This window comes from Vulpes vulpes, chromosome 11 (genome assembly GCF_048418805.1).
Source record: "Vulpes vulpes isolate BD-2025 chromosome 11, VulVul3, whole genome shotgun sequence".
In the NCBI taxonomy this organism is placed as follows: domain Eukaryota; kingdom Metazoa; phylum Chordata; class Mammalia; order Carnivora; family Canidae; genus Vulpes; species Vulpes vulpes.
The window spans coordinates 78014668-78138533 of NC_132790.1; the positions used below are offsets into that span (position 1 = coordinate 78014668).

The window sequence follows — 123866 nt, forward strand, 5'->3', positions numbered from 1 at the left end:
AAGATTCACCTCTGGCTGCATCTCTTCCCTGCCTCATTGGGGTTGGTTGTAGGCATGGACTGGCTCTAATTTTAGATTTCTTGAAGTTCTTAAACCAAGTCCCTTCTACTATGCTTATGATCTGGGTTTGCTTATTCAATAAATCTGTCAAATGTTTCGTTTTATGCTGTTTGTTCTGATTGTATTTTTAATACAAATGAATTAAAAATAAAATTATAATCAAAATATAAAACCAAGCTCAGTTGGCTTTGAGTCCTCCATTTACAAAAAAATAATGGCTAGGGGGCACTAATCTTTCCAAGAAAGCCTCTAACTCTTTGTATAGAACATCCTGTCTTACGAACAGGTAATCTTTTTTTTTTTTTTTTTTTTGAGCAAGTGAATTTATGCAACAAATCTACTGAGCGCCTACTATGTGTCAGGCACTGGGGATATATTGTGGAAAACAAGACTCCTTGTAGCACTTCTCTTCTAGTTGATGGTGGGCATGACAACAGGTAATTAATAAAAACCATGATGAATATTACATAGCATGTTAGAAGGTGATAAGAAAAGAGGAAAAGCAGAGAGTGGGTAAGGGGGGGTTGGATGTGTTGGGGGAATAAGAATGGGTAACAATTTTAAGTAGAATGGCTAGGGTGGACCTTACTGAGAAGATGACATCCTAGCAAAGGCTTGAGGGAAGCAAGGGAATCAGCCATGTGGATGTATGTGGATATGTATAGATATGTGCAGATATATATGATATATGGGACCTTATGGAGATGTATGTAGAGATATGGGGACATATGTGGCTATATGGGGGTATATGAGGACATAGGTGGACATAAGGATATATGTGGATATTTGTGGATATATGTAGATATATGTGAATATCTGTAGATGTGTGTGGATATATAGGGATATAGGTGGGTATATAGGGATATATGGAGAAGAGCATTCCAGATGGAAGAAATAGTATATACAAAGACCCTAAACAGGGTGTTACTGGCTTATTTGAAGAACGGCCAGTAGGCCAAAGAGATCAGAGTCTAATGTCTGGGGGTGAGAGATGAGTTAGAGAAAACTGGGGGCCAGGTTACATAGGACCTTGTAGCCTATTTTGTTTTTTCATTCTGAATGAAACAGGGAGCCATTAGAAGGCTTTGAACAGAAGTGACTTAGGTTTTAAAAGGATTTCCCTGAATATATCTTGAGAATAGACTTCAGAGAGAAAGGTTAGAGGCAGGGAGAGCCAGGGAGTTTATAGTAATCAAGCAAGAGAGAGATGGCTTGAACCAGCCTGTGTGCAGTAGAAATGATGAGAGGATCAGTTTCTGTGCAAATAGCTTTCAAGGTTGATGCAGCAAGATTTCCTGGCAGGTTGGATGTAGGTGTGTTAATGATAACTCCATGGTTTTTGCTTTGTGCTATGAGAAGGTTGCTGTTGCCAGGACTGAAGGAAGTGAACAGAGGGAGGGAAGAAGGAGGGGGAGAGCAGAGAAGGGAACTGTTCTAGGTGCTGAGCATATATTAATGGTAAAGACAGTCTTAACAAATCCCAGTTATTCACTGAAGTAAATGTACAGGTTTCAGACGAAGAACAGAACAGGGTGTGATTTGCCATCGGGCTTGGGTTAGGAAGGTGACCTCTGAGCTGGGTTTTGAAAGGTGAATAGAGCTTTCCAGGTATGTGTGTGTATGTGTGGGTTGTATGTGCATGTGTGAGAGTGTACTGGGGCCAAGGGGTAGTACGCAGTCTTCTAGGTAGAGGGAAGGAATAAGTGATGTGTTCTGAGTCACCGAAGTCTGAATGGACTTGGCAAACCATGCTGACTTACAATTCTATAAACTCCAGAAAGGTTTATAGCCTGGTCAATGCATCTTGCAATCATAAAGAAATTATTGTTACCTTTCCAAGGGCCAGATGGGTTTGTGTCACTGAATTTAGTGGATATTTTTTCAGTTTGTGTTTAAAAATTTTATTATACACTAAGATACAAAGAACAGTTCCATGGCATCTAAGTTATTTTTAAGCTTAAAGACAAAAGTGAGACATTCAGCCCAAAGAACACAGACAGCTAAGATTTCATAACATAAGATTTGAAAGAGCTTATCTCATCCAGGTGACCACCAGCTTGCTGTCACACCTGGCACCATACTTCTCTGATTTAGGGAATCTCCTCTTGCTGCCATAAAATGTCTGTTCTTACCCAAAATCTCACTTCCATCAGAGTATGATTGTTTCTTAGACATAATGAAGCAAAAATGTAGCCACAGCTCTTTGATTCAAGCAATGTGTTTTTTTCCCTCTTGGAATAAAAGATTCTGAGGCTTGGTTCTATCAGTGAGAAAGGATTGCATTTTTGGAATTTTGTTTTGTAGATTATTTGCTTGACAAGGTAAAGGTAACCTCTCAAGTTTTATAGCTTTCTACAAAGTCTTTACTACTCCGTTAGCTTATTCTGTCCTCACAGTACACCTGCCAAATAGTGATGGCACAGTATCATTACCCCTCTTTTATGCTGACAGAGCTGAGCCTTAGAGTTCAAGAGACTTCCAAGAAGCTGCATAACAAGAATGTGGCAAGCTGCATAACAAGAATGTGGCCAAAAAAAAAAAAAAAAAAAACCCAAGAAGAATGTGGCAGACTTGACATTTGAACCAGAAAATTCAAAGTCAAATTCTATCAACTTTTACTGCTCCACACTACATTTTCTTTCTAGATTCTAGAGCGACCTTTTTTTTTTTTTTTAAATTTATTTATGATAGTCACAGAGAGAGAGAGAGGCAGAGACACAGGCAGAGGGAGAAGCGGGCTCCATGCACCGGGAGCCCGATGTGGGATTCGATCCCGGGTCTCCAGGATCGCACCCAGGGCCAAAGGCAGGCGCCAAACCGCTGCGCCACCCAGGGATCCCCTCTAGAGCGACCTTCTTAAAGGGCATAGAAGAAATAAGGGACAGAGTATATGATGCCCTAGAAAATTGCAGGGGGTCAACTTGCCTTTATTCACTACCATGACCTGCTCTTTCTGTGTTTCCTGGTGATAGGAAGTAGGGAGTGCCAGAGTACCTTGATGGGCCCTGGGTCTTTTTTTCATTTTTAGTTTTTATTTATGTATTCATGAGAGACAGAAAGGGATAGGTAGAGACATAGGGCGAGGGAGAAGCAGGCTCCCTGTGGGACTGATCCCAGGGCCCTGGGATCACGACCTGAGCTAACGGCACTCAACCATTGAGCCGTGCAGGTGCCCCCTGCCCCAGTTCTTTTGAGGGGCCTGATCTGCTTAGTGGATTGTAGGGATTCTTCTTGAATGAAACCCTTGAGAAAGGGTAGTTATTCCCATCTCTGGTAAAACCAAGCTCGTGAAATGCTGGGGTGATGGAGTTGATAAGCTACACATAAGTTGAAAGAGTTTGAGTATTCTCAGATTGTGTGCCAGTCTTGAAATTACCATAGCTGATGAGAGTGTCATGGCCATCAGCGCCCATTTACTGCTGTGCACACTGCCCTGCTGAACTCTGGCATTGTGATCTTTATCCTTCCCTGGAGGAATGCTCTAGGATTCTGCATCTTGTTATTTTATTTTTTTGAGCCTCATGACACATTAATTGTCATTGAAATGTTTGACACAGCCTCCCTCAAATATGTTGCAACAAAGTTGTGTATATATCCAAGCCGTCATAGGATTTGTGAATGGGCACAGAAAGCAAATATTAATGTTTATGCAATAGGTTAAGGCTAACCTTAGTTTTTCTTAACTGTTAAACATGCCATGTGGATTTCTAATGTGATGTGTACAGAAGAATCTGTTCATGTTCCCTAACTGTTTGCCTTCTGGAACTTCCTGTGGCCCAGATGTGGTATACTATAAGAGTGTCTTGTAAGAAAGCCAAATAACACAGTACTTAAAATAATGGTGTTTAAGTGACCAAAAAATAAAAAAATAAAAAAAGAGAGAGAACATAGCTCTTTATTATTTCAGGGAATAAAGTATCATTATAAAGCAAATTGAAAAAAAAAGTGTTAGTTTTGTACATTTGCATTGGGTTTCTCATTTAAATATTTTGAAGCTTCTGCTTACCTCTCAGTCATATGTGTATAAAGAAAACATTTTTTAATTGATCGTCTCTCCCCTTTCTCCACTTAATTGATGGTAGACATTTGGTTTTCTCCATGTGGAGCTAAAGATGTTGAAAGTAAGTGGAGAAGATATCTGTCTGGTTGGGAACCACTGCACGCTAAATGCATAGAAGAGTGGTTTTCAAAGTGGTCCCTTGGATCCACTCACCCTACCAGTTCTCACCATCCAAACCTATTAAATCAGAAACTCTGGAGATGGGGCAGGAAGCTGGGTTTTAAAAGGTCCTCTGGGTGATTCTGACATAATTCTCAAGTCTAAGAACCACTGGCATAGAATGTTAGTGATGGCATCTTTTCATTTTATTTTTGAGGAGTCAATAGAGGGAGAACAGAAACCTTGAAGGAGACTGGTATATGAAGGGCAGTTGGCTTAATTAAATGAAGTGAAGGTGGTTTATAGTTGAAGACTGAGAAACTCTATCCAGGTCCCCCATTCTATCCCACCTTCTGAATTCAAGCATTTCAGAAAACCAAAGGTCTCCATAGACGTATGCCTTCAGAGCTTATGCAGCACAAATGTGTGAGCTCCAAGAAGACCTAACCAGATTCCCTACACTCCAAACCTTAGTTCCCAAATCCCTGGATGAGGTTGTTGGCTGTCCAACAACAAGAGTCTTTTCATGTGCTGTTCCATACCTGGAATTCCCTTTCTCCATTTGCTCACTTATAAATTTCTATTCCTCCTTTAAATCTCAACTCTAGCATCACCTGCTCTGAAGCTTTCACCAAGTGAAGAGAGATGGTCACCCACTGTGTTCCTCAGCACCTTGTACAAATTTCTATTTTATTTTGTTCATCCCACAATATTACAATTTATCCATCTCTTTCTCTCCACTAGAATTCTAATTCTTCTCAAGAGAAGAACTGTTTCTTTAATCTGTTATTTCTAGTGCCTGGTGTATTATCTGGTAAACAGTAAACATTTAATAAAAAAAGTTGCAAGAGTTATTGTGATTCTTTATTCTTCTTTCTCTATGGATTATTATAATTCTGCTGAAACTTTGAGAGTAAGTGGGTGACTTCAAGACCCTCTGCCTCATTACATGTATTTCTTTGAGAACAAGGACATTCTCTTCCTACAACACAATGATCAAACTCAGAAAATATAACATTGACCCAGAATTATTATATAACTTTCAGTCCATATTGAATTTTTACCTATTGTCTCCCTTTATGTCCTTTATAGCCATTTTTCCCATTGCTAAGACTGTTCATTGCATTTAGTTGCCAATTTTTCTTAGACTGTTGTAACTTCAGTTGGTTCCTCAGCTTTTCTTTGTTTTTCATGATATTAATATTTTTGAGGAGCACAGGCCAGTTCCAAGTTTGGGTTTGTATGATTGTTTATTAATATTAGATTTAAGTCATGGGATTTGAGGAGGACTACCATATAAGTGAGGTAGAGTTTTCTCATGTATCACATCAGGAAGTATGTGTTATTGGTTACATCATATCCACTGTGTTTCTCTGTTGTAAATGTACTTTTTTTGTCCTTTGTAACTTATAAGTAATTGGTTAGGAGACATTTTGAGACTGTTAAAACCTTGTTCCCCAACATGCTTCTACCCAATAGTTTTAGCTTCATTTGAGGATTCTTCCTGAATCAATTATTACTATGGTGGTTGCTTACAAGATAATTTTTTTAATTGAATGGATTAGCCTTTTTTTTTTAAAGGTTTTATTTATTTGAGACACACACACACACACACACACACACACACACACACACACACACTGAACAAGCAGGGGGAGCAGCAAAGGGAGAGGGAGAAGCAGACTCTCTGCTGAGCAGGGAGCCCGATATGGGGTTGGATCCCAGGACCCTGAGATCATGACCTGAGCCAAAGGTAGATGCTAAACCGACTGAGCCATGCAGGCGCCCCTGAATGAATTAGTCTTAAAAAGTAGATTGTCCTAGTTGACTATTGAACTATTTGAGTTCTCTCGGCATACTTTGAGAGTGGTGTCTCTCAACCCCACACCCATTAGAATTATTTCCAGAAAGAATCAGTATTCTATGCCAGCCCTACCTAATTGTATTTCATTTAATGGCTTTACTTTTTTTCCTCCCATAATGAACCCTACATGTTCAAATGCAAGACCCCTTTAACAGATTAAATTAGATGTAAACATCTTCATGAAATAGTATATACATATAGATATTAAATCCTTAATCTATAGGCTTTTTTTCTCTTCATTAATGTAAATACACAAATGCACAGCTGTAAACTGTTTATAAACTTTTGACTTTCCCACTAGATTTCCATAAATAGCTCTGGTACTTTATTTACAACTAACTAAAAATACATCTCATTTCTTATGATTAGTTGCGTTAATATTAGTAATTAAGACATAAGAATATGAAAATGTAGATACCATATTTGAAGTTTTTCTATTTCACCTAACTTCATTAATCCAAGAGTTAAAAAGTTGGGGTATAGTATTTCATTGTAACAATAGTAATAATAATCATAATAATTTTTTTTAAATTTTTATTTATTTATGATAGTCACACACACACACACACAGAGAGAGAGAGAGAGAGAGAGAGAGAGAGAGAGAGGCAGAGACACAGGGAGAGGGAGAAGCAGGCTCCATGCACCGGGAGCCCGATGTGGGACTCGATCCCGGGTCTCCAGGATCGCGCCCTGGGCCAAAGGCAGGCGCCAAACCGCTGCGCCACCCAGGGATCCCAATAATCATAATAATTATGATTAACATCTGAATTTATTTTGGATCTTTCTTCCTAGCACTTTCAAACTCTTCAGCTCCTTACTCTCATACTGTCCTTAGCCTATTAGAATAGTCTATTCTTTGTGATCATGCATTTGTACACTTGCCATTAGACGAAAGCTTATTGAGGAATAAGATATTTACAGTCTTAAAGCATCTTCCCTCAAATTACTTATATGCCTCCTTAATGAGGCATTAGTGGGAGGTTGATGTAGAGACAGAGGAACAGAGAAATTATATCACAGTTATTGGAAAATTATTGGACCAATATCCTGGGAAGTGTTCGTAATATAGTAGGCAATGTAGTAGGTGTCTCAAATCAGTACCAAGTCCTTGAGAGTCATCACATAAACCTTAAAAGATGAACTGGCTAGCTCAAGTCCCTAAAGCAAATGGTCAGGCTGACACCAGAATTAAGGTCTGTGGGTTTCTTTTGAGGTCAAGGATTCTCCCAGTATTTTCTGTTACCATAAAATAGTAAAACAGGTGTGGTTATCTCATATCCTTGAGTCATTTCTACGGAGTAAATCAAGCATGAACAGGAGAAATGTGTCCTTAGGATGGCTAAACAGGATGGCTCCACTGCCACTTTCTGGAAAGAGGGCCCCAGTTGTTGGATAGCTGGGATTTCTGGGCATCGTGGTATGGTTTCCCCACAATGTTCCACATAAAGGGGCCATGGCTGCAAAGTGATATAGACACAATGAGATGCTCACTTAAACTCTTTGGTACGTTTAAAATATGTGTTTAAAGTTTCCTGAATTTCTTAGTGTTTTTGGTATGTAAAGTTAATCTCCCCCAATAGATTGTTCAGTTATCTAAACATAAGAGCAAGGTTTGTAATTACATTCTCCGGATCACCTAATACAGCGTTTTGTCCATAAAACTATACTCTTGGAAGACAGATTGGTAGATATAGGAACTAGGGCTTCAGCTCACATTTTTATGCCATGGTAACTTACCCACAGGTCTTCATTTCACATGAGTCAGATTATGGAGCATTGAGTGACAGTCTGGACTTGGGGATTTTCACTGAAGGGTTAGAGCTCCTGTCGTGTGTTGTACCTGAAGTCGGGTTACATGGGACAGAGCCTGACAGAAGGTCCATGGGCTTGTAGCTGTGGTATGCTATTGAACCTTTCTGGGGCCTGATTTCTTCATTTCCATTAACAAGATGAGCAGAGTAAGGTCTGCTCTGGTGGCCTTTCCCTGGCTTGAGGTGAGGAACATGGAGATATTACCATAGTAACTTACAAAATAGCAATCAATTGAGAGTGAAATTTGAATGAATTGAGTAAAAAATATAAATTAAAACACATATAACAAAATAACCTCCTTATTAGCACACAATGCAGAGTATTAGTGTTCCTTTACCTCTACAGATTCTGAGTTTCGAGTTAGAGGCAACACTTTTTTATGTCTTAGTGAGTATCCAAGAAGATTTATTTTATTTAAGAAGCATCTTAGGAGTGATTTCAATGTCATAGGCATATGTGAATTGTTTTACAGCTCACTTAATCCTGATTGCAAGACTATGAAGTAGATGCTATTCTTGTTCCAATTTTATGAATGGGGAAACTGAGGCACAGAGCAGTAAAGCAACTTACCCAAGGTCAACTATTAAGTAATAGGTCTGGGATTTAAACTCAAGCAATCTATCCTCAAGAATCCTTACTCTTAACCCCCTTATATTTCTTAAGAACAAGGACATTCTCTTCCTACAACACAATGATCAAACTTATGAGGATGCTGGGGATGGGTGGCTAAGAAGATAAAGATGAGGTATTCATTATTCCAGTTGAAACCTCATCTAATGTGAATTCCATGATTTTCTTATTTTTAAAAACGTGGACTTCTTTTGAGTTGAAAAACAGAAATGGAACTGGGGCTAGATAATTTTCATGGAGGCCTTTGGAAATGAATCCAAGTTTAGGGGAGGGAAGTCTGATGTTCTGCTTCTTCTGGGAACATATAAAATATTTTCAGGCTATCCTGATTTTATCAAGCAGACGTGTTCCCAAGATATTTGAATATTTCTGCATGCTACAAATATTTATAAAGGTCATCCAATGCTTGTATAAAAATACAAGCAAAATCATCCAGAAATGTTTATGTTCCCCTAAATGAATTTGGTGTGTGAAACAGAAATTCAACCCATGCTCCATATGCTTTATCCTTTTATAGTCATATCTGGACAACTTTAAACAGTGAAGTCTGAGGTATACACTCCAGGTGTTTACAAAACTCTTCCTGAGTTGGGTCATCAAGATCATTTTTCTTGTACAATTGAAACAATGTAGCCACAGTCCTTTATTTATTTATTTTTTATCAAGTTTCTATTGGTTTGGGCAAAGACATTGTTATATATATATATATTATTTATTCACTTTTTGAGATATAACTAGCACATGATATGATGCACTCATTTTAACTGTATGAAGACATAATTTTAATTATGAGGTTTCTTTTTTTTCCTTAGGTACATAACCAGAATGAAGACTTGGAAGACGTTTTGGGAGTTCATCTTCCTTGCAGCTAGTTTTGGCTTCATCAAGTCACAGAGAATTGGTAATGCATTATGCATTGGATTCTCTAAGCCAAAAATGATGACCTTGCCAGGAACCTAGTAGTAGTGAATCTTGAAAGAAAATATTATAGGAGCTTCATTATTAATGAAAGGGAAATGCTTCTTTTTAGAAGAACTTAGAATCTAGAAGCTTTTAGTGAATGATGGACTCTTGATTTTTTTCAAAGCTTAACCTCATATGACAAAAAAAAAGCTATGAAAAATGCTATACTTCTGAATGTATTACTAGGCTTTCAAATGCTTTTGTAAACATGGGCCTATTCTCTTGACTCTGCATTGTGCTTTATCTCCTTTGGCAGAGCTATTCTGAGATGTAATTGTCATCACAAGATGGATAGCTTTACTAGATGCCAGTGACTCCTCTGCAATTTTTTTTAGTCATTTTAACAGATTATTGTGACTTTTCACAATGAAAGTCTCATGAAAAGATTGTTTGAGTAGCCCGAAGCCCCACTGAGACAATATTGAGGTTTAAATATTTATATATAACTACACAGACTGTTATTTGTTGGGGAAAAAAAACCCATGAAGCTCTCTATATTTTCCCTCCAGCTCGGACTCCCTGCTCTTGTGAGCAGAAGCTGTGGCAGTCTTTTCATGTTTCAAACACCTTCTAATATGACAAAGGACTGGTGGGTGGGGGGTTTAAGAAAAATAACAATGTATGAAAATGTAATATATATCTCAAGGTGCATGTCATGGAACCTGAAAAACTATTCTATAATTGGAAAGATCAGGGAAACACTTCTATGTCTGTGTTTGATCCCTCTGAAAAGAGATGTTGAGGAGACCAGTCAGCCATCCCTGGAGTACTCACAGAACTCTCTCCTCTCAATGCGATTGCATCCTGGAGTGCCAAAGGGAAATAAACTTAAAGGTCCATGAGCTCATTCATTATCTGCCTTTTCAATAATCATGATTCCACTTGGCTTTCTGACCAAGATTAAGCCAACTCCTGAGAAGAGGGACTCTGGAATCTAGAAGCGGCAGATGGATTTAGTGTCCCTGGAGCATGCCACCCTTCATTAGCCCTTCTCTGCCTAACTCTTACAGGATCTTTACCTTTCTATAATATGGACTTTCAATTTTATCTTCTTTCTGGCAGTCCATAGTATGGACTGGGTGTCAGGAGACATGGTTTCTAAGACTAGCTGTTCGAACTGATTTATGTGATTTACTTTGCCTTTCTAGGTCTTACTTTCCTTATCTGTGAGATGGATGAATTGGATTCATTATTCTGTGCTTGCATTTTTCAATATAGTGGCCACTAGGCACATGTGACAATTTAAATTAAAATTCAGTAAAATTTTAAATTTATTTGCTCATTTGTACTAGCTACATTCCAAGGGCTCAATCACCACATATACCTAGTGGCTACAGTATTGTATTATATAATCTCATAGGATTATTTCTAACTCTAAAATTTTCTGATATCCTTATTTAGTTTCATTCGTGTTCAATATTTCCATTCTTCTAAGTGATATCTTCTCCCTTTCTCTCTCCCTCTCTTCTTTTCTCTTTCCTAAATATTTCCTTCGTTAAATATTTTTTTGGAGGTGCCTATACTAGACATGCAAGTGATGGATAACAAACAAAAGATATGGCATCTGTTTGTTTGAAGTCCACTGTCTAATCAGGGAGACTGCCATGAGCCATAAGCACATTGATGAATGTTACATTACAAATCAAGATAAAAGAACATTATTCCATGGGACTTTGTCCAAAGAGAGAGAGAGAGAGAGAGAGAGAGAGAAAGAAAGAGAAAAAAACTCAGGGGATGGAATGGCATGCATGTAGGGACCACATGGCAGCTTTGAGAACTTAGACTAAGGAGCCTGGACTATGGAGATTAAAGTGGAGAGGGAAGAAGAGTACAGGGCCAACCCCAGTCAGTATGTTAACTCTCCTGGCACAAATCAAATGCAAGATATATTTAATTGGTGTGGGATAATCATCCCCTTGCTGTTGAGCCACTTGACACTAACATTATCTTCAGCTGTTTTCCGCTTTTGTTTGTCCTCTCTCTCATCATTGATTCATGTATTCTCCTACCATCATCACAATTAAATTGCGAAGTACAGGGGACAAGTCATGCTGGTTACTGACGAACAGAGGGATCATAATTACTGCTTCTCTTTTTTTGTCCACACATGCACAGTATTCAATCTGTATATTTACTTCTTGTCACAGAAATGCAATGTTTGAGTTGGAAGAGACCAGGTCATCCGGTCAAACCCTTATTATAGAGAAATGCAATCTGAGAAGCAGAAAGATTAGCTATTGGCTCCAGTCCTACAGCCACCTGGTGTCTGATTCCTTTTATGCTGGAGACCAGGGTGGGCCCAGCTGGAGCACCACTTGCTCTGGCACTGTTGGGGTTGTGGTTTCCGGGGTTAGAACTGGGTTTGGGAGAAGTAGTTGTATAGTGCAAGCTTGAGTTCAGGGAGCCAATGGACAAATAGGAGCCACACGTACAGTAATGGCACAAGATAAAACTATGGTTGCTAGAGAGCTCAGAACTGCAAAGCAGATGTCTTAGGTCAGGTTCTCGAGATGCAGAGACTGGGACAGGGATTTGGTGAATGTGTTATTGTGAGGGAATACTCTTTAGGATAAACCAAAGAGAAGTGAGATAGGCTGGGGGTTGAAGAAGCCAAGCAAGGATGTAGCCTCAGGTTAACATCCAGCCTTGGCCTGAGCCATGGAAGCTGCTAGAATCTAAACAGCGCCCTGAGAGCAATGGAGCCAGGTGTTTGTAACCCTGTGTCATTGAACATTGGCCACTCAGGTGGTATGACTTTCCAGGTGTCTCCAGATGTGGCTGCTCTTCTCCCTTCAGCCACAGACAGGTCTCTAGACAAAGTGTCAGAGGGAAGCAGTTAACTATAGCGCTTGAAGCAGCTAGGACATAGGTGTGCCAGCCAGCAAAGATCTAGGTGGGGTACCAGCAGCATCTTCTACTGGTCAAAATTATTTTCTTTGATTAACTTTAAGGGATGGATGGAGGGCCACGGTCAGGGATCTCGCTGAAGGGGTCAGATGTCTGTTAGAATGAAACAGAGAGTGGAAGGTGAATAAGGGTAGATGGTGGCTATGAGGAAGCCTAGGAAGATGATGATATGCTTAGGCTGTGCATGCTAGCTATTGTCAAAGAGCCATGCAGGCAGATCTGTGGGCTGTAAAGGCCACGAATGGGGAGAGAGAGAGTCATAGCCATAGCTGTCAATTTTGTGATGTTTTATCTTGAATTGTCTCCTCCAGTCTGCAGGGAGGCATCTGTGGGAGATGTTGTGTTTCTAGTGGACACCAGCCTCAATACCCAGGATATCCGCAGTGTGCGGAACTTCTTGTACATCATGGTAAACAGCTTCAATGTCAGCAAAGACAGCATCCGCGTGGGGCTGGCTCAGTATGGTGATGTGCCCCAGTCTGAATTCCTGCTTTCTACCTACCCCCGCAAAGGTGATGTGTTGAAACACATTCAAAAACTTCAGCCTAAATCTGGGGGCCACAAGATGGGCCTGGCCCTGCAGTTCCTTCTAGATCACCACTTCCAGGCAACAGCAGGGAGTCGGGCAAGCCAGCGTGTGCCTCAGATGGCCATGGTGATCAGCAACAGCCCAGCTGAGGATCCTGTGCAGGAAGCTGCCAAGGCATTGAAGAGGGCAGGCGTACTACTTTATACCGTTGGTGTCAAAGATGCAGTTTTGGCGGAGCTCAAGGAGATCGCCAGCAGTCCTGCGGAGAAGTTCACCTCTTTTGTTCCCAACTTCCCTGATCTGGGCAGTCATGCTCAGAAGCTGCGGCAACAGGTCTGTGATACTTTGGCAAAGGCAGCTCAACCTGTTGACAGCGTCTTTCCAGGTATAGAAACTTTCTCCTTGTTTCTGATCTAGAAGTTACAGAGCTCAAAGCTCTATCTCTTATCCATCTCTCCCATTGTCCTTCTTATTTTCCCTATGTGTATGTTGGATTTTAATATCACAGTGTCCCTAAACTATCTATACTCTCTGCTCCCTTTCAATCATTGACCAGAAACTTACCAACTTCTTAAATAAATCTTGTGGGCATATGCTGGTAGCGTAAGTCCATTTTTGAAGGAAGAATATTGGTTCCCAGGCTGATATTATTCCTAGATTAATTTATCCATGTTGCCTGGATGAGGGGCAGAAGAGGAGAGAGGGGCAGTAGATCTAGATCCTCTGCGCAGCTTGCTAATTTTACTGCCAATGTGTTGGTATAATATATTGGTTATTATGAGGATGAATTTAGGGAAAAGTAAGGTCTGGGTTCAAATTTCAGTTCTCTACTTTTTAACTGTGTCAATTTGAACAAGTTACTTTCTCTCAGTCTAAATTTTCCTAGGATGGTAGTACCTGCCTCAGAAAGTTGTTGAAAGCATTAAATAAAACTATACAGGTCAAGTACTTATCACAGTGCTCAGCTCATCAGAGGTGATAGTATTATGGTCATTATCTGTGACGATATAACTCTCATTAGCTTTGTACTTCTGTTGGTGGTGATGGGGCAGAGACTTACAGAAATCCTTAATGAGTTAATTACTTAATTCTATGAGAAAAATCTTTGAGCTGAGAAAGAGGAGCTTCCTAGTGGTTTTCATCAAAATGCTCAAGAAAATAGAGCAAATAATAACTTATTCATTATTTTGGTATTTCTACATAAGGTAGGTAAATTGGAAGAAGTGCTAAAACTTTTCATCCATTTGATGCTGCAGCAGTTTGGTGGTGGTATCGCATCTGTACAACCAAATTATATACCTTGCTTTTGTGTGTCACTTCAGGGTTTACACAAAAGGTTTATATACTTAGTAATATTAACTACCATTTGCTTGGTAATATATAGTTTGCCAAACTTGCTTAAATCGCCCATCTGACTGGTAGATACATACATAAGGCAATTCTTTGTTAGACTCATGGGGATGTGTGTGATGCACAGGGTAATTATTATTTACTTTTATATAGATATCTAAGGCAACTGACATTATTATTTGCATTTTTCAAGCAAGGAAACAGGTCAAAGGTAATATAACTGGATTTGATCCCAGTTTTTTAAGAGCAGATCCATTCTAATAGGCCAGGTGTTGTAGATTGTGTCTCTCAGAAGCAGAGCTTGAGGCAAGGATTTGGATATACATTATTTATTATGGAAGAGCTCCCAATGGGTTGGTAAAGATGTGGGGGATACAGGACAGAGAGGTAGAGGAAAGAAAGGAAGAATAAAATCTTAGGCAAAAGTTCCACAGAGGGTAGTTTTAGCATGATCCTACAGGAGAACTCAGGAATATAAATTATGCTGCAGCTAGGCTTTCATAAATTGTGGGCAAAGCAGCTCCAGTAGCTGAAGAGAAGTCCTTCAAGGAACAGTGTACAGAAATGGTAATAAGGAATTCAAAAGGACCTCGGGAGAGTCTACAGTAGACTATCTTATTTTATCCTCAAAACAACTCTTGAGAGTATGAGTGATGGTATAAAATTTCAGTGCTGCAAAGAAGAAAATTGAGTCCCAAAAAGATGAGTGATAAATAGGTCACAGGGCTCCTAAATGATGGAGCTACTATGACATGTATCATGGAATACAGGATATATTCCAGCTTTCTGACTTGTTGGTACCAGCACACTTATAGAGATGAAGTTTATTAGCACTAGAAAGAGGACAACTCCTTTCTAAGAATGCTGCTACATTTATAGAAGGGTTTTTCTTAATGAGATTGAAGGCATTGTCCAAATGGGTTTCAAGATCGGAAGTATCAATAGAACAGGACAGAAGCCTCAGATGATGGAATAGAGGGAAGAAAAAGCACAGGGAAGTTGTCACGCCTCTGAGCACTGTCATTTAGAGTGTATAGTCCACAGAGTATAGTCTAACTGGCACTGCTCTCCTTTCTGTACACCATTCAGCTCCATTGGTTCTCAGCATTTTGAGTGAGACCCACAGACTCCATGCCTTTTGTTCTTTTTCTTGCAGCTTGCAGAGAGGCAGCTCTGGCAGATATTGTCTTCCTAGTAGATAGCTCAACCAGCATTGGGCCCCAGAACTTCCAGAAAGTGAAGAACTTCCTTTACTCTGTCATCTTGGGGCTTGACATCAGCAGTGACCAGGTCCGAGTGGGACTTGCTCAGTATAATGACAACATCTACCCAGCCTTTCAGCTGAACCAGTACCCTCTGAAGAGTGTGGTCCTGGAGCAGATTCAGAATCTTCCCTACCGTACAGGAGACACAAACACAGGGAGTGCCCTGGAGTTTATCAGGATGCACTACTTGACAGAGGCAGCTGGCAGCCGGGCCAAGGACAGTGTTCCTCAGATAGTTATCCTGGTGACAGATGGGGAGTCAAATGATGAAGTCCAGGAGGCAGCCAACAAGTTAAAAGAAGATGGAGTTGTTGTGTATGTGGTAGGGGTCAATGTCCAGGATGTCCAGGAATTGCAAAAAATAGCCAGTGAGCCATTTGAGAAGTTTCTCTTCAACATCGAAAACTTCAACATCCTTCAGGATTTCTCAGGAGGCATTCTTCAGACTCTCTGCTCAGCAGTAGAGGGTAAGATAAAAGGTAAGAAGCTGCATCAAAACCCTACATTCCAATCAGAACACCTAATTATGTATGAGCCAGAATGCACTGAGTGTAGTGGGAAGGCAGGAGAAGGAGCTGGTTGCCACCACTGGAGAACCTGAGGGGACTTCCTAGGTGAAGGAACATTGGTGCTGGGAGTTGAAGAATGAATGTACTTCTTGTGGGTTGAAAAGGACATCCTGCCATGTTGTTCAAAGGAAGAACAGAAGATCTATGTTTTTATCCTGCTTGTGCCACTGTTTAGTTATGTGAGCATTGACAAGCAGCTTCATTCCTTCACATCAATGTTCTTATCTGTACAGTGAAGATAATAGCACTTGCCTAGTAGGATACTTTATGGGGTTTAAGTCAGATAATGTGTATAAAAATTACTAGCACAAAATAACTGCTCCATATATGTCCATTTTCCTTGCCTCTTCCACTGGTGGAAGAAGAATAGGCAAGAGGTGCTTTAGTCTAATAAAGCAGACAACAAAAGCTGTAGGATGTAAGGGGGAGAGAGTCTTGTGATAGGAGGTGGAAATACAATATGGACACCATTATATAAATATAGTACTTCTCTCTCTTCTGTTCCCCACATCCTTGTATTCATGAGATCTTGATTTTTTAAAAATTTATTTATTTATTAGAGAGGCAGAGACATAGGCAGAGGGAGAAGCAGGCTCCATGCAGGGAGTCCGATGAGGGACTTGATCCCCGGTCTCCAGGATTATGCCCTGGGCTGAAGGGAGGTGCTAAACCACTGAGCCACCCAGGCATCCCATGAGATCTTGATTTGATTTACTTTCTTCTTTATGTCTTTTCCTTCTTCCTCCTCTCTTTGATTCCAGAATTCACTCAAGCTTATGCAGATGTGGTCTTTCTTGCTGACACCTCACAGAATACATCACAGACCAGTTTCCAGTGGATGCAGAATTTCATCTCCAGAGTGGTTGGCCTGCTGGATGTTGGCAGGGACAAGTACCAGATTGGGCTGGCTCAGTATGGTGGTCAAGGTCATACTGAATTTTTGCTCAATACCTACCATACCCGGGATGAGATGATTGCTCACATCCGTGAACACTTTTTGCTCCGGGGTGGCTCCAGGAGGATGGGCAAAGCTCTGCGATACCTTCATCAGACCTTCTTCCAGGAGGCAGCAGGAAGCCGGTTTCTCCAGGGCATTCCCCAATATGCAGTGGTCATGACCTCAGGCAAATCTGAAGATGAGGTCTGGGATGCCGCACAAACACTGAGGGAGAAAGGCGTGAAAGTCATGTCTGTGGGTGTACAGGACTTTGACAGGAAAGAACTGGAGGGGATGGCAACTCCACCCCTTATATACGAGATGCAAGGAGAAGATGGAGTCAGACAGTTGATGCAGGATGTGAGTGTGGTTTTCCAAGGGACTGGGAAGCCTCAATTCGGGATTGCGTCTGAGAAGGAGACTCGAGTAGGTAAGGTTTGGTGCCTACGTGTGTGAGCCACTGAGAGGCCTCAGAAACTCTGGAGAAAAAGCTGAGAAGGGGGGCATTCTGGATTTCTCGATAATGAGATACTAGCACCAGTGGATGGGGAAGAGGAGGCAAAATTGAGCTTCCTCAAGCACACCCATTATATTAATTAACTATGGTCACAGTGATGCTGCATAAGAAACCATCCGAAAAGTCAGGGGCTGAAAAGAATCATTTATTTTCACTGATCTGCTGGAATCAGCTGATCTTTTTGGGCTCAATGGAATGGTTTTGCTGATCTTGCCTTGGCTTATCCACAGATTTGAGCTTTGGCTAAGGGTTGGTTGATCTACATTTTGCTCTGCTCCATAGCGCTTATCTTCCTCCTGGGATTATTAGGCTAGTCTGGGCACATTATACATATCCCCATGGGAATTGCAGAGGTGCAAGAGAGAAAATCTAATTACATAAGCACTTTTAAGGCCTCTGTTTCATCATCTGCTAACATCCCATTGGCCAAGTAAATCATATAGTCATGTCATCATCAATGGAGTAAGAAAGTATAGTCCTCCCATGGAAGTGAGATGTAGGGAGTGAATGTTTCTGAGCAATAATTCAAGTTACCATATGCCTTCTCCAGGAGAAGGGGTATTCAGGCTTCTCCCCAGAGAAGCTGGTGTTCAAAATGCTTAAGGGAGGTGAGTAACATGTCATTTTGAGTAAGATGATATGTAGTGTAGGATTGTACAGTGCATTGTCAGGGTCTGGCATTCCTGGTTTCTGCCAGTGGCATCCCCCATGACAATTCAAAACACTGCCATATATTTCAAAATGTCCCCTGGGGATGAGAAGCATTGAGCCTTATCTTCTATGAAGTCCTTTTATACATTCTAACTATTAGCCAAGCTGAACTACTCACCATTTGCTATATATGTGTCATGCTTTCCTACCACTGTCTCTGCCCTTGCATACACTGTACTATTAGCCTGGAATGGCTACAGGTAAAACTTTGTCCTTCAGTTGTTAAGTTATACTCTTGACGGTGCTTATGGTTGATCCTCACAACAGAAGTGATATATCCTTCCTTTTTCTGAACTATTATAGCTCTGCCCAGACCTCTCAACATGTAGAGCTTGAAAGTCCTTGGAATTTTATAGTCAGAAGAGACATACACATGTGAGACAAGATGAGGAAAATCCAAGCAGAGATCCTAAGGAACTAAGAGGCATCTTACAGACACTACATTAAGTAGAAGTAGACTAGAAGGAAAGTGTAATGGAGAATCTGACCCAGAAGGAATTGTGTTGGCCCCTCCACTCAATAATGGGTATGATCTTAATATATAGGGAAAACAGAAGAGGCTGCTCTTGGTAAGGGGAAGAACATGAGAAAGGGTGTGGAAGTGGGAATGGGCTGGATAAATATGGAAGAAAGTGACAAAATGGAGCCAATTGGAGGAGGGAGAGGGTTTGGAGGTAGTAAGAGATGAGATCGGATGAGGTAGGATGAATCCCAGGATCCCAAAGGCACTGGGAAGTAACTATAGGCTTTTAAGCAGGAAAAAATGACATCACTAAAGTGGTCTTTAAGGAAGGCTTCCGGGGCAGGCTGAATTCTACATGACACCTCAGACTGAGAAGGATTTTAAGGCTGAACCGTAACCTATTCCCATTGGAAGGATGCCTGGGTCTAGACCAATGGTGGCTCTGATAGTGAGGAAAGGGGATGGACCCTAAAGACAACTTGTAAGGAGAATACAGTTGATCCTTGAACAACTCAGGGGTTAGGGGCACTTACCCCAGCACCCACAGTTGAAAAACTCCATATGAATTTTGCCTCCCCAAAACTTAACTAATAATAGCCTCCTGTTGACCAGAAAACTTACAGATAGCCTAAACAGTGAATTAACAATTGTTTTTGTGTTATATGTATCATATACTGTATTCTTCAATAAAGTAAGCTAGAGAGGAAAAAAATGTTAAAAAAATCATACAGATGAGAAAATATATTTATAGTACTGTACATATATTTACTGAAAATGTGGCCACCTGTGAGTGCACTGGCTTCTGAGGGGCAAGGGCACCACCATGGAAATGGGCCTGTCAGAGACCCCAGTGAGTGGACAACCAAGTGGGAGTGTGTTGGTGTACCAGGGGCTCATGGGTTCCTGTGCAGTGCCATCTCTGCCCTCTGAACACGTTTCTCTGCTTCAGCCCAACTCCTGCCCCAGACCTGGCACTTTACCCAACCACCCCATGGACTCACAGGGCAACCTGCAGCCCTGCCCAGTCCCAGGGCCCCTGGTAGCCTGGGTGGGCCTCCCTCATACTCAGAGGCTAGCAGGTACCTTTTATTGTGTCTTATAGAGACTTGGGTGGGCAGCTGTAAATAAATGTCTGGGGTTTTTGGTGTTAGCTCTTAAAAAGAAAGAAAATTCACGTATGTAAGAGGACCAGCACAGGGCAAACCCATGTTGATCAAGGGTCAACTATAATAACATGTGGTATAAGCAGGTGAAGGAAGGAAGAAGTCGGAGATTCTTGGAGTTTCTATAGGAAGTGTTTTAGACTTGGCAAAATCAGAGGCAACACTCTTTTTAAAACTAGGATTGTTTTTGGTTCTTTATAAGAAATTACAGGACATCAAGAGGCCAAAGATAAGTAATAAGGTGATTCTGTTGCCTCTCTAAACTTTATTTGATAGGACTCAGCTGTTGATACCTTGGCTTTAGCTTTCTGCGTGTTTGGGTCTGCACTAGGGAGATTTCTGTTTTCATGTGTCAAAAGAGATTTGGACCTCTTTGGTATGTGGACTCAGTGGGTTTCTCTATGTTAAGCACTGCCCTAAACTTGGAAGGGAGTTCATGCAGTTATAGCTCTATTCTCCCATTTGAGGCAGGTTCAAGCCAAGGTTCTTTTATAGGAGAATTAAAAAGCCAATTAGCCCAATTTGTGGGCAAAGATTTTTTTCATAGGACCTTGCAACATCTCATGTTGCCTCTGTTGAAGTGACATGAGATTTATCAGAGAAAGATGCACAAGTTAATAGTCATAATTTCTTATTTGCATCTTTATCAAGAGGAAAAATTATTAAACCAAGGATATGTTAGGCCTATAATAGAGAATTTGACTCAATGTTTCCTGAAACTAGAAAAATTAAGAACAAAAGCTAGTCAAGCCAGACTCAGATGCTTCTAATGGACTTTGATGAATTGAAAAAAATGATCTGAAAACACTTTCTTGTGGATATTCATATGTTTACATATTTTGCAAGTGATGTAAATACTCTTTCCAGTGAAAAATTTTGTGATAAATATGAAACCTGTGATCTTTGACCATCATGCCAAATACCGGTCATAAAGGCTTCCACTAAATTTAAAAACTCATTAATATAAGTTAGTATAACATATTTATTAGAATTTGTAATATGAAATATATTAGTACACTATATAAAAATATAGCATAATACATTAGTGAAAATATAGCATAATACAAAAGGAATATTGTCTTTATTACTCTGTTCTCATGCTTAGCCCTTCTTACCGTTTTTGTTTATAGCATGTCCAATGGCCATCCCAGCTGATTTAGTCTTCCTTGTTGAGGAATTCAGCAGGGACAAGCAATGGAATTTCCAACAAGTTATCAACTTCTTAAAGACCACCGTCAGCTCTCTAAATGTTCATCCGGATGGTGTGAGAATTGGCTTGGCCTTTTACAGTGAGGAACCACGACTGGAGTTTTCCCTGGACACATTTCAGACCCCAGCCAAAATGTTGGAGCATTTGGACAAATTAACCTACCGGAGAAGAAGTGGAAGGACCAAGACTGGTGCTGCCTTGGATTTCCTGAGAAATGAGGTTTTTGTTGAGGAGAGGGGCAGCCGATCCAAGCAGGGTGTGCTGCAGATGGCCGTGGTCATCACAGAAGGCTTCTCCCAAGACCAGTTGTCTGAGCCAGCTTCTCTCCTCCGTAGGGCAGGGGTTACCATCTATGTGGTAGGCACCCACCGTGCCTCAGAGAGTAAAGACCTGGAAAATATAGCATCATATCCTCCTTGGAAGCATGTCATCTCACTGGAGTCCTTTCTACAACTCTCTGTTGTGGGAAGCAAGATTAAGAACCAACTCTGCCCTGAGACTGTGGACACAAGTGTTTCCATTTCTGGGATGGGCCAGGTCCCGCAAGAAGGTAGGTGGACCTTTACCAAATTTGATCTTTTTAAAAAAAATCTTTTCTTGTTCCATATACCCACCTCCTATACTCCTCAACCAAGGAAAGAGTTTGGAGTCAACTTATTTAAAAACAGGAACAGAATAGTTATAAAATCTTTGTTTTGTTTTGATTCCTTGTCCTCATTCCTTTTATCAATTTCATGGAAATATATGTATATTTGCATTAGAAGCAAATTTAGGGATCTAGTATGGATTTACTAAATCTGAAGTTCCTTGAGTAGAAAATGACTTCTAAAAAGATAAAAACATTCCTGAAATTAAAAACTTTGACTTCTTATATTTCTTATATTCCCTGTATGAGTGAAACCATATGATGACTGTCCTTTTCCAATTGACTTACTTCATTCAGCATAAGAAATAGTGGAAGGGATTATAAGGGAAAGGAGGGAAAATGAGTGAGAAAAATTAGAGAGGGTGACAAAACGTGAGAGACTCCTAACTCTGGGAAACAAGCAAAGGGTAGTGGAAGGGGAGGCAGGCAGGGAGATGGGGTAACTGGGTGATGGGCACTGAGGAAGGCAGTTGATGGGATGAGCATTTGGTGTTATACTATGTGTTGGCAAATCAAACATCAATAAAAAAATTTTTTTTTACTCCAAATATAAATGAACATTAATTTGCTAATCTTTTGTGTAGAGCCAAGGCTTTTTTGAATATGAGCTCTGCTGATTGGAGTTCTGTATATTTTCTTCATCAATCATCCAATAGTATAGTTTCTAGAATTTCTAGCTTCAGTTTCTTTAAAGTGGGAAGAAAACTTAGCCACTTTTGAGGGGTGCCTGGGTGGCTCAGTGGTTGACCTTTGGCTCAGGTCATGATCCCGGGGTCCTGGGATCGAGTCCTGCATCAGGCTCCCTGCAGGGTGCCTGCTTCTCTCTCTGCCTATGTTTCTGCCTCTCTCTCTGTCTCTCATGAATAAATAAATAAAATCTTAAAAAAAAAGAAAAAGAAAACAGCCATTTTTGAAACAATCTGAGTATGGAATCCTTATTTTTATGGTCTCAAAAATTCAATTTTTGTAGTGCTATCTGATACACTAACAATTTTCTTTAAAACAATTTGCTTTTATTGGGTCTTTTCTAAGGAGTTAACTTTGATTTCATAGACATAATAAACCCCTTTTATTCACACTCATATCCTGTTGATTTGCACAATATTTGATTTATTGTATAATTTAGTAACAAAACTACCATAAATAGGCTGAGGACAAACCTATGTTGCTCTTGGTTAGACTTACTCTTTGTTGACCTTATAATTAAACAGTCAGTTATTTTACCAGTAAAAATGGGTTTATTTGGAAATAGTAGAGAACTGCAATTCAGACAGGCAAGCTATAGCAACAACAGTAGGCAAGCTCAACAAACAAAGGAGAGGAATATTATTTTATTGAGAAGGAAGAAATTGGGAGGGATTATTTTGGATGAGAGTCCATTGGAAAAATTCAAGAGTTACAGAGTGATGGTGGTTTCTCATTGGCTGAATTGCTGGGTTGTTGATTTCTTGTAGGAGATGAATTATTATTATTATTTTTTTTTTTTCCTATTGGGGCTATAATTGATTCTTTTCTGCTGAGGATTCTTCTGTTGGGGCCTGACATGGACAAGTGGTAGGGCATGAGAATTCTCCTTTCTGTTCTCCTGTCTCCATTTTAGAGAGGTTTCCCTTTATTAATTTTCACATCTTTCACTGAGTGAAGCAGAACTGTGTAGTGTTGCCCTTGGGGTCTTCCAGGGGGAGGACACTCAGCGTATTGTGGGAACATCACTCATGTGTTATTGATGTGAGGGGAGAAAGTTAATTATCTGGTGAGCCACTTAAGAGGAAGTTGATTAGGAGAGCTCCTACTGTGTATTCGGTTTCAAAAAAATACCAGAGAAAACATAGCAGTTAAGTATATGCATCTTGGAGTCAAACTGCCTGAATTTTAAATCCCTAATTTTCCACTTACTGGCTATCATAAGTATCTTTGTGTCTGTCTGTTCATATGTCTATTTTTGTCCACCCGTGCTAATATTTCTGAGATTCAAATCAGAATAATAGAAAGAAGTTGACTACTTGAAATGTAGATAATTAGCTTAAAATTCAAAAGGCTGTGATTATGTCTTCAGGGGAAAATCACTGAGCCTTTTTTTTTTTTTAAAACAATCATTAAACAATCTTGCAATTTCTTCATTATTTGTGCTGAGGTCTAGAGATTTAAAATATTTAAATTAATTCCCATCTTTTGTTTTGGCCTGTATTTTTTTTTTTTTGTCCCTTTCTCTGTCCTGGGAATGAGAAACAAAATTATTAAGTACGAATTTCATTTCATTGTGCACCCCCTACCTGTAATCTGTAGGGAGGAAGGAAAGAGAAGTCTCCTTTTCTCTTTTTCTAATTCACAGACAAGTATAAGGGCTGAGAGTTGGTTTTGTTCCCAGACTACATAGCTGCTAAAATGAAACCTGGAATCAGGAAAATCAACTCTAAGTCTAGAGTGGTTAGAGGTAAAAGGAAGTTGGGGCAGTTTTATCAGAAATCTGTCCTGGATGACCACAAGATCATAATATCTACCATTTATTGGTCATCAGCTATGTGTCACATACTCTGCTAAGTACTTTGTGTGTGTAATAGATATGGATGCACAGCAGCATCCAGACTATAAAAATTATTCTCTCTGTTCCCTACTGCCTCAAACTTCCATCTACCAAGATTGTCCTGAATGTATATTGCCAGACAGTCTTCAGGGCTCTAGGATCCTTTGGACATTGCAAAGGCCCTGGGCTGCAGAGGAGCCACTTTGGACCACTGCTGCATGGAGCTGGCTCCAGAGATGCCTCTTCCTGCCCAAAAGTCTTTTTCTCAGACTCAGGCCAACCATCTACCTGTCATCAGTGGGTGCTGGCTTCCGGCAAGATCTGAATTTCTGCCTTCTTTTTCTATAACTTCTCCTTGAGTCTCCAAGTATTCAATAAACACTTTACCAGAGAGGTGGATAACTATTCTCCACACTCTTCCAAGTCACACCTCCTTCCAGTGCCTGCCCTGCTAGTATAGGATTGCCAGATACAATGCAGGATGCCTGGTTACAATTGAATTTCATTCAGAAAAAAACAAATACTTTTTAAAAGTATAACTATGTCCCACATATCACATGGACCAAGGTTCTCCCAAATGAAAGGCCTGAGCAAGGGAGCCCATCTGCCTCCTCAGACCACTTCCTTTCAACCAGAAAACATGAAAAGGCTCTCCATTCTCCCTGGGATGAGGGAGTCTAGAGATTAGAAACATAAGGCTGGACCACATTTTCTGAGGGGTGCAAGGAGAAAATTATACGTCATTTTTTTTTTTTTTTTAGGAATCTGCTATGTGGCAGTGGGTGATCTTAATCAGTAATTTTTAATACTCAGCTCTTCTATTTTTCTATGATCTTATTTAGTCCTCTCTATAATCTTACTGAATAGGTGTGAAGATTGCCATTTGATAGATTAGGAAATTGAGATGCAAAGGGGCAAGCCTGGATACTAAGTAGTTGAGAAAGGATCTAAATGTAGAGCCATTTTGCCCTTTGGAGTCTAAGCCTTAATACAAAGTGATCCATTTAAGTAAGGTTCATTTTAAACAGAAAGTTTTATACTAAATTAATGATGTTTCGGAAAGTGTACCCTTTTGCTTATATTTTAGGAAGTCTGACTTGCATGGGAAACAGGAATATTGGATACCGAGACAGTTCCTAACTCCAAATATGTCCTGATATTTTACTTTAGCTTGTCCCGTTTGGGAAATGTCAGGTACTACTTACTTCATGTCTCCAGCAGGGTTCACCCAGAAACAGACTGAGACAAGGATATGGATGCAAGTGATTTATTCGGGAGGAGTCCCCAGAGGATACTGGTAGGGGTGTAGAGATTTGAGAAAAGGAAGGAAGGCAGCCAACAGAGGCTGAATTAGTGAGCAGGTAATTGCTGTAGGCAGCTGGGGCTCAGTTTTGCTGGGGACTCAGGGAAACTGTGTTGAGTTCCCCTCAGAGCTGTCCCACTCAAAGGACAAGGGAGCTGGGTATGTATCCACTACTCCCCTGTCAATCATTGGTGGCTGCTTCCAAACTCACTCCCAGGCATTGTGGCCTGTCTGCTGTGTGGCTGATCATGCTTCTGGTCAAACAATATCCCTAGGCAGAGTCACAGGTGCTTTCAGTAGAAAGCTGTTGCCTCCCGAGGGAATGATGAGAACTAAGGGTGTACAGGTGGGGATCAGGATTAATGACTTTGGCTACACACTGTCTCACACTCCATTCTAATGGGTCACTCCTTCTTCTTATTGCCTAGACTGTGTGCACATTCAGAGGGCCGACATTTACTTCCTCATCGATGGGTCTAGCAGCATCAAAGATGCCAATTTTCTCGAAATGAAGGTGTTCATGAATGAGGCAATAAAGAGGTTCCAAATTGGGCCCGACAGAGTACAGTTTGGAGTCGTTCAGTACTCAGATGGAATTAATATTCAGTTTGCCCTTAGCCAGTATTCCAGTGTGGCAGAGCTGAAAGCAGCCATTGATGACATCCAGCAGAGGAAAGGTGGCACCATGACTGGTGAGGCCTTGAGCAGGATGGCTCAGGTCTTTGTGGATACTGCTCGCAGCAATGTGCCTTGGTATCTCATAATCATCACTGACGGTAAATCTGAAGATCCAGTGGCTGAGCCCGCAGAGGCACTGAGGGGAGAAGGAGTCATCATTTATGCTATTGGAGTCAAGAATGCTAATGTTATGGAGCTCAAGGAGATAGCTAAAGATAAGACCTTTTTCACACCTGAGTTTGATTCCTTGAAGGTCATCCAAAGAGATGTGGTTCAGGACATCTGCTCTTCAGAGAGTAAGTTGCTTCTTTAGTCTCTCTGTCCCTCCAAGTGTATGTATCTAATCTAATGAAATAGGCTTCATTCTCAAAGTATTGACTTCTTGGAGTCCAAAAGTGAATTTTGGTCACAGAGTGACCATGACCTGGAATGAAGCTAGCTGGTTAGATTTTATCTTTATCATACAGCTGTGTCTGTCTCATTTGTGCTGAGTCACAGAAAATTTATTTCTTTGACTTTCTCGTCCACCCTCTGTAAAAATATTTTTGTGTTGCATGAGTGCCACCCCAGACTGTCCCTGGGGACTCAGAATTAATTGGTTTCAGGCTCTGAGTGAATGTTACTTTCTCCTTTTTTGTCCCCAGCCTGTAAGAATAGGCAAGCTGATATTATCTTCCTGATAGACGGTTCAGAATCCATCTCCCCAAATGACTTTGAGAAGATGAAGGGATTCGTGAAGAGGATGGTGAACCAAGCTAATATTGGTGCTGATGAAATTCAGATTGGCCTTTTGCAGTTCAGCTCATCCCCCCAGGAAGAATTCAGGCTCAACCAATACTCCTCAAAGGCAGACATCCACAGGGCCATCTCAAAAGTTGTGCAAATGAATGATGGCACTCGTACTGGGAAAGCCCTGACTTTTACTCTGCCTTTTTTTGACAGTTCAAGAGGAGGGAGACCCAATGTTCATCAGTATTTGATTGTGATCACTGATGGGGTTGCCCAGGATGACGTAGCCATACCAGCCAAGGCTCTCAGGGACAGGAACATCGTTATTTTTGCCATTGGGGTGGGAGAAGCCAAAAGTGCTCAGCTTTTGCAGATTACTGATGACGTGCAGAAAGTGTACTATGAAGAGAATTTTGAGTCCCTGCAGAACTTGGAGAAGAAAATTCTTCTTAAGGTCTGCATTCCACAAGGTGCGTGAGGGTTTGTTATTTGATCCATGAGCCTGTTTTAAGTGTCAGAGATGATGTTATTTTTGTTAATAAAATGAAACTGATCTTTCTAGCTGGAGATGGGAGTGAAGGTCATCCCGAGGGGAGGACAGTGGGCCTGAACACCGGATGCTGTGGTTCACCTTCCCCTGGGGATTCTTCTAATCATTCTCGTGACTGTTACCACTTTGGACTACAGTGGCCTGAACTTTCTCAGAACTCTATCTCTAGAAAGTCCTTACAACTCTTAGGTTTATTCCTTGTAGATGGAAGAACCAGACTGGAATAGGTAAACACAATTTATTGAAGGTTTGGGCATACCAAAAGGGAACTAGAGACAGAGTAATTATCAGTTACATAGGTGCTCTTATGAACTAGAAAACAGTTTCCTCTATGCGGCTTTGTAGAGGCCTAATTTGTTGCCGGGAAGCTTTCATATGGCTGAGGTCATCCTCAACCCCATTTTAACTCCTCAAGTTTTTATCCTGAAGTAAGGTCCAGAGACAGGTGTTCCTCCTCCCAGAAGTCTGGATCTTCTCTTCCCCCAAGACTTACCTTACAATGTACAAGTGATCCAGAGAATATCTTCATGGATAGTATTCTCTCCTACCCACAGGGAGTGAGATTCTCCAACACAATCACATTATAATCAGAATGGCTAACCATTAGATGGTCATTTTTTTTGTGCCAGGGGCTATTGCAAGGGTTCCACATGTTAAAACATTTAATCTTCACATAAAATAGTTATTATTTTACAGTTGGGGAAACTAAGGCACAGCAAAATCAGGTTATTCGGTCCAAGTAAATAGCCCAGCTGATATTTAATCTTGAGGCAATCTGGTTCTAGAGTCTGTGTACTAGATACTGTTCAATATTGCTTTTTGGTATAGTATGGTAGAGCAGAAGAGGGCCTCTCAAACTTTAATATGCATTTGAATCATCTGGAGATCTTACTGAAATGCAGATTCTGATTCAGTAGGTCATGGTGGGATTCTGCATTTCTAACAAGCTCCCAGGTGATGATGATCCTGCTGGTCCTCAAATTACACTTCAAATAGGAGGGTAGTGTAGTATAGTGTGTAGTGCAGTGTAGTGTAGCATAGTATAGTGTAGTATAGTATGATATTGGAAGGCATAATGAAGAGTAGTATAGTATAGAAGAGTATAATATAGTGTGATATAGAATGCCATGGAATGGCATGGAGTGGTATAATATATTATAATAATACATAATAAAGTGTAGTAACGTATAATAAACCATAGTGTAGTATGAAATCATATAAAGGGGTATATAATGAAACCCTTAAAGCCCAACATTCCTATGTAAACCTCATATGAAGCAGGTACTATTACTATGATACTTAATTCCCAGATGGGAAAAACAAGAGAGAGGCTAAGAAATACAGAGGGGAAATAATGGGAGTCAGGGTTTGAACTTTCCAGAAGTTTGGTGTTGAAATCTGGAGCCAATTTTCTGGAGTATTAAATTAATATTTTTGTTTATACTGTGTAAAGGATAACACTTTACCATGCCCTTGGTGAATTCAGAAATCAATAGAAAAGAGTGGATGTGTGAAATTATTTTTAAAATAAGCATGGATTGTGGGATGTCCTGCATTAAGCAGTTCAGATTTTCCAGGAGTCAAAGTACACCTTTGTTTGTTGTTTATATGTACTTGGCTATTATCCTGGGCAGGAAAAGAGGCATAGGATTCCAGCTTCTCTTTTCAGATTATTTTGTACTGCATAGTAAATTAGGATTTACATTCATCTTCAGCTTTGTCTTTTGACTTTTTGATAAAATTAGCTGGATACCTCAGTAATGGCTGGAACCTAATTCATTCCAGAATTCTGGAATCAAAAGCTGAATCATAAAGACCTTAGAAATAACTTGGTAAGATTCAATCCTCTATATTCTAGGGGGGGGGGGGGGAATGCTTGCATATTCTTGCATTTACAGAATAAAGCCAGCTGAAAATGTTCCTGGGAAAATGTAAATTAAAAATATTGGGGTAATATACCATACTGCAAAAAGGAAATTCTTTTTTTCCTGAAATTAAATCCGATGTAGAAATGGGATTTACATCTGTGAAAACCCATTTTGGTGAATTTCAATTAGAGATTTAAAAGTCAAAACAAAACCAAGATTTTTATATGAAAGGAGGGGAGGAAGACATTTTCTGTCTTGGCATTTCTGGAAACCTATCTGGCCAGCTAGCACAGAGTGTATTATTTAGGGGATGGAAAACTCATGGCTTAACTAACCCTGGATCTCAGATCCCTGAGAATCTTTAAGACATTGTTTATAACAATTTTCACTGGTAAAGGGTCCAGTATTTATTTATTTTCATCAAATTTGTCCCCTAAAATCTATAATTATTTTTATTGATTCTGAGCCAAATACCCCAGTGTGCACTGGCTAAGGAAAAAATGTCCATATTCTTGGCTTGCCCTGGACAATTGCAAGTTATGCTTGTTGTCCAGAAGTAGTTAATAATAGTGGCCCTTTTATGATTGTTAAGTTACATTTTAAGTCATTTGTCCAGATTCTAATTCAGGTGCATCTGTGACCAACTTTAGCCTCCTCATTGAAATTTTGTGCATGGTCTGTGAGTGGGTGGCTATACCCTGGAAGATCAATGGGTTTTCAAATTTTTGCAACACTCTTCCAGGAAGGCTTACAAAATTTAAGGTAGAAGAAACAGAAAATTGGGAGTGGTTGTCAGTCTTGATCTTTTCTAATATGCTTCTCTGAAATAAGGTATATGCATGGGTGGTGAATGAAGAAAGTAACTTTTGGAGGAGAAGGGAATAGTACAGCATGTCCTGAAAGAGACTCAAAGCTCACTTATATTCCCTTCTTTATCAGTTTATCAAACATTTAGTGAGCATCTATCTGTATTAGGCATTGGGAAGGTAAGATGGTATAATCCCTGCTATGAAAGAATCTTTGTTTAGTGGGAGAGAAGGTCAAGTAAAGTAGCATGGATATGCAGGGGCATTTAATAAGTCAATTTGAGGAATTGGGGGGAGGGAGGTCTCTGGAACTACAACTTGAAGGACATGTATTGGGTTAGCCATATTGGGATAGAAGAGATGGGAAAGGACACTCAGGTAGAGGGAATAGGATCTGCAGAGGAACGGAGGTATGAAACACTATATATGGTACCAGTTAGCTTTGCTGTATAACAATCACCCCCCAAATTAAATGATCACTACCATTGTTTAGCTTATATTTCTACATGTTGGCTGGAGGTTCTTCTTTGAGGGTTGGCTGATATCTTCTGAGCTTGGTCATGCATCTATAGATGACTAATTTGATTTTCTTCTCTTTTATCTTCAAAGAATGCAACATAGATTTGTCTGTAGGAATTGATACTTCCACTTCCACAAGGCAAGTTCAGCAGAAGCTTCAAGGGTTACTGCCAGGGGTAATGCAACAGTTGGCCCTGCTTTCCAACATCAGCTGTAGTGGTTCTGGTGGCCTCAACATCATGTTCCGCTACTTGGTCCCTGGTTCAAATGGCCAGCTTATGTTTGACTCAGGCTTTAAGAAGTATAGTGATGAGATTATTAAGACCTTCTTAATTAATCAGACTGCCAAGAACAACCATATGGATGTGGATTTTTTGCAGTCCCTGGGAGATCATACTGTCCATCTCTCTTCTGCTAAAGTGAAGGTAATAAATGCTGAGAACTCATGATATGAGGCCAATTACCATGGTGGGAGGGATAAGGCTTTTGTGACTGAAGCCAATAAACTATTCTTCACTGGAGAGTCTGCTTAGTGGAAAACCATAGTCTTATTCAGTAAAGAGCAACGAGGGATATGTTTTCATTCAATTAATAAATATTTACTAAGTCCTAGAGACTCTGTACTTAAATAATGCCAGTAGGGATAAAAGGATAAATCCCTGTCTTCAAGTTGCTCACAGTTTAGAGATCCAGATTCTTCCACGATGCAAATTCATTCCAAAGACAACTTGGAAGATATTAGCTCCTTATGGTCATTGATTGCCAAGTAGAGTAGGGCCCATTATTTTTCCATTCAGCACTTTGAGCTGTCTTTAGTACCTAGCTAATGGCTTGTTAGTGGTCCTCCCTTCCTGGTGCCCAAGAACTATAAACCCACTAAAGCCTACTGAGATGAAGAGATTTTATGTAATGTTTATTAGAAAATGATATCCCCAAACTTTGAAAGTGACATTTAGTTTTTCCCTCAATCATGCATTCAGTGGATTTATTTCTTAAATTATGAAATTCACTTTTATAAATTCACTTTTAATTATATTTTTCTGTGAGTAAAGATAACACATTTTAATTATAGAAATGTATTGAAGTTTTGTTGGTATTGATAAAGGTGAATATTGATAAAGGTGAATATTGTGAGACTATTTTGGGAAGGTGTTTTTGATAAAGGGAATGCATTAAGCTGGTTCAAATTCTTTTTTTGGTGTGGGATCTTAGGGAGGTTGAAGTAAAAGTGAATGTATAATAAAGTAATACATGAGTGAGTGAAATGAAAGAGGGTGAAAGGCTAGATACAACCACAAAAGCTAAGCTTATCCTCACATTTTTACAAAATATGTGACTTCCAGAGTTCATCTTGCCCCTATCCCGTTCTTCCCATCCATCCTTGCTCTCCACCACCCTCCTCTCTCTCTCATAAACAACAGGTCCTTCTAGTGTTTACAGATGGGCTGGATGATAATTTCCAGAGACTGAAGGAAACATCAGAGCTTCTCCGCAGCAAAGGTAAGTGCTCATGGTTGCCTTGGGTAGACTTCTCCCACAGGGACCAGGATACTCTTTCAGATTTCCAGATGGCACTGGATTCCATTAAGCCTTCCATAGACTAACTCAGGTGATTGGAGCTCAGTGCTCACAAGACTGATTCCTTGTATAATCAGGGGCTGTTCAGGACTGAGAGAACCCAGGGTACCACATCCCCAACACTGATCAAGGGCCACTCTGACTGAGACAGGACTGACCAATTATCAGCCTGGCATCTATCTGCTTTTGAGGGTTGAATGTGTAACTCCTATTTCATGATGAATGGGTGCCATTTGCTCTTGCAGGCTACCAAGGGGTCAATACGTTTCTTTTTCCTAAACTCTAGAATCCCCTTAAAGCTGGTCTTTGCTTTTTCTACTGCCCTTCCTTCCTCCTTTTCTCACCAATTCTTCTTCTTTCTCCATCCCCCAAAGGCTGCTACTAGTCTATATGGCATCTTTGTGAAATTATAAAAAAATGCCAATGCTCTGGGTGTATGAAACCCTTTGCCTGGGCACCTGGCTTGATAAGTAGAGTGCTGGGTGGATGTCAGGGCCTACCAGCTCCCTCAGCTGGGTGTGCCTGGGCAGTACCACCTGTACAGTTGGGCACGATTGCTCTTCTGTTCCCATTTTTTGTCATATAAAAGCTCTAAAGTAAACTCATGTTGAACAACCAGCAACTCAAGCTCCCTGTACCCTTCTCCCTTCTCTGTAGAGTATGTTAAGCATATTTCTCTTGAGATGATGCTTTCTGTTGGTTAATGGTATGCTGGAATATTTGCTGTGATAACTTGCTCCAAACTGGATTTACCACATAGGAAATTTAAAATGTTGCAAATTTTCTGGAAGGGAATTTGAAATATTTGACCAAAGATAGCAAACTTTGGTTACGTGCTAGATCAGCATTCCATTTCTAAAAATTTATTTTAAGGGATAATTAAGAATACATAAACAACTTGTAACCACAAGATTGTTAAATAGCTTGTTTATAATAGCAAAAAACTGATGTGTGCATGTATGTGTGTGTGAATTTACTCTTCAAAATATTAACGGCAATATTTGTCCTTAAATTCTATGAATAGTGATTTCTAGCCAATTTGAAAAGTGTCCTTGCCATTTTGTTTTCTGTTTATATGGGCAAATCCAGATGACTTTTTAGTGCCTTCATCAGTAGGATGGGCTCATGCTGCAATAATAAACAACCTTCAAATCCCAGTGGCTTAAACTAGCAAGAATATATTTATATTATGCCTTATGACCCATTCATTTTTGTCTCATTCTCATCACTCAAGGACCCAGGCTGAAAGAGGGTCTATTCCTGTGGCAGGAGACAGGAAATGGGGCAAATTATGCACTGCTCTGAAAATTTCTCACAGGGAGTGACACATGTTATTTCTGCTCACATTTCATTGGTCAGAAATGCAGTTTGAGACAAGACAGGTGAAGGATATAGGAAGAGTGAAATGATGCATGAATATCTAGGGCCAGAACAAAAACCAGTCAAAAGACATGCAAGTAAATCTCCTACCTGCTGGTATTTTGAAGGATTGTCTGGGCTCCTCTTTGTTGGCCTGGAAGGTGTGCATAAATTAGAAGAGCTCCAGGAACTAGAATTTGGCAGAGGATTCATATATAATCAACCTCTGAGCATCACACTGAAATCACTCCCAAACATTTTACTGAAGCAACTTGTAAGTATTTTTTTCTTTTTAACACCATCCTTCACTAGGTCAATTCATTCTAATGATTTAAAAAACCCAGGGGGAATTTTGTCTCTTCAATGTGTAATGTGACATAGGTTAATACAGATGAAAAAAACTCCATATTACCTGAATTCTCTTTTTCAGGACACAATTGTGGAAAGAAGATGCTGCAATATATATATGAAGTGTTTTGGAGAAGATGGGTACCAGGGTGATGGCGGGAACCCTGGGAACAAGGTGAGAATTTGTTGGATGCAGATGAGGGGGGGGAGAGATAGGGCCTTTCAGCACCCACTACAAACGAAGCCCCATGTTCTGTCTTTAACACACCTTTGCTAATTCTACCCTCTTAACAAACCTTTGAGGCAAATGCTATCTTACAGGTGGTCAATAGAGGCTTAGAGAGGGAACGTTGCTTTCCCAGAGTCATACAGGTATGAAGAAGCATTTTGGGATTTAAGCCCTCATGTCTACCTGACTCCAAAGCTCACATTCTTTCCATTATATTATGCTGTCTCCTTACATTTATTTGACAATTTCACAGACTCTACTACTGCACAAAAATTTTCACTTGTCTATAAAATGTTCACTGTGCAACATCTTCTTTCTTTATAGTGGTCAGTGCCTTTTCCCCTCTGAGCTGACATTCTCTTCTATAGCGTTAAAGTCTGAGGAAAGATATAATCATTGGTTCATTGGTGTATCTCTGGTTCATTGGTTGCATCTCTCTGCTAACTCCATGGTGAAGCAATAGAAAAATTATCCTGTCCCACTTTTAAGGAAGAATAAATCTCATTAAAAATCATCCTCAGTTATCCAGGGACATGAAGAATACCCTTCACATCCTTTATGATGGTGGGATTACCACAAATCCTCATATATGGTTGAATCAAGCCCATTGGCTTTGCTCATCTTTTTACATTCTCTCTTTGTAAGGTTTTCTGCGATGTTGTTGGAATGAGCTCTTACTGACTTTGCAGATCAGTCTTGATTTAGAACAGTATAAAGTATATGACTTTTTGAGAAAAATTGTAGTTATGCCTGAGCACTGGATTTCCCCCCTTGCATTGTTCTTAAATGACTGGAGAATCAGGAAATCAAGCTTGGGAACCTCTTGACATGTTGTTTTTTAACTCAAGGATTCTGCCTCAAAGGCCAAAGATGGGAATGTTTTGAATAATTGACTTCTCTGCTCTTTCTGTCTGCAAGAATTCAGTGGTTGATTGTATTGATGTTCGTGTCTTTGTTGATCCCAGAGAGAATATGGCTCCCATATCTTATTGACCATTTTTAAATTAAATAAACACATCTGGCTATAAATGGCAAGCCAAAATTCCCTGAGAGGAAATGCTTTGTGTGTTTAGTTATCTAAGAAGAAATAGAAAGAGAAAGAGAGAGAGAGAGAGAGATTGGAAGAGACTAAACAGCTGAGTCATACAGAAATAAACAACCATTTCTCATAAGTAGCATGGACGGTAACACCTTGCTTACTGATGTTTAAAAAAAAAAAAACAAGGCCAAAGGCCACATTAGGAGGAACGGTGTACTTTAAACATTTAACTAGAAACAAATTTTGGTTTGGATTTTCAGATTAGAATGGCTTAAGATGGTATTTTAGAAAAATAAAAATAGGCTGACATGCCAACTATTAAGACAAACAGGTATTTAAGTTTTTACTTCAAGACAGGCCAAAAATATTTCCTTCTACACATCCCTACACATTATGTTCAACATTTAGTCAATTCTCAATAAAATGTCAACTCAGTGAGACAAAGGTATCTATTAGTAAATTTTTTTATTTTAAAATTATTATTATTATTATTATTATTATTAGGGAGCGAGAACATGGGTGGGGAGGGACAGAGAAGGAGAGAGAGAAAGGGAATCTCAAGCTTAACTGAGCACAGAGCTCAATTTGGGGCTTTATGTCATACTGGTGAGATATCAATAACAGTTTTTATTCCATGTAGATTTGAGAAAAGAATTTAGAATCCAAGTTATCTCTTTTTTTCTCAGGGAGAGAAGGGTACTGATGGATTTCCTGGTTATCCTGGTGAAGAAGGTGGACATGTAAGTACTGACTCTTATTTTTTTTTCTTTAAAGGAATATGGTAAAGTGGGTCAAATATTAGAAATACTTAACTGTACTTTGGTCCTGAAAATTTTTCTCATCTATGCCATTTAAAATTGACTTAAAACATCTATATGAAAATAACTGTTTATTGTAACAAATGTTAGGTGGATAAATTTTGGAAAGGTAGTCTCTAAAAGGTGTTTAATGATAAAGGATGATCATTTTAATCTGAATCTGAGATAACTGAAATGTGGTCTGTGTCTAATGACTATGTATATAATAGTAATCGTTAATTGTGAGCTGAATTATAGGTAATTTGTTACTACTAACGAGGTAGCTATGCTTGTAAGTAATTTAACAAGATAAATTGAAGAGAACCAAGGCCATTCTTGTAACAAGATCACCCAGATTCCTTCCTGAGCAGCCAGAAAGGTGATAGAGCTACAGTTACCCACTGAAAGTTTGCGTATATCCCTGAGCACAGGAAAGTTAGCCATCATATGATTAGCTATGGAGAAAAATGTATATTCTAGAGAAAATTGTTAGCTAAGGGGCTGGAATGTGGCAGGCCCCATCTTTATTACATCATATAATATCAAAAGGATTTTTAAATGCCATAGTTTTTAATTAATTTTAAATTGTGGAAAACCACTTTGCCACAAGTGTCTATTTTAAAGTTGATATGCATACACCTCTGGTTCTCAAACTTTTGGTCTCAGGATACCTTTACACTCTCTATTATTGAAGACCTTGAAGAGTTTCTGCTGATACACTTTCTATTGATATTTTCTGTGTTAGAAATTAAAACAGAAAGAATTTTATTTAATTGAATTTTACTTTTGATAGAGATTGAGAGAGACAGCATGGGGGGGGGGGGAGAGAGGGGCAGAGGGAGAGAGAGAGAATCCCAAGCAGGCTCCATGCCCAGTGCAGAGCTTAACACCATGCTCTATCTCATGACTCTGAGATCATGACCTGAGCCAAAATCAAGAGTCAGGCATTCCACCAACTGAGCCACCCAGGAACCCCAAAATGGAAAGAATTTTAAATTAGTTATTCATCTTACTCCCAAATAACAAGAACAAGCCCTTTTTATAAATGACATATTCCTGGGGCACCTGGGTGGCTCAGTGGTTAAGCATCTGCGTTCAGTTCCATTGGTGATCAGCTCCTGGGATCAGATCCTGTATCAGGCTTCCTGCAGGGAGCCTACTTCTCCCTCTGCCTATGTTTCTGCCTCTCTCTCTATGTCTTTCATGAATAAATAAATAAGATCTTTTTAAAAATGACATATTCCTTTATGAAAAATATATTTTCTAAAATGAAATAGATGAGTCAGAAGAGTGAAATTGTTTTATGTGTTTTTAATATCTGGCTTATTAGAAGACAGCTGGATTCATATGTCTGCTTCTGTGTTCAGTTTCTTGTGTTGTCACTTGCTTTATAGTTTCTTAAAAACTCTGCTGTACACTTGGGAGAGAATAGGAGTAAGAAAAGATAATAGCATCTTCATATAATTGGGAAAATAGTTTTAATTTTCTGAGCACCCCCTGCCAAAGGGTCTTGGGGACCTGAGGGGTCCTTGGACGACCACAATTTTCAAACTCCTGAGATATCCAAGCATTAATGTTCTCGTTGCCCCCGTAGAGTTGTGCATTGTTTTACTGTTCTGGATATGTAGGCTGGGTGGAACTTGGAAAATCAGCAGAAATTAGAAAAAGAAATGCAGCTGTTGGGACCTATATAAACCAATTCATTTCTTTGATTATATTTGCGGGAGAATCGTTCCTCTTTTCTCTTTTTATTTTGCTTCAGTAATTATAGTCTTAGATGTCAGAGATACATTCGGAAATGTGGGCTGTGGAGTTTTGCTATTTTGTTCTGGTATGGTGAAAATATTCTTTCCATTTTTCTGATGTTTTAAAATATCCTTTAAGTGTTATTTTATTTTATTTTATTTTATTTTATTTTATTTTATTTTATTTTATTTTATTTTATTTTTTGTCTACTTGCCCTGTGGTTCAATGAGCCTGGCAAAATCTAAGAAAATAATGGAGGGTCCAACCAACTTATTGGGATAGATTTCAGACAAATATGATAAACAAGCCCTTGTCTGCTACAATAAGAGTTTTGTCCTTCTCTGCTGTCTTAACATCCTAAAACCAAAATGGTTTATAAAGACTGTCTAGGACAGAGCTAGGAATATAATGTGAGTGATATATATTATTTTATGTAATTTAAAATTTCATAGTAGGCATGTTAAAGACAATAAAAAGAACTAGGTGAAATTAATCTTAATATATTTTATTTAACCAAGTGTATCTAAAATATAGTTATTTCAACATGTAATTAGTATAAAAATTGATGGTATCTTTTTAAATTATACTGTCTTTGATATCCTGTGTGTATCTTACACCTACAGCAATCTCAGTTTGGACTAGACACATTGCAAGTGCTCAATAGCCATATGGTGTGTGTATGACTCTAGCAGGTGTTATTTTCTTTTTACTGCACTTCTCATAAGAGAAGGTGACTTCAAAATATGTTGTCCTCTGAATGACTTTTCATGTTGTGTCCCCCCAAGGCAGGTCAGATTGGTCTGCTCAATGGCTGAGACATCTATCTCTCTGCAGATGGCAGGCTTCAGACTGGGGCTATAATTTGTAGGTTCAAATTGAAAGTATATAATGACAAAGAGCTAATTTATTGTTCCTGTTATCTATTACTCCTCTTTCCCCAACCACCCCTCACCCCAGGGAAAACCTTGGTGGTGTAAAACAACGATCACTTATCACATCCACGGACTCTGGGGTGGGGAAGCTAAAAAGGGAAATGCTGCAGGTGGCTCTCTGCTAGGTTCCTAAGGGCTGATGAGGTGGCTGGAGGACCCTCTGCAGAGATGACTTCCTTTCTCAGTCCTTCCTTTCAGGAAGGACTTCCTTCCTGGAGCTTGGTTGGGATAGCAGAGGATGGGCCATGGTAGTCCAGAGACGGGGATGGCAGCTGGGTCGGAGAGGGAGCACCCACCAGGGAGGGTCCATCCTGAGAGGGAGCATTCCAGGAGACCAAAACTGAAGCTCAAGCCTTCTGAGGGAGCCTCAGAAGTCACATGTCTGCCACATTCTATTGTGTACACATAAGTCACTAGCTCCAGACCAGATTCAAGGCAGGCAGGGTGGGGATTAGAACCTTCCTCTCCATGGGCAAGTGGCAAGGTCATATCCAGAGGAGCATTGAGATTTTGTTGTGGCCATCTTTGGGAAAGACAATCTGTCAGACTCATGAATTCTATATATTTTCAAAATGTATCTAGTATGAGATGGTAGTTTAAATACGTATTGGTTACATATCAAAACCTTATGTATCAAATTAGTCAGGTTATCTAGTTTCCCCCAAAATAGTTATGTAACTCCAGTAGTAACAAAACTAGTTAACATTAGTTGAGAACTTCATATATGTCAGATGTGTGGCTAAACATTTTATATATAGTTCTTCATTTCATCTACAAAATAAGAATATTATTATTATTATTCTCATTTCTCAAAAATAACTTGAACCAGCGTAGGATTTGAACAACTTTTTTTTTAAAGGTTTTATTTATTTATTCATGAGAATACACAGAGAGGAGAGAGAAGCAGAGACACAGGCAGAGGGAGAAGCAGGCTCCACGCAGGGAGCCTGATGTGGGACTCGATCCCAGGTCTCCAGGATCACACCCTGGGCCGAAGGCGGTGCTAAACCGCTGAGCCACCAGGGCTGCCCGGGTTTGAACAACTTTTGATCATGTTATTCTTTTCATAAATCATGGCTATAATTGATAGCTTTAAGCCACTACTGTGAACAAATGGGAGACCAATTTTTAAATGGGTGGAGCTTAGTATATGAATGAAAAACACAGTAGGCCCAAATTGCATCTTCAAAAACAATTTGACATATATACCAATTATAAGATGATTTCCGTTTTCTCATGAGAACATCCTAAAAAAATGTTTTTCCCCAATTAGAATATATAAACTTTGAGGGTTGCCTACTTATACTACTTAATTTAGTTACACACAAACATTTTGGAGTCTTTCATTATGTAAAATTATATACCAAGAAATTCTTTTTTCTCTTCTCATATAGTATCAAATAATTTTATAAAAAATTCTTCCCATGGAATTTCTATATCAGTTTTCCCAGCATTACTGGAGCCTCTGTATTGGAGACACCTTACCTGGTTTTATAGAATATATTGTGTTTACTTCTGTCTAAGTTGTTTAAGATAAGCCACTTTTGTGGATGTGTGTGTGAGAGAGAGAGAGAGAGAGAGAGAGCAGGAGGAAGGGTAAAGGGAGAGGGAGAGAGAGAATCTTAAGCAGGCTCCATGCTCAGCTCAGAACCCCAAGATCATGACCTGAGCCGAAATCAAGTCAGATGCTTAACTAATAGAGCCACCCAGGCATCTCTAAGATAAACCACTTTTTAAGTCTGTCATTAAAAATTAATCTTTAGCTTCAAAAACTCATTACCTCATTTTTCTTGTGAGAATATTTTTTATGGTCTTCACAGTGTATTCATGAATTCTATTACTTTTAAAAGTGATTTTTAAAAATCTTATTTGCATAGCATCTAACATTTGAAATTATAGGGTCTCACTGTCAAATATGACAAATAAATTACCTCTGTTATATTCCTTTACCTCCTTTTTTTCTTCTTTTTTTAACTGATCTGGTCAGTGACATCCGTAAGGATCCATAAATAATCTCATATTAACATTCACTGAGTGTCAACACTACACTGTTCAAAGTTAAGCAATGGAGAGAGTACTCTGAAATATGAGTCTTTGTGAAAACTCAAGTTTAAGAATAACCTTTTTTCCAAGGAGTAATTTTGGGAAAACTCATACTATGTATGTATAGCAACTGAAACTTTAGAAACTGGGAATAGAAGTCATAAGAGTAAGTTTTTTTTTTCTTTTTCTTCACAATTTTCTTTTAAATTTTTAGTTGTGGCAAAATACATATAAAATAAAATTTACCATCTTAACCATTTTCAAGAGTATATACATCAGTGGTGTTAAGTACACTCCTATTGCTGTGCAACCACCACCACCGTCCATCTCCAGAATGCTTTTTGTCTTGCAAAATTGGAACCTCATCTCCATTAAATACTAACTCCCAATGACCCCCTCACCCCAGCCTCTGCCAACCACCATTCTACTTCCTGTCTCTATGAATTTGACTACCCTAGGTCCTTATTAAGTAAGATCATGCAGTATTTGTATTTTTAGCTTATTTCATTTAGCATAGTATCCTTAAGATTCATCCATATTGTAGCATATCAGAATCTCCTTCCTTTTTGAGGCTGAATAGTATTCTATTGTAAGTATAGGACACTTTTTCTTTATCAATTTATCTGTTAATGGACACTTGGGTGCCTCCACCTTATGGCTGTCGTGAATAATGCTGCCATGAATATGTGTATGGAAATGTCTCTTCAAGACTCAGTTTCCAATTCTTTGAGGTATATGCCCAGAAGTGGAATTGATAGGTTATATGGTAATTCTATTTTTAGTTTTTTTTTTTTTTTGGGGGGGGGGGGGAATCTACAGTATGTTTTCCACATCAGCTGAACTCTGACATTCTCACCAAAAGAGCATAAAGATTCCAATTTCTTCACATCCTCATCAACACTTGTTTCTTTTTCTTTTTGTTTTTGATAATAACCATCCTAAGAGTGTTTTGTTTGATTAAAAATAAACTAAGAATTTTCCCTTTGTGTACCTTTGTTAGGGACATTTATTTTGTATATAGCAACTACTTCCTAATGAAGGCAACAATTATTCATGATTGATAACACTGTATAGTACAATATGGTAAGGAGATATATTAAAATTAAGATTTCAGATGAAACTCAAACACCACACATTGGGCTTAAAAATGCAGATAGACAAGAAAGAAGGGGGAAAATAGACATTTACTTGGCATCTGCTGTGTGAGGCTTTGCATTCAGCATTTTGTACACATTATGACATTTCATCTTCATGACAGTCATACTGATATGTGCTAATACTTTCATTTTATAAATGTGGAATTCAAAACTCAGAGGTCTTATAAGGTCAAAGACAGAAGGTTGGAGATGTGCCCAAACCCCTGTCAGTTTGATGCCAGAACCTGTGCTTTTCTCATTATCTCTTGCTGTTTAAGTATAAAGCACCTCATTTGTTCAATCTGTATGACTTGTAGATCACCTACAAGTAGGGAAGAAAGGAAGTACTTCATTTCTTTCTTTTTTAAAGAATTTATTTGAGAGAGAGAGGGAGAGAGAAATGTGTGCGCATGAGTAGGGGAAGGGCAGAGGAAGAAGGAAAGAATTCTAAGCAGATTCCCACACTGAGCACAGAGCCTGACACAGGACTTGATCTCATGACCCTGAGATCATGACCTGAGCCAAAACCAAGAGTCAGACACTTAACTGATTGCGCCACTCAGGCGCTCATGAAGTACTTTCAGTACAGATTCTCATGCATTTGTATTGAATGGTTAGCATCAATATTACCAAGATCCACATTTTATAAATGGAGGAAATTATAGTTCATAGAGTCATGTGCTTATCCAAGTTCACAAGGCAAGTTGGAGGCAGAACTAAGACTTGAACCTGGGTCCTTTCATTTTTTTTTTTTTTATTTGTTTATGATAGTCAGAGAGAGAGAGAGAGGCAGAGACACAGGCAGAGGGAGAAGCAGGCTCCATGCACCGGGAGCGCGACGTGGGATTCGATCCCGGGTCTCCAGGATCGTGCCCTGGGCCAAAGGCAGGCGCCAAACCACTGCGCCACCCAGAGATCCCCATTCTGATCATCTTGTAGGTGATCTTATCAAGTCTTTGAGGTTATAGAAGTAATTGTAAGGACAATGTCATATTTTAGTCATTCATTATTGCTGGTTTGAATCGGTTGGGTGATGATGGAGATAGTTGCTTGACTGTTTCCATGTATGTCTTTATTCCATAGGGAGAAAGAGGCCCCCAAGGCCTTCCTGGACCCCGAGGTGAGGAAGGATGCCCAGGTGTGAGAGGACCTAAGGTGAGTGTAGACCTCCAGCTGTGGAGTTCTTTCCCTGTCCCTGTTTTGTTCCTTGAGTTTGAGGAAAATCCGACTTCAACATAGTGTCTTAGCTCTTTCTCAGACTGAGGGGTTCCCAGAAATAGAGCCCGAGAAAAGGAATAAATGCAAATACTTATTGGAGGGGATCTCAGTAAATACTAGCAAGATGAGAGATAAGTTAAGGAAGGAAGGTGGCCTATAAAGGTTATGATATCAATTAGATTACTACTGTGGGTAGATGGAGCCTAATCCCGCTGAGGAACTGTATGAGCCAGTGTTGAACATGTACCCCAATGTTGTCCCACCCAAGGAGGGAGAGAGCTGGGATATTTATACACCACATCCTATCAGGCATTATTTGCAAGCTGCTCCCAGTGGATATTAATTCTCCAGCACTTCTGACCTGCATTGCATATGGACAGGCTCCAGTACCAGAAAAAGCCCTCTGGCAAAGTCCTAGTGCTGGCAGTTGGAAGGGGATTTGAGAATACTGAAATTTTAAAGTCTAAAGAAATAATGGGTGGGGCCCCTTTTTCAGTGGCTTCCATAAGTGCCTCTTAACAATCCAGGATTAGAGAATCTCCTTTAATAAAGCCAGAAGATTTTCTCTACAATTTCCGACCCCTATAGAGAGTTTTTCTGACTGTAGTGATCATATACTGTACATTCTAACAAGTCACTTTTTCAGTTAATTTGTCCTATTGTTCCTGAAAGCCTTCTCATGCTGCTTAAACATTGTATTCTCACTTTTTTTGAAAAAAATATGATTATTCTCTTAATAAGTGGCAGGTCATTGCCACTTCCTGCTTGCCCCTACTATGTGAGGAATTACTGATATGAATTTCTTCAAGTCACAGGCAAAGGGGAGTGGTAGTAATCAGAGTGCTGTGATGTCCATTATAGTCACTGGAGAAGAAATCTTCATTTTGGTTTCCTAATTGCATTTTCTTGAAATTCAGGAATATATCATGTCCTAAGTGAAACAAAGTTTTAAAAATCTGATTCAAACTCAATTCTTCTTATTTCTTCCTATCTTTAGGGAACAAGAGGATTTTCAGGAGAGAAGGTAGGTGACCTTCCTTCCTCCTTTTAAACTGGAGAGCAATTTCTTTTGGGAATAGTACTGAGTCCACTTGCTTTTCCTTTGCTTCAGCGAAGTGAGATTTAAAACTTTTTGACAAAAACTTTTTGTCAGATGATATTACTAGCCCTACTGCCATGCTAATGAATGGTTAAAAGCAGGGATATAGATGAAAATTTACAATTATCTATAATAACCGCACCACCATATTTATCACATGAGGCTCTGAAAGAGTTGATCCTGGATCCAAGGTGTCGTAGGCAGGGTCTGGTCAAGGTGAGTATCAACTGGGAGATGGATGCCGGGATAAGGTATGAAAGCAGCTGGCACAATAAGGGAATGACTCTACATTTGGATCCAGAAGCAAAGTACCCATTCGCTCATTCATGCACTCAAAAAATATTTTCATAAGCACCCACTCTGTTCCCCACATTATCCATGGGAGTGGCTACAAAGTGATGAACAAGACAGACAAGGGCTGATAGAGCTTCTTTACTCATGTCTCCTGGTACCACTGATTCACCCTTATATATATTGGCCTGTGGTAAATATATCACATAATTTTAGTCCAGGAGTTTGGTGTGCTTATTTTCATGCACTAACTCAGCTGTCTTTTGGGTTAAAAAAAAGTGCCTGAAACTTGATTTCCTTGTACAGATAGTAGGAGTAAATCAACTATACCACACATGTAATATGCATTTTATTTGGCTTGAGAAACTCTGGACTTTTTTTCTCCTTCAAAAGACGTTTTATAATAAATATGATTTTTAAAAATATTTTTATTTTTATTTATTTGAGAGAGAGCAAGAAGGAGAGGGGGGGGTCAGGGAGGATGAGCAGGGGGAGAGGCAGAGGGAGAAGTAGACTCCCAGCTGATCAGGGAGCTCGACGTGGGGTAGGACCCTTGGCGGGGGATCATGACCTGAGCTGAAGGCAGACCCTTAACCAACTGAGCACCCAGGCACCCCTATAATAAATATGTTAACTGTCATTCTGAGATAGTTGGCAAAATGAAGGGCCCATGAGTTGAAAAGGATGGAATAGTTGATGAGATGTCACTCTGCAGCTGCCAGTTTTTACTCTTATCCAGTTAGCTTCAGGTTTTCTGTTAAGTTTTCTTATCATTAACTTTCCCCAAGTACATACATGTGGATAAACTCCCATGTAAGTCCTCCTTAATCTGAGATCTTCTGAGTTTCCATTATGCAAATTAATTCAGACATATTTGCCAATGACAAATTAAAAAAATTAATTTAAAATTAAATTTAAAAAAGCCAGTGACAAAAGGACCATCTATAGCATGCAGACAATCAGTGGGAAATGTCTCATTCAGTCTTGTGGAAGAGCTACAACCTGTTCCCAGTGCAATAGTTGAAAAAGAAGTCTATCTATTTGAAATTTGAATTTCTTTTTTCTTTTCTTTGAAGCCTAAAACTGTCAGGAAAAAACAGTGTAAAATGCTAGTGACTATTTTGGGAATGAACATGATCATTGTTTCTTAACATATGAATGCAGTATATAAATGTCATTTCAGAAGGTCTAGAGTTTTCTTCCAACTAAGGCAAATATTAGCAAGGAAATTAATATCAAAGCAATAAGCACATACACCTGGTCCTCTTTTCTCTAACGTTTTCATCCTCCTTTGCTCCACAGGGAAGCCCTGGTGATGAAGGTGTTGATGGCTTGGTTGGGGAACAGGTATAGAAAGTTTCTCCTTTCTATGCTTCTCCCTCTACAAGCTTGGCATTTATGCTCTCTATACTTTCCATGATATGGTCTAGAAATGTTAGCATGCATACTCAACAGTATCTAAAGTTAATCTGTTATTTACCCTTACCCTCAGAATATAAGGACCCTAGAAACTTTTTTTTTTAAAGATTTTATTTGTTTATTCATGAGAGACATGAAGAGAGAGAGGCAGAGACATAGGCAGAGAGAGAAGCAGGCTCTATGCAGGGAGCCTGATGTGGGACTTGATCCCGAGACTCCAGGATTATACCCTGGGCCAAAGGCAGATGCTCAACCGCTGAGCCACCCAGGCATCCTGAGGACCATAGAAACTTAGCTCCAATTGACAACCTCCCATAATCACATGCTATTATTCAGTATTTTATTCCCATATGTTTTTGCTATCAATAAGATACTGTTACAGTTATCATTTTACTTAGTCATTGCTTATCCAGCTTTACCCTCATATTTGTTGATGCCTTCAAAAGAACATGAAAGATCCTGTTTCTTTTGCCTCAGGTACAACTTTTAGAATTTACTTTAATGAAGGTTATAAACACTCTTGGTTTTTGTTTCTCTGAAAATCTATTTTACCATTTTCTCTTGAAAAATAGTTCTCGGGGAAATAATGATTTTCTTTCAGCACTTAGAAAATGGAATTTTGTAGTCTTCTGGCTTCAGTTATCTTCTGCCTCTCATTATTGCTGCTAAGAAGTTATCCATCAAACTCATTGTTGTTACTTCGTCAGCAATCTTAACAAAATATATGATGCTTTAAAAGTTTCCATTTCTTTCTAGTGTTCTGCAGTTTCAATATGATGTGTCCAGGTGTGGGTTTCTTTTTATTTATCCTGCTTGGGGCTTGTTAGGCTTTTGGATTTGAGCATTTGTGCCTTCTGTCAGTTTTGGAAACTCCTTAGCTAATTCTCATTTTGAAATGTTTATCCTTCCTATTTTCTTTAATATCTCTTTATGGAAGTCTAATTAGAAATTTATGAGACCTTATGCTATCCTCAATGTCTTTTAACTTCTCTTTCATATTTTTGTTTGTCTTTCTCTGCTGCATTTGGAGTACTTCCTTCAGTTTCAAGTTCACTAATCCTTATGTCACTTTTGTTTAATATACCATTTAACCTGTCAATTTTTCATTTCGATTATTCTGATTTTCACTTTAAGAAGTTCTATTTGATTCTTTCTCAATTCTGCTTGGTCTCCTTTTTGACAGTTGCTTATTATTTTACTCATTTTTAAAACTATTTAAGTATATGAAATATACTTATTTTATATTCTGCATATGATAATTCCAATAGTTGTAGGCAATACAAGTCTGATTTTGTTGCCTGTTATTCCTACTGGCTTTTCCCTCATGGCATCTCCCTCACATATGTGGTGACTTTTAACTTAAACTCATTTTTAAATAAATTTCATCTGTGAGAAGTCACTAATGCCTGCATTGAGATTATTTGCCTATGTCACATACTTGGTGGCACTTCGTCCTGAGATCCCTTTATTTATTTATTTTTTTTTTTGTTTGTATGAGATCCCTTTAAAATAAATGATGAGCTTTTGGATTTTCACACTGCAGCCACAGAGTGATCAGAAGTCCTGAGGAGAGCCAATGGCTGTTACTTCTCTGGATTTCTGCTTTCTCTTTACTCTGAGCTCTAAGGATTTCTCTTGTTCTTTATCAGCTCATGAACATTTATGGAGTATTTTAAACTTTGTTATCTGGAATTTTATATTGTTTGTCAAAAAAAGATTGTTCAGGCATCTAATCTGTCACATACAAGTCCAATAGTAAAGCTCTTGGCTGGAATGTGAAACTATGTGAAAAAAGTTTCTGGTGTGACTTGATACACAAAGCTTCTTTGAATATTTATTTTTCTTTTTCTAGGGTAATCGTGGAGCCCCAGGGTCATCTGGAGAAAAAGGAAACAGGGGAAATCGGGTAAAGCGTGAGGATATTTTTCTCTCATATTCCTATTGCACAAACTGACCTTGACAGTCTATTTTTAAGTTCTGGGAAAGAATCCTCTGGTGGTTTAAGTTCTAGATTGGGAGTTAAAGGGCAATAAATATTAGCTATTTGCAATCTTTTTAGTTAAGACCCTTCTGTGCAGCTAGTGAAATGAGTGATGTAAACTGGCTTCCTTAGCCTTTGGAGCTATAATCGCCATGCCCTACCTCATGGGCTTTGCAAGGCTCCCTGTCACCAATGATTCATTCTAATACCATAGGTTTCTCAGCCACATCCTTCATTATTCTCAGTCCATAACTGTGTTTCTCAGTCAGACTGTACTACTCACTGTGCCTTGAGGATTCCTTGTGCATGCCCCTCTCTGTGTCTTAGCTTGTGCTAGGTACCCCATCCTTGAGCAACTTTTCCCTGCCTCCATCACCTTCTGCCCAATTTCCAGCTTCACTCTTTCCTCCTCAGGATGCCCTCCTTGATTGTATGAGTCTGTAGTGCTCTCTCCCTTCTCTATATCCTTCCCACATACATTATTTGTACTACCTGCTTGACAGGGATTATTCATTGCCTTGTGCTGGTAATTATATTTCTATGTAAGGGAAGGAAGGTGTATGGTGTATGTACTACAGCTCTCCTTTCCCATGCCCATGGCAGACATTACTAAGTAAGTATGGAATCCAGCCAGAGGATCCATCTCAGAACCAATATCATCAGTTTCTGTTGATTGACTGGATTAGATAAAGGGTGGGGTTATGTTTTTTTGCCCCTTATGGAATTAGAGCAAAGCTTTTACCCCAATATGTGGATTGGTTTCCTGATCAGATAAAACAAAGAGTCATAAGAAATGGTTATTTATTGAGGGAGGTTTAATTGATAAGCCGCAATTTGGGGACTAGATTTTGGAGAAGGTGGAGGAAGACCACACTTTTTTCAAGACTGGAGAGACCTGTTTCCATCGAATTTAGTTAAATTCAATAAACACATGTTAAGGACTTCCTACCTGTAGAATCTATCTAGTAAAACACTTAGAAGTTGGGCATGTCATAATAGGAACCAAATGCTAGCCTCTGTATTCCATTTAATCTCCATAATGGCCCAATAAGAAATTTGCCTGGTAGTAAATTGGATAGCGAGTTGGAATTTAGAATTAACTAACTTACCTTTTATCATTATATCAGGCCAGGAAAGAGGTTAAGCAGGAGTTATCAGTAACAATAAAAAGTGGCTTTTTTTTTTTTTTGAGCCTAGAGAACATTCCATTCCCTGTGTATCTGAGAACCAGATCCCAGAGATGGGTCCCACTTCATCATGCTCGGAGTGTGGCATATACCCTCTAGAAACAGGCAAATAATACAATTTGAGGAAGGTTTCTGGGGTAGGAACTTTCTCCAACTCTATGGTTCTGTAGGAACTACTTCACAGAGGGGGTACCATTAATAGCAGGTTTTAAAAGAGGCAATTTGCTAATCATGCCATAGTCTTATGGCAAGTTGCATCACCTTGCTGGTTCTCTTTCTATAGTAGGAACTCCAGAAGTATTTTTCTCTCTTTTGCTCTTTTTCATGAGATCTTGCTGTACCAGTGCTGCCCATGTCTGTGGTAGGGAAAGCCTTCTTCTGATGTGTGTTTCTGTGTAGGAGTATCAGGGAAAAGTAGAAAGATCAAGGATTTGGTGGCAGGGAGAACTGGGTCCAACTTCCCTGAGCCTTAGGTTTCTTGCATGCAATATGTAATTCCTGAGTTATGAGGGTTCAGTGAGGTAATGCACACAAAAGGCCACATCTATCACAGATTTCCAATATGCTCTTTTCTGCATCTCAGCCTCACCTATTTGGCAGCAAATGCCTTAAAGTTCAAGTACTAAATTGCTCTTCTAATGTGATTCTCATTTTGCCTCTTAATGTTTTCTTTCCTTTAGGCAATAGATGATCTTTTAAAGTGACACTTTTTTTTTCTCTGTGATTTAAGGGCTTGCCTGGACCGCCTGGATGGCCTGGAGAGCGCGGAGAGCCTGGGTTAAGGGGAGACCCTGTGAGTGCTGGTTGAAGGATTGCAGCTGCTTTAACCCAGGGACTTATAAACAGTTTGCTTTGACACAAGGATGGCAGTTAATTATTCATTAATGAGGTATCTGTTCCACCTATCTTAGCCTTGCAACAAATAAGAGATTTGTGAGAAAACCCGTTTTATAGAACATTTGGGTTCTTAAAGAGTTTGCAACTTTAATTGCATTGGGTATTTAGGATTTCTGAGCAGGCCCAGACAATTAGAAAAGGTCCTCCTTGGTTGGTGCCTTTTTTTTTTTTAAATACTTCCTGTAATTTCTCTTCCCATCTTTCCCATCTACTTGAGGTAAGCAAACTTTTCTTTTCTCAGGGGAATCCTGGAGCAGATAGTTACATTCAAGGCCCTAAGGGAGAAAAAGGAAGGCGTGGACACCAGGTAAGATGATCTCTGTTCGTTTGGGGATGCTGATACATTTGGGAAAGATGTTAGCTGGTGAAGAAGGCTTGAGCATTTTGGTTGCATCAAATAGAAAACCAGAGAGTAAAGCTGTGGGACTCCACTGCCCATGGAGACAAGACCTCTGAATGCTAATCTCTACTTATATCCTCATCCTCAAATCCTTGTCTCGTGGTTTTTTTCTTCTGGAAAAAAACTCATTTCCCACACTAGGAATATGCATTACTTTATCTCTTTTGTCCTTGGTTTCTTTATCTTCAAAATGAAAGCATCAGGCTCAGTGATGCTAAAATCTTTTCAGTTTAAAAATTCTCCAATTTCATAATGATGTCTTGATTTAAAAGCTGATCAGGCCACTGCACCGCTGACTCGCTTTCTACCACAGCCAATGTTGATTGATGTGAATTTAGTACTAGCCATTTTTTAAAAGATTTATTTATTTATTCATCATACACACACACACACACACACACACACACACACACAGGCAGAGGGAGAAGGAGGCTCCCCACGGAGACCCTGATGCGGGACTAAATCCCAGGACCCCAAGATCATGCCCTGAGTCGAAGGCAGACATTCAACCACTGAGCCACCCAGGTGCCCCAACTACTAGCCATTTTTAAAGATAAGATCCTTGTCTAGTCTGGAAGACTGAAAATGTCATGACAGAAGGCATCACCAAAGGTAAAAGATCTGTTAACTTTGCAGATGCTACTAACTGGTTGGAAGTCATATTTAGATTTTTTTAAATGTCCTAGTCATTAAAATGCATGACTGAAATATGACTAAAGTAACCCAGTGCCTCAGTCCTCATATCTCATCATTCTCAATTTCCAGGAACAAGGTCTGCACAACAAAATGTTTACAACTATAAAGCAACTTCTTTTTGCTTTGAACTCCAATTTGCCTCCTTTGACAAAAATTTAGGATGTTAATTCTCTTCCTGGATTGTGGCTTGTTCCATTCATTTTATATATGTCCAAGTCCTGAGCAGAATCCAGTTTGTAACAGGATCATTTTTGTGTAGCTATGCAAGAAAACCATCATCCTTACTGCAAGAATTTCTCATCCTGTTTTTGATTACAGTTATTTTGGATGAACTCCATTGAGAAGGTTCTCTTGGATGAATTGAGATCAGAAAGGCCTGTAAACAGCCGCTCAATCAGTTATGGGGTTGAGCTAAGAGAACAGCAGGGCAGCACCCCTTAACTCATTTGGGCTTTGGTTTCTTCATCTGCAAGGTGGGAAGGTTAGAGAAACCATTTCAAAGTTTCCATGAGTTAGTGGTTGTCATGGGGGGAAAGTGTATGAGTTGAGCTTTGTTTCCATGGTTTCCTCATGGTTTTATAGCTGGGAAGGAACTCAGGCCTCTAGACAAGTGCTCCAGTACTCTGTGCATCACAGAACCTCAGCCATGGGCAGAAGCTCCTGCTCCTGGTTTTCTGAGGTCTCCATCGCTGACTTTATAGCTAAGGGTTAACTTGGAACTTCAGATCTCCGAATTGTGTGTGCAAACAAAAATTGTGACCCTCTGAAGTGGTGCCATGTCATACTGAACTTGTGTTTCACGTGGTTTCCATTCCCATGCTGAGCTCAAAGAAGGGTGCTAATTCTCTGACTAGACTTAGGGAATAAAAGTCACTCTCACCAAATGACATAAACCTGATGCTGGGGATGCTGAAATTCTAGCTTAAGTGCCGTTATAAAATAAACCTTTAGGGGTCAGTCTTTCCTCGGTACAGGTTTCCTTGGCATTCCTATGAAACCATTCTCTGAAATCAAGTATTCAGAGAAGCAGCAATTACCATTAATTTCTATGGAAACATTTTCAAGTGTTCCCAGACCCCCAAAATAACTTCTCTTCGGCTTCCCTTATACCTTAGGACACATCTTGCTAAGGGATGCACAACATGCATTGAGATGCACGGATGCTCAGAGTTCAAAGCTATGGTGGCTGGATGCTGAGATGCTGAGTGTGGTCCCCAGGGAAGAAGCTTGGCGGGGCCTCTTGTTTCATGGGGTGCGCGCTGCCTCTGTGAAGGCTCAGTGCAAAACCCATGCTGAGTGCTGTGTTCAGCACTTTTACTTTTCACTCTTTTCCGTAAAAGTGAAAATCCTCCTTGAATTTCTTTTGGTTAGTGAAACCTGGTACTAATGTTGGTTTGAATACATACTTTTAAAAAGGAAGGATACCTGCATTCCTTTCTGAATTGAACCAAGGAGCAGATTCTGTGTTGCAAATTGGATGGAGACAGTCCCCTAAATGAAACAATCTTTTCAATGAAAACTAAAAGCTTTATTATACAGCTGGTATTGGGGAAGGGATGGAAAACCCGTCATGCTTTTCCACTTCTGAGGAGAAGGAAAACCAATACAACCTTTTTGAAGGCAAATTGGCAACACACATCAGCTGGGACTGCTGCTTGTTGTTTGTATTTTTTAACATAAAAGTGACAGAAAGCCTGACTGGCAGTGTTAAGCTAATAAACATATTTTTAACAAAAAAAAAAATGATGTCAGTGATGTCATCAAAAGCTAGGCATGTCATCAGGGACTCAGCCCCTTTCTTCCATGGTACCATGTTCAGTGTGGTGCCTGGGTTTAGCAGCCCAAGTATTTTGTCTTTGCTTTTGCATAAAATGCCAGAAAGAAAGGAGCTTTCCTCCCATCAGGGCACTGCCAGCAATATTCTCTTTTTGGATCATTTGGTTCATTGTCTGGGTCCTGTGCTCCCCACCTGCCCTTAACCCATTTTGAGAGACCCAGAGAAGGCAAGTGTCTGACAGAGGAAGTGAGATTTCCATGATTGGTTTAGACCCATCATAATTCATCCTGTGGAGCTGGGCATGTTGTCCCAAATGAAACAGATTTTCTTAGCAAGAAAGAAAGAGGCAAGAGTGTTGTGTAGCTCCCAATTGTGTCTGCCACAGATTAAGGTATATGTGTCCTTTGATCCAGTCTTTCCAGTTCTAGAACTTTACCTAGAAGCTAATTATGGACCACAAAAAAATTTTCCCCAAGGATGAAGATTAGATTATTAGATTTTAAATCACTACACTGCTTGAATGTCCAATGATAAGGGATTGTTTACATCAACAATGGCACCCGATCAAATATTACTAAGTCATGAAAAATAGTTTACAAGACTATTTCATTACAAGAAAAACATTTATGATGTAATATTAAGTGAAAAGATCAGATTACAAAATTTGTATTTAGCAAGAGTCCAAATCATTTGAGGGTTAATTGGAGGTCTTATGACATTTCTCTTCCAAATATTCAATAAGTAACTTTCAAGAACAAGTACACTCTCTTATCTAGAAGTAATATAGTGATCACACTAAAAAAATTAGTGTAGTACAAAAATCTTTTTTTAAAAGATTTTATTTATTCATTCATGACAGACACACACACACACACACCGAGAGAGAGAGAGAGAGAGAGAGAGAGAGGCAGAGACACAGGCAGAGGGAGAAGCAGGCTCCGTGCAGGGAGCCTGATGTGGGACTCGATCCCAGGTCTCCCAGATCACACCCCGGGATGAAGGTGGCGCTAAACCGCTGGGCCACCGGGGCTGCCCGGCAAAATTATTTTCTAATATGCAATTCGTATTCAGATTTCCACATTTATGCCAATGAGGCCCTTCATGGCTATTTTTTATTGTTGTTGTTCTGAGACCCAAAGAGCATGTGGCATATTTAGTTGCCTTGACTCAATAGTGTCCTTTAGTCACAGCTGTTATCCAATTATCTGTTTCCGTGACATTGACATTCCCAACCAGTTATTTTGCTAAACATCCTTCAGGATTTGTCTGATTGTTTCCTCATGCCTAGAGTCAGGTTAAACATTTTTGGCAGGAGATTAAGTAAGACAGCATCCTTCTCAGTCAGTTGTCTAGCTGTCTTGTTACTGGTACATTAATTTGGTCACTTGATAAAGATGGAGTTCACTAGATTTATCCATCATAAACATACTTTTCTTTGTAATGATCAAGGAATCTGGGAATGATACTCTGAGACTGTAAAATTCTTATTTCCCGACAATCTTTAAACACCCAATGATTCCAACATCTGCCCAGATGATTTCTTTGCTATGTTGGCTACTAAAAACTGCCTACTTATTGAAATAAAAAAAAAATGATAAACATTTTAAGAAGGAATTTTTTATATATAGACCAATTGTGAGGGTGCCTTGTCTGAAACCTCCTTTTTCATACAGTCTACCATATATTAAAAGAATTCCCATTGTAAAAGTAACACTATTGGGGCACCTGACTGGCTCAGTTGGTTAAGCATCCAATTCTTGATTTTGGCACAGATCATGATTTTAGGGTCCTGGGATCCAGCCCCATGTCAGGCTCCATGCTCGTTGGGTAGTCTGCTTCAGGATTCTCTTTCTCCCTCTGCCCCTTTTCTCTCTCAAATAAATAAGTCTTAAAAAAAAAACAGCATATAGATTCTTGGGAATACAGAAAAGTAAAATGTAGAGAAAAAATTTATAGTTTCAGTAGCCAAGAAAAAATCAGTTTATGAAACTTTCCTAACTTGGTGATGGTGAAGCTACTCTCTCTGAGAAAGTCAGAAAAGGATCGTATGGGCTTATTAAAAAATGTCCTAGTACAGTATAAAGAAATGAGGAAACATCATTTTGTCTTTCTCCATATTTGGGATGAATTATTCTTTCAGAGAATTTAACACACTTGAAAAGAATTTATAACATATTTTTTCTCCTTCATAAGCTTTTGATAAACATAATTTTTAATGGCTGCATACTATTTCAATAAGCATTTCTCCATGATTTAATCAATATGTCTGTCCTTGCAGCACAAAAACAGCCATAGTCAATACAGAAACGTGGATTTCATATAATCAAGAGATAATCATATCTCTCATATTGTGGAATATTTATATTGTCTCGGAATTTAATGTATTATAAATAACAATTGGAAGAACAGCTTTGCACAAATGTTTTCATTTCTACATTTCACATTCTTTCCTTGTTTATGTGTTCTTACTGAGTTAGCATGTGATTTTACTGAGTATCTAAAATATCCCTACTTGGGATCCAAGGTGATTTCCGTTTCTCCTGCAAGATGGACTCGTTCTTTCTCTGGACACCACTCATTTTCTCATTTCTGACCTTAAAGAAGTGAGAGCACTAAGAGGGTTTCCTCATCCTAATTGTGTGTAACCTCTCCCTCCACCATCATCTGTGTATATTGGTCACTGCAGATGTGCAGAGACACACTCTTCTACCTTCTGTTTCTGTCTGCCACTCTGCACCCTATATGATGGGTAAAAAGTAAAGCGCCAATATTTTTCAAGTATTAAGCACAGGCTATTGGGGAGTATGTCTGACTACTTTCCCAGCATGATGAATCCCAAAGAGTTGTCACAAGAACAATCTTGGGGGAAAGATGCCTACAACATGGTTATTTTAAAACACCAGAATTAATCCATTTGCTTCTAGAGAAGTGCTGACCGATAGAACTTTCTGAGATTATATATCCTATATCTGTGTTGTCTAATATGGTAGCCACTAGTCACATGTTGTTACTGAACACTTGAAATGTGTATAGTGTAACCGAGAAGCTGAATTTTTAATTTAATTTAATTTTAATGAATTTGAAATTGATAGCCACATGTGGCTAGTGGCTTCTGTATTGGAGAGCCCATGTATGAAGAGTAAGTACAGAAGGGTGTAGACATCTAAACTTATATTCCCTTTACTTCTTTTCTTCCTTTTCAGGGAAGTTCTAGTTTTGATGGGCCTCAGGGAGTACCTGGAAATGTTGGTCCTCAGGTAAGTACAACCACTCATGGGTTATATTTCAGCTGCTTTTGTGGAGGAAGAGAGGTAGGCTGGGGTGAAATTGGCTTGTTTCCTTCTCTAAGGTCTCTGCTTCCCTTCTACTTGTAGGGGCCAAGAGGAAGACGAGGCATGCCAGGGCTAAAGGTCAGTGCTTTCTGGAAAGACTTGCTTCTCATTCTCCAAATGTGGCTACTTTACTTTAATTAGTACTCTCTGGGCTCAAGGGATGTGGTGGTTGGGTTGTTTGAGGTTACAGGAGGATCACTGAGAAGTTTTCATCAAGACCTTTTTCGTGAAGAAGAAAAAGTTTATGTGGTTCTCTGCTTCCCCTCCAGCCTAGTATAATATTTTATTTAGATAGAAAAGAAGCTAATGCCATAATGAATGGTTTTACCTCTGAAATAATGATTTTTCCATTCAAAGAAGTGGGACTTCCTGCTGGTGCTCAAGGGGATCTCATAGTCCCTAAGCAAAGAAAAAAGACCAAGCTTTTACCATTTATCCAAATGGGAAGGATGTGATTTGAGGGTAGGATAAGGGTGCTATCTCTGTGGGGGAAGTGTATTCTACTAAGCAATTATCTAGCACCAGTCACTGTCCTACACCTTTATTTCTAACACCTCCTGCAAACCTTTCTACAACCCTAGGAATTAGGAACATCATTGATTACCTTTTACAGATAAGAAAGAAAATACAGATTTAGCAAAACTTGTTAGAGGCCAGATGGCTAATAATCAGTGGAGATGGGATTCAAATCTAAAGATCAGGATGCTCTTGGGGATTGTTATACAAAATAAATTTATTATGTAGACTTTTCTCTAACACAGTGTTGTCATGCTCTGCTCGTAGTTTTTCTAGCATTTTCCTGATTTAGAGATGGAGGAAAAGTCAGAGATGGATTTATGTCAACTCTGACCCCAAGTATGTCTGTGTCTGTGTGTTGGGCAATGACTTTTGACCTCCTAGGTACAAAAGAAGATAGCACCTCTAGTCTTTAGACCAAACAGTTTAGAAAAGCATGGATATTGAGAAATTCCAAGTCTCAAAAATCCCACCAAATAAAATATTATTTCTCACAAAATGTTTAGGATTTGAAATAAATTCTTAAATATTTTCTTATACTATTAATTTGGTTTTAATACTTGTGAAATAAATAATGTCTTGAACTATCATTTTATCCTATGATTTTTATCCCCATGAGGCAGAAAGAAATAGGCTACGTTTTGGAGAAATTAAATGGCTGTAGGCAATGGAAGGAATTTCCTACTCTTGAATTATTTCTTTTATGATGCTATGTGTAGTTTATCTAAATGTCTGCTCACCCTGGGTTCATTCTCTCCTTGGTTGGGTCATGGTTATTTTTGTTTCTCTTTGTCACTCCATCTCCTGTATTATCCTTTTTTGATTTAATTTAAATCAGAGTGAAGCCTGTGCATAAATTTAAAGTTAAACCACATTTGTAAGCTTAGTAAAATATATCTTCCTGTCCATTCTTTCCAGCTTTTCAGGAGCACTCACTTTCGTCTCCGTGGACTTTTCCTTATGGTATTATTGCTGTTTTTCTAAACAGCATGCTTACTCTGGCATTTCTTGGTTCTCAGTTTGGGATGTTTTTCTCTTGATTTTTGACTATGGGGGAATAAAATTTTTTCTTAACCTGCCCATCTCCTTCTCCATACACTTCCTTCCAGCTCATCCTTGCAATATTCGTATTTTCTTCACTTTTCGTCAAGTCAGTTCATTATTCATATGATGAGTAGGTAAATATTATTTACATCTAGGTAATGTTTGTTTTCCTTGAGGCACCCTTTCTTCTTATTTGTTTTGTGTTTTCTATGCCCATTATCAGTTAATTACAAAACTCTTTGAGAAAACTGATAATCTCCCAGTATATTCAAGCATGTGAGGTTTATTTCTCTTGGATTTCTCCTTCCTGGGCCCTCTATCCTCCTGCTCTAATTCAGACATATTGCTCTCTGGGTCTCTGCACTGTTGTCTTATGGGGACAGATTGTAGAACAGCGACCTCTCATTTTGGGAGCAGAGAATAATGTATGCAAACTATTGTCTTTAATGGGAAACCTCTCCATGTAACACATTGTAATCTTGATGAATCCCAATAGTTGTTTGCTCTTTTTCCTATTCAAGTTTTGAGTTTTTGAAATAGAGATAAAATCATAACTATTTGTAGATTCCAGTGTGAAGTGGGCTTATCCAATATGTCAATAGTTTGCTAGTTAACACACTGTGGGAACATTGGCCATACAGATCCATTTATGTTTTTGAGGCTGTAACTTGCTAAAGATAAGCAAGTACTATTGGAGGAGTACAGTTTACAGAGGTGCTGAATCCCAATTACAGCATCCCTTGGACCTGGGGAAAATATGGCTCATTATTGTCTAGAAAATTAGATATGCTGGCATCTACAAGATGCATAATAAATTGGAATTCTAAATAAGATTTTTTAAATGAAAAACATTGTATTATGGCAAACAAATCAATGCATAGATTATTTTGGCGATAAGGGAAAGCTTTAATTTGTTAATGATGATAAAATTAAGAATATAATTCATTTTTAAGTGTCTGTAAACCCACTAGCCTCCTGCAATTATTTTCATGTTTGTGTGTTTCCTATACTAGGTAGACAATAAAGAGTTATTATAGCAGGTATAGTATTTTATAGTCTACTTTTCTGTTTCCAAATCTTCCTATTTCATATATTATAGCATATCTGTAGAAGAACAATGATTTCCTAAACAATTCTAATGTTGAGTATTTAGGTAATTTTATTACATTAGATATCATGGTCAGTGATGTAAAGAAAAACTGTATTAAAGGGTTTTTGTTTTCCTCCTGCTTTTGCTTTGCTGAAATGATTCCTTAATATAAATGTAAAATAAATGTGTGTATAGACATGGAGGTATAGTAAAAGAGTGTGAAATTTGCTCAATAGAGCCACAATGTTTTCAGAATGCTGCACTGTGAATGTCAGTAATGTGATGTGAAAACATTTCACAACCTATTTCAAAATTTCTAGCTACATGCCTTTTAAAACATAGTTACATTTATAAATCTAGAAATAAACTATTAAAGAACAGAATAATATAACAGGAATGATTAATAGAAGTGCTTCCCATTTACCTGAATAATTTTAAAAATGTAAGAAGCATGAGGAATTGATCCACATAGTGATTAATTCTGAGTTTAAGATTTTTTTCTCTTTGCGAATCTATGAATAAATAGTAACCTTCCCAACACATGAACAATGTTAAAAAGAAGGCAGAATAATTCACAAAATGTGTATTATTCTCAATCTTAGAAAATGTATCTTCTCTGTAGAAGTGAAAATATTAATTTGAGGGAGAAATCAAGTCAGTTATTAGATGAATCATGTTAACAGCTCACCCTTTGCCAGCTCAATTTGGCATGAATTTGCCTAGAGAGCCAGCTTAATACTATAAGAATCTATAGGGTTCTAAAGCCAGTTTTCTGTCATTTCTCTATGTACTGTATGTGTCTTACCCAGAATATTGCATTTGTCACTGTGTTCAACATTTTGAGTTTCTCCACATGGGATAAGGATCCTTAACACCAGTGAGCATTTAGCCCATATCCCTTAAAAGGAATGGATGGGATTTTAGGAAACTGTTATTAAGTAAAATGGGAGCTTGGGTTATTTAAACAAAGCAATTTTGCTTCTGACACCAGCTGAGACGTGCAAAGACTCTGAAAGACAGTAAGAATCTGTTTTTCCAACATAAGTCGAGTCCCCTCTCCCCATATCCTCTCTCCAATTCCATACCCTAAGAGAACTGAGCACAGATGATCAAAATCTTTTTTTGTCTTTCTCTTGTGGCTTTCAAGTGACATCTTGCAAGGAAGCCTGCCTTCAATAGGAACACTAATGGTGGCTGTTGAACTCACTAAGTTTGGTTTATTTTGACAGGGTGTGCGCGGAGAATCTGGTGAACAAGGTTACCAAGGAGAGCTTGGATCTCCAGGCTCACAGGTTGTATTAGTGAACTTGTTTTTAGTGGTAAAAGATACTTGTTTGAAATTATGACTTAGCTTCTTGGATAGGATTTAACATATATCAGAATGGCCTTGGATATCTCTTTTCCAGAGCCTTCTGAAGCAAATTGTACAGTCTCTATCCTGGGCAGGTTAAACTCCAATAGCTAATCTTTACTGAGTTCTTATGTTTCAGATATTAACTTGTATTAACCCATTTGATCCTTTACTGGGGGGTTATTATCCCTATTTTACAGAGAGAAATGGAGGGATGGAGAAGTTAGGTAAATTGGCCAAGCTCACACAACTAGTAAATGATAAAGATGGAATTTGAACTCAGGAGGGCTAGTTACAAAATCTGTACTCTTAATTACAGATTACAAGAGAATTACAAGAGAACAATTCAGATTGTTCTGAAGCTGGGTATTCAAAGTACTCAAATAGCACTTAATTCATTAAAATTATATTCAATTTGGCATGAAAAATCAGCAAAGTGTTAGCTATCATATACAGGGCACTTTGCTAATAGGGAGGGATGTTCAGGACATTAAGGCAAGGAGGGGTCTTGCCCTCAAGTGGGGTGTTGTAAACTAGTCAGTGATAACTGGAAGTTTGAACTTCCAACCAGCTCTTTTGGAATCTTCTAAGCATAACCCAAATCTGTCATTCTGCAAACCCTTCTGGAACATGTTCTACATCTTTCTTTTAAAGGCCAAATTGTTTCCAAGTATCAAATGGAGAACTTTAAAACAACAAATGTTACTAACACACTGAATCATTCTCCATAACCTTAAAAATTCTCTGAGCATCAGGGGATAATTTTGAAAGGTTTCTGTTTTTTTTTTTTTTTTTCCGACTCGACAAAGGTACTAAAGAAAAAAATGGGTGATCAAAGTGTAATTAGAGATTTGTATTTATTTTATGATAGAAAATAGTGTCTGAACATAGGGGGAAACAACTGAGCGATGGATTTTTGCCTTTCCTTTGATCACTGTCTTAAATCAAATAATTTGGACCCTCCAGCACTGCTTCGTTATGGCCTTCTCTTTTATACTCACCTTATCATACCACTGAGTGCATGGGGAATAAGTTGTGTTGTGAGCCATGAGCAAGTTAATCAATAAGACCTCTCCTTAATTTCACCTTCCACCGGCATGTGGGTATGATGCTCTATTTAAATAGGTGATCACAATACCTCACGCAGGAGTATAGAAGCCATGATCAATGCTTCTAATAGGAAAGCATTTCTCAGAAAAGCTAGAGAAAAATTAGTGTTGAAATCATTAAAGTTAAATAGATTGGAGAGAAAATGAGTACCTCCCCAGCAATGTGCCCAGTGAGATTAGGCTACTGAAATGTGCTATTGGTTCTTGATAAAATCAAAGTGTACTCTTGGTCCTCAGCCCTTGTATCTATAAAAAAAGGTTGAATTTTCAAAGAAGATCGATATCCTAGCAGCCTCTCTCTCATTCCCCTTTTAGGATTTAAAATTAGTTGGGTGTACTAAAATACAAAAGCAATGTCCTGAAATTTTAGGGCTCATCAGATTCAACTGCAGAGGTCGTTACAGATATCGATGCTCACATCTAATGCCTCAGGTGGAGCGAGCCTGGCATGTTTCCCTGCAGATGCTGCTGAGTAGAGTGTGATAAACCTGATAGTGCTGGGTCAGGGCACCCAGGTTTGTGTTCCCATCGGTGGCCAACATGACTTTGTGGTTACATGGAAAATATGTCACTCTATAAGCATTGGTTGAATTTTAATTTCATCTTTGATCAGGGACTGAGAGGAAGGCAAGGACCACCAGGAAATTCTGGACACAAAGGCTTACCGGGTGCTGAGGTAGGTTTGAAAAATTAAAAGCTGCAGCAGGGCTGCTCATTAACAAAGGCCAGTTCATACACCTGAGTGCCAGACTAATAAGTAAAGCTACACTTGATACCCACTGATTGGTGGGTATCAAGGGTTTCTAGAGATAGTTAATTTGATCACTGGCTGTACCCCCTTCTACTCTAGGTATATTGTGGGAATATAGTGATCAATGAGATTGGGTCAGAGCTCCAAGGGTGTTTAACACAAGCTCATAGTGCCTTTTATAGTGCAAGAAAAAATAGAACTGTAAAAGAGGTATAAACGACTAATTTACTCCTCATAAACGTAAAAGGAAGCATTACTATCCCAATTTTTATGGATGAGGAAACTGAGGCCCCAAGAGATTAAAAATGATTTGTCATCTGGTTAGTGTCTAAACTGGCTCCCAGCTTGGCTCCCTCTGGTGCCCCTTCTGCTCCTGACCCAGAATCCCTGTGGTTCTTAGAAGAGTCAGATCACACTGAGACAGATGATCAGGAGTGCCTCCTAATGATGGGAGCATTTGACATAGATTAAACCCTGAGCAACATGATTTAAGTTAGGGATAAACATCTGGGTCTGGAGCAGCTCTGGGATGGCCTATGCCCTAGTTCTGTTTTTACTCTTGATTAGGAAAAGTCTAGCCCTGTAACCGATTGTTTTCTTTCTCATTTGGTAATATTTTGTTTGGAGTGAAAGTCCAGGTGTTTGTCTTCCCAATCTCCTAATCAAATGGTGTTTTTCCCTCTAGTAGCCAGATCATTGCTCCAGTGCTCAGTACTTGATAGATATGGACTCTTGTGTAGAAAGCCTCCCTCCTCCTCCTCTCTCCGCTCCCCTCCCCCTCCCCCTGCTAGCCCAGAGGTTAAATGTGCATATGAAGCATTTTGCATATTGAAGGATACAATTAATTGACTAAAACATGAAAGGTGATTTGTGAGTATATTACCAGTTCCAGACTATTTCAATAATAATCAGTCAGACAGTTAACTCTGTGGCACCCAAGGTGATCTCAGTCCTGGTCTTGTTGCAGGGGATTCCTGGGCCTCCAGGGCCAGCTGGTATGAAAGGAAAAGCTGGACTAACAGGAATGAAGGTAAGTGTCAGAGAACACGTCTTTTTTGATTGCAACTTGGGTTTTCTTATACGCGTCTCTCCTACTTCCAGCAGGAATTTCTGATATGGTTGGTAGTGGTATTGACTGGCCATTAATTACCTTATAGCTGGATGGACTGATAGAGTAGGAAAGCCATATAGATTGACATGTAGCAGGATGGATGGATAGATGGCCACCTATATCAGTAGGCAAAGACATACCAATAAAAAGATAAATATGTGGATTTGCTACAAATATAGATTCTCACATTCATATCTAGAAAAAGCCAGAATAATATAATATTCTGTTACTGCTGCTTCATACCTGGTTTTGTTAATTTTCAGTGCCAAAACCTCTGCTATATTTGTTAGTTATCTGTATGTAACAAAGTCTAGAGGAAGATACTTACCTTGGACTGTATGGTGATGCCAATAGAACCTGGAAAGGGGGAACTGTGGAATCTCTAAGGAAAATGACATAAAGTTACATGAACTCATAGGAGAAAATTAATTTCATGTTTACCTTTTATTGCCAAAGGGAGAGCTTGGCATTGCAGGAGCCACAGGCCCACAGGGCCCACAAGGACTGAGAGGGCAACCTGTAAGTCTGTTTCCTCTGTTTTGGACTCAATTCAGTTTCTTGTTTGTTATTCATTCTTGTTTCACACAAAATTATGATATTCTTGATGAATATTCGGGACACAAATATGTTTACCACCAGAGCTGCTGTGAATCTAAAGAGTCAAAGATTCTCAAACTCCTCCTGTCAATAAAGAACCTAAAGACATCTCAGGATTTACTTTGTCTTCTCCCATGTTGTTGAAGAGGGAAGTCCCTCTTCTGTTTGACAAAGCTGTTTTACAAGCATTTGAGACTTTTTGGAGTACAGACAAGTTCTATGAGACATTTTTTTCCAGGGAAACAAAGAAGACAGGCAATCAGAATCGCAAACTTTTAAGTGCATGGGCTCAATTACCCAGAGCATAGAAATAACCTTTGGAGACCACGGATCGTCAAAGGTTTACTTCAACAGATAATTCTACCAGAGACAGGGCTATGCATTTATACCTTCCTTAGTCATCCCTCTAAATACAAGAGTAGGTTAGGTATTTTATGACTATTTTCAATTCCCATTTTTATTGGAATGAGCTTTATGGTATGGAAAAATGTTGTCTTTCCCGCAGCTCCTATTTATTTGAGACTTCTTTCATCAACAGTGGAGAAAACCTGATGTTGCTTTATACTCAGCACTGAAGTTTTATTTGTTAGCAAGGGGAGAAGGAAAAACCAGACCAAAAAGCTCAGACTTGATTGTGGAAAGGGAAAGAACAGAACAGGATTACTGTCAAAAAGAATCTGGGACAGGTAGTGTTTTACATCTACACTTAATCCAGATGATGAAGTTAACACTGTTTAACTTTGTTAAAATATCCTAATTTAAAATAATGCAAAGGTTGTTCTTGCAGATCTCTCCCTAGGGAGCAATGTCTTTCTGGAAGGTATCAGTTCAGGAATGTCAGAGGCAGATATCTCCAAAATAGACAGTTTGGGTCTCTAGGGTTGTAGATGCCTGAGGCTTTGTGTGTCCTTCAGCAGAGAGAGCTAGAATAACAGCAAAGGAACCTCATTTGCATCCTTTTTGTCCCCCAATAATTCATCTTTGGCAATATTCTTTATCTTATTCTTTTTAATTTTCTAACATTTCAAACTTTCCTCCTAGGCCATAAGAAGGAGATCTGTATTTCCTGGCCTTATTAAACCAGGCTTAAAATTTAACCTGGTTTTGACGGGCACTAAGGAGGGCACTTGATGAGATAAGCACTGGGTGTTATACTATATGTTGGCAGATTAAATTTGAATAAAATATTTTTAAAAATTTAAACTGGTTCTTCGCAGTTGACTATGTGGTTTAGTGCAGTTTTTATCCGTTCAGCAAAAAATACCTGAATGTTTCTGAACTCACTCCTTAATATGGGAAACACACTGTGTATATGTGTACAGATGCAGTAGTATCGTCAACTTATTCATAATGTTAGCATCACCATCACCTCCACTTTGACAATCACTGCCTCCACCAACTGCATCCACTTCTATCACTGCCTCCACTGCCAGCACCATCATCATGACCAAAATCACCATCAACACCACTGCTACCACTGCCTCCACTACCACTTCCACCACCACCTCTACCACTACCACCACCACCACTGGCACCACCATCACCTCCACCACTACTGCTACCACCAATCACCTCCACCACCACTGTTATTATGGCCCCTTCACCACCACCACCTCCACCACCATTATTACTCTTCTGCCAGAATCATCACTACTACTGTTGCCATCAGCTGCAGAATAATGACCACGTTCTCAAGTACTTTTTCTGAGCTGGCATTGTGCAAAGTGCTTTCCATGCATACTCTCACTCAATCTTCCCAGCAACCATGCTATGTGCGTGGTGTTTTACCCCATTTAACAGATGAAGAAGCCGAAACTTAGGTCGAATAATTTGCCAAAGGCCCTTCATACAGCCAGTTTGGAAATGGAATGAAAGTTCAAGTCTGTCTGGGTTTATATCCTATGCATGGATTCACTCAATTGCATTGCCTCTATCCCAATCTTTTCCCCTAAAGTCTGTCTTTATCTAGCGATTTACCAAGTTCTAGAGCTTCTGCTATTGTTACTTTATCCTGCAAGAAAAGCCCAAGGGGGATTTTGTATGGTGATTTGGCTTCCTACAACTATGATATCATCTTGCAGAGGTATAGAATCTTACTGAAGAGTTAAAAACTGGAAAAAAAAAAAAAGGACTCATTCCATGGTCTTTAAAAATTTTAAACCCTTATCCTCTCTTTATCCTGTAAAGATAGCTTAGTGTTTATCCTATGAGATAGGATAAGCCTCTACCAAGCCCCTCTGCTTTCACCACTTCCTTAGACTGCTGATTAATCCAAGGGTTCAGATAATATAATCAATAAAATACTGATCTGGGTAACTCTACTATTCATCTTGTGTCATTTTATTAGGGTCTTTTAGGTCCAGATGGATATGGACATCCGGGAAGAAAAGGAAAAAAGGTGAGGCTTACCTTACAGAGTATTCTGAGCTAAGGACTATAGTTTTTTATTTTATTTTACTAGAATAAGACTTATTATCCAAGTGGTGTGCCAGAAATGGTTTCTGAATGCTGTTTATGACATGTTGTAGCTGCCAGAGTTCCCTCCTTGGAAAACAAAAGCTGATTCTGTTACTGCCTTATTTAAAGATCAAACACCTTCCCTCATCTTCCTCCTGTGCCAGATCTTCCCACCCCAGCCAGGAACTTCCTTAACTCCTTGCCTTTGCAAACACTCTTGCCTATATTTGGGATGTCCTTACCCATTTACCTCTTTTGGACAATTTTACTCATTTTCTCAGACCATCTCACATATCAACTTCTCCTTGTAGAAGCCTTCTTAGATTTCCACGGGCAGATTTGGTGGTCCTATACTCTGTTTCTAATGTGCATTGGTCATATTTCTATGGTAGCCCCTTTCCACTGAGGCTATATTATAATTTATCCCTACATATTTATCCACCTTCCAGTTGGTGAACTTGACAGTAGGTTGGATCTTATTCAATTTTCTATTGCTGGGACAAGCCTGGCACAGAGTAGGTACTCAACAAGTATGTTCGAATATTTCTACTCCCATAAGAAGATGGTATTTTAGCATATTGTAGTTAATGGATTGCTGACAGAGGTTTTGAAGAATGGAAGTCCTGTGAAGCTTTTGAACACATCAAATAGCAATAGCTACAGTTATCCTGACTGCTTCAGTCTGCAAGTTGCTGTTTATTGCTTCATGACATAAGAAATCACTAGGATATTTAAGGATGCCCAGCTACTTAACTCCAGGCTAGCTTCTGTGAAATTCTCTTCTTGCCCTTGATGGCACTGCTGCCATTTTATCGATCAGTAAAATGCCCTGAGTACAATTAATGGGTATAAATGCCCCAAACATCGTAAGCTCTTAGCAAATATCTGTGCAATAATGAACAATGGGGACCTCAGCGATCATCTAGCTCAGCCTTTTTGATTTACAGATGAGAAAACTGAGGTGCAGAGAAGTGATGTAGCTTGCCAGTGGTCCCACAGCTGGTCACACATGATTAGAGATAGATCTAAGTGTAGAAGCTAGCTCATTGGAGCCCCATCCTGGCAAATTAAGTCTTTCATCTTTAGTGGGGAGTTTGCATAGCAGAGGAATCCTGGGTAGAATTCAAATGTCCATGTTTTAAGTCACGTCCTGGCCCTGCACTAAATCCAAGGGCAGCCTATGCTTATTGTGGTATGAATAATGTTGTGAAACACACAGATTCAGTCCACATTTCATGGGATTTTCCTGGCAAGGCTTAATGGCCTTACTTTAAACAGCCCTTATTGCTGCTTGGCTGGCTGGCTGCCTTCCCCTTGCCTGTTCACTCTCCTCTCTGAATCGACTGTTTCATCCCTTCTCTCCTTCCCTCAAACTTCTAAGATCAGCTTTCTCTTATACATTTTAGCAGACAGTTGTGCTTTTTGTTTCATTGTTAATTAGGAGAAATATAGAAATGAGCAGAGAACCTCTGCATACATCCACCACCACAGAAGCTAACCTACTTGGCTTCCCTCCTGCCTTCCCTCCTACTGCTATGGATTAGAGCCCATGCCCTTATCTAAGACTGATTGTGTCTCTCATGGGCTGGATTCCATTCCCTTTTTGCTTCGTTAACGTCCTGGCTTCTTTTTCTTCTTCATCATCAAATTTTCTTCCCTCTCCATAGATCATTCCTATCAGTATACAAAGAGGTGGGAATAATAGCCCATCTAAAAATCAAACAATAAAAACTCCTCACTTAACTACATAGTCCCATCGTCCCCTTTCTCCCTAGCGGCTGAGTAGTTCTATATCTGTGGTTTTCACCCAGCGGTAATTTTACCCTTAGTGCGGGGTACACTGGGCAATGTCTGGAAATGTTTTGGTTGTCACAACTGGTGGTGGGGATGCAAATACCACCTAGTGGATAAAGACAAGAGATACTATTTTTCATCATATAGTACATAGGATAGTCTCTTACAACCAAAAGTATAGTCAAAATATTAGTAGTGCCAACGTTGAGAAACTCCACTTTGTTTCCTCTGGTTCTCTCTAACTGATGACAATTGAACCTTCACCTCTTAGCTCTGCCCACTCAACTACATCTGCTTTGGTCAAAGTAAAACCCATGGTGCTAAAGCCAGTGGTTAGTTCTCTGCCCACGTCATACTCCAAGTCTCAGCAGCATTTTACAAAGGTGGTCATAGGCTTGTTCTTCAAACCTTTCCTCTCTCATCTTCCAGAACATACCACTTCCCTAGTTTTAACTGGCTCCTTGTTCTCTATTTCTTTTGAATGTTCTTGACCTCTAAGTATTAGAAGACTCAGGGCTCTATTCCTGTACTTCTCTTATTCCCTTCTTTACTTACTTCTCAGATGACCCTATCCAGTTCCATGGCATCAAGTGTCATCTATCCTGTGATCTCCAGTGTACTTCTCCAGCTTGGACCAATCTCTTAAACTCTAAACATGTTTCTACCTTAAAATTGGCATGTCCCCAAACAACTTCCTCCTCCTCCTGTTCCTCCTCCTCCTTCCTTTGTCCTTCCTCTTTTGTCAACTTTTGATTATGGAAAAATTCAAACATATGTACAAGTGAAGAGACTAATATGATGACATGTCTCCCCATGTATCTATCATCTAGCTCAAACAATGAAAAGCCCTTGGCCAGTTTTATTTTATTTCGTATGCACTCTGCCGTGCATGTATCCTTCTCCCAATTATTTTGAAGCAAATCCCAAGTATCAGATATTCCATGAATATATATTTCAAGTTGTACTTCTAAAAGATTCTTTATAAATAGAACTACCATACCACTGTCAACCTAAGAATTAACAATAATCCTTTAATATCATCAGATATCTGGTCAGTCAAAATCAATTCCCCTGACAACCTGTCCCTCTGCTAGCCATCCCCATCTCAGGGAGTAGAGCTTCCCATCTGCCAGTTGTTTAAGGCAGACACTTGCTCCATCTTTAATAAGTGGTCTCCTATATTTACCCCATCAGCAAATGCTGTGAGTCTACATTTCAAATAAATCCAGCATTTCATCACTTCTCACCCTGCCACCCTCTGGACCAGGCCACCTAACTGGGCTCCTTGCTTCCATTCTCACCTCATCTAATAGTCCTCTGAGCAGCAACCAGAGCCATATTTATTTCTTTATTTTAAAGTTTTATTTTCAAGTAATCTCTACATCCAACATGGGACTCAAACTTGCAACCCTGAGAACAGGAGTCATGTAATCTACCGACTGAGCCAGTCAGGCACCTCTAGACCCATCTTTTAAATGAATAATCAGATCATGTTATTCTTTTCCTCAAAGCCAAGCTTCAACTCCTGATGTCGTTCAGAATTAATTCCACTGTTAACATGGCCTACAGGACTCTCTACCACCTAGCTCCTCTGTGAACTCTCTGATATCATCTCCTCCCACTCTTCTCCTGCCATTCTGTTTTGGGGTTTGTCAAACATGGAACACATTCATATTCTTGCCTCAGGCTCCTTCACACACTCATTTCTCTGCTTGAAATGCTCTCTCCCAGATACCTGTTTGGCTGGCTTCCTCAATTTATGCTGGTCTTTGCCCAAAGGCAGCCATTACCAAAAGCTTTGTCTGACCACCTTATATAAAATAGTTATTTCCTTCCCAACCCCATCCATGCCATTCTTTATCCCTTAATGCCCTTTCTAGAATAGCATTTATCTCTCCCTGACATACATTTATTCTTCCCTAACAGGTGAGTTCCATGATAGCAGGGTCTTTGTTCTGTTCACTGCTGATTTCCCAGTATCTAGAAAAGTGCCTGGCATGTAGTAGGTGCTAGCTAAATATTTGCTGAATGAACAGTTGCTTTGTAGTGTGCCTTTGTTTGTTTGTTTTTTAAACATTTTATTTATTTATTTGAGAAAGAGTGAGAAAGAATGAGCAGGGGAATGGGCAGAGGGAGAGGGAGAAGCAGGCTGAGCAGAGAGCCCATTGTGGGGCTCTATCCCAGGACCCTGGGATTATGACCTGAGCCAAAGCTAGACACTTAACCAACTGGTGCCCCTGTAGGGTGCCTTTGATCTGACAATGAGCACCTGTTTCCAGCAGTCAATTTGGTACACCTTCTTTTGGTTCTTTTCAGACCTCTGGTTATTTAGACCAATAGATAAAAATCCTTAAGAAGGAAGTTCCATTACACAATATGTAATAAGTTTCATTGTCTCCTTTCCTCTGGCAAAGAAGGGAAGGATCTTTCTCTTTGCCAGAAGGGCAAAGAGGAAGAAAGGATTAGAATCGGTAAAAATCATGTGCAAGTTGCTTCACACTGAATTATAGAAATAAAATATGGCCACTTGGGAATAGCTCAAGATAACAACTGTTGCTATAGTTGTTTTTCCTGGCACGTGTTTTGAGTCTGTTTTCTTAAAATTATAGTTTATTTATTTTTCTCTGAGGAATGTCAAAGAAATACTTAATCACATGACATTAAACAAGACCTTATCTCATTTCTGACACTAGGGTGAACCTGGATTTCCTGGCTTTCCTGGTGCACAAGTAAGAAGATATCTTTCTGGGTGTTACAACTGGTATGCAGCATGTATCATTTGTTTCTAGTTATTTTTCTTCAAATTAAGGTTTTGCTTTTGATTCTATTAAGGGAGAAGATGGTGACCCAGGCCACCGAGGAGAGAAGGGGGCAAAGGGAATCAGAGGGAGGAGGGTAAGAACCAAAGGAATTTCCCAAGGTGTATAGAGGCCCACATCATGACAGTACTCACAGGAGCATTTCTCTTGGGTTCATGGACTTCTCAGCAGGGAGCTCTTGTCCTCCTCAGGCAGTAAACATTCCACGTCTTCCTCACCACCACCCTCCCCCCCGCCCCCTTAATACCACTTTCATTGATCTTGTGAATGCAAACACAGCTCATCAAAGCATAATAACAGAAAATCCAAGTTGGAGTTACATAGGATCAATATCTATGATAAGTCTGGATATCCTTCGGAAGAGTATTGTTTTAGCTACAGAGCAAAAATTGCTATATCTTATGATTCTTCCAAGCCTTAACTTTCTCTTAGCTAATTTATGACTAGGCTCTCAAGAATGTGTCTGCCATCCTGGTGGACTTTGAGCTGTGTTTTCACTATGGCTTTGTAGAGCCTGCTATTAAAAATTCTTTAGGTTCCAAAGGTTCAATCTCGAAAAGCTGCAATCACTGGCAACTCTTTTCAGAAAAAGCCTGTGGATATCTAAAACCTTGATAGTGTTTAGCTAATAGACATTAGAGAGCAAGGCCTTCTGGGAAAAAGGCATAGACTATTGTTTGGTACAGAAAAGAGGAAAGAGAATATTCATTATCTAGGTACTCAATAATTGGTATTTTCATATATTGGCAAGGACATAAAGAAAAAATGGATCTACGCCTAACTTGGTTTGCTGCTGGCTAATATGGCCCCCTCAGCTAAGCTTATGTCTCTGGTTTCAAATAAAAAAGGATTAAACATCAATTACATGCAGATAATGCTGTGTCATTTCAAATACCTATAAGACGAGCAGTGAGACATGGTCAGCATATACCGTTATTTGGACTCTAAAGACCAGAAGGTGGTGAAAGAAATTGTCCTTTCTCTTGATGTCAGTCCCTCAGTGTATATTTCCTGTATTCTTTTAATTATATGATCTGGAGTCTAAACTGAGTATTGAATCATTTTTTTTAAGACTAGGTTTGGAAGTGTGTGTATGTCCACATGCTGGCTGGGATTAGGTATGTAGGGGGCAATTTAGATGACTCTCATAAGGAGACCCTTTCTCTCTCTAGTCTCGGTGTCTCACTCAATTGATATAGTTCATAAACTAGCTGGTCCATAGCAGATTCACTGGATCTTAGAAATAATGATAACTTAGTATCTCAAAGTGGGTCTGATGGCTTTAATCAAGTTGTATTCAAGAAGAGAATCTTATTCCTTTGGTTTGGATATTTTTAGGGTAATGCTGGCTTTCCTGGACTTATTGGAACTCCAGGCGACCAAGGCCCTCCAGGACCAGTGGTAACATGGACTCTTCTTTCTTTTATTCTCAACCTTTGTGTAAAAGTGAATAAGGATTTGCTAAGAGCCATCTTAATGAAGGAATGAACTAGAGGGAGGCACTAGAGGATCTGTATAGGGAATGCTTTAGAGGGCAATTAGCTTCAAGTCCTTACACAGTATATTTATTCAATATATACTGTTAACTTGAACATGGGGAAGATATTAGAGTGACTGGAGATTAATAAACATTTTACTTAAAACTTACTGGAGGGTGAATTTATCAATGTAAACAAAATGAGCAGCATTTATGCAAACAGGGTTTGAAGGAAACCCTAACAAAATAGAATTATTATATTATATAATATAAATTATATAATCTTAACTAAACTGACAATGTTGCAAGTCCACAAATATTTTTAAAGTTCCCTGGGAGGTCATTTGGTATGAAGGGAAAGACTTTGGGGGCGATTGTCCTTTTGCCCCACCCCTTGTCCAATGAGGCTAGGCTGTCATTTCATGAGGGATGGTACAGTGAGTGAGCCATGGGCTGAACCTGGTGGTTTCACTAAATGTAGGGTTTACTGTAGAGGAGCAATGAAGTCATAGAATAAAAAATCTTAGAAGGATGCACATGCCCATTTTAGATGAGAAAACAAAGGCTGAGAAGATTATAGTGACCTGCCTGAGGAGACAAACTACTACCTTGTAGAATCTAGATAAAAACAAAGATCTCTAGTCTCACAGAGTAGCTCAGGCAGGCCTATAGTTTCAGAGGGTTCCAGAAATGACTTGTTTAGCACTAAGTAAAGATAGGATGGAGGTAGGCAGCCTGAGAAGGAGGAATAGGGAATGATAGGAGTCTACTTTAGAACTGTCTCTGAATGATCCTGAGATCTTGAAAGGCCTTTTCCTGAATTGGATCCTAAACTATGGCTTACTCTCAAGATGACCTCATCTTCTAAGGGTCTTCATGTACCATATTCCTGGATATCGTGGACTCTGAGGTTTGGGACATACCTCCTAGGTACTTGGACTTTCTTCCTTAAGGGATTAGATTTCCAGGGCCAGGAGTGAAGGGGAAGAAGGTGTATTTGTATTTGTACTATGGTATCCTTGTGAGAATGTTTTGCCAACTCTGGATAACAATGTATTGGACCTCAGAATCTTACATTTTATTTTTTTTTTTTTTAAATTTTTATTTATTTATGATAGTCACACAGAGAGAGAGAGAGAGGCAGAGACACAGGCAGAGGGAGAAGCAGGCTCCATGCACCGGGAGCCTGACGTGGGATTCGATCCCGGGTCTCCAGGATCGCGCCCTGGGCCAAAGGCAGGCGCCAAACCGCTGCGCCACCCAGGGATCCCAGAATCTTACATTTTAAACTCATTTCTGTTCTTTCTAGGGTATCAAGGGCCCCAAAGGTTTGGCAGATGTGACGGTAGGTGAACATTTTAATTCTAAACCTTATTCTTTTTAGCATATGAGACTTTACGCTTTCACAAAAGAGAAATCTATAAAGATTCTTTTGTTTTTCCTCTTACAAATTCTTTTAGTACTTTAAGTTTATAGACTTGCCTCTGAGATGTTATAATCACATCAATGAAAAGAGTAGAATGTATTTTGAATCATCATGGAGGCACTCTGGATGTTTTTGAGTACTACTACTGGTTGACATGGAGGGAAAGACTTTGAGGCTACTACCCCTGTGCAATATGCCTTTTTGCAGAGTTCAAAAATTGCTTATAAAGTATTTATAGGCCAACATATGGTAGAATACATCTTCATGTTTCATGACATACCTGAAAACAATCTCAAAATTATGATGGTTTTTCATCTCACATGCACAGAAATATTACTGGTGCTGGGGGAAAGGAAGTGGAGGCAAGTGAGAACCAAGAAGTGATAGAATCAAAGGGTAAACAGAACAAAAGAGATCAAAAGAACAAAATAGAATTCTAAGAAAGGTGTGATGGGTCCTTGTCTTGGCAGTCATTCTAAAGAAATGTTCCAGGAATTGCTTTGTGAGGCAGATAAAAAAATTTAAAAAGTTCCCCATATTTACCTATCACTAATAATATGAGCACTCTATTGTATATAAAATACATTTTAAATGTTTTTAAATATCCATTTTATCTAGAAATGTAAGTTCTGGATCATTTCATCTGCTGTTACAATTTTTGTGTTTTCTATTGTAGCTTAAAAAGCTTCAGAAAGGCACTAGTAATATCCAGATGACATGTCACGAAGGAATATGCTTCAAATTAAATATTTTTCCTTTTCTGTCTTTCTCCATCTTTCTAACAGCCTTGTGAAATCATTGATGTCATACAAGAAAAGTGCCGTAAGTTGTTTGGGAAAGGCTCAAATGGGGGCCAGTGGTGTGAAGTGGGGATAGGTCATGATCATGGACTAGGGACATAAATCACCTGTGGATTTGACTGAGATTTGGGAGGTATCATTGTCTATCATGAGAGGCTCCTAAAAAAAAAAGATTTTATTTATTCATTTGAGAGAGAGAGAGAGCATGAGAAGGGGAAGGCGCAGAGGGAGAGGGAAAAGTAGACTCCTTACAGAGCAGGGAGCCTGATGTGGGGCCATCCCAGGACCCTGGGAACATGAACTGAGCCAAAGGCAGAAGCTTAACTGACTGAGCCACCCAGGTGCCCTCTCATGAAAGGCTCTTATAAATTAATATATCGGCTGGTCTCCCTTTGGGTAAGTGATTTTTGCCAATGTGGTCTCAGAGATGAAGTGGCTGAAAGGCATGCTATCTCAACAGTGAAGAAATTTCCAGTATAATGTGACACCCCGTGAAAGGCAATGCCAGTTGCACACTTGCATGTCTGCATCTCGGGTGCTTCTTAACACAAAACAAAGAGAAGTTTTGTTATTTTAATCCCATCCATTTAAGTAAGAGGAGTCACCAGGGAGACTTCAATAAGAAATGTGTCCTTTTTAAATTTGCATTATGTTTTAAAAATGGAATTACAAATCATCAGATCTTAATATTTTGCCACATTCCCAGATTGAAATTTACTTAGTGTCTTCAGTGTATTCCAGGATATTTGTATCCTGTAATATGTACATTTCTCCACTCGCTAACAAGGGGAAAAGGACATTGATTTGGCAGAGTGCTTAATTTGGGTGCTTGAGTTTTCCTCTGCTTATTCAAACTCTGTGTTCTGTCCATTCTCATTCAGTTGCCGTTCAAGGAGATTCTGGAGTCCTTTTCCCTAGAAATCATAAAAAAATAATACCATAGTTTTGACCACAAAGGATAATGTCAGAGTTGACCATGTCAAAAGTTAAAACTCCTTTATACTGAAGAGCACTGTGAGGTCAAAAGCAAAGCGAAAAATGGGGAAAAATATATACAATATAAGCAATGGACCCAAGCAAAGGACCTAACCTTTTTGACTCTGACATGTTGAAATATATACAATCGTTCCTACTCAAGCATTTTTCTCTACAAGCACAGATATTTCATATTTGTTGAACCTAGTGTTTAAAACTCTTAGATTGAAAATGGGCAAAAGATATATATATTTTTAATAATAAATTTATTTTTTATTGGTGTTCAATTTGCCAACATACAGAATAACACCCAGTGCTCATCCCGTCAAGTGCCCCCCTCAGTGCCTGTCACCCATTCACCCCCACCCCCCGCCCTCCTCCCCTTCCACCACCCCTAGTTCGTTTCCCAGAGTTAGGAGTCTTTATGTTCTGTCTCCCTTTCTGATAAATAATAGTGAAAGGGAATAGAAGGGAAGGGAGAAGAAATGGGCAAAAGATATTAATGGAAGATTCAGAGAAGAAAAAATACAAATGACCAAAAAACCTGTAAAAATGTTTGACTTCGTAAGAAGTCAAAGAATACGAATGAAAATGAGATACTCTTTTTGGAAAAATAAATGAGATGCAGTGAAAAAAAAAAGAGATACTTCTTTTGTCCCCCCACTTGGAAATATTTTTAAGATCAGAAAAAACTTTCTATCTAAATTTGGGAAATATATAAAAGTGCACATTGCTGGTAAGAGTGTCAATTGGTACAACTTTCTGAAGAGCAATTGGACCCTGCATATCAAAACCCATAATGATAGAGATTCGTATAGCACCATAATTGAACAGAGAGGCACAGATACATGTACAAGTGTGCTAATCACAAAGAGATTTTGGTGGGAATATCATATCTATAGTGAACTAGGTGATACCGCTCTAAACTTATTGATGAAAAGAATACATGGTCATCATACACTAAGTGAAAAAAGATTCAGAATAGGATGGTCCAAAACACTGATCAAGCTTCAGCTGGCAGGAAAAGGGAAAGGGGAAGATTATCTTTTTGAAGTTGTTTCTACTATTTCTCTTATTCCATTATTCAGAACTTAGTAAGATAGCTCCCCCAATGGGAAATGGAGTCTTTATTCCAGGCACCCATATGCCCAGACACAGACTGGGGATCTACTACTATAGAAAAAAAGAGAAAGGGGATCCCTGGATGGCTCAGCAGTTTAGTGCCTGCCTTCGGCCCAGGATGTGGTCCTGGAGTCCCGGGATTGAGTCCCACATCCGGCTCCCTGCATGGAGCCTGCTTCTCCCTGTGCCTGTGTCTCTGCCTCTCTCTCTCTCTGTGTCTCTTATGAATAAATAAATAAAATATTTAAATTAAAAAAAAGGAAAAGAAAAAAAGGGAGAATAGATATCGGGGGCAAATAGAGGTCTCTACCAAACTCAGGCAGGAATTGGAGAAGGTCACGGCTTGAATTTCTCAGAGGAGATGGTTTTCACATCAAGGCACTCAGCTGGAAAATGTACCACTGCCTACATAAACTAACGATGTCTTGTTTTTTCTCCAAAACAATTTCCCTTCCAGCTTGTTCAGCAGGTAAGTAATGTATCTTCCTATTCACTCAACTTCACCTGCTCAGACGCATTACAGAAAACCTTAAATCTGTGTGTCCATTGTGTCAAGGTGTTTCCAAATGCCCAGTGTTCCCTAGCGAAGTGGTCTTTGCCTTGGACATGTCGAATGATGTTTCCCAGTCGGATTTTGAGAGGATGAGAAACATTCTATTGTCTCTGTTGATGAAGATGGAAATAAGTGACAGTAACTGCCCAACGGGTGCCAGAGTGGCCATCGTTTCGTACAGTGCCAAAACAGACTACCTGATTCGCTTCTCAGACCACAAGGGGAAGCCCTCACTCCTGCAGGCAGTCAGGAGGATCCCCCTGCAAGGGTCATCTGGCAGCAGGAACCTTGGGGATGCCATGAGGTTTGTGGCAAGACATGTATTCAAACGTGTGCGCTCTGGACTTCTCATGAGGAAAGTGGCTGTGTTCTTCCAGGCGGGCTGGACTCATGGTGGGGATGCCTTTAGCACTGCCACTCTGGAACTCAGTGCGCTGGATATCACCTCTACGGTCATCACCTTCACGGAGGAACACAACCTCCCCAGTGCCCTGTGGGTAAGCAGGAGAGCCTTGGAGGGGGTGGGGGCTTAGTACCTGCTTTTATCCCTCCATCAAGAACCACATTGAGTGAGAGCTTCAGAGGAAGAATTCTCCAGAAATCAATGTGTATGCATGGGAAGCAGGGGTCCTCAGTAGGGACCCTGCTACTAGTGTTATTACTAGTACTAACTGGCCACTCTTGAGTGCTTATTCTGTGCTATGTGCTTCACAAACATTAATTTATTTAATATCCCCAAAACTCTATGACGTGAGTATTACTATACATCTCTGCTTCAAAGATAAGAAAACTGAGGCTTAGAAAGGTTAAGTATACCATCAAAAGTCAAAAACCTAGTTATTGGCAGACTAATACTATTTGCCTTCAGAGCCTATGCTTAACCACTACGCTAAATTATATCATGAAGGTCTGTAGAGTCTTCCTTCTTTCTCCCTTCCCTTCCCTTCCCTTCCCTTCCCTTCCCTTCCCTTCCCTTCCCTTCCCTTCTTTTCTTGGGGTATAAAATACATACCCATATAACAAACTGGGTAAAGGGCATTAGGTTAAAATGTACAGCTGGATGGATTTTTATAAATGTTTAAACCCTTGTGACCTAGACATGGTTCAAGATATGGAACTCTTTCAACATCCTATAAGTTTTGCTCATATTTTCCCAAACCATCCACTCTGCAGAGTCACTGCTCTTCTGGCTTTAGTCACAGGAAAATAAGTAGTTTGGCTTGTTCTGAGCCATAATATCAATTGAAGCCTATAGCATGTACTCTTTTGTATCTGGCTTCTTCCACTCAACGTAATGTCAGTTCTTCTTGTTTATCTATGTTGTGTATATGGGTAACTTATTCTTCTTTACTACTATTCTGATCTATTCTAAGTGTGTATATCACAATTTATGTACCTATTCTCCAGACTTGGCTTTTCTAACTGAAATTCACATAACACATTCACATGGAATATATGGGATGATCTATCAAAAATAGAGAGTGGTTCTACATTTAAGAGACTCCAGGATGCTTATGAATGTCAGTTTGAACCATGTGACATTGCCAATATTCAACTGTGTTAGACCTGTAGAAATGAAGATGTCATATGGTTCAACCTAAATAGCTAATTAATTTAGCTGTGCTCAACCATTTAATTTTCTCTTATGAGAAATGGTAGGTGACAGATACTGTTGTCGCAACTGTGAATATGCTTCTGAGAAACAATAGGTAAAATTGTGACGGCTTGCAAACTATTAGACTACATACCTTTGGTTTTGAGAAACAAAGTTAAGATGTAGAGGATGAGTTCCTTGTTTGCTATTACATCCCTCTTGTCCAGCAGGATGTGTGGACAGATATGGGTTGGCAAGAGGGCGGCTGTCAATAATTTCCTGAATGGATTCGTAAAGATAGGGTGTAATCAAATAACAGTTAAAATTAGGGAGTGGCTCTTTCATCAGTGATGAAGTGCCTTTGGAAAAGCCCTTTCGTCTTTCTAAGTCTCATTTTGGTCAGCTTTAAGATGGAGAGAGGGTCACAAGGGGATGTTATCTAGTTCCCTTCCTGGTGTAATGATGTATTTTCAAAAAGGCATCTCCCTGGGGACCTCGGTGGCTCAGTCGATTAAGCATCTGCCTTCTGCTCAGGTCATGATCCTGGTGTCCTGGAATGGAGCCCCATGGCAGGTTCTCTGCTCACTGGGGTGTCTGCTTCTCCCTCTGCTCCTCCCCTGACTTGTGTTCTCTTTCTCTCTCCCACTTTCTTTCAAATAAGTGAAATAAAAACTTTAAACGAACAAACAAAAGGCATTTCCCTAACATTTGGAGAGTGATCCTTGGGGATATAATTATGTCCCCCAGATGCCTGTCAGTGGGGCTCTCTGAAAGGATCCTGGGCAGACTGTTGGGATCTGATGTAGTGTTAATATTTAGTCAGAATGTTCTTGCCCTCTTAGTTGCTTTGGGTTCCAGATTAAAGAATATAATGGTATGTGAAAAGTATTTGCCAGCTTCAGTATACTTGGACCTCATCTCCATCATTTGTCTCTGTTCTCCTTTCTATTTCTTGGGGATATTCTGGCCCCAAACCAATTCTGTTTCCTAAATGTAACAATGTAGAAATGTTACATGGTGCTAAATGGTGCTTTCCAGCTCAAATGTAATGGATGACCCCGTTTCTGTTGACACGGGCAAGGAGAGAAACCATAAACATGACAACTCACTTCTCAGGGCCTGTCAGAAAGATCCTCATCTCTTCATAACTGGGCTTATTGCCACCTTTAACTTCCCCTCTACTCTGTGTGTTATCCTTAGGGGGATTCTGTTAGGAGAGTAGGAATATCCTGTAATTTGTCTTCAGAATTATCTGCCTGAGGAATCTCTTTGAGTCTTTGAGTTTTTTTGTCTTTCACGCCTATGCTATTTATTTCACAGAACAACGCCCATATGCCCCTTCTGAAAAATGATGGTTGTTCAATTTGAAATGATTGTATAAACAGATGCCCTAACTTCTCAGTCCATTTAAACATGATTCAGAGGCTGTGGGGGCATACTTAAAGGATTTTTTAAAGACATTCATTGAGTAGCTTAGTAGGGCAAAGAAGTAAGCCCTAAAAATACCAGTTTTGCAGCATTGGACTATTTGTGCCTGGATCCAATTGGCTATGTGTGTCTCAAAATATTTGCTCTGTTTTTTTAAAGTTAAAAACCAGAGGATTATAGGGAAAATGCAATTTGAGTGCCAGGTTTCAAATTTCATTTTTCTTTATGAAAATTCTAGTGCATGTTCCCTTGAAATGTTACCTGGGAAAATGGCTTACGTTTATTGACTCAGGCACTGTGCTAAGATCTTTCCACTTATTGATTCACTTAATCCTTATTACAACCCAGCAAGATAACTGTTATTATGGGCCCATTTTTCCTATGATGAAATGGAGACACAGAGAAGTTAAATAACTTGCTTAAGGTCTGGAATTCCCATTAGCAATGAGATTTTGAGTTCAAAAGTCAAAAAGGGGAAGAGGGTTTAGAAGTTCTAAATTCTTCCCATGTACTAACTCATTTTATCTTTACAACACTATGAGATAAATCTATGAACTAGCCCTATTTTTATTTCTGTGTATTAAAAAAGAAGAATCTGGGAATCCCTGGGTGGCACAGTGGTTTGGTGCCTGCTTTTGGCCCAGGGCGCAATCCTGGAGACCCGGGATTGAATCCCACGTCGGGCTCCCGGTGCATGGAGCCTGCTTCTCCCTCTGCCTGTGTCTCTGCCTCTCTCTCTCTCTCTGTTTGACTATCATAAATAAAGAAAAATTAAAAATATATATATATTTAAAAAAAAGAAGAATCCAAAGAATGCTGGCTATCATGGAGACAGGAAAAATCAGCTTTCCAAGATAGAAACATTAAGAGGAAGGTAAAAAAAATTGGGGGGTAATTTTAAATTTTGGTATAATTTCAGGATTTAGAATAAAGGAAGACTTTTTCCCTTTTTTTTTTTCTTTTAAAGAAAATACTGGGTTGCCTGGAGAGGCTCTTTCAGAGGCCATGGATAAGCTACTGCTGAGGCCTTTTGGGTTGTTGCTTTCCATTAGATTGTTACTCCTCTAAGGCCAGGATCAGCAACCAAGGGTAGGAATTAGGCAATGAGACTTTACACCCTGTTTTTATTCCATATGTTATCTGGATACATTTTCTTGGCACTGGGGCCTCAACTCATTCACCTATAAAATGGGGATAAACTCACAGATTTGTTATAAGAGTTCTAAGAGGTAGCACCTACAGGGACATTGGACTGACACTTTCTATGTGTATATTTGGTGGATAGCCATTATTATTAGAATCTCTTCAAGGACCTTAAGAGTGCCTATTTGCCCAGTGACTATTAGATTAGACAGCTTATGGGGCACCTGGGTGGCACAATTGGTTAAGTGACTGCCTTTGGTTCAAGTCATGATCCCAGGGTCCCGGGATCGAGTCCTGTATCAGGCTCCCTGCTCAGCAGAGAGTCTACTTCTCCCTCTCCCATTCCCCCTGCTTGTATTCACATGTATGCACATGATCTCTCTGTCAAATAATAATAATGAAGGATTAGATAGCTTCTGTTTAGTAAGCACCTATGAAGTTCTAGCCACCATGCTATATGGTTTTTCATGCCTTTTCACCTTAACCCCTCACTACTCAAAATATGGTCCTAGAACCAGTAGCATGAGCATTACCCAGGTCCATGAGAAATGCCAAATCTCAGACTCTACCCCTGATCTAATTAATTAGGCTCTGCATTTTAAAATCAGATATTTATTTATTTATTTATTTATTGCCTGCTCGAGCAGGGGGAGGAGCTGAGGGAGAGGGAGAGAAGGAATCTTTTTTTTTTTTTAATTTTTTTTTTTATTCTTTATTTATGATAGTCATACAGAGAGAGAGAGAGGCAGAGACACAGGCAGAGGGAGAAGCAGGCTCCATGCACGGGGAGCCCAACGTGGGATTCGATCCCGGGTCTCCAGGATCGCGCCCTGGGCCAAAAGCAGGCGCCAAACCGCTGCGCCACCCAGGGATCCCGGAGAGAAGGAACCTTAAGCAGACTCTGTGCTAAGTGTGAAGCCTGATGGGGGCACGATCCTAGGTTCTGTGTTTTTAACAAGATCCCCAGATGATTTGCATGACTATTAAAGTTTGAGGAGTGTTGGTCTAATCCTTATAACTGTCCCACAAGTTAATAATGATAATCTGCATTTCCCAGGTGAGGTAAGGGAAGGTCAGAGGTAAACAACTTGTTTTAGACTACATAGTCCTGGAATTTGCATTCCAGTCTGTCAGGTTCCTAAGTCCCACTCTGCCACCTGACACCTCAATCCAATGCCAACCCCTGATGTTAGCTGGAGAGTCCAAGGGGGAGGCAGCTGTTTCACGCAGTCTTGGTGGGATGGAACCATGCCAGCTGCAAGGAGCAGGGGCTAGACTTAGGCTCCTGGCATCTGTCACAAGTTGTGTGACTACTCTCTCCACCTGCCTCTTTCCCTACCTTGCCTATTTTCCCTTGTCCTCCAAGTTCTTGACTCAACTGGAAGCCAGATGGTTTCTAAGTCTCCCTCCTTAGGGTCCAGTTAAGTCTTCCTCTGTCCAAGGCAAATCCTCCTCCACAGCATTTGCTTTCTTCCCTTCTATTTCCATCCATCCAAGCCAAGAGCCTCCCTTAGTCCCAGGAAAGAACATTGTCCCATGACCCTGGCAGCTTTATACGGGGAGCTGAAACATTGGATTGAACCCTGTGGGTCTCTGTAGCTCAGAACTCATGAGGACTTCTTTAAAAATTGAGGGTTTAAGGGCTATCTGAATCCTTTGAAAAAATATCTATCTAGGAAACAAAAGAAGACCTTAATGCAAATCTATGTGCCATGTCTTCTCCCCTCCGTACACTCCTGTGTTTATTACACGACTAGTCCCAACAAACCATAGCTGGACATTCAGGAATGAAGTTGGTTGAGAGAATTGCCAAAGGCATTGATTCAAACTGCCATAAGGCTTTGCGCCTCAAGCAGATCACTTAGTCTATGTTTAAGGTACTCTATTTTTAAAATTTCCATCTCTGGACTGATGGGAATTTGCAGTAAGAATCACAGAGCCAATTTTCTCCTCTCTTCTTACTGGATTCCCTCCCACACTCCCTGCATGAGCTTTCCCAGGAATTATCTTGTTTACCTTATCAATGACTAGGACCATGCTGGCAAGTTCAAATTCAAAGTAATACGAGGTTTGTTAATGACAAGTAGGCACAGATGAATCTATACTGAATCATAGTTCCCTATGGACTTCCATTGTGTTTTTGTGTACTTGTTCCCACAATTTTATTTTTGTAAGAGTAGTAGAGATTTTAAGTGTGATCATAAAATTATTCTTCCTAAGAGAAGTTTTTAAAAAGATGTAAGTTTTGTAACTATTCCAATTCAATTGAATTTGGTAATTTTCCAATAAGCAGACAACAGATGGAAGAGTTACATCCTCTTGAGTTGCTCAGAGTAGAAAAGGTAACACAGTGTCCTGAACATGAGGCAAATACAGAAGACTGGAAATTAGGACCAGGCTGTGTTGAAACAGGAAGAAAACTTGTGGCATTTGTTCAGACTATTAGCTCTCTTGCTGAGGAATGTGAGGTGCCAGAGCCTTGTCCAAGGTCACATCAAGGACTTAAGGCAGATCAAGGACTAAGACCTGGGATCCTGACACAGAATCTGTTAGTGCTACATTAGACTCTTCCCATGGATCAAATTTGGGGGGATATTTGAATTTCTCTGAAGTCTTTCATAGTACCTTAAAAATCCACACAAACTCTGCATTTTATAACACACTTCACCTATGTTTCCTGTGACCTAAAAATAATGTACCCGAACTTAGCGTTTCCACACAACGCTTGGAATAAAATGGATGCTCCTAGGGTTATCTCAGTTTTCTTATAGTTCCTGGAACACTGCTGTGGATCCTGATTTCAGCAGCATTTCAAATGGCCTCATGTGATTTGTGGCCATCTACGTACCTCTACTGTTCTCTATAATCCCTGGTGATTAATCGGGTGATTAATTTGGTTTGGTCAGTACTCAGATCTGATGACCATGTGGAATAGATCTGAATGTTGACTTTTGGCAACTCTGCACATTTTCTCATGTCAGCCTCCTTCATCTGGCAGGGGGTTTCAAGGGTATCAAATATGCTGTGTAGCTGCACAGTGGAGGAGGGTGTTCTCTAATCTCTGGGGAGTGGGAACACTAAGGAGAATTCTATAAACAACTATTTATCTGCCTCTGGTTTGTACATGCTGTTCCTCCACTCTGTAATTCTTTCACCTGCTTCTTTGCTAAGTAAGTATCCTACTCATTCTTCCCAAAGTGCCAGATGTCACTATCGTCATCAAGCTCCCTCTATGACTTGTGCTTCAAATGAATCTTCTTTTCCTGTGTTCCTAAAACATATTATTGGACTTCTTTCTTTCTTGAAAATTGTTTATCCATCCTTCCTGCTAGGATATAAGCTCTTTAAAAGGGGTGACTGTCATTTTTGTATCTCTGCAGGGCTTGTTAAAATTTTTATTTAGTAGCTATTTAATCAGTCTTGGTTGATATGAATTTCTAAGTCAGGAAAAAGCATAACCCTGTGAGGAACAAGAGAGAATACATTTGCCGTTCTTCTTAAGAGTCTTAGGAAAGTTTCCATGTTGTTTTTGTGTTGCATTAGCATGCACTAAAGTTCAACTTTTTATATTTATTTCTCCACATAGATATTTCTTTCAAGTAAGCTCACTCTGAGAGCTAAAGTTGAGGGTATGCTGCAGTCCCAAACAGAAAGATTGAAGAGCTCTGTAAGGAGTACAAGTTATAGAAAATCCTTTTCCAAAGTAACCTTTGCCCATCTTCTCTCCCTGAGGGTAGTGTGACATCTTCTAGTCCCTAGCCCCTTAATTCCAGAGGAGGCTCCAGAGCCTATGTGGTCCTGGCCACAGGGATGAAGGAGGAGAAGCTGCCCTTCAGTGGGGCCCTGTCCTTCATGTTTTGACAGAGAGCAGACAACGTGATGTACATGACTAATCTTAGATATCCAACCTCACATGCAGAGAGAAATAATCTGACAGCATTCTGAATTCCATCATGAGGTGGAAGTCCTGCAAATTATCTGCATCTGTCAGGGAAACTTAACTGTGTAACCATTCATGTCCAAGTCTCAGTGGCTTAACATAATAAAATATTATTTCTGCCATCAGTCACAAGTGAATGTGGGTCCTTTGATGTGGGTGTGGAGGGGAGAAGTGTTTTTGCTCTGTGCAGCCATTTCAAGACCTGGGCTCCTGTCAATGGACCCATCACACAGAAGGGCCTCAAAACCTTTTTATGAATCCTCTACTTTTGGCTGGTGGATGTGCACACACAGAGTATCATGCATGCACTGGAAATGGTATCTATCCACCTACATGGCATTGGCTAGCCCCTACTTGTGGTCCCAATTAATTACAAGGGACAGTCTACTTGTGGCCTTAGGAAGAAGAGGGAGAAGGTTTACTGATTAACTAGTTGATTGTTGATTAACTAGTTGTCACATGAACTTACTGGACTTGTTATTAATAGTTTGCTTTTAAGCTTTGATATCAATTATTACATTAATCATAATTGGAAAGGCTGAAGGAAGGACATAAATGGATTTGCCATCCCTCCAAAGTCTTCCTTTCCCTGAGTCCTCCTCCCTTTTGTCTTCTGGCTTTGGTGTGTACCAGCCCTGAACACCTAGACTATGTGAGAGAGGCCTCCCTTCCTATCTATCTCTTTTCATTCTAATGGTGTTTGACCTATATGGCCACCTCCTTGGAGGGTCTGCCTGTTTGTGTTAATAATTCCCACCACACTGCATTTTTCATACTGCAGACAATCATTAAACATTTATGGAATTTATAAATGATTGAATCTTCAACTCCCTGAACTTCATTCCAATACAACATAACACTGGCTGAATTTTGCACACATTTGAGGCTGAAGACCCGCATGTCCCCACAGCGATGATAGTCTAATGTCTAGGTTAGAACTAGAGAACTAAATGACAATAATAACTGTAATAGGTAATACCAAATTATTTATCTGTATATAATTACATATAGTCTCTAAAAATATATGAATGTCTTTCTCATCTCAATTAGAAAAAAGCACGAAAAACATGACTTGAAATTTAATTTAGCTACTGATAAACTTGTATATGTGTTTGGATTAGGCGGATGGAACCAACAGATTTCATCTGTTTGTCTGGGAGACTGAGAGTCAGCAGGACCTGGAGCACATGGCCTACTGTACCCTCTGCTATGGTAAGCCCGGACAGCATTTCTGATCAGATTGATGTCTTTAGAACAGGATGAATTCATTGGTGGCCACTGGCCAGATCTTCCCTGCAGATGTGTATATACTTGAATATGTGCAGAGTCTTAGAATCTGGGAATTCCTGTGAAGTCTGGATTTCCAGTTTTTCTTAGGAATTATCTTGAAAATCACAGATACTGCATTCCTTTGTAGCCACAGTCAGCCCGAACTGAGTTTTGGCTGACCTCTTTTGATGGGGGCAAGTGTCTGTGAGTGTCCCACAGTCCCTTCCATCCCTATTGTCTTATCCCTGGTCTGCTCTGCTTATTTACCTGTCCTACTGGGCTCCTGTAGATGACTTAGCTTATGTTCCTTACTTAGTGTGCAAGCAGACCTCTGAACTAAGAGTCAAGAATCCTGGGTTCTAAGCCTGGAACTGCCACTGAGCACTAGTGGGATATTGGCAAGTCTTTCAATGTCTCTAGCTTCCATCACATTCCTGCACTCCATATTAATCTGTGCCAGAGAGAATTTTGTGCTAAAGTCCATGCATGCCCAGGTGTAGAGAGCTCTCATCCGCACCCATGGCAAATGGGGCCAGAGTGAGTCCTATAGGTGAAATTGAAAGGGAATTGAATTGTTCCCTCTACTCTATCCATACTTAGACCTAACATTGCCATGAGAGATGGCAGTGTTATCCCTGGGAACTTCAGTTGAGTCGCATACCATGGCTGCTGTTTGTAGAGTATGTTACAGTTGATGAACTGCTTTCACAGCATCAAATGATTTGACATGGTCTGGGTTGCAGTTCCTTCTGCTGTAGAAGCATAAACCTATTCATTGAGGTATTCATTGAGCTTGAGCTCTTACTACATACCAGGCATTGTTCTGAGTACTTGACTCATTTTTTATTTAACCACACAAACAACTTCATAAGGTACATACCATTATTATTATCATCATCACTATCTCCATCTGACAGATGAGGAAACAGGCATGGGGAAGGCTGAATAATTTGCCCAAGGCCACACATCCAGTAAGAGACACAGGACTGAACCAGGCAGGTGTCTGTGAACCTAGGGATTAGAAAGCCACGGCCTAGTGGTTAAAAACATTAAATGTAGCATTAGATTGTCTAAATTCATTCTCCTGAAAAATGGGCATGATTGCTTACATTGCCCATGAGCTCGCCTATGTCAACACAATGCAGGTAGCATTCAGCAGCATCCATTCTTACCGAGAGTCTGGAAATGTGTTTGCTGGGAAGGGAAGGGAAGGGAAGGGAAGGGAAGGGAAGGGAAGGGAAGGGAAGGGAAGGGAAGGGAAAGGAAGGGAGGGGAAGGGAGGGGGAGGGAAGGGGGAGGGAAGGGGGAGGGAAGTGGGAGGGAAGGGGGAGGGAAGGGGGAGGGAAGGGGGAGGGAAGGGGGAGGGAAGGGGGAGGGAAGGAGGAGGGAAGGGAGAAGGGAAGGGAGGAGGGAAGGGAGAAGGGAAGTGTGGTAACCCCAGCCTCTCCTGGTGCTTCCTCCTCAGACAAGTGCAGACCATCCCCAGAGTGTGTTCAGAGCGTGCCAGGACCCCTGGCAGGGGACATTGACATGGCGTTCGTGGTGGACAGCTCCTATGGCGTTCCGGCTGACGTGTACCGCACGGCCCTGAGTCTAGTGGATGCCGTGCTCGAGGACCTAGAGGTGGCTGCACAGCCTGGCGTGTCCCACCATGGGTCACGTGCTGCCCTGGTGATGCACACAACCCCAGACTTCTGGCCGGGTGCAGGGCACCCCCCTGTACTGGAGGGCTTCCACCTGACATCCTATGGCCAAAAGACACAGATGCGGAGGTACCTTCACGAGGCTTTGGGTCACCCTCTGCAGGGAGCTCCCGCCCTGGGACATGCCCTGGAGTGGACGCTGGAGAAGGTGCTCCTGGCAGCCCCTCTGCCCAGGCGGATGCAGGTCCTCTTTGCCATCGTGGCCAGTGAGACCAGCAGCTGGGACCAGGAGAAGCTAAGGACTCTGTCCCTGGAGGCCAAGTGCAAGGGAATCACTCTATTTGTGCTGGCCTTGGGCCCAGGCGTGGGTACCCATGAGCTGGCCGAGCTAGAGGGTGTGGTCAGCCTTCCCTCTGAGCAGCACCTGTTGCACCTGGAGGGAATCTCAGGCCCAGAAGTAGCCTATGCCCAGGGATTCACACAGGCTTTCCTGAACCTTCTAAAAAGTAAGCACTGGAGATGCCCTGAGTGAGGTGGGGAGAGGAACTTACTAGAGCCTGGTGTGCACCTTTACCCTTGCTGAGTCTGTCCTCTGGAAAGTCCCTAGAGGGCACCCTCACCGCATTTCCTGAAAACCCTGAGCTGTCATTGCCCTGATGCTGTGCCAAGCCCAGTGCTGTTTTCTTATCTGGAATTTCTCCTTTGGTGACTAAGAGGCCTCGGTTTTCCACTTAACCTCTTGGCTTTTCTCATTTACCAAAATGAGAATTACAGTCTCTTCCTTATGTGTGAAGCCTACATTCAAATACATGTGTGGATGGACTTTGAAAGCACCAGTGTTGTACATATATAAGGAAGAGTTATTGTTTTTTTTTTATTTTTTTAAATTTTTTTGGGGAAGAGTTATTGTTATTCCTATATCCAGGTATATGGATTACAGAATCCAGTGGCATATAACAGTGTGTCTCAAATTTTAATGTGTGCACATATCTTCCAGGGATCTTGTTAAAATGTGGATTCTGATCCCTTTCCTTCATAGGTGGTGAAGGAGAGAGTTGTAATAGATGGCTGATAGCTTAGTGGCTCTGAGGGTGAAGCAGCCTGGGGGAATTACTTTTCTAGTCCATTACAATTTCATTTTACTTTATTTTTTTATATTTTATTATGTTAGCTTTAACTGTATGTTTTGGTATATTCTTTAGTGTTCTGATTTTATTTTATATAATTTATATGATAGGATGAATTTTATGGCTTTATTTTGTTTGGTTTTTATTTTATTTGCCTTTATTTTGGTGTCTATTTTATTGCCTTACTTGAATTTATATTTTTTTCAGTTTATGTCAGTGTATTTTTTTGGTCGTTATGTTTTGTTTGATTTTAGTTTTATTGTATATTTGATTTTATCTTATGCTTTGATTTTTTTCTTTTAAATTTTATGTCTTAATGGGTAACATTTTGTATTTATGCTTTATTTCACTGTATGTTTATTTTATTTTTAAGTTTTATTTTATGCTTGATTTGACTTGACTCGATTTTTTATTTTATTTTTAGGTGGAATAAACCAGTACCCATCCCCTGAACTCATTGGAAAATGTGGGGGCCCAAACCGAGGGGACACTCTGCTACAACCTTTTAGGCCTATCAGGAGGTAGGCTGAAGGTAGAGCTGAGGTTGTCCCATAGCTCTGTCCCCTGTAGGAGAATCTCCCCCTAAAGAAAGGTCACAGGCAATGCCAGTCCTTTACCTGACTTGAACCACTGGGGCTGGGATGCTCCTGTGTTTTACAACTGATATATCTTGGTTTTTCTTATTTTCTAATGTTAAGAGTAATATAGGGCCAATATAACAAATCTAAAGAGCACATGAAAAGCAAGGAAATAACAATTTTCTCTTCTACTATATCCTCCCAGCCTTTAATACCATGTCCCAGAGGCAAAACTAATAATGCTAGCCATATTATTTTGATGTCTGTGCAAACACCTCTGCAAACCTAAGAAACTAACTAATTTGACACTAGGTCATGAGGAAGTGCTCAAACCTGAGTTTCTGGAGCCCATCAGGATCAGCTGGGGACTGAACCTTCCAGTTCTTATGGTTCAGTTTTGCAGTGTGAGATGGATTGTTTCTACGCAGGTTGCCTAAGCGCCAATTTGGCCTATCTGGCTTTGCTGATGATCTGGAAGTACTTGAAGCAGCGGATGTTTTGGTAGAGGAGAATAGAAAAGCCACAATGAAATCTGTAACTCAGCAAGAAGCACTTGAAAATTATGAAAAGAATGGATATGGTGCTGAGAGAGACCGACAAGAAAGGCCTGCAAGACGGAAACAAACCGGAAAAGAAAGAAATTCAGGCACTGCCTATGGTAAAAACCAAACTATTTCTTGCTCCTTCAGTTGTCTTCATTTAAAAAAAAAAATTCCTGTGTACTGTGTTAGCGTGCAAATTTTGGCTTCTTAGGCACTTTCCTTTCCAACGCACCAGTTCACGTACGCAACTAAAGATATTAATTTAAGAACGAAGGCTAACTTTCCTCTGACTGTAAATCTGGAGCTGATCAGCAGTTATTTCAGGGAGTATTATGGAGACAAACCCTGTGAAGTGTTTACTTCGTTGCCCAGAAGCAATGACGTATTGCAGAAATGGTGAACATACTCCTGACCTTGAAGGAAAATAGAAGGTTCCTTCATCTCTGTATGAGTGGCTACATATAAACTGACCAAGTTTAAGGAACACCGTGGATCCATCTAAAACAACTGTAGCATTGATTTTGATTACTGCAGGTATTAATGCAAATAGCTGAAAGAGGTTTCTAGTGAGTTGGAGGTCAGTCCTGCTTAGATTAAATGAGAGATAATTGTCCAGAAGTTTGAATGTGCCTAGATGGTTCTCCAGCTGGGGCTGTTAGCAAGGTGAAAGTTATTTAATCCCGCTGTGGCTCAGTTTTCTGATCTGTGAAGTGGGGATTATGTGAAAACCTACCTCATAGGATTCTTTTAAGAATAAAACTTGATAATTTGTGTGTTTGCCACACAGAAGGATGCAAGTTAGCTGTTAAGACACCAGCGATGTGTCCTATCCCTCAGATTCCAAAGCAAACACATGTCCAAAGGGAAATAACAAAACCAAACAGACACAGGAATTGGCACTCGTGGCGTAGACAGCTAAACATAAACTTACCTTGTTAGTTCTCATATTTCCAGTATATAATATCCTCAGATAGTATTACTAAGGCAGTGATTTTTGGTCTTGGTTTTTTTTTAAAGATTTTATTTATTTATTCATGAGAGAGAGAGTGAGAGAGAGAGGCAGAGGGAGAAGCAGGCTCCATACAAGGATCCTGATGTGGGACTTGATTCCGGGACTCCAGGATCACGCCCTGAGCCAAAGGCAGATGCTCAGCCACTGAGTCACCCAGGAGTCCCATGGTCTTGGCTTTAAATTAGAATCATTCGCCTGTGATTCTAAAAACTCTCAATGCTTAGACCTTACCCCAATTCAATCAGAGTCTCTGCATGTGGAATTTACCCAGTGAGTCCACTGAGCAACCAAGTGTGAGAACTACTGCTCTAAGGCACCCTTTCCCACAAATTCAAGGTGAAAGAAATGGAGGAGAGCTTACTGCTCATCTAATCCTGTCCTATTCATAGCCAAACATTGAGGCTGGAAATTCCCCTCAATTCCCCATACTCTGTAACTTGGTTTTGTCCAATTCCCCTCCTGTTGCCTTCCAAGGGTGTTCTAAACCTTTACCACCTCCTCAAGCTCCTTTCCCCAGATCTCTGTCTCTAACAGATGCTGTTATTTTATTTTGCTTTGTTTTGTTTTGTTTTTTTGCTTTCAAAAGAAATAAGGTGGCCAGCTGTAACCTCCTGTGACCTCCTGTATGGTGGGCTGTACACCGTCTCCTCTAGCACTTCACTCAGAGAAAAGAACAAGCCCTTGTCTTCACGTGTGTTGAGAACCATCGAGAAAGACCAAAGGGCTCTTTCAGATCTGACTGGAGCTCCTTGGGACTGTTAACCACTACTTTCCTTTTCAAACTCCCTCCTTTCTTGGCCTTAGAAATAGCATGCTTACTTAGTTCTTCTACTTCAGACCTGTCCCTTCTTGTGGGCTCCTCTTTCCAGGCCCATCCTCACAGGAGAATCCAGGTTTTATGGAATTTATTGTTGATACAATGCCTATCTCTAAGCCTCTCTTTAAGAAAGAGAAAACAAAATTATTAAAATTAAGGACAAAGTGAGTACTTCTTTAGAAGAGGCTTATGCAAGTAAGGAGCCCAGAAGTTTCGGTTTCTGTAATTTCATGGTGACCGCAATTCTTTCCCCCAGGGTGGGGGGTCAGCCCTCTGAGGACTCTGTACACACACACTGGGGTGAGCTTTCCTGCCAGGACTTTGGCTCTCCCCTCTGTTCTGATGACAGGGTCCTCTGAACTTAAAACACTCTGCCCACATTGCTTATTTATTTCTAATACCAGTACATAGGAAACACCATTCATTTGAAATCCAAAGAGAAGATCATTAGGAACCAAAGAATCTAGACCCTTCTTGATAACCCACATTTGCAGTGTCGTGGCACAGGCATAACTGAGATAGTCAAAAGACCAGCGTTCAAGCCCCAGTTCTAAAAAAAAAAAAAAAAAAAAAAAAAAAAAATCTTCTCCCTTCACCGTCTTGAGCTGCAGACCAATATAGTCACCTACCCTCCAGACTGTGCCGTGGCTCATGCCCTCAGTCCTCTCAAATGGGGACTCAGTTCTCAAATGAACTCAGTTAAATGAGCTCCACTCGTCTTCACCATTCAAACCTTTTCCTCTGCTGTTCCTTTACCGGAACGCACCACCATCGATCCAGGAATGGGAAGTCAAAACCCAAACATCACTCTGGTCTTTCCTCTCCTTGCCTCCCACCTCCAGCTGGTGACCAGATGTTGGCGTGACTTCCTCCTCAGCATCTCTCAGGTCCATGCCCCTTTCCACATCTTCCCAACATTTTGACTTCAAAGGTAACTGCAGAGCTCTTTGGTCTCATTCCTTACAGTTTGTCCTGTTTCCAGTTCCAGTCTGAGCACCAAAGTCGTTTTTCTAGTTTGCCTGCACATATGGCCATGTCATTTATCTTCTTCTCTAGTTCCCCATCGTTTAGAAGACAGCGTCCCCGTGCCTAGGTAAGGCGCACAGGCCTCTGCAATCAGGTCCATGCTGTGGTCCTCTGGGGCCTCACTGGCTGCCACTCCCCTGCAGATGCTTTTGCACTATTTGCGTCTTGTGCCCTGTTATTCGTTCCAAATTGCCATGGAGGTGCTCACCCTCACCTGCCCATCTGCATCCTCTCCATGGTGTCCATCTGGACTACCTCTACTCACTGTTCACTACTCACCTTTCACTACTCAAGTTTCACCTCTTGTTAGAGTCCGTTCTGGCCCCAGGGAAGGTTAAATTTTCATGGCCTCCCTTGTGCCCCTGTATCTTCAGCCAAATTCTCCTGTAACACTGGTGACCTTCAATTGTACCTACTTGTGAAGAATTAAGTGAGTATCCTTTCTTTTCAGAGAAATCAGGCTGATCTTGGGATATTTTCAATTTCAGTGTTCTCTCCAAAGGACATAAATCTTATTTTGGTTTTGTTTTTTGTTTTTGTTTTCTCCTCCAGGTAGGGCTAGACTATACATACATACCAGGAGATGAATCCATTCCTATCCAACTCCTCTTTCTTTCCTCCTTTTCTTCCTTCATTCCTGGATTTCATGGACTTGTTTGAGTAATACTGATGTAGGATCTTTTTAAGAGGGTAAAAGTTAATACTCATGGTAAAAATAATGCAAATGTAAAACTGGGAGCTAGCAGTAATTACTTGGCAATTATTGCCCCCCAAAGCTATGTCCTACTGATAAAATAAAACTGAAGACTCAGAGTCTCCCTGAATGTTAGGTTACAAAGAATACTTCAGAGATAAAGCATTGGGATTTACTCACCTATAGCTGCACTGACCACCTACTAGCCACATTGGCTATTTAAATTTAAATTTAAATTTGAAATTAAATAAAAAAAAATCAGTTCCTCAGTTCCAATAGCCACATTTCAAATGATCAGTAGACACTGGGCATTTTTTTTTTAAAGACTTAAAAAAAAGTTTTCTTTTCCGGCTCTTCCTTCCTTCCTTCCTTCCTTCCTTCCTTCCTTCCTTCCTTCCTTCCTTCCTTCCTTCCTCTTCTCTCTTTCTTTCTTTCGTTTCAGTATTATTGGAGTTGGATTTGCCAACATATAGTATAACACCCAGTGCTCATCCCATCAAGTGCCCTCCTCAGTGTCTGTCACTCAGTGACCCCATCCCCCCACCCACCTCCCCTTTTACTACCCCTTGTTTGTTTCCCAGAGTTAGGAGTCTCTCATGGTTTGTCACCCTCTCTAATTTTTCTCACTCATTTTCTCTCCTTTCCCCTATAATCCCTTTCACTATTTTTTATATTCCCCGTATGAATGAAACCATATAATGTTTGTCCCTCTCTGATTGACTTACTTCACTCAGCATAATACCCCCAGTTCCATCCATGTCAAAGGAAATAGTGGGTATTTGTCGTTTCTGATGGTTGAGTAATATTCCATTGTATATATAGACCATATCTTTACCCATTCATCTTTCAATGGACACTGAGGCTCCTTCCACAGTTTAGCTATTGTGGACATTGCTGCTATAAACATTTTTTTTTTAATAAAAACAATCCCACAGCATTTATTTTCCTCTGGTAATAACCTTTCCTCTGGTAAGGTAATCAAAACAATACAAACAAGGGTTTTAGAACTATATTCCCAACAAAGGACATCTAAAAAAACAAACTACGTGGCCTTCTCAAGAATTTCTCACTTCACGGATCATTCTAATTGGAGACACTTTGGAGCAGGGTAATATTATCTCCTTTTAGCATGATCTGACCCAGATATTATCTTGACTTTGTTTTAGAATGAATCTCTTCGGCATCATCTAATACAAGGTTCATGCAGGTGTCTCGGTTTTTCACTGCATCTGTATCTTTGGGGTAAATCCCCAGTAGTGCAATTACTGGGTGATAGGGTAGCTCTATTTTTAACTCTTTGAGGAACCTCCACACAGTTTTCCAGAGTGGCTGTACCAGTTCACATTCCCAACAACAGTGCAAGAGGTCTCCAACATTTGTTGTTTCCTCTCTTGTTAATTTTTACCATTCTCACTGGTGTGGTCTCACTAGTATCTCATTGTGGTTTTGATTTGTATTTCCCTGATGGCCAGTGATGCGGAGCATTTTCTCATGTGCTTGTTGGCCATGTCTATGTCTTCCTCTGTGAAATTTCTGTTCATGTCTCTTGCCCATTTCATGATTGGATTGTTTGTTTCTTTGCTGTTGAGTTTAATACGTTTTTTACAGATTTTGGATACTAGCCTTTTATCTGATAGGTCATTTGCAAATATCTTCTCCCATTCTGTAGGTTGTCTTTGAGTTTTGTTGACTGTTTCTTCTGGTGTGCAGAAGCCTTTTATCTTGATTAAGTCCCAATAATTCATTTTTGCTTTTGTTTCCCTTGCCTTCATAGATGTATCTTGCAAGAAGTTACCGTGGCTGAGTTCAAAAAGGGTGTTGCCTGTGTTCTCCTCTAGGATTTTTATGGATTCTTGTCTCACATATAGGTCTTTAATCCATTTTGAGTTTATCTTTGTGTATGGTATAAGAGAATGGTCTAGTTTCATTCTTCTGCATGTGGCTCTCCAATTTTCCCAGCACCATTTATTGAAGAGACTGTCCTTTTTCCAGTCTTTCCTGCTTTGTCAAATATTAGTTGACCATAGAGTTGAGGGCCCATTTCTGGTTCTCTATTCTGTTCCATTGATCTATGTGTCTGTTTTTGTGCCAGTATCACACTGTCTTGATGATCACAGCTTTGTAGTACAACTTGAAATCTGGCATTGTGATGCCTCTGGCTCTGGTTTACTTTTTCAATATTCCCCTGGCTATTTGGGATCTTTTCTGATTCCACAAAAATCTTGAGATTATTTGTTCCAACTCTCTGAAGAAAGTCCATGGTATTTTAATAGGGATCGCATTAAACATGTACATTGCCCTGGGTAGCATAGACATTTTCATAATATTAATTCTTCCAATCCATGAGCATGGAATATTTTTCCATCTCTTTGTGTCTTTCCCAATTTCTTTCAAAAGTGTTCTGTAGTTTTTAGGGTATACCTTTACCTCTTTGGTTAGGCTTATTCCTAGGTATCTTATGCTTTTAGGTACAATTGTAAATGGGATTGACTCCTTAATTTCTCTTTCTTCAGTCTCATGTTAGTATATAGAAATGATTTCTGGGCATTGATTTTGTATCTTGCCACATTGCCGAATTGCTGTATGAACTTTAGCAATCTTGGGGTGGAGTTTTGGGTTTTCCACCTATGGTATCATGTCATCTGCAAAGAGGGAGAGTTTAACTTCTTCTTTGCCAATTTGAATGCCTTTTATTTCTTTTTGTTGTCTGCTGAAGCTGGGACTTCTAATACTATGTTGAATAGCAGTGGTGAGAGTGGACATCCCTGTTGTGTTCCTAATCTTAGGGGAAAGGCTCTCAATTTTTCCCCATTGAGAATGATATTTGCTGTGGGCTTTTTGTAGACGGCTTTTAAGATGCTGAGGAATGTTCCCTCTGTCTACCCTCTGAAAAGTTTTGATCAGGAATGGATGCTGTATTTTGTCAAATGCTTTCTCTGCATATATTGAGAGGATCGTATGGTTCTTGTTTTTTCTCTTGGTCTATCACGTTGATTGTTTTATGAGTGTTGAACAAAACTTGCATCCCAGGGATAAATCCCACTTGGTCATGGTGAATAATCTTCTTAATGTACTGTTGGATCCTATTGGCTAGTATCTTGTTGAAAAATTTTGCATCTGTGTTCATCAGGGATATTGGTCTATAATTCTCCTTTTTGGTGGTGTATTTGTCTGGTTTTGGAATTAAGGTGATGCTGGTCTCATAAAACGAGTTTGGAAGTATTCCATCCCTTTCTATCCTTTGGAACAGTTTTAGTAGAATCCTGCTAAAAAATTAAATTCAATTTAATTAACATATAGTGTATTATTAGTTTCAGAGATAGAATTTAGTGATTCATTTGTGGCATATAACACTCAGTGTTCATTCCATCAAGTGCCCTCTTTAATGTCCATCACCCAGTTACCCCATCCCCTCACCCTTCTCCCCTCCAGCAACCCTCATTTTGTTTCCTATAATTAAGAGCCTCATGATATGCCTCCCTCTCTGATTTGGTCTTTTATTTTCCCCTCCCATCCCCTGTGATCCTCTGTTTTGTTTCTTAAATTCCACATATGAGTTGAAATCATATGATATGGTTCTCTGACTGACTTATTTTGCTTAGTTTAATACCCTCAATTTCTATCCACATCATTGTGAATGGAAAGGTTTTTTTTTTTATTCTTTCTAATGGCTGAGTAACAGTCCATGTATGTACATATATATATGTATATTATGTATGTATATATTATGTGTGTGTGTATATATATATATATATATATATATACACACACACACACACACACACTCTTCATCTTCTTTATTCATCTGTTGATAGACATTTGGCTCTTTCCATAGTTTGGAAAGACTATTGTGGATGTTGTTGCTATAAACATTGGGGTGCATGTGCCCCTTCAAATCACTATGTTTGTATCCTTTGGATAAATACCTAATAGTGCAATTGCTAGGTCATATGGTAGCTCTATTTTTAACTTTCTGAGGAACCTCCATACTATTTTCCAGAGTGGCTGTAGCAGTTTGCATTCCTACCAGCAATATTAGAGGGTCCCCCTTTCTCTCTATCCTCACCAACACCTGCTGTTTCCTGGGTTGTTAATTTTACCCATTCTGACTGGTGTAAGGTGGTATCTCATTGTAGTTTTGATTTGCATTTCTGTGATGATGAGTGATACTGAACATCTTTTCATGTGTTTGTTGGCCATCTGTATGTCTTCCTTGGAGGAATATCTGTTCATGCCTTCTGCCTATTTCTTAACTGTAAGAAATAGTTTGTTTTGTTGAGTTGAGTTTGCTAAGTGTTGAGTGTTGTTAAGTTCTTTTATATTTTGGATACTAACCCTTTCTTGGATATGCCATTTGCAAATATCTTCTCCCATTCCATAGGTTGCCTTTTAATTTTTTTGATTGTTTCCTTCACTGGGCAGAAGCTTTTTATTTTGATGAAGTCCCAGTTGGTTATTTTACTTTGTGAAGGATCTGTTTAAACATGTCTTTGGTTGTCAGTTTAAATTACTTTGTAGGGCAGAGGGTGCCAGATGATTGCTGAGCCCCAAATCTATTTATTGAATCTACGGAATATAGTCAAAAGTTTAACCTTTGGAGTATTTTCCTATTGACTCTGACAAGTTTTGGAGAAGCATTTGCTCTAGTTTCTTCTCCTAGGCAATTTCCATGATGAACTCTTTACCTCATTAAGAGTGTATCTGATTCTCTTGGGTCCAGCACATCTGGACACTCCTTCAAGAAAACTGATCTGTGTTGATTATACCAGTGGAAGGTGTCTTCCAAGGAACAGGCAATGAATTTTAGCCTCTTGGTTTCTGAGAACAGTATCATCTTTATTTGGTGGTGCTTAGAAGGCCCAGGGGAAAACTATTTGGAGGATACCATTATTTTATGCTGCATGGCCACTGACTTGAGACAAGGATATTTTTCTGTAACATCAAGTGTACCCAAGAAAATCTGTTCTCCTTGGAAGGCAGAAGTTACATACATGGGGAAATTAATGTCTGATTTAAAATTCAGGGCATCTCAGTGCTTGCTTTGTTGTAACTTATTAATTATAAATACTAATTTTCATTTTTCAGGAACATCATGGTTTTCTTTTTTTCCATGGTTTTCTTATAATAGGTAAATCTTAACTTCTGGGGCAAGTTTCTGGATATAGTACCTATTAAACTGAATTTTTTGTTAGGTTGTTCAAAGGCTGGATGGATTTGGGAGTAGACAAGGGATTGATATGGTTTAAAAAAAGAAGGAAATGAGCACAATAGGCAAGTGAGGAGTTCTTGATATCAGAAAACTTCATTCCGGCATTCATTCACTCATTTACGCATTATCTAGTATACCTTTCATATGGTGAGTACTGGGCAAAATAATAGCTGTAAGTGTATTGCACTTTTCATGTCTGTTCTGTGCCACCTTATGACAAACTCATGATGTGAATTGTCTTTTTTTAATTGCTTTTATGATTGAATAAATTGAGCCTCAGAGAGAATAAATTCAGGATAAACTTGGGCTCACACAGCCAGTTGATGAGATTAGGATTCATTCCCAGTCTATGTCTCTAAACCATCATTCCTTTGCTGTCATGCTCATGCAGGAAATTCAGCTCTCCCTGCTTTTGTTTTGTTGCAGGTCCTTGTTCCATGGATCCAATGGTGGGTGAGTGCCAGGATTACATCCTGAAATGGTACTACAACAAGGAGAGGAAGGTCTGTGAACGGTTCTGGTATGGAAGCTGTGGGGGCAACGCTAATCGGTTTGAAACCAAAGAAGAGTGTGAGGCGCGGTGTGTCCCAACACCCCTATAGGGCAGAACCTCATTATGGCCACGTCTGTTTTCATAGCTGATGAAAATGATTTTACCTTTCCTGAGACAGTGCCATACAGCTCATCACTTATGTAGCTCACTCTGCAATCTCATAGGTTGGATTCCTAACCCCTTGAATTTTTTCCTACCAGTGAGGACTTGGGCCAAATGATTTTGTGACTTGAGAAGGACTGCATTTCAATACTTTAAAGAGGAACTAAAACTTTCCTGCAAGTTTTTAAAGGACTTAGAAGTAAATGAAAAAGAGACTTAAACTTGGCCTAGAACATTACTTAAATTTTTTTTTCGGCTCTGTAGCAAGAGAAAATTCATTGTAAGCAATGAGTTAAACCTAATTCAGAAATGAGTTGGAACTTGAATTCTTGTTCATCACTAGAGAACATGGAAGTGTTAGTCTAAGGGGGGGGGGCTGGAGATTTTTAATGTGATATTTTATCCTATCAACTCAGTGTATAAATAAAGATATTTTGGTTAAATCACTTGATGTGAAACTGTGTGATACGTGTTTACTGTGTTATATTGTGTTATATTTTATGACATAGCAGTTGATGGAGAGGAAGTAGTGAGTTTGTTGTGGGACCAATCCTTTGTCATCAATTACAATGACTTGTCCTTTGAAACTTGGTGACTCAACAATTAAAGCTGATGTTGTCAATGCAAATATGAAATGAAAGGTCTAGATTCACCCTGGATGACAAACTTTTCCCTATAGATAGTGAGGAAATTGTGATTTTTGTGAGATCTTCCTCTGGCTTCATGGCTCTATTCCCTAGACCTCTAACTTAGGCCCAGTTTCAGGGCAGAAATGGTACCTGCATGGACTTCTAGAGCTGCTGGATTTTGAGTCTGCCTGGTATGGGGGTCTCAGGAAGATCATGTATTAATCAGCTTGGGCTGCCAAAGAGACTGAGTGGCTTACACACCAGAAACCTACTTCTAATAGTTCTGGAAGTCTAAGATCAAGGTGTGGCCAATTTGGAAAGCTTCCTTTCTAGGTTGAAGAAAGCTGCCTTCTCACTCTGCCCTCAAATAGACTTCCCTCTCTGGAGAGAGAAAAGGAAGGAGAAAGGGAGGGAAGAAAGAAGGAAGGGAGAGAGAGAGAGAAGAGAAAGAGAAGGAAGGATTTTCTAGTGTCTATTATTACAAAGACACTAATTCCATAGGATTAGGACCCTACCTTCATGACCTCATCTAACCTCTATCTCCTAAAGGCTATATTCACACTGGGGATTTGGGCTTCAGCATATGAATTTTGGGATGACAAAAACATTCAGTCCATAACAGATCACAAGCAGCTGGTGATTGCCCTCCAAGGATCCAGAGTGGCATTTGCTCTCTGACAAGTTCCTGGGTCAATGACAGAGGCTGTCATTTCCAGAATCTTATTTGTTCTTCCTCTCAGTCCAGTGACAAAGGCTATGGGATGGGAACCAGCTTTACATAAGTAATCATAGAAACATTAAATTTTTATTCTATTTTCATGGCAATTATTTTTATATGGCCACAAAAGGGTAACTGTGTCTTCCCAGTAGCAAATTTGTGAGATACAAAAATGCACATGGAAGAAATAAAGATCACTTCTAATCTTTTCTCCCAAAGGCAATCATTTTGATATAATCCAGGAATGCCTGGAATACTGTTTTTTTCTTCCCTTCCTTAACACACTACATTGTACCTGCTTTTGGCTAGAGCATGAAGGAAGTGGCACGTGCTCCACTTGCCTGAGAGGGAAGCTCATTATGTAGGTGTGCATTTCTCTCTTTTAGGCATACCCTCAGCTGGGATATGCAGGTAGGGGTTGAGCTTACCTATCCTAAGAAGGGTATGTGAGTTGAGCTGTGATCTATTTCCATCTCTTATTCCCACCCTCCCCTTCCAGTGTCTAGAGGGTGAGAACCCAAAGGCAAAGATTCAATATAAGAGGAATGTCGGGAGGAGACATTCAGGTGTTGGTTGTTCTCATCCCTGAAACACGTACAAGGTCCACCTGCAGTTCTCCCTGCATTTACAAGATGATGGTATATCCCTTCCATGGAGCTCCTCTGATCCTAGCAAAAAATTTACTTGAAAAGCCATGATCCTAGCAAAAAGTTTACTTGAAAAGCCAAAAGTTTACTTGAAAAGCCATGAGGAGAGACAATCTGACCAAGGACGGAAAACTGATTGTGTGTAGTTTATAAGGCATATTCCCACATTATTTCATGTATTTCTGTATTTACCTACTCCCACCACTAAATTGTAGATGTTGGCACTGTTCTTTCTAATTTTTCCTGTTCTTCCCATTCATAGAAAAATGAAGTGTATTGACCAGGCGCCTAACAGAAACTGACCTTGATTTCTTTCTGATCCCAAGAACAGTGCTCCTTAGGCTCTACTCCATTATTCCAAAATATTGGCTGCCACTAGAGAATTCTGAAGGTCAGAGCTCCAGGGGTTAGGGGTGGTAGAGGAAGGAGGATGGACTGAGACAGAAGAGAGAAATTTCCTGCTTGACATAAAGGATCCTGACTTTGCTGTCTACTTCAGATGCTCCCCACCCAATCCCTGGGGATTCTGGACTGGCCTAAATCTGGGAGAGGAAGCAGCAGGAATGGCTGAAAGAAAAGTTGAACTATGATGTGGGGAACCTTAATGACAGCCTTAGCCAACCCCATAGGGAGCTCTAGAGCTAAAGGGTTTGCCAGAGTTGCCCCAGTGTGTGCAGAATTGGCTCATCCTGTATCCATGCCTCCATTTGCTATTGGAAGTGGGCTGCTCCAAGAGGGGTGTGCTCATGGGTGAGTCAGCTCTGAAGAGGCCCAGCTGAAGACTGTCTGCCAACCACACTCCTAGCATCTGGGGCAATAAGCCCTCCACTGAGGGGGGTTCTCCATCACAGTGCCTTTATGGGGAATGTCCTTTGCCTTCTGTTTACACATATCCAAAGCTTCCCTAATCCAATAGAACACCCTCAAAAGCATTAGCACAACATCCAAGGCCTCAGAAGTCAGGTCTTTGCAACATTTCTAGCCTCACCCATGGTGTAAGTTTTCTGTCTCTCCAAGTTTTCACTTGAGCAATACTAAATAAATCATATGTTGTTTCCTGGAAATTCCACATCCTACTCATCCATGCTGTTGCCTGTAGTGATACTTCTACAGGTAGTGCCCTTTTAATTCATTTATCTGAAAAGTATTTCATAGATATCTGCTATCTATCACGTTCATTATCTGTATCAAAAACCAACTCAGCTCTCATTGCCTCTGTGAAAACGTAATTCTTTTTGAGAAAGAACTAGTCATTGCCTCCTACGGGCTACTTTATACACACTTCTCTTTTTTCCATCATATTTACGGCATTTCATGTGTTTTTAATCTCTTCCCTGGATCTGTTATCATCACATCACCATCATGCTTTGCTCTGGTTTTTCTGATGAAGGAATTAAGATGTAAAAAGGTCAAGTGACATAGAATCTCATGCAGTGAATCAGTTGGTAGCCTAAAATTAGAATTAAAATGTGTTTGAAACTGACTGGGCATCTGTTTGGTTCACTCTGCAAAGTGGAGAGGTTTTAATCATTGTATGAATTGATTGCTTTGTACTTTTAAACATACAGTAGATTTTACTGATTCCAGAGAATTGGAACATCTAGGGTTGCTAGGCTCAGAACTTGGTTCCCAGCCATCTCTTAAAATGAATTCAAGGATTTTTCCTGAGCTTTCCTGAGTAGGGCTCATGCTGACCAGGTGCTTTCCCAGCCTTTCGCCTTTGTTACATTTTTACCACCTTGTGATTTTATAGTGGATTATTCCTTTGGTTTTTAAGTAGTCCCAGAGATATGTTTTCAATGAAGCTGAGGATTCACAGTTAGGATTGTGGTGTTATGGGAAATACCAAGACTGGGGGACCTGAATTCAGCACCTAATCCCCTCCATTACCTCCCTGGTGAACTTGTACAAATCACTCCATTTTTCTGGGCCTTGTTTTTTTCTGGCTGAGGAGACTGGAAATGAGAGGAAACATCTCTTGCCTCCTAAATTCCCTCTAAATTCTGCATGCAAACTAAATTGTTTTTTGTTTAGCTCATCTTTTATCTTTGGTATCTAAAAGATGCAAGCCTAGCTGAGGACAAAGGACCATCTAGTTGAGTCCAATACAAATTGCTGATCCATAGAATAATGAGCTAAAAAGTGGTTGTTTCAGAACACTAAGTTTTGGGCGTGATTATAATTTGATGAAAGTTGTGTCTGAGCTGGATGATGTATACAGCCAGCCACCAGTCTGTTGTTTAGTTGTCTGACTTAGGGTCACTTCCTAATGATAAAAAAATTATATATTTGTATGCATCTAATAATATAGCCTTAAAATCTATAAAACACCAATGCAGTTAGGTAGAGAAAGCCTTTAGAAGCAGAAGAGTTGGAAAGGAAGAAGCAATATAATCTCTGTTTGTAAACGACATGAGTATGTTTCTGGGAAAATAAAAAGTTCTAAGAAACCAGCAGTACTGTAGATAGAGCCTGCTCCATCAGCCTGGATCCTACAGTGATCAGAAACAACTTTGAGGGACACAAAATATGGCTGAGAAAGAAACTTTGTTGTTGTGAACCACTGAGATTTAGGAGATGTTACTGCTGCATTACTAAGCCTATTCCCAGTGATACAGACAGAGAGCAATGGGAACTCTCAAACATGGCTCTAGGGAGTGAAAATGAGAAAGTATTCTGGCATTTTCTATTAAGATTAAAAAAAAAAATCCCAAACCAGCAATTTCACTTTTACACATATCATATGTACATGATCACCAGGATTCACACACATTCACATGCAATGTTCACAGCACCAAGTTCAGAGCCCCAAGTCATGAACGACCCGCATGTCCATTAATAGTGAGATGTGTGAATATGCTGTGGTACATTAAAACAGGGTATACAACAATAGAAACCAACTGATTAAACTGAATTAAGATTCGGCAACATGGCTGAATCTTAAAAGAGATACTTCTGAGAGAAAAACAGAAATATGCACACAAGAGGATTTCATTTATCCAAGCTTCAGAAACAGGTAAAATTAAGTTATATTGTTATCCCTTATGTGATGAGACTAGAAAAACAGTGCAAAGATGCAGTTACCACTGAAGTCAGAGTGGCAATGCGGTGGAGACTGTGTTGAGAGAACTACACCCCCGTTTTAGGAACAGAGAACTCCTCCCTCCATCTGCTGAAAGTGCTGCTGGATGGTGACCCTGAGAGGTTGATCTGCACTGGAAATTTCCTCAATTGAAAAATTCACATCCTTCTGCAGGCAGATGTATCCAATGACTGATCAATATTGAATTATAAAAGTCCCACCTCTTGGACACCTCTTGTAGGGCAGTCCCAGCTCTAAGCTGTCTGTGGGGTCGACTGAGAACTTCCATGAGACTATAGTGGCGCCCAATTACTCTTTCTCCCTAATTTGATTTTCTTCCCTTCTTTTCCACTGGTGCCTCAAGAGCACTCCCTTTTGAACATCCTGCATGTCAAGCTCTGTTTTAGAGACTGCTTCTTAGGGTCTTAAGCCTGTCATCCTTTGCAGAGGGAGGTGCCTGGGGCCGGGAAGCAGAACCTGGATCTCAGGAATGTTCAAGTCTTCCACCAGAACTGTATTTTCACAGGTATTTACATATATTCATTAAAGTGTGCATTTATGTTTTATGCCATTGATTTATGGACTTTTTTTCATTTATGTTTTATGCATCATAGTAATCCAAAAATTCCTTAGAAATACAAAGTCTAAACCTGTGAGCTAATGTTATGTTAAAAAAAATCTTTGATTCAGGAAAGAAGAACATATTCTATATTGGTCTGAATTAATGTCCTTTGTAAGTAACAGTAAACTCGAGCACATTTTATGGGTGAGCACATTTTAAAAGCATGATTTTTTATTCATCAGAAGACAACCATTATATCAGAATTCCTTCTGTTAGGAAAAGATATACTCAGACTGGGCCTGGATTTTAATTTCTAATCATTTTCCTCAGGGGAAACTAAAGATGGATGTCAGAATGTTCAGACTCATTTTAATCTCAAGGTTCTTTGAAATACCTTAGTTTTTAAAAAATTCTAGTACAATTAATATACAGTGTTATATTAGTTTCAGGTATACAATCTAGTGATTCAACAGTTCTATACATTACCCAGTGCTCATCAAGATAAGTGTACCCTTGATTGCCTTCACCTATTTTACCCATCCACCCCCCTCCTCAGCCTCCCTTCTGGGAACCATCAGTTTGTTTTCTAAGAGTCTGACTTTTTGTTTGTCTTTTTTGTTGTTGTTGTTCCTTAAATTCCACATGAGTGAAATCATATGGTATTTGTCTTTCTCTGACTGACTCATTTCACTTACTATTATACCCTCTAGATCTATTCATGTTGTTTCAAATGGAAAGACTTCATTCTTTTTTTCTGGCTGAGTAATATTCCATTGTATATATAACCACATCTTTATCCACTCATCTATCAATGGACATTTGAGTTACTTCCATATTTTGGATATTGTAAATCATGCTTCAATAAATACAGGGATGCATTTATCCTTTCAAGTTAGTTTTTGTGTTCCTTGGGTGAATAGCCAGGAGTGGAATTATTGGATCATATACTAATTCTATTTTAATATCTGAGGAACCTCCTTACTGTTTCCACAGTGGCTGCACCAGTTTGTATTCCTACCAAAGTGCATGAAGATTCCTTTTTCTCTGCATTCTTGCCAACACTTGTTTCTTGTGTTTTTGATTTTAGCCATTCTGACAGGTGTGAGGTGATATTTTGTTGTAGTTTTGATTTGCATTTCCCTGATGATGAGTGATGTTGAGCATTTTCTCACATGTCTGTTGGCCATCTAGATGTCTTTTTTGGAAAAATATCTGTTATGTCTTCTCCCTACTTTTAATTGGATTATTTGTGTTTTGTTGTTAAACTGTGTAAGTTCTTTTTGTATTTTGGATACTGACCCCTAACCAGATATATCATTTGCAAATATCTTCTTCCATTTAATAGGTTGTCTTAATTTTGAACTGGACAGGGCTTAGAAAGAAATTTATAAGGATAGATGTAAGAAGTAATGTCCATTTATCTAAAACAATATTTACTGAGCACTGAATTACCTTAGTTCCTATATACTAAGAATATTTCTATTAGCTTAAAATATATAAGTAAAGAATAAAGAAATAAATCCTTGCTCCTAGCTGCTCACATAGTTAGCTTTTTTTGGGGGGGAGGGTATGTGGTGAGAGCACCTGAAATCTACCCTCTTAGCGTACAATATAGAATTATTGTACAATAATACAATATAGAATGGCATTCTAAATATCACTACTACTACAATATAGAATTATAGATTCTATAATGTACAATATAGAATATAGATATTCTATATCTATATAGAGTCCCCAGTGGCTTTCACCACTGAAAATTCCAGCAGCCTCTCCTACTGCTACAGACACCTTGGTTGAAGCTTTGGCTGTTGGGGACCCCTAAAGCCTTTGCCAGTGTACAATATAGAATTATTAACTATAGTTATCATGTTGTACATTATATCTCTAAATATTCAGCCTTCATAATTGCAACTTTGCACCCTTTAATCAACATCGCCACATTTCTCCCATCTCTCTGATCCTGGTAACCAACCACTGTTGTACTCTCTGGGTCCATGTATTTGACTTTTTTAGATTCCACATATAAGTGAGATCATATAGTATTTTTCTTTCTGTATCTGGATTATTTCCCTAGGGTAATGTTTTCCAAGTTCATCCGTGTTGTTGCAAATGTCAGTATACTTATCTTTTTTTCTTAAGGCTGAGTAATATTCCATTGTATATACATACCACAATTTCTTTATCTATTCATCTGTCGAAGGACATCTAGGTTGTTTTCGCATCTTGGCTATTGTGAATAATGCTGAGATGAAGGTGGGAACACGGGTATCTCCAAGGTACTGATTTCAGTTCCTTTGGATATATACCCATCACTGGATCATAAGACAGTTCTATTCTTCATTTTTTGAGGAACCTCCATACTATTCTCCATAATGGTTATGCCAATTTACATTCCTACCAGCAGTGCACAAGGGATCCATCCCTTTTCTCTGCATCCTCACCAACATTAGTTATCTCTCTCTTTTTTTTAAACATTTTATTTATTTGAGAGAGAGAGTGAGCATGAGCAAGGGAGGAGGGGCAGAGGGAGAGGGAAAAGCAGACTCCCTGCAGAGCATGGAGTCTGATAAGGGGATCAATTCCAGGACCCTGATGACCTGAGCTGAAAAGTTGGATGCTTAACTGACTGTGCCACCCAGGCACCCCTATTATTCCTTTTTAGCCATCTTAACAGGTATGAGGTGATATCTCATTGTGGTTTTGATTAGCATTTCCCTAATGATTAGTGATATTTAGTACCTTTTCATCTACCTATGGCCATCTGTATATCTTCTTTGGAAAAATGCCTATTCAGGTACTTGGCTCATTTTTTCAAACTGGTTGCTTGCTTTCTGGCTGTTGAGTTGTAGAGTTCCTTATATATTTTGGATATCAAACCCTTATTAGATATATAGTTTGCAAATATTTTCTCCCATTACATAGGTTGCCTTTTCATTTTATTGTTTCCTTTGCTGTGCTTTTTAGTTGCAATTTTCCCACTCGTTTATTTTTGTTTTTGTTGCCTAAGCATTGAGTGTCACACTAAAAAAAAATCATTGCTGATCAGCAGGATGGCAGTAACTGATATTGGCCTTTGTCTCCTCATACCCACAACAACAATGATTAGACAGTTATTCAAAACTAACCTTGGAAGAGCTCAAGAGCCCCATTCAGGACTCACTGTAACACAGTGGAGCATAAAATGAGTAACAACAGAGAAAAGATCTTAGAGGAGATTGTCTTAGTTGACATATTTGGAGATGACTAGGAACAAAGAAGCAGGGGGAAGCTATCATGATCAGCTGTGTAGCAGGTGCCAGTTGCTGCCATCTCCCTATCGGCCTGCTCTATGAAAGGTCCCTTATGCCTTTGCCACTAAGGACCTCACAGCCCCAGCAACAGCTGCAGATTCCCCATAGCGTTCACAGCAGAGGACCATATCATGAATCCTCTGGGCCATGACGTCCTTTATAGGAGAAAAAGAGATCAGTTGGTCCCCAGTGGCTTTCACCACTGAAAATTCCAGCAGCCTCTCCTACTACTACAGACACCTTGGTTGAAGCTTTGGCTGTTGGGGACCCCTAAAGCCTTTGCCAACACTAACCACAGCTGAGCTGCACAGAGAGTGTACCATTAGGCCTTACCCAAATCTGAAACCACCACACCCCACCCTAGCACCAACCTACAAGTGAACCATTTATGCCTGAACCAGGTGGTTGCTCGCACAAACATGCAGACATCAAGCAAAGCTACAAGAAAAATTAAAAATCACGGAAACATGATACTGCCAAAGGAACATAATTTACCAGTAACTGACCCCCCTCAAAGAGTTCTATGTGTTGTATGACGAAGAATACAAAATAACTATTTTAAGGAAGCTCAGCTACAAGAAAAATTAAAGCTACAAGAAAAATTAAAAATCACGGAAACATGATACCGCCAAAGGAACATAATTTACCAGTAACTGACCCCCCTCAAAGAGTTCTATGTGTTGTATGACGAAGAATACAAAATAACTATTTTAAGGAAGCTCAGGAAATTCCAAGAGAACACAGACAACTCAATAAAATCAGGAAAACAGTATGAATGAAATGAAAACTTCAACAGAGACATAGAATTAATTTAAAAAGAACAAACAAATTATAGAGCTAAATAACATAATGAATGAAATTAAAAAGTGCAATAGAGAGCACCAACAGCAAACTTGATAAAGGAGAAAGTAAGAATCTGATCTTAAAGATAGGTCATTTGCAATTATCCAATCACAGGAGAAAAAACAAAAAATGATAAAGAATGAAGCAAGCTTATGTGAATTGTAGGGACCAGCAAAATAATATTTGCATATGAGAATTTCAGAAGGAGGAGAGAAAGAAAGGAGCAGAAAGATTGTTATGGAAATAATGGCTGACAACCTCCTATATCTAAAGAGTGATATGAACATGTGGGTAAATAAAGCTTATAAGTCCCCACACAGATTTGACACAAAGAGGACTTCATTAAGACACATTATAAGAAAACTGTCAGATATCAAAGAAAGCCTATTCATGAAAAATTAGTAAGTTAAAGAAAAAATCAAGAGAAATAAAAAAAAATCTTGAGAGAAATGAAAATAGAATTATAACATACCAAAACTTATGGGATATAGTAAGAGCAGTTCTAAGAGGAAAGTTTATAGTAATAAATGTCGATAGTAAGAAAAAAAAAAGCAATCTCAAACAGCCTAATTTACACCTTAAGGAAATAAAAGAACAAACTAAGCTTAAAGTTAACAGAAGGAAGGAACTAATAAAGATTCGAGCAGAAATCAATGAAATAGAGACTAGAAAGACAATTGAAAAGATCAACATAAAAAAGAACTGGTTTTCTAAAAAGATTTTAAAAAGTGGCAAATCTTTAGCTAGTCTAGGGAAAAAAAGAGAGGAGACTCAACATCAGAAATGAAAGGAGAGATATTATAATTGATATCACAGAAATATAATGGATCATAAGAGATTACTATACTATTATAGATATTATATAATATATTATATATAATTAATATAATATAATATATATTAATATATTATAATATAATAATATATAATATATATTATAATTGAAACAGAATATATATAAACAGAAATATAATTATAACAGAAATATATTTCTGATATCACAGAAATATAATGGATCATAAGAGATTACTATACTATACTATAAGAGATTACTGTATGCCAAAAAATTGAATAACCTAGAAGAAATGAATAAATTCCTAGAATCATACAACTTATGAAGACTTAATGTTGAATAGAAAATCTGAACAGATCAATAACAAGCAAGAAGATTGAATCAGTAGTCAAAAGTCTCCCAACAACAACAAAAATGCCCATGTTTTGTGTTAGTCTCAGCCTATCAATAGTGATGCTATGGACTAGAAATACCTCAGGGCACTTGCCTGGACTGACCTGGGCTGGACATTTCCTTTGCCAGAATTATTTTTATGGCTCCCATTGACCCTTGAGATTCTAATTATGATTGTAAGATGCACCTCAGCAACAACTATCTGGGAGCTTTGGAAAAAAAGCAAGGTTTATTACAAGTTTTGGAGGGCGTGCAATATGCCCTGCGGCCACACAGCAAGGTTGTAGGTAGAAAGAGGGTGAGAATATGGACCTGGGTTTTGCATTTTATTAGGGTTGCAGGAGGGGTGCCTAGAGTTTCATAGGTTCACTCTTTATTGGTGAATTTAAAACATAAGAGCAGGACTCAAGTTACAAGAAGGGAAATGAAGAGACACTCAAATGGTTAATTATGTAGGTCACCAGAGACTTGCATGGGTAAGGCAGCCTGGCTCTTTATCTTGTGTGTAGTATTATGTTTATTTGAGATGGGTGTCTTTATAATGGATACCTTGGCAACTAGCAGCTTAATTTCAGGCACTGATATTACAATCAAAAAAGCTAATTGTCAGGCATTTACATCTCAGAGTCAGATGGCTTCAGTGATGAATTCAAACAAATACTTAAAGAATTAACATGATCCTTTTCATACTCCTCCAAAACATTGACTAGGAAGGAATACTTCCAACTTCCCTTCATGAGGCAATAATTACCCTGTTACTAAAGCCAGATAAGCACAGTATAAAGAAAACTATAGGCCACAATCTCTGAGGAATATAGATGCAAAAATCATCAACAAAATGCTAGCAGACAAAATTCAATAGCACATTAAAAGAACAATATACCATGATGAAGTGAAATTCATCTCTGGCATGCAAGGATGGTTCAACACATGAAAATCAATAAATGTGATACACTACATTAACAGAAGAAACAACAAAATGGATCACCTCAATAGATGCAGCATATATGACAAGCCCACAGCTAACATCATACTCAGTGGTGAAAGATTGAGAGCTTCTTTTCTAAGATCGGGCACAAGACAAAGGTGCCTACTCTCCCCACTCCTATTCAACATAGTGCTGGAAGTCCTGGCCAGAAGCAATTAGGAAAAAAATGGAAATAAAAGACATCCAAAGCAGAAAGGAAGAAATAACATGGCTTCTCTGCAGATGATGTGGTCTTATATTTGGAAAACTCTATAGAATCCACCCCAAAACTGTTATAATAATAAACAGATTTAGTAAAGTTGCAGGATACAAAGTCAACACACAAAAATCAATTGCATTTTATACACAAACAACAAACTATTTGTAAAAGAAGTTAGAGCAGTCTCATTTAAAATTGCATCAAAAAAAATAAAACTACATCAAAAAGAATAAAATACTTGGGAATAAATTTAACCAAGGTATTGAAACACTGATACACTAAAAATTTTTAAGACCTCGATGAAAGAAATTGAAGATGACACAGATGAATAGAAAGATACCACATATTCTTGGATTGGAAGACCTCAATCTACTTAACTCATCTCTAATGTACAGGTGAATTGGTAATTTCCAATTTTTAGTCAGTACATATACTTTAAAACTGATATTAAAGACATTATTACATGGATACTTATACAGATGGACAACAACATAGGGCCATACCAATATACAATAGTCAAATGTCAGTTTTGTTTTCATTGTTTTTGGCAAATGTTGATAAATAAATTTACTACTAACAACAAGATTGCGGCAACAAAGGAGGTATGCATCTTAAATTTTAATAGATCTTGTCAAATAGCCCTTAAAATGATGGCACTAACTTAAATTCCCAACTGGTACGAGACTGCCCACTTCCTCTTACATTTATCAGCACTGGTTTCATGTTTCACAATTTTGATAAAATTGATATTTTAAAAATAGTAATAGTTTATTTATTATTTATTTAATAGTTTATTTATAGTTCATTAATTATGAATATAATCACCTTTTTTGAAAGGCTATTTGGAGTTTTTTTTTAAACTGCCTATTTATAACCTTTAAGTCAAATTTTCTAGGGTTCATTATTTTTTTCTTACTGATATAAGGATCTCTGCAAATAAAGAAAATTATCTGTCATATGTGTAACTGATATTTTTTATAGTTTGTCATTAGTTTTTGCACCTTGTTAAATAAATATATGTCTTTTTAAACTAAAGATTGTATTTATTTGAAAGAGAGAACAAGCAAGGGGAAGGGCAGAGGGGCTCCCCTCTGAGCAGGGATCCAAATGTGGGGCTCCATCCTAGGACCCTGGGATCATGACATGAGCCGAAGGCAGACTCTTAATTGACTGAGCCACCCAGGCACCCCTACGAAACCTCTTCTTTGATACTCTGAATAGTCATAATTAGAGTCTCACCTGCATGCTACCTGGGCAGTCTCTTCTTGGTCCTGATTTTCTGTCAGAAAGACCTCTATTCTTTAGCTGATGAATGTAAGAGGGCAGCTTTTATCTTGAAATATTGTCATAAAATCGTAATAAAATACAAACACCCTTGTGGGCTTTTCATATGGCTTTTATAATATTGAGGATAATATTGAGGTATGTTCCCTTTGTCCCAACACTATGGAGAATTTTAATCAAGAAAGGATACTGTATTTTGTCAAATGCTTTTTCTGCACCAGTTGAGAGGATCATATGGTTTTTGTCCTTTCTTTTATTAATGTAGTGTATCACGTTGATTGATTTGCAGATGTTGAACCACACCTGCAGCCCAGGAATAAATTGTACTTGGTCGTGGTGAATAATCCTTTTAACGTGCTGTTGGATCCTGTTGGCCAGCATCTTGGTGAGAATTTTGGCATCCATGTTCATCAGGGATATTGGTCTGCAATTCTTTTTGGTGGGGTCTTTGTCTGGTTTGGGTAATCCTGGCCTCATAGAATCGGTTTGGAGATTTTCCTTCTATTTCTATTTTTTTGAAATAGCTTTAGGAGAATAGATATTAATTCTTCTTTAAATGTTTGGTAGAATTCCCCTGGGAAGCCATCCAGCCCTGAACTCTTGTTTGTTGGGAGATTTTTAATTACTGCTTCAATTTCCTTGCTATTTATGAGTCTGTTCGGGTTTTCTATTTCTTTCTGTTTCCGTCTTGGTAGTTTATATGTTTCTAAGAATGCATCTATTTCTTCCAGATTGCCTAATTTGTTGGCATATAGTTGCTCATAATATGTTCTTATAATTGTTTGTATTCCTTCAGTGTTAGTTGTGATCTCTCCTCTTTCGTTCCTGTTTTTATTTGTGTCCTTTTCTTTTTGTTTCTTTTTCTTTTTGTTTTTGTGTTATTTCTCTTTTGTTTTGATAAATCTGGCTAGGAGTTTATTGATCTTATTAGTTCTTTCAAAGAACCAGCTCTTAGTTTCGTCCATCTGTTCTACTCTTCTTTTGGTTTCTATTTCATTGATTTCTGCTCTAATCTTTATTATTTCTCTTCTCCTGATGGATTTAGGATTTATTTGCTGTTCTTTCTCTAGCTTCTTTAGGTGTAAGGTTAGCTTGTGTATTTGAGACCTTTTTTGTTTCTTGAGAAAATCCTGTATTGCTATATACTTCCCTCTTGGGACTGCCTTTGTTGAATCCTAAAGGTTCTCAGTAAATATCATTCTTAATGGGGAAAAACTGAGAGCTTTCCCCCTAAGGTCAGGGACACAACAGGAATATCCACTCTTACCACTATTTAACATAGTACTGGAAGTCCCAGCCACAGCAAATAAGACATCAAAAAGAAATAAAAGGCATCCAAATTGGCAAAGAAGTCAAACTCTCACTCCTCACAGATGACATGACACTCAAAAGACTTCACCCCAAAATTGCTAGATTTCATACAGGAATTCAACAAAGTGGCAGGATATAAAATGAATGCATAGAAATCAGTTGTGTTTCTATACACTAACAATGAGACAGAAGAAAGAGAAAAATTAAGGAATCAATTCCATTTACCATTGCACCAAAACCCATAATATATCTAGGAATAAACCTAACCAAAGAGGTAAAGAATATTTCCTCAGAAAACTATAGAACATTTATAAAGGAAGTTGAAGAAGACACAAAGAAATGAAAAAACATTCCATGCTCACAGATTGGAAAAACAAATATTGTTAAAATATCTATGCTACCCAGAGAACTCTACACATTCAATGCAATCCCCATCAAAATATCAACTTTTTTTCACAGAGTGGAAACAAATAATCCTAAAATTTGTATGGAACCAGAAAAGACCCCAAATAAGCAGAAGAATGTTGAAAAAGAAAACCAAAGCTGTTGGCATCACAATTCTGGACTTCAAGTTCTATTACAAAGCTGTAATCATCAAAACAGTATGGTACTGGCACAAAAACAGACACATAGATCAATGGAACAGAATGGAGAACCCAGAAATTGACCCTCAACTCTATGGTCAACTAATCTTTGAGAAAACAGGAAAGAATATCCAATGGAAAAAAAACAGTCTCTCTTCAACAAACGGTATTAGGAATATTGGACAGCCACACACAGAAGAATGAAACTGGATTGTTCTCTTACACCATACACAAAAATAGACTCAAAATGGATGGAAGATCTAAATGTGACACAGTACTTCATCAAAATCCTAGAGAAGAACACAGGCAGCAATCTCTATGACCTCAGCCCCAGCAACTGCTTGCCAGACACATCTCCAAAGGCAAGGAAAACAAAAGCAAAAATGAACTTTTGGGACTTCTTCAAGATAAAAAACTTTTGCACAGCAAAGGAAACAGTTGACAAAACCAAAAGACAACTACAGAATGGGAGAAGATATCTGCACATGTCTTATCAGATAAAGGGCTAGTATTCAATATCTATAAAGAACTCATCAAATTCAACACCCAAAAAACAAATAACCCAATCAAGAAATAAGGAGAAGGCATAAACAGGCATTCCTCCAAAGAAGACATACAAATGGCCAACAGACACATGAAAAAATGCTCAACATTGCTCAGCATCAGGGAAATAGAAACCAAAACCACAATGAGATGCCACCTCACACCAGTCAGAATGTCTAAAATTAACAAGTCAGGAAACAACAGATGTTGGCAAGGATATTGAGAAATGGGAACCTGCTTACACTGTTGGTGGGAATGTATGCTAGTATAGTCACTTTGGAAAACAGTATGGAGGTTCCTCAAAAAGTTAAAAATAGAGCCATTATATGACCTAGCAAATACTACTAAGTATTTACCCAAAGGATACAAATATTGTGATCTAAAGGGGCACCTGAACCCCAATATTTATAGCAATAATGTCCACAATAGCCAAACTATGGAAAGAGCCCAGATATTCACTGACGGATTAATAAAGAAGATGTGGAATATACATAATGCAATATTACTCAGCCATTACATAATGAAATCTTACATAATGATCTGGGTGGAACTAGAGGGTATTAAGCTAAGCAAAGTAAGTCAGTCAGAGAAACATATTATTTTAACTCATATGTGGAATTTAAAAAACAAAACAGAGGATCATAGAGGAAGGGATGGAGAAATTAGACAAAATCAGAAAGGGAGACAAACCATAAGAGACTCTTAACTATAGGAAACAAAGTGATGGTTCCTGAAGGGGAGATGGGTGGGGATATGGGGTAACTGGGTGATGGGCATTAAGGAGGGCATGTGATGTAATGAGCACTGGGTGTTATATGCAACTGATGAATAACTGAACTCTATATCTGAAACTAATGATACTCTATATGTTAACTAATTGAATTTAAATAATATAAGATAAAAAAGATGTTAGTTGAAAGATGGTTTGTATATCCTTATTACTTCAAATACATAAAACCTAGTAGGAAGAGAGGAGAAAAGCATGTTATTTTCTCATGTTTCTTCCCCAACCCCTGCTCCAAATTATGTGAGAATGTTCTTTTCTAAGGAAAACCATAAAATAAGTCTCAAACCATTTATCATAAATAAACTAAGATTTAAAGGGATTTGTGAGAGTTATGTGAATCATAGTGTGGTTTTGGATTCAAGTTGGATTCAGAATAATGAAAGAGTGTTTGGGTTTTAAGAATTTCTCCACCATTGACACATACAGAATAAGGTCAAAGTAGAAAAACAGAAATGCTTCACTACAAATTTATTATAATTTATGAGATAAGTATATGCAAAGGAGATGATAGAAGACTTTCAGTTAGAATTAACAGAATCATTTAAACCACTTTCTTTTCCTCTCTGAAACAATAGAAAATAGCAGAGATTATAGGTGATGAAATACCAAATCATCATCTGTAAAGAAAAGCTGACAATGCAGTGAAATCTAGATAATTCTCTTTTTTAAAAAGATTTTATTTATTTATTCATGAGAAACACACAGAGAGAGGCAGAGACAAAGGCAGAGGAAGAAGCAGGCTCCCTCCAGGGAACACAATGCAGGACTCGATCCCAGGACCCCAGGATCATGACCTGAGCCAACTCAACCACTCAACCACTGAGCCACCCAAGTGCCCTGAAATCTAGATAATTCTATTTTAAATTATAACCTATCTATTTCCTAATTCCCCCTTCTGAATTCTGCCTTTCTAACATTTATTACTTTTATCATACTTTATAATTTGCAGCAAGTAATACCATTTATATTTTCTTGTCTGCTGCCCTTTCCCCTCAGTAAAAAAAATTGTACAAGGGCAGAGGTTTTAATTGTTTTGTTCAATCATACATTTCAAAGGCTTAGAATAGTGCCTGGAAATGGTGACCACTCAGTTGATATTTGTTGTATGAATGATGATGCTTCTGCAGATGCTAGAAGTACATAGAATTCTCCGTGAATAGGCGATATAATGAGATTACCAACTGGCAACACTTTATCTTAGAGTAGATGATTTGCCAGAGTTTCATCGAGCCCCATTTGATGCTAAGTGATAGTAAGACATTTCAGGCTTACAGAGGAATAGCAGACATGCCATCTCATGAGAAGCATACTGTGGAGTGGCAGTGTAAGGCAAAAAAGTGAGGAGCAAGAACATTTAAAGAGAAGGAAAGCACAAAAATCACCAAATGAAGGATCTGTGGTATTGGCTTTACCAAGGGCCATATATAGCTCCTGATAGCTGAGACAAAGGAGAAAACTCCAGAGCAGAAAGTTGGTGGGAGATTTCAGGACAACAGATCTAAACCTTTGCCAGCTGGACCAGCTCACTCAGTCTGATGTCTGTTACCATACAATATTCTTAAGCAAATAGCTGACAAAGAAAGACTGGATGAGTGAAGAGATTAATAGTAATCATAAAGAAACTAGCTGTGAATATGAGAAAAATATTGGAAGATAAAAATGGAGAAACTCATGCTTACAAGAATAACAGGATAATGATTTTGCAAAGTAGAAGAAAATATTAAACAAATATGTGAAATCAAATAAATTAAAAAAGATAACTTTAAGGAAATATGGCCTTTTTATGAAGATAGAGGAAAAAATACTAAATAGAGAGGAAAAAATGGGCTGGAAGAGCTCAGGAATAAAAAATATCAAAGGGAAGATTGAAGCCATTATATAATGGTAGCATTAATTTGAATAAATAAAGAAGAAAGAACAAGCAGTACTAAAAATACAGTTAAGGATATAAAAGATAGGTTTCAGAAAACTGAGAAAAAATATGAAAGTATGAGTTTAAAAGGATTAGAGAGAAAATAATAGATAAACATTCTGACTTATACTCAATTGATTTTGGAATAGAGAACAAAGGAATATAAAATATTCAAAGATAGAGATCAAGAAAATTTTTCTAAAGCACACACATTAAGCAATATTCATAATTACTTCAGTTATTATGATTGAGTAATAAGTGATTCCAAAATCTAGTGGTATAAAAACTGTTTATTATGCTCACAGATTCTGGAGATTATGAATTTGGATAGGGCACAGTGAGGAGGGCTTGACTCTATGCCACAGTAAGGCCTCAAGGAGAAGGGAAATATACTCTACCACTTGACAAGAGTGGCAAGGTTCTGGAAGAACAATTGAGGTGAAAACTATTGTTGTGGCCAGTTTTGGAAAACAATCTGTCACAAAAATAAAATGAGGCATAACTATAGCTTAAAAAGAAGTGTAAGAAATCTAAGAAAATACTAAAATGCAACGTCATTAAATGGAAAATTTAGATAAAGATAATTTTCTAGAATATAATTTAGTGAAATTAACTTAAAAAGAAATAGGAAAGATAGAGTAAATCAGTAATTATGAAGTTCAAAAGTCTTTCCCTTCAAAAGATACTGAGCCATAATCTTATCGGTAAGTTTTGTCAAACTTTCAAGAAATAGATAAAGCCCTATGTCACCCAAACTAATTCCAAAGGTAGGAAAAGAAAAATTAGCCAACTATTTCAAAAGGCTGTTATAAACTTTATACCAAAGACAAAGAACTATACGATAAAATTATTGCAAAAGTCTTAAATAAATTAACAACAAATTGACCTTTGTTGCATATGAAAAGATATGGCATGTTCAAGTAGGATTTATGCCTGGAATCCAAGGATGATATCAATAAAATTCATCATGGGAAGTTATCAATGGATTAAAAATGGTATCATCATCTCATACTTGCAGGAAAACATTTGATAAAATAGAACACATAATTTTAAAGAAGTCTTACTTTCTTAACCTGTGAAGTGAAACTACCAACAACCATAGCAAACATTATATTTAATGATGAAATTTTAGAAATATTCGTATTAAATAAGGCACAAAATGGTGATGCTCACTATCACTGCCTCTTCATCATTTTGCTAGAGATTCTAACCAATTAAATAAGACAAAGAAGGGTAATAATAGGGTATACGAATTATAAAGAAATGAACAAAACAGAAGGTAAATGTTATGAACCCTGAAAATGATGTATTATGGATCAAAATTATATATTATGTATATTATGTATCAAATCAGTGGTGGGGAAAATTGGAAGAGTCCCAATGTTCTCATCCTTCATGGCAGAATGTCAATTGTAACTGTGTAAAATTTAAATATATAGTTTAAAAAAAACCATTATCCCTAACCTTGTAATAATTTTTATGACTATTCTTTTTTTTTAATTTAGGGGAATATTTTAAGGAATACTTTTATGATAAAGAAGCATCTACCTTGAAATTCAGCAATTTCTTTGCTTTTATGCACTTTCAGTTTCCTATTCTTGTGTTACAATCAAGGTTTAAAACCTTTAAAATTAAAAGATGGGCACATGGACTTCCATTTCTAACCATGATAGAGTAACAGATATTATACTGCCCCTTTGCTGTAAATAACTATAAAACTGCTAAAAAATATGAAACAACTATTTTTTAAAAGATTTTTTATTTATTTGTTCATGAGAGACACAGAGAGAGGCAGAGACTTAGGCAGAGGGAGAAGCAGCCTCCGCACACTGATGTGGGACTTGATCCCAGGACCCTGGGATCATGCCCTGAGCCAAAAGTAGATGCTCAACCATAGCCCCCCACGTGCCCCAAAGCAACTGTTTTTTTTATTTAAATTCCAGCTAGTTAACATCCAATGCAATATTAGTTTCAGGTACACAACATAATGATTCAATACTTATATACAATACTTGGTGCTCATCACAAGAAGTGTACTCTTTAATCCCATCACCTATTTTACTTATACTCCACCTCCCCTCTGGTAACCATTAGTATGTTCTCTGTAGTTAAGAAACTATTTCTTGGTTTACTTCTCTCTTTATTTTCCCATATGATCATTTGTTTTGTTTCTTATATTCCACATGTGGATGAAATTATATGGTATTTGTCTTTCTCTGACTGACTGACTTTGCTTAACATTATACTCTCTAGCTCCAACCACATCATTGCAAATGACAAGATTTCATTCTTTTTTACAGCTAATTAATATATACATATTATATATATATATATCCCACAAGTAATATATATATGTTATATATATGTTATATATAATATGTGTGTGTGTGTGTGTGTGTGTGTATATATATATATATATATACACATATATATATATATACACATATATATATATCCCACATTTTCTTTATCCATTCATCAGTCAGTGGACATTTGGGCTCTTTCCATAATTTTGCTATTGTTGATAATGCTGCTATATATATATCAGAATGTTGTAACCCTTCAAATCAATATTTTATATCCTTTGGGTAAATACCTAGTAGTGGGGATCCCTGGGGGGTGCAGCGGTTTAGCGCCTGCCTTTGGCCCAGGGCAGGATCCTGGAGACCCGGGATCGAATCCCACGTCGGGCTTCCGGTGCATGGAGCCTGCTTCTCCCTCTGCCTGTGTCTCTGCCTCTCTCTCTCTCTCTGTGACTATTATAAAAAATAAAAAAAAACAAACAACCTAGTAGTGCAATTGCTGGATCATAGGGTAGTTCTACTTTTAACTTTTTTGAGGAACGTCCATACTGTTTTCCAGAGTGGCTGCACCAGCTTGAAACAACTATTTTTAAGCATTGAACAGTAGGCACTGCAGGGCTCCAATCCTCAAGAGAAGTGAAAACCTGAGTTGACCTCTGCACTCCAGCAGTCTGCATTGGAAGAGTTTTCCAAACTGTAGCATAGGAAAGTGGATTCCAAAGACCAATGAGCTGACGGGGGGCTGGAATGTGTGTGCATTAGAAACAGAATAGGAAGTAGTGCAGATCTGGGTCTCTTAGAAATCTTTGGTGACCACTTAAGCCTTTGGCTGACACAGCCCAGGAGGACAGATGCAGAATGGCTACTGCAGGTTTGTGAACTAAATGGAATTTTCTGAAGTCACAAAGTGCTGGGGGACACTGGAGTTCTAACCAGCCAGGGCAAAGAGGGCTCATTGCACCAAGGAGGCAAATAGCAGAGACCTCAGAAAGGCCATAATTTAAGAGTAGAGTGCATAAGCCCTAGAGTGGGCTACTTTAGACCTACCCAACCAGAGTCCAAGGGGAGAAATCTGATCTGTCAGTAAATTAACTACCTTATACAACAGATCTCAACATTCATAAATGGAAATGACCTATAGGTATTTTGTTTCATCTCTTCCCTTCTCTTATCTTCACCTTTTCTTTCCATCCCCTTTCCCTCCTTCCTTCCTTTCAATTTTCTGGGTTTTAAAAATCAGTGTTTTCTGTTAACATTGTTGAATCAATTAGGTAGTTTTTATAATTTACTATGCCCTCGAGCAGTTGACATAATAAAGGAAGTTTCCAATGGTTGATTCAATTCATTCATTGTACCATCTGGGCATGGTAGTTATTTTAGGGGTACATCTCTGAGAAACTATGTAGTTTATATTAATATAGTTGGTTTATTAAGGTTTTCTCCTACTTAAGATCACTTTGGCAATTTATATTTGCCTGTATAATCACCCATTTTGATTAATGCTAATGTTTATTTAATGAGGCTATGCATGGTAAGAATCTAATTTCTAACCCCATTTCTAGGTGTAGCTCTGCTCTGTCAACTCAAAGTTTATCTCTAGGGTCTTCTGTTTTGTTATCAGAGTGGCAAGAAAAGTGTCAATTTTATTGATCTTTTAAAAGAGTTAGACTCTGGTTTTATTGAGCAATCTCCCTTTTTGAAAGTTTTTTTTCCATAATACTGTGTTTTCTCTTTTGAAAAGTGTTCTTTCTTTTTGTTTTATGATCTGCATTTTCTTTGTTTTGCTTTGAATGTTTTTTCTTTACTAATTTAAATGTCTTATCTATTTTTGGTACTTCACAGGAGTATGTTCATAACTTTGACAGTTCTTAAATAGAACATGAAAGACTCCTAACTCTGGGAAATGAACTAGGGGTGGTGGAAGGGGAGGTGGGCGGGGGGTGGGAATGACTGGGTGATGGGCACTGAGGTGGGCACTTGACGAGATGAGCACTGGGTGTTATTCTATGTGTTGGCAAATTGAACACCAATAAAAAATTTATATAAAAAATTTCTTATTCATATGGTATTTACTAGCTTGACAAGTGAAATAGTGAACTTGAAAGTTGAAGAAATAATGCACTTAGAAAATTTCCCTCTTACCATCTTCCAAAATACCTCCAAACATTTATTTCCATTATTACTTTAAGGTTAAGTTTTATGATATTGGGATTCTGTTCCATATCTTTATTTCCTATATTCATCCAGTCTTAATTCTATATTTTAAAAATATCAGTAGCCTTCATTTATCTTTTCAGCTCACAACTTCTTTATCACGAGTTTTTAAAATTTTTTCCTTTAGTCATTTGGTTCTTTTCATCACTTTTCAAATACTGGGTCTTCATAAAGGCTCATAGTGCTTTCTTTATATTTTGGGTCTTTACATGTTGGAGAAAAACTTTTGGTTGTTTTAATGTATGGATGACAGTGGCTGGTAAGTCATTCAGACTTCAATGAGGGAAGTAGAACGCTGAGTTTGGCATGTAGGATTCAGCACAGGAAATAAATAAACTTTACACAGTTGTGGAGGATCTGGAAAGTGAAGATTCTGGAGGGAGTAAAGAATCTGAGAAGTCACCAGTCTGAGATGTCAAGCCTACCCACCCAGTGAAGTGAGAGTGCAAAGAGGAAGCACATGAGAAGGTGCATGAGAGGCTATGCCTCTACCACCACAGTCTCTCTTGTCTTCTGTCAGGCAGCTGGAGTTCAGCCTGTTGCTGCTATTGATCAACAGAGTCATTAGTTGAGAAGAAGAGCTGGAAATGGAGCAGAGAGAGCAAGGGTAAGCTATAGTATCTTACCCTTGCCTCTATCATGGCAACCTTTAGAGGCCTTCACTTTCAACTTCCAGATTTCATGCAAATCCCTCTTTTGTCTGAATCTAACCTGTAATCATACACCAAAGCAAATTCTGGGAAATGTAGTTTTAACCAAACTGACAGAGCAAACTGCTATAGCTGGGTATAAAAATTTTGTAATCTTTCATAGCTTTGCTTTCATGTAAATACTCTCAAAATCCTTCCCCACTTTATAACCCATCCTTCAGATTAC

At 39.1% G+C, this 123866-nt stretch overlaps 1 protein-coding gene across 1 annotated transcript; it reads left to right on the forward strand.

The window, feature by feature from the left end:
• Window positions 1–9343: 9343 nt before the first annotated feature.
• LOC112932544 (collagen alpha-4(VI) chain-like) lies at window positions 9344–100356 on the forward strand. The gene is made up of 37 exons (XM_072726798.1): window positions 9344–9426; window positions 12707–13309; window positions 15431–16018; window positions 16870–17475; window positions 21030–21659; window positions 26011–26556; window positions 26905–27459; window positions 30823–31157; window positions 32154–32232; window positions 33798–33943; window positions 34100–34192; window positions 35972–36025; window positions 43023–43094; window positions 44155–44181; window positions 45850–45894; window positions 47819–47872; window positions 49865–49927; window positions 50273–50338; window positions 56108–56161; window positions 56279–56314; window positions 60116–60178; window positions 61960–62022; window positions 63065–63127; window positions 63665–63727; window positions 66153–66203; window positions 70750–70785; window positions 70889–70951; window positions 72214–72276; window positions 73662–73697; window positions 74564–74600; window positions 77133–77144; window positions 77232–77725; window positions 86455–86545; window positions 88068–88751; window positions 89797–89893; window positions 90379–90608; window positions 99677–100356. Exons 1-37 carry the CDS (start codon window positions 9351–9353, stop codon window positions 99850–99852), a joined length of 7050 nt encoding a protein of 2349 aa, XP_072582899.1. The 5' UTR covers window positions 9344–9350; the 3' UTR covers window positions 99853–100356.
• Window positions 100357–123866: the final 23510 nt, after the last annotated feature.

Excerpts from the sequence above, each read along its gene's own strand:
- LOC112932544 (XM_072726798.1), top strand. The coding sequence starts at position 9,351 with ATGAAGACTTGGAAGACGTTTTGGGAGTTCATCTTCCTTGCAGCTAGT. Across the intron at positions 26,557-26,904 it reads GGACATCTGCTCTTCAGAGA|CCTGTAAGAATAGGCAAGCT; the intron begins GTAAGTTGCTTC and ends TTTTGTCCCCAG. Across the intron at positions 66,204-70,749 it reads CGGGAAGAAAAGGAAAAAAG|GGTGAACCTGGATTTCCTGG; the intron begins GTGAGGCTTACC and ends TTCTGACACTAG.